Genomic DNA, 144,179 nt, shown 5'->3' with positions numbered 1-144,179 from the left:
TAATTTAAAATTCTAAAGGTGGGTCCTAATCTGTTCCCCCAGTTTTGGAGGAAACTGACTAAAATCATTGATAAAATGAGTTTAGGTTTTTAAGGGTTTATTGAAAGATAGAAAAAGAAAGATTGAGAACAGAATTCCTACAATTTGGCAATCCAATCTTTCCTCAACTCCTCTATGTTGTCCTCTGCCACCAGCATGGTGAAGTCAGGAACCCAAAAGAGAGAGTGCTATCTGTGCAGGCTCTCCTTCCTCCTTCCTGTCCCCTCCCAGAAATAGGAGGTTTTTCAGGCTGGTTGGTTGACTGGGCCGGAAGTTCAAAGTTTTTTTAGCTTCTGAAAACCATGCTTTCTTAAGTACTCTCAAGTACCAGCCAGATGTGTTTAGAATCTAGTCAACTAGTAATCCAGTCAAATCAGCCAGTAATCCACTCAGGTGGGCTCCTGAGTATCTGGCAAATTTCATCTATCACATTCTATTATTTTGACAATGTACACACACTTGTATGTGTGTGTGTGTGTGTGTGTGTGTGTGTGTGTGTAGATTTGTAACCCAAGATGTGAATCATTTACCTTGCAGAATGGGTCGATAAGAACAATTTGTTCCTACAGCCACAAAGGCAGCTGAAGCAGGTGCAGTGGAGCACTTAAAACTTAGTTAGATGTCAAAGATGCCAAAGTCATTCACTGAATCTTAAGTCATCAGAAGTTTTCTTGATGTTTCTCTTGCCACTGGACTTAAATGACTCAGAAAGAGAGTGAGGTAGATAAGATCACACAACTCAACCTCACTTGAATCTAATTTGTGTGCAGGCAAAAGATATCATCTATACCATTTTACCATTTTTACCTCTTTCAAAATCCTGTGGCAATAGCCAAGGAAAGAAGGATCAGGTGTAGCTACACCGGGAGCTGTACTCACAGTTCTCACACAGGCAGCCAACTGAGACCTATAGCCTTTTTCTCATTGGACTGAAGCATCAGTGGGATTTGATGTCTAAGCAGCCTTTTTTTTTTTTGCAGGCAATGAGGGTTAAGTGACTTGGCCAGGGTCACACAGCTAGTAAGTGTCAAGTGTCTGAGGCCAGATTTGAACTCAGGTCCTCCTCAATCCAGGGCTTTATCCACTGTGCCACCTAGCTGCCCCCTAAGCAGCCTTTTTAAAGGACAGTGCTTAACTCCTGGCATATGGAAGGGGATAGAAGAGGTATCCTAAAAATTGTCTGCTTCACTCAACCATGACCTGCTTACTTTGGCAGGCAGGGGTCCCAACTTGAAACACACACACGCACATGCACACACACAAGTACAAAAAACTTATGCAAAGATAATTCCATTCACCATCAGTATCTGGAATGTGTATAGGCTTATGGACTACATGGAATCCAATAGATCTGAAAGCTGAATAGCTCTTGTTTATATATATATATATATATATATATATATAGATAGATAGATAGATAGATAGATAGATAGATAGAGAGAGAGAGAGAGAGAGAGATGATAGAGATGGATAGATAGATAGATAGATAGATGTAGATGTAGATATATTTGAATAGGCAATATTAAATGAGCTTTTTTAGAGACAAGCATCAGAACCAGATGGATTTATAACCAAAATTCTATCACACATTTTAAGATCAACTAATTCTAATATTAAATAAATTATTTAGATTAATAAGTGAAGAAGGGCTTCTAAACTATTTTTATGAAACAAATATGATATTAACACCTAAACCAGGAAGAGTCAAAACAGAAAAAAAGTAAATTATAGGCCAATTCTATTAATGAATATGGATGTAAAAATCCGAAATAAAATACTAGCTAAAAGATTATAACAATATCTTACAAAGATTATACAATATGAATAGCCAGGATTGATACTAGTAATCAGGGATGGTTTAATATGAGGAAAACTATGAATATAAGTGATTATATCAATAATAAAAGTTAAAAAATATAAGTAGATGTAGAAAAAGATTTTGATAAAGCTCAACACCTATTTCTATTAAAAACACTCAAATTATATGTATAAATAGATTTTTCCTTAAATTGATAAAAAACATTTATCTAAAACAATAAGCAAGAATTATTTCTAATGGGGATAAGCTGGAGGCTTTCCTGGTAAGATTAGGTGTGAAACAAGGCTGCCCATTGTCACCAATATTTTTCACTATTATGTTGGAAATCCTAGCAAAGCAATAAGAGAAGGAAAAGAAATTGAAGGAATCAGAATAGAGAATGAGGTGATAAAACTGTCCATTTTTTAAAGATAATATTATGATATTCTTAGAAAATTCCAAAAATTCAACTAAAAAGTTAGTTGGAATAATTAACAATTTTAAGGAATAGCAGGATATTAAATAAATCTCCATAAATCATCATCATTACTATATATCAGAAACAAAACTTCAAGAAAAGATTGTTTAAAAAAAGACACCACTTTAAATAACTCTAGACAATATAAAGTATCTGTGAGTCCACCTTCCAAAACAAACTCAGGAAGTATGAAATCAAAATTATTTTTTTAAAAACCCACTTTTTATACAAATAAAATTAGATTTAAATAATTTGAGAAATATTAATTATTCATGGGTAGCCAGAGCTAATACAATAAAAAATGACAATTTAACCTAAACTAATTTATATATTCAATGCTATCCCAATTAAATTACCAAAAAAAAAAAATTCTACTAGTTGAAGAAACTGGTATAAACACAGGGTAAATAATTTGTTCAAGGTCATACATCTAGTATTCAGACCCAATAGACTTTTTTTTTTCCTGAAGAGCTTACCTCCAAGCTGGCTATTGATTCCCAAACAAGCTTTCACAGTCTAAAATCATAGTTTCTATACCACTGCAAAGGAGGAAGGGAAAACTGGATGCAGCAATGAGTTTGATGAAAGCTTGTGTCAGATGTTTGGGTCTGTTATCAACTTTGCTGTCAGTAGCATGGGAAGTGTGAGAGGCATACCGAGTGATATCAGGGTCTGTAAGCGTTAGTTTCTGGGGTTTTAAATTTTCTTTTGAATTCTTTGTGTCATAGACTATACAGTCAGGTGAAGTTCCTTTATCTTTCTGTTTTGGAGATATTTGAGAGGTCATGGCAATCAAAGTATATGTCTAGTCTGCTATCTTGTTCATGTTTCTAGAAGTGGAATGGAGGATTTTCAAGTATTTCTTATGAAAAGAACCGGGAACAGCTAGGTGGCACAGTGGATAAAACACTGGCCTTGGATTCAGGAGGACCTGAGTTCAAATCTGGCTTCAGACCCTTGACACTTACTAGCCATGTGACCCTGGGCAAGTCAATTAACCCTCATTGCCCCACAAAAAAAAAAAAGAAAAAGAAGAAGAACATAACCGAATAGAAACTTTGCAAAACAAATACAAGAGTGGAGTGGAACCTAGAAATGTAATTTTATTTGTAGCATTGGCAATACCTGAATGATATAGTCCTAAAACCAAAGGAAAAAAAAACACTTCAGAACATTAATATTGTCAAAGAATATAGAATGACATAGACACATTAAAAAAAGTAATTGTTGTGAATTTGTTGTTTCAAGGGTTTTAAAAAGAACACAAAAAGGGAGGAGAAAGGGAGGAATCAACAAGGGAAAATAAGAAGGATGTGGAAATTGCTATTTCTTACAATTGAGTTCATAAAAATAATGACATAAAAAGAAAAAGGAAAGGAAGGGGGGGGACAGGATTAGAGGAGCTAAATTCATTTATCAGTGATTTTAGTCAGCTTAACCCCAAACTGTGGAGACAGATTAGGACCCCCATTTGGAATTTTAAATTACACACACAATAGATATAGACAAATACTGAAATCGTGATATAAACTCATGTATTATTTATGCATGTATTTGTATGTTTAGGTAACATATATATGAGAACATATCAAGATCTATATCTCTCTAAATCTCTTTGTGTATATACACATGCATATGTTTTGTATATCAATCTTTTATACTTTTACATTTTTATTTAATCTCATCTCCATCAGAAGCTGGATATCATGTTTCTCCTTAATTCATGGTTTGTGGCTGAAATTATAACAGATTATATTGTGAGTTAAAGGGAAATTAAAGGTGTAATAGCAAATTTAAATGAGGATTTCTAATTTTTCAAAGATATTTATATAAAAACCTTTTGACCTCAAAAATAGCCCCATAAAAATAGTAGAACAAGTATTATTTCAATTATACAGATGGAAAAACTGAGACTTAGGAAAGTTCAAGACTTTAAAAATGTCACGGTGCTCCTCAATAACAGAGATAGTCTTAGATCCCAAGCATTCCTATCTCTAAGTTCACTACTTTCTATTCTGCACCATATTTCCTCACAAAATAGAGATCATTTTCAACCTGGAGAACTCAAGATATGGAGAAATAAATTAGAAAGATTGTTCCTACAAAATGAGTACTGATATGTCTTAATATGAGGTATCAGACGTATTGACACTGGACCATATGGTGGTCCATTACACTTCTGTATATGACTTTATATGGATTAAAATATAATTAAGGGGCAGCTAGGTGGCGCAGTGGATAGAGCACCGGCCCTGGAGTCAGGAGTACCTGAGTTCAAATCTGGCCTCAGACACTTAACACTTACTACTAGCTGTGTGACCCTGGGCAAGTCACTTAACCCCAATTGCCTCACTAAAAAATATATATATATATATATATATATATATATATATATATATATATATATATATATAATTAAGAAATATTTAACAAAATTAATAAAAATATGATAAACACCGATAATATGAAAAAAGTCATTATGTGACCCAAAGGGACCCTTAAGTGTGCTTTATTAGCTCCTGTTTCTGATTGCTTTTGACACCACTGGTCTAATGAAAAGAAAAGTAAATTTGAAATCAGGAAACATGAGTTTAAGAACTGACGATGTTACTTGTAACCTGTGTCACTCACTACAAGCAGAACATGCAATATCTGGACTGGAATAGTCTGTCCTCAAAGATGAAAGAGTTTGAATACATGATCACTAAGGTCATTCCTAGCATTAGTTCCTATAATACTTATATTCCACTGACCTTGCCCCTCTCCCAGCAGCTTCTGAAAGACATTTGCTTGTCAGCGTTAGGGCAGAATGCTGGGAGGGGATATGGTTGGGGACATTATTGCAGAGTAGACAGGAATGTCTCCTATGCCACAAAGCATACCAATGTTTGAGGGCTTGGGAGTCACAGAAGATCAGCACAAAAGGGCTGATGGTTGGGAACCATGCTGCTAAGAAGTCTGAGGTGGCCATGAGCCCAGGGTGAGGTTTTCCATTCTTAAAGAAATAAAATGACAAGCTGGAATTAATAGAATAAAAAGTGACATATGTGCTCAGTAGTAGGAGGACAGAATAGGTGGCTCTTTTCTCAGGGAAAGTTCTAGGGGAGAGATGAGAACTGTGGATATGTCGGACATGCTGATGGTGTTTGTGCAGGAGAAGCATTATGTAGGCACTGGCCCAGATCATGGATGCCAAACAAATAATATCAGGAATAGAAAAGACAATCGCAAAAAATGTGGCATTAAATGAGTCAGGAATTAAAATTGAGCAATATCCTAGATGCCACATCTTGCTATTATTAGTCATATGCTTTAAGTTATGCAGAGTCCCAAGCAAGGTTAAATTTATCAACAGATAGAAGCACCAGCAGAAGAAGCAGGAAGGGATAATGCACTTTGGGGCTTGAGTTTTGAGTTCTGCCCACCTGGAGGTCCTGGGACTGATGGTGATGACCTGAAAACCACTAAGGAGGCAGGTGATGCTGAGGCAAACACTCCGAGCCATAGCATTAAGATAAATAACAAATTTACACCCAGCAGAATCCAAGAAATTTTTGATGCCAAAACAGACAATTGTCAAAGGAATTCCTTTGGAGAGAAGCACTTCTGAGTTGGCCAAGGCTAAGTGGCTGAAAATACACTCTATGGGCCTCAGCCTGTGTCCAGTGAGTAGAATTGAGCTGTATATGACCAGGAGGAAGACATTTCCGAGAATCCCAACTCCTATCTGAATAAGGAAAACAATGCCCAACACTATATCACTAACCATCATTTTCTCCAAGTCTTATGAAGAACTCTGGTCACTGCTGGCAAATCCTGTGGGGAATTGAGACATTGCTTTAACTTAAATCTGCAAAGACAGGAAATATCACATCATGCCACATTATCATCTTTCATCGCATTCATCACAGTATGTATTGCAAAGAAGACCAATAGAAAACATAATTGCAGCTTGTACACCAGTTCCTAAGGACCATCTTATATCACAGATTTAAAAGTTGAATGGATCTTAGAAGCCATTTAGTCGGTCAGGCAGTCATTCAATAAACATTTACTCAGTATTTGTTGTGCTCCATACACTGTGCTAAAAGCAGGGAAAATAAAAGACAATCCTTGCTCTCAAGGAGCTCACAGTCTGATGCAGGAAATGACTTGCAAACAACTATGTACAGGGGGCAGCTGCATGGTGAAGTGGACAAAGCACCAGCCCTGGATTCAGGAGGACCTGAGTTCAAATTTTGCCTCAGACACTTGACACTTACTAGCTGTGTGACCCTGGGCAAGTCACTTAACCCTCAGTGCCTGAGGGGAAAAATATGTATAAAAAAAGCTACATATTGGATAATGTTGGGAAAATTTCTAAGTCTAATGGAAGAATAGAAACAACAAAGTCTCCAGGCTGAAGCCAACAGATTTATTGAGAGAGTTTTAGTCCTACAATAAAGCCGGTCAATCAGGGATTGGACCTGAAAGATCTTGAGTTACAAAATCAATGGGTTTTTATACTCCTCCAAAGCTTGTATGCTTCTGTACAATTATAATTAAAGAGTATCTAAAATTAAAGCATCTTCTTAGTAAATAGAGAAACTGCCTACATGACAAATGTCAGCATTTTCCATTACTCATATCATCCTTCTTGTGACAACAAGGTCATAACTCTGGGGCAAGACCCCTTCCAATCAAATATATCACTAGTGAGCTGCATGATCTTGTTTTGTCAAGCATAACACCCAGTGGTTTCTAAAAGATAACATTGCTGACTATTGTATCTTCTGATATTATCTAATGCTTGAGATTGGAAAGTATCATCTGACATTATTAAGTAGTAAGAAAAGAAACTTAATCTGCTAACATAATTAAAATAACATATCTAAATACAATAAATCACAATTTTTTAGTTAATATACTGATTATTATCATAATTAAATCACTTTAAATCTCTAATAACTAAGGGATGGGAAAATCTCACTCCCAATAAATAGGAGATAAACAATAAAGGGAAGACACAAGAATTAAAGGAGACTAGTAAGTCCTGTAAATTTCCCCCTCATGATGGGATTTTGTTGGGAATTTGGAGGAAGAATGTGAAGGAAGAAAACAGAGAAAAGAAAAACCATAACTCTAGGAATAAAGGATAGATAAGGTAAATGCCCAGAGTGAACAGATTGAATATAGTGTTTGAGAAAGAGTAAGAAGGCCATGATGTTTATTTTTTTATTTCTTCATTTTTGACCAGGTAAAAGAGGCAATTTTTTTGCATCATTTCTTTTTCTTTGAATATTGTTTTTATAAGACTTTGAGCTCCAAATTTTTCTCCCTCTCTCCTTTCCTTCCCCCTTTTTCAAGACAGAAAGCAATCTGATATAGATCATATCTGTACAATCACATTAAACATATTTCTTCATGAGTCATGTTGTGAAAAAAGAGTCAGAATTAATGGGAAAAACCTCAAAAAAAGAAAAACAAAAATAGAAATAGTATGATTCGATCTGCATTCAGATTCCACAGTTCTTTTTTCTGGATGTGTACAGCATTTTCCATCATGAGTCCTTTGGAATTGTCTTGGATCATTGTATTGCTGAGAAAAGCAAAATCTATCACAGTTGATCATCTCACAATGTTACTGTGTACAATGTTCTGGTTCTGCTCATTTTACTCAACATCAGTCCACTTAAGTCTTTCCAGGTTTTTCTGAAATTGACTGGCTCATCATTTCTTATAGCACAATAATATTCCATTACATTCATATACTACAACTTGTTCAACCATTCCCCAATTGATGGGCATCAGCATGATTTCCAGTTCTTTGCCACCACAAAAAGAGCTGTTATAAATATTTTTATATATGTGCATCCTTTCCCCTTTTTTATGATCTCTTTGGGATGCAGACCTAGTAGTGGTATTACTGGATCAAAAGGTATTTCCTCCCCCATTTCTTACCTATCCTTAAACACTGAATGGGTGTTACCTCAGACAAACTGAGAACTGAAAAGACCTTAACTTAAAAAGGGCAAGGTCTCCCACTGCATCCTGAGTTATCTCTAGTCATCCTGATCTATGTCTTGCCACTAGACACAGATGGCTCTGGAGGAGAAATTGAGGCTGGTGACTTTACACAGTCCTGTCTCACTTAAATTTAATTCACATACAAGTTAAGATATCACTTTCCTGATTTGATTGGTCTTTTTTTAGAATGAAGGATAAACAATAATCTGTTAATAGTAGTAGTTGTCCTACTGGGGACTAAACAGGCCAGTTCCATTTGGGCAATGCTGCCTTCCTTCATTCTTTCTTGCTTCCCTACTTCCTCTCTCTCTTTCACTCCCTTTCTCTTTCCCTCTGTTCTTCCCTCTCTCCCTTCTTCCCTCCACATGGGGAAAATAATACACTTACATCACATGAACAGTCAAGGGAAATACTATTTTACAATATTAATTTGTTGACAAGGACGTTGGGAATTAAAAACACTTATCTCATAAAAAGCTGTTTAAGAACAACCATATAAATTAATTTAATGTTACTCTGTCAAAAGATCCAACTAAACATTGTCACACCAAGGACATTTAAGTTTGAAACTGGAAGGACAAAAATAGGCAAATAATGGCAAGATTTCTAAATATCTTTTAAATAAAACTTTTCCTAATCAACAAAGTTGAGCCTCTATATTTTTGGATTTGGATTTTAGCATGTGCTTTTAGAAGCAGAGAAAAAGACACAAAAGAAAAAAAAATGATGAAAAAAGATGAAGAAAATCAATTTTATATAAATGAATTTCATAGGAAGGCAAAACATTTATGAGAAGGTCAAGAAGACTGTGAAAAGTGAGGTGGGGGATGGAATTTATTAACCAAAGCAAAATCCTCTTGATTGCTACTATTCTAGATTAAGTGAAAGAATGTTGAAAGAGAAGTCAGATCAAAGAGGATTAGGGAGAATATAAAAGAATAGAGGATTAAGGAGGCTAGAGAAATATGGATCTGGTGAAGACCAAATGAGGAAAAAGGTAGGTGCCTAGAAGTGGAAAGCTTAAAGAAAGAGAAGTGGAAAATGTGATGAATCATATTGATAGATTAAATTCGTGAGCAGAGTGAATGAGAAAAAGTGACAGCCTGTTGCTGTCAGCCTTAAGGATTGTTGAGAATAGTGATAGCCTTGTTATGGAAATTAAGGAAAAGACATTGAGTGGGGCTGAAAAGGTATTAAGGAATAATTGTGAGAATATGCATACTGGATTTCCTTCACATCTAGTAAAAATAATTTTACTAAAAAAAAAGATGAAAAGGGAAGATTACACACACACATGTATATGTATATATATATATGTATGTATATGTATATACATATATATACACACACACAAGATATATAATGATGTGGAAAAAAATAATTATTAATAATAGATTTCTTGCGGGACCCAAAGATCACTTTCTCAGTCCTTTCTCTCTCCCACTCAAGGATAAAAATTCAGCCTCCATGAGAAACTTCATTTAATCTCATCTGGGACAAACTCAAGGGAACAAAAGGAATGTAAATAGATTCTTTTGTCTAGATGGCTGAATGATTGATGGGATTAAATGACACCTAGATAATGGATTTTGCCTTGAACAATTTAAGTGAGAGGTTTTTTTTTTTTGTTTTTTTTTTGCATTCTCTTTCTTGGTGTCATTCCTAGAGTTCATTTAATGTAGATCACCTTCAAGTCATGTCAACCAATGGTATTGAATGACACTAACCAATCAAATTTGTTTGATGTATAATGACCCAATTAGCTTTGATCACTGTATAATGACTCACTTCTATCAAAGAAGGATAAAAACCCTTGCCAGACTGTTTTGCAAGTTCTTCTAGGTCTTCTGGGGTTTCTAGGGCTTCTAGGACATTTTGTGGGTCTCTCTTCATTCTCTGGGACCACATGGTCTCTTTTTCTCTTGATTTCTCTCTTGAGTCTACTTGAGACCACATACTATATCTCTGGGAGACCACGTGAGTCTTTTGGGACTTTTCTCCTGCTTTTGCCAACTGGCATGCTGGCTTTTCCTGCTTTCTCTACAATGAGGCCTGGGATCATGTTAAATTAGGGAGGTGCTGGTCAATCCTTCACTGTTATAACAATATAAATTTATCTATGCTTACCAATGATTGGTGTCTATAGTAATTATTTTAAACAACACAAGGAGCTTGATACATAAATCACAATCTTGGTACCAAGACTTCAATATCTTAACTTTTCCTGCACAACTTTTGTTTTTCCTATGGCATAACAAAAAATAAATTTTTGATCTTTTATAATGATGAATTAATTCTTGAAAAGCAAAAGAATTAAAGAGTAGAACTCCCATTCTGGATGTCATTCTAAGATAAAACTGTTGATCTGGAGAAAAATATGAGAAATTTTGGAGTGACCACTCCCTGTTATAGTCACCAAAGTTTATTAGATCCGATTAGAGTTGACATACTAGAAATGTGGGAAACCAAGTTCCAAGAAGTCAGAAGAAAGATTGGAATGATGCCAGGGACTAAAAAATAAGGGAAAGGTGACTGAAGAGTGATAAACCTTCCATAATGAAATTTTTTTTCCTTTTTTTTTTTAGTGAGGCAATTGGGGTTAAGTGACTTGCCCAGAGTCACACAGCTATTAAGTGTTAAGTGTCTGAGGCTGGATTTGAACTCAGGTACTCCTGACTCCAGGGCCAGTGCTCTATCCACTGCAGCGCCACCTAGCTGCCCCATAATGAAATTGTTAATGCTTAGAACTTAACACTTCTAATTAAGAGGAACAATGAGAAATGTAGAGACCAATGTGACTACATAGAGAATTTTCTCTAAGGGCTATGGTTAATATATCAAATGAACAAATTGTAAGTACTTAATAAATGCTTGTTTTTTTCCTTCCTTCCTTCCTTCTCTCCTTTCTTTCCTCCTCTCCTCCTTTCTTCCCTCCTTTCTCCCTTCTGTTTCTTCTTCCTTTCCTCTTTCCTTCCCTCTTTCCTCCCCTTCTTCCTTTCCTCTTTCCTTCCTTTCTTTTTTTTGTTTTTGTTGTTTTTGCAGGGCAATGAGGGTTAAGTGACTTGCCCAAGGTCACACAGCTAGTTAAGTGTCAAGTGTCTGAGACTGGATTTGAACTCAGGTCCTCCTGAATCCAGGGCCAGTGCTCTCTCCACAGTGCCACCTAGCTGCCCCCCTCCTACATCACTTTGATTGGTTGATAAGTGGTATAGTTAATAGACAATTGAAAGAAAACAAAGTTACTATTAATGCTTATTTGACTTCTGTTTTCTCTTCAAAAGAACATGGCCTTTGAACTGAAAATGCCAAAAGAAAAATGGCTCATGTTGAAGCTGTTACACAAGAAGAGTAAGACTATTCTAAGAAATGACTTAATTGTCCTCATGACTACAATTCAACCTAAATTAATTATAGTTTCAGATATAGAAAATGGTGATTATAATCATTAGTCATATTCAGTGGAAGATTGTGACATGAAAGAATATGAAAATTGGAGTCCTAAACTATTGGAAACAGGGTTCCTATAAATATAAGGAATAGCCAATATCCTTAATGTTAGAACCTTGTCTGATCAGAGAACACCTTGGGTAGACTGATAGTCTGGGAACTATTACCCTATCCCCCAACCTGAGAATGATACCAACAAACTAGAATTATATCCAGAGGGTACTGAAGATCATGATGTGATCACTGGCTAAAGAAAGTGGAATTATTTAGTTTGAAGAAGAGAAACTTAACAAAGGATATGATAACTATCTTAAAGCTTTTAAAGTATTGTTAAGGACATATGCCATGATCCTATTCATTTTATCTCCATAAGGTAAGGTTACGAGCAATGTAAGGAGTGGTCTAATGGTAAGAGCAGAGGCCTGGACTGATACACTTTTTTTTGTGTGTCTTTTTTTTGGTCCTTAGGACCAAACCCCACCCAGGGTCAGACCCTCAGCTTTCCCAGAACCCTCTGGGAGGAGGAAATCTATCAAGCAGTAGAGTCCTGGGCCTCCAGCCAGCCTGCTCACACAATGTACTGGGCCCAGGGCATGAAGGCCTAGGCTCCACAGCTTTCAGGCTCCTGAAGACACCCAGACAGGGACTGATGATCTGGGTGCCCTCTAGGACAGCCCTATGCAGTGGGGGGTGGGGAGGGTGGTAGCAGCAGAAGTCTGGAGAGGGATGTGCCTACACTCATTTTCTAGTGACAGTGTAAGTGAGGCCCAGAGAGGGTTGCCTCAAAGGGGACTTCAGTGCAGGGGTCAGCACAGTTTGTTTGTAGGATGGGTTGGGACAGAGCTCCAGGAATCCTTGCTGACCAGTCCTGCTCTGGTGAGCTGAGCTGTACCCCTCTGAGGCCAGAGAAACAGCTTGGTATCCAGCTCAGCCACTCATGGCCTGCCCTGGACTGATCCATTTTGAATTCAATTCCAGAAACTACCATTTCCTGTGACATCAAGAAATATTTTCACCTCTGAACCTCAGCTGTCTCAAATTTAAAATTCAGGAGTTGCACTATGATGTAGTCAAAGTATCTTAAAGAAATCTATTCATTGAAGGCAGTCAGGTTACTAGCTAAGGTGAAGAAAAAAAATCACAAAATCAGAGATGTCCATCATTGGAATGAAGTGATTCAAGGACTAGGAATTTCTCTATCTCTATCACTGGAAGTATTTAACAAACATCTAGATGATTAAGACGGGAATCCATTGGATTCTGGTCAGGTATTGCAGAGAAGATTCCTACTTAATTATGAGAGTAGGATTTGGGAGACTGGGAGGACTAGTGAGGCGTCTCCAGCTTTGAGATTCTATTATCTTATGATTCTTACAAAATTATAGGACTTCAGAGAATGGAGAGATAATATTCAGATTCAATAGTAACAACAAAAGCAATAATAATACTCAGCTGGTTTTTGAAGGTATGTGCAGCAGCATTTTCAATTAGCATCTCATTTTATCCTCACAGGACTATAAGACAAGTGCCATTAATGTAGTGGGATCCCAAGAAATCCTTAAACTTTACCGAGGTATATGTTTATATATGCTTATCAACATACCAGGATCTTGCTCTGCCATACCTTATTGCTGAGGCAGGAGGCAGAGCTGTTTTTCCCTCGGTAAAGTTTAAGAATATTTAAAAATAGAAAAGCTAAGTCTAGGACTATGAGGACATGAAATCAGTATGATGTCTTTGAGCTCTCTCCTTTTTCCATATTCTTTTTAGGCCAATAGGCTTCTAAGAGTCATTAGAAAATGATGAAGAGAGAAGAAACTTTAGAAGTGAGCAAAGAAGAGGAAACAAAGGTGATCTCAGAGGATGCCATAGTATGGAAAAGGGGTCAATATCATAAAAGGGAAAGGAAAAGATAAGGAAGAAATGCTCTCATATATATAAAGAACAAAGAGAAGAAAGCAATTAGAGAACTGGAAGGCAAGCAAGCAGAGTTAGGAGAAACAAGAGAGCACAGGAGACAATCAATAATGGAGAAACCAAGGTCTGAGAGATTCCTCAAAGCAAAAGTATGAGAGAGGTAATAGACATCAGAACAGCTCAGAGCACATAGAAATAACCTCAAAGGGAGGGGAAGGGAAGGGAGGCAACTGGCAGGGAATAGTGGGGAGGAGAAAACAAGTTTCTGTCTCTGTGTCTGTCAGGAAAGAAAAGAGTTGACATAATAGTTAAAATGCAGAGAAGATAGGACAGAAATTTTAAAAGCCAACAAGCCCAGAGGAATTATGTGAGGAGAATGTGGAAGAGAGTGAAAAGTTGGGTTGAATAAATATCTAGGGAGCTTTCAAGCCAGGGACAATACCAAAGGTCATAGACTGGGAGAGAGAAACTCAATGAAGACAAGGATACCCTAAGATACCAAGGAAAAATCCCAGGGACTGTTTCACAGGCTTTTTCAAAGTTGCTTTCCTGACCCTATTCAGACAGGGCCTGAAAAAGAATCTAACTCTAATTTTCTCCTAGAAGAGATTTTCTGCTTCTAAGATCCTAAATGTAAAACTGAGATATAAGAACATACTTACCTGATTGTTTTCTGTTTCTAGAATTGAGGAAAGGGCTGCAACAAACAGAATATTCCCCTTTGCAAGTGTGCATGTGTAATGGCATAGGCAGGTCCTAGTTATAAGGCCTGGATTATCCGAGCTCAGCTGCCTCCAGAGTTGTGATTATCATGTCATGAGCAGCACCAGTGACATTAGTCTACCAAGGGAGAAAGGGATGTGTGTAAAAGAGTGAATTTTGTCCCCTATGAATTCATCTTCAAGGATTCCCACTGATTGAGAATCCCCCATCTTCAATTACTGAAGAATAATGAAAATAGCCAAGTCATCAACTAAACTGAAAGAGGAGAGAAACTTTTCTGGGCTCCAAGAAACCCGAGGTGCAGCTGATAAACAGATTGACATAGGCAGGGGTGGGAGAACTAACACCTTATTATGGGTACTTCCATTAGGAGCCTTGGACTGGTTTAGGCCTTGGGGATGTCCTGAAGCATCTCCACTTTTGTAGCCACACTCTTTTTCCATCAAATTTCCAGGATCCCAATACAGTCTCTGAATATCAATTCCTTCATGACGCTACTATTCTCAAGTATGATACTATTGTCTTTGTTGCACCATTATGTCTTTTCCATTTTATTCCTTTATCCCCTCCTCTCCCTTACAATCATCACCAGCAAGAAATGGACAATAGGAAATATTGCACAAAGTAAATAATGGCTCTATTTTCTTCAATCTCTGATAAATAACTCTGATAATCACTAGGAGAAAGAAAAAAATGTACATGCATGTATGTATGTATGTGTGTATATATATGTATACACACACACACACACACACATATATATATATATGAAACATTCTGACACGATTTTATTTTCATTTCAGTCTAGGACACAAAGACATTATAAATAGATGCAAAAAGAGATATATGGTAAATATTTACATATGTCATCATAGTGATATAAATAGCAAAAAACAAAACAAAACAAAAAACAGTCAAAACCCCTGTAACGATTGGAATAACGCCACCTGCTGGATACTAACTGTAGAAGAGTTCTGCCCATGAAGCGAAGGTCTTTGAGGGCAAGACCAGGAGTCTTTTCTTTGGCGTCACTTCCTGACGCGGGCTAGTGGGAGGAGGAAGGAAGAGACTGGCGCTCAGTCTCACGCTCTTTCCTGGGGACGCTGGCGGAGAAGGGAGCTAGAAATGTGCTCTCCCTTTAATAGATAGGAATCTAGGCCTTTCTCTCTCTTTACCAAATTCTTATTCTCCTTAATAAATGCTTAAAAGTCTAACTCTTGCTAAAGCTTATAATTTATTGGCGACCACTCATTAGATATTTTAGACAGACTAGCTAGAATTTTAGCCCTTAACACCCCCAATCTGTATACTTAATATCTCCTAAAGAAGGAGATTCAAGAAAACAACTATAAAAAAATAATAAAATATGTGAATGATCATACAGATCTGACAGAGCACGCAGAAAAAATGACAACAATAAAAAATAACGTTTATTGGAACAGTTGATGTTGGAAGGGTTGTAGAAAAGTGGGAACATTAATGTATTGTTGGTGGAGCTATGACTTAGTAACAACAATAATATAAGGTTGGGCATTATAATAATACCTTGCATTTATATGGAGAGTATTATATGTCAGACAGTGTACTAAGCACTTTACACCATTATCTCCTTTGATTCTAAAAACAACACTAGAAGGTAGGAACTCATTATTCCCAGTTTAGAAATTTGGAAACTGGGGCAAACAGAGGGTAAGTATTTTGTTCCAGGTTTTACAGCTGGTGAGGATTAAGACCCATAAGGCTCTTGTTCCTGAAAGTCTTTGGCCAAGCTGGCTATTGGGGCTAAAACAAACTTCTGCATGCTGGAACCATGCATGGTCTCTACACCACTGGAAACAAGGAAAGGAAAATTGGGGGTAGGAATGAGTTTTGATGGCAGCCTGTGTCTTATCCCTGGATCTGCTAGTGCAGCATTACTGCCAACAGTATGGATGCTGGGCAAGGCATGCTGGGTGATCTCAGAGTCAGTAAACATCAGTACCTGGGAGATTTTTTTTAACCTTCTTTTGGATTCTTGGTGTCCTAGATCATGGAAATTGCTAAAGTTGTTTTATTTTTGAAGCATAATTTCTGTTTGGGAGGGGTTTGAGAGGTCAGGAGATAAGAGAACATAGTCTGCTGTTGTGAAAATTTCTGTCTCAGTGTTAGATGAAGAAAAAACCAAAGTCACCAAGCCAAAAGAAAATAGGTTTATTGAGAGAGGGATCCTGTCTCTCAATGAAGCCAGTCTCAGGTCTAGAACTGAAAGACCCCAAGCCTCAGGATCCACAGATATTTATACACAATGCTGGCTCTCACAATTTAACACAACCCAAGTGGTATATATACAATAAGTATGGAATAAAGAAAAGAAACCACCAGTATAATATCAGCATAGTCACTTGCCATCTTATATACTTTACTTAAAATGGCCCTATTACTAAAAAATAGGTAAATAACAAAGGAAACCATCTATTGGAATGTGTCTTTGCCATCTCAGATGAAGCCTCTCTTTCCTCATTCCTCTGAGGTGTTTTCTATTGCCAAGGTTTTCCATCATATTGCTTTAAGCATAACTTTCCAACTTCTCCCTAGCTCTGATTGGTCCCTTTTAGTTCAGAAGTTACTATTTTTGGCATTTAACCTTGAGAATTACAAATTTACTGAGAACTGACTGATCCCCACCCACTCCCCCTTCCCAGGAAAATTAATTGCCTGGGGTTTACCAGTCTTTGTCAATTCCAGACTCTTGATCTACTTATGGAGCTTCCCCCAAGCAAAATGGTTCCATACGCCCTGGACTTTAAGTTACTATGTAAAAAGGGTCCACCTACATTAAGTAGTTTCTATTTAGAGTTACTTAACTCAGGAGAAGTTCTATTGTTTCTTTTGTTAAAGGTTCATTAAGTAGTTGTAGTGACTCTGGAGCAATCTTTTGGTTCCCTTCTGTTCTTACCCCATAAAATCCCTGTCCTGAGTTCCCATCTTTGGGTATTCCTAGCTTCAGATCTTTGTGATACCAAGAGCTATAGTTCCTCTTCCCTGATTAAAGACTTTATTTCTCCTATATTGATTGTTTTCTTAATTTACAGGTTAATAACCTATAAGCTGATTGGTAGCTATACCCAACCACAACTGGCAGTCAGATAGATGGATTCTAGACAAGTTGACAATGTAGCATTTGTATTTGCTCTACTGTATGGGATAGATGGTCTTGAGTCAGTTCAGATTCTGAGGATGGGGTCTGGAAAGTACTCAGCCGAGTCCCTGTTATAGTCAGATTATTTTGTTCATGTTTTATTCCATTGCTAACAACAGAAATCATGTATCTTGCTTTACTGAACCTGATGTTCCCTGATACCACCCCTTCCCCCCCCCCCCACATTCCATACCCCCAGTCCGTGTTATGGGTCAGTCATGCTGTTGCTACAACACCCCTTACCCCTTCCCCACCTTGTTCTATGACCAGGCAGGAAAGATGTCTCCTGTTAGTATAGATACACCCAGATCTTACCTCTCCCTGTTTGCATTCCTGAGTCCTAACTCCCCCTGGTACCAGCTCCTGGTACCATCACTCCCCTTCTCCCTTTTGCTCCTCCTCACACAAGTGGAGTGGTTTCATCCTGTTCCCCTCCTGAGGTTTGACCTTTTCCCCCTCCCCTTTCCCCCTCACTCTTGGAATATGTATCCATACCCTGATCATGAGCTGAACATGCATCTTGGGTGAGACAGGATGGGATGTTAGATTGTGAGCTAACCCTGTGCACGAGGGGATTCCCCCCTCAAAACTTCCATTAATACCCAATACTGTGCTCCTCATCTCTTGAATGATGTTACCCGCTCTCATGAGAATGAAATAAATGTCTCTGCTTGACTTGGTGGTCTCTTCGAGTTATTTGGGTAAACTGAGGCAGTTTGTCCCAAACATCTACCAATATCTATCTTACTTACTTTGTTATTATTTGCTTAAGCTACTAAAGAATACCTAAATATTTTAAAATCACAGTTGTAGTCTATAAACTGATTAGTACTACTATTAAATCACTCACACCACCATGTTGACTTTCAAGTATTTCTAATTAAAAACCATAACTGAGTAAAAACTTTTAAAAACAAATACAATAATGGAATGAAATCTATAAATGTAAATTCATTTGTGCCATTGGCAGGACTATAGTGTTAATAGTCTAATAGGGGATAAAACACATTCTCAGAACTTTAATGTATTCAAAGAGCATTGAGGGTCATAGGTATAAATCATAAAAAAGAGGAAATGGGGTAAATTGTATACGTTCTGAGGTTATATAGTGTGATAAAATAATGGGATTTAGCAGATACTCAAAGACCCACCTGGAGATTAATCTAAACTGATTGTATCAAGTGAGAGTGATTGACTGCTGATTAGTCTACTTCAAAGTTAACTAGATTGTAATCACACCTGGCTAGCCCTTAAGAAGGTATTGTTCTCAGAATTGAAAACACCTTCAAAACCAATTAATTTGGATGATGCCAACCAATCAGCTTGAAGCAGTGTGTAAGGACTGCCTCTATTCCAGATCTATAAAAAGCTTCCACGATCAGTTTGCTAGTGAGTTCATGATTGAAGCAGGCTTGTGGCAGAGGAGTTGAGGAAGAACCCAACCAGGTTGGAACTCAAGGCTAGATAGGCTTTCTTTTTCTTAACTTTCTTAACTTCATGTGAATACCAATGTTTAATGCCCAAAGACTGGTGCTAAAGCTTCTAATTTAAAGTGACCACAATATAGATTTTAAACATCACAATAGAGAAAGAATATGTATCAAAAAGGGAGAGAGAATCTTTTGGTAGAGCCTTCTGAGCTTCTATTGGTCTGATCAACCACACTTGGACACACTGTACCTTGACCCCAATGTACTGATGTCATTTTGGTCCTCTTTCATTATTGAGGGTAACCCAACCAACTAACTAAGAATTTAATATGACGATTTGGAAATCTTAGAGCACTATACCAGTGCTTCCTTTTATTATGATGATTATTTTGGTCTTTTGTCTTCTTAGCCTATTTAAAAGTGTGAGATGAAAACAGGTACTTCTATTTGCATTTGGAGTATTTCTATTGTGTTTTATAAATCATTGTGCTAAGCTGGACTTTGTAAATTAATTGCTATTTATATATTAATGGCTATTGCACCTGTTTTGGCAGTAAGGATTTATTCTTAATTAATATCATATATATCAGTAAAGAATTGCCTGTATATCTCCCTAGCTTCCCCACTAGTCGCAGTCCTACAGGCCTACATACCTAGATACCCCTAAGAGAGCAAGCACCAAGCTACAGCATTCTAAGCCAAGGGAGTGGGTTCAAGAAGCCAAGAGTGAGAGAAGACCTCTCATGATCATGGCTTTTCTTCTCTTTGGATATAGGTGGGTCACCATATATTGATCTAAGCTGATTGGTTATAGCATCATTCAGTTCCATTGATTGAGATGACTTGAGGATGGTCTAAAGAGGGCAGATTCCAGGGTCTAGGTGTGCTTCATCTAGCTAAACAAAAGAATCAATATGCATTTCCTTTGTTCCCCAGGGCTCATCCCTGGCAGGAACTGAACTTTCTGGGGTGAGGGGGAGAGAGGAACTAAACTGATCTCTGGGTTTCCCCCTAGAAATCCATTATTAATAATTCTTTTGTCACAGTATGTGGTTATTGATGGCTTTATATCATTCTTTGAAAATTTCCTGTGTGTATTGTTATCCATTTATCTATGGGGAAATGTCTCCTAATTAAAAATATGAATAAGAAAGAAAAAAGACCCTTCACCATTGACAGTTGCTATTTTGACAGGGAGGATCAAAACATAAACTCAGAGGATGACAACAATGATAAAACACCTACATATGAAACCTTAAAGGAGAAGAATTGCTCTTGAGACTAAAAAGTCCTCATGGAAGATCTCATAAAGGATTTTATAAACCAAATAAGAAAGGTGGAAGAAAAATTGGGAAAAGAAATGAGTTCTACAAGAGAAAGTCAATAGCTTCAAAAAAGAAAATAATGCCTTACAAATACAAGTAAATGTATCTGTGGTATTGCTGGATCAATGTGTATGCGCAGTTCTATAGCCCTTTGGGCATAGCTCCAAATCGTTCTCCAGTTGGATCTTTTCATAACTTCACCAACAGTGGATTAGCATCCCAACATCCCCAACAACATCTCATATTGTCTGTTTTTGTTTTATTTGCCATTCTGATAGGTGTGAGGTGATACCTTGGAGTTGTTTTAATTTGCTTTTCTCTGATCAATAGTGATCTAGAGAATTTTTTTACATGATTATAGATAACTTTAATTTCTTTGTCTGAAAACTGCCTGTTCATGTCCTTTAACCATTTATCAATTGGGAAATGATTTGCATTTTTCTAAATTTGACTCAGTTCTTTATCAGAGATTTTCATTTCAAAAAATCTTTCCCAGCTTTCTACTTCTTTTGTGATCTTGGCTACATTAATTTTGTTTGTGTAAAAGCTTTTTTATTTTATATAAACAAAATGATCTATTTTACATTTTATTTTTACTCTCTATATCTTCTTTGGTCCTAAATTCTTCCTCTGACCATAAATCTGACAGATAAATTACCCTATAGCCTCTTGATTTGCTTATGGTATCATCCTTTTTGTGTAAATCATGTACCCATGTTGACCTTATTTTAGTATATAGTGAGACATGTTGTTCTATAACTAATTTCTGCCACACTGTTTTCTAGTTTTCCTAACACTTTTTGTCAAATAATGGGTTTTTATTCCAAAAGCTTGGATTTTGGGGTTTATCATATACTAGGTTACTATAGTCATTTACCATAATATAATTGCTATCTATTCTATTTCACTGATCTACCTTTCAATTTCTTAGCCAGTACCAGATTGTTTTAATAACCACTTTATAATACAGTTTGAGACCTGGCACTGCTAGACCACCTTTTTATGTATTTTTTTTCACTGATTCTAGGGGTGATATCAGGGCCTTTTTGTGCTTGTACGTATTGTTGTATCCATTTTCCAGTGTCTAATAAAACACCCCTTTTCTTCTTTACTATGATCACCAACAGGAAATGGACTTTATTATCAATAGGGAAGATTATACATATCTGAATAAGAACCACAATTTCTTCAAACTCTAAAGTTTTTACTTCTGGAAGACATTATAATTCAATCAGAAGAGTAATGAAGTTGGAGACAATTTGGTCTTATTTCTTTTTAAGGAATACTTTTCTTTGAAGGCTTTTTTACTCATTTGACCAATTGTATTTTTTAAGGAATATTTTTCTTCACTCAATTTTTGTGCTTCCTTTTCCAAGTTGTTGACTCTTTTTTCTTTTCTTTCTTTCTTTTTTTTTAATGCAACAAACATTTATTTTATTTTTTTTTCTAGTTACATGTGAGGGTAGTTTTCAACATTCATTTTCATATGATTTAGAGTTCGAAATTTTTCTCCTTCCCTCCCTTTTCTCCCCCCTCCACAAAATATCAACCAATCTGATATAGGTTATATATGTACAATCATAAATATAAATTTAAACAACCTTGAGATATCATTTTATGCCTATCAGATTTTTTTTTTGGATTTTTGGATTTTTGTTTTTTTTGTTTTTGTTTTTTTTTTTCGGGGCAATGGGGGTTAAGTGACTTGCCCAGGGTCACACAGCTAGTAAGTGTCAAGTGTCTGAGGCTGGATTTGAACTCAGGTACTCCTGAATCCAGGGCTGGTGCTTTATCCACTGTGCCCCCTAGCTGCCCCCTATCAGATTTTTTTAAATGGTTGAAGGAAAAAGTGACAAATATTTCAGAGGTTATGGAAAAATTGGGACATTAATTCACTGTTACATGATCCATTCCTTTTGGAGAGGAATCTGGAATTATGCCTAAAGAGTTATTAAACTTCCTATACACTTTGACCGAGCAATACCACTACTCAGTCTGTTTCCAAAGATGATTAGGAAACAGAAAAATAACCTACATGTTCCAAAATATTTATAGCAGGGAACTAGAAATCTGGGGATATCAATTAATTGGAGAATGGCTAAACACATAGTATATGATTGTGATAGAATACTGCTGTTCTAAAAGCAATGATGAGGTTGAAGTTTTGAGAAAAAAATGAATAGACATGAATGAAATAATGAACAGTGAAATCAGCAAAACCAAGAATGTTGTATATAAGTAAGAGCAATATTGTTTTAAGAACAAATTGGAGTAACTAAGTCATTGTAAGTATTATAAATACAAAGGACCTATGAAGGAAGATGCTATTTTCATCAATAGAACTAATAAATAGAAATATTCAGAAATTATTTAGTATACATATACATATTTGTTTTTAATAGTAGCCATCTCTAGGGTGGAGAGGAGTTAAATGGTAATTACATTATATATTTAAAAGGAATAGCAAGTTGTCCATAATAAATTTGCAGTTTTGTGTGCAATCACTTTTTTTAACCTCTTCTACTATGTTATGGAAGTGCTTGTTTTATTTCTTAAATTCAAAATCATATGAATATTCAAAAAAATAAAAAAGGAAGAAAATTGTGGAAATTGTTATTTTGCATAATTGGGATTCATGAGAAAAAATAATATACAAAGATAGAGGAAAGGAAGGGAATAGAGGAATAGAGGAATGCTATTCTTATCTTTTTTTCCCAATGCAACAAACATTTATTTTTATTTTTTCCAGTTACATGTAAGCATAGTTTTCAACATTCATTTTTCTAAGATGTAGAGTTCTAAATTTTTCTCCTTCCCTTCCTTTCCTCCCCCCTCCACAAGACATCAACCAATCTGGTATAGGTTATATCTGTACAATCCACAAGTGCTCTTTTTTTCAGTTCTTTTTGTGGGGGTGGATAGTATGCTTCATCATTAGTCCCTTGGGATTGTCTTGGATCATTGTATTGCTGAGAGTAGTTAAGTCATTCACAATTGCTCATCAAACAATACAGCTGTCACTCTGTACAACGTCCTTCCAGTTCTGTTCACTTCACTTTACACCAGTTCATATGAGTCTTTTCAGGTTTTTCTGGGATCATCCTGTTTGTCATTTCCTATAGCACAATACCATTCCACTACAATCATATACCACAGCTTCTACAGTCATTCCTCAAATGATGGAAATTCCTTTGATTCCCAATTCTTAGTCACCACAAAGAGTTGCTACAAATATCTTTGTACAATTTTTCCCCTTTCCCCCTTTTTTCCCAATTACTATTGTTAACTGTTTCCCTCCATCCTATTCCCTTCCTCATGATATTTACTCTATTATTTATCTCCTTTCAATGTATCCCTCTTCCAAAAGGATTTGTTTCTGTCCATCCTTTCCCCCAATCTTCCCTCCTTTTTTTTGCCCCTCTCTCTTTATCCCCTTCTCCTCCTATTTTCCTGCAGGGATAGCTAGATTACTCTATCCAATTGAGTTTGTATGTTATTCCCTCCTTGAGGCAATTCTGATGATATTAAGGTCTTTGAGCCAATTCTGATGAGTGTGAGGCTCATTTACTGCCCAGCTTAAATAGATTACTCCACCCAATTGTGTGAGTGAGTGAGTGAGTGTGTGTGTGTGTGTGTGTGTGTGTGTGTGTGTGTGAATCCCTCTTTGAGCCAACTCTGATAAGATTAAGGACTTTGAGCCTATTCTCATGAGTGTAAAGTTCATTTACTGCCCTGCTCCTCTCCCATCTCTTCTCGCACTCTATAAGTCCTTTCCTGTTTCTTTCATGAGGGATTTCATGCCATGTTACCTCTGTCCTTTCCCATGCCCCAGTGCATTCCACTCACCCCTCAATTTTACCCTAAAGATGTCATCATGGGGTAGCTAGGTGACACAGTGGACAAAGCATCCACCTCAGACTCAGGGGGACCCCAGCCAAAACCCAGCCTCAGACAAAAGAAAGTATCCCACTGCATGACCCCAGGTATGTCTCCCAACTCCAATTTTGATGGTTCTCTAGGGTCTTGTATCTGAAAATCAAATTTTCCATTCAGGTCAGGTCATTTCATCATTAATACCTGAAAGTCCTCTTTTTCATTGAAGTCTCATTTTTTCCTCTGAATGATTATACTCAGTCTTGCTGGGTAGGTGATTCTTGGTTGAAATCCCAATTCCTTTGTCCTCTGGAATATCATATTCCATGCCCTCTGGCACTTTAATGTAGAAGCTGCTAGATCTTGTGCTATCCTGACTGGGGCTCCACAGTACTTGAATTCTTTCTTTTTGGCAGCTTGCAATATTTTCTTCTTGACCTGGAAGATCTGGAATTTGGTTATAATATTCCTTGGAGTTTTCTTTCTGGGATCTCTTTCAGGAGGTTATAGGTGTATTCTTTCAATTTCTATTTTACCTTCTGCTTTTAGAATATCAGGGCTGTTTTCCCTTACAATATCTTGGAAGATGATGTCTAAGCTCTTTCCTTGATCTTGGTTTTCAGGTAGACCAATCATTTTCAGATGATCTCTTCTGGATATATTTTCCTGGTCAGCTGTTTTTCCAAGGAAATATTTCACATAGCCCTCTATTTTTTTATTCATTTGGATTTGCTTTATTGTGTCTTGGTTTTTCATGAAGTCACTAGCTTCCATTTGTTCATTCCTAATTCTTGGGCAATTATTTTCATCAGAGAGCTTTTCCATTTGGCTTTTCAAGCTGTTGACTTTTTTCTCATGTCTCTCCTGCATCACCCTCATTTCTCTTTCCATTTTTCCTCTACCTCTCTAATTTTACCTTCAAAGTCCTTTTTGAGTACCTCTATTGTCTGAGACTAATTCATATTTTTCTTGGAAGCTTTAGATATAGGAGCACTGATGTTGATATCTTCCTCTGAGGGTGCACCTTGATCTTCCTTGTCACTAAAGAAACTTTCTATGGTTCTCACCTTTCTCTGTCGGCTCATCTTTCCTTTCTTTTACCTGACTTTTAGCTTCTTAAAGTGGGGCACTGTTCCCAGGCTGCACTATCCCAAGCTTCAGGAGGACCCAGGTAGTATGATTTAGGGAGGAGCAGGTTCTTTACTCACCTGGCCTGTTCCCTGGTCAGTAGATGATCCAGACCAACTTGCTAATAACTAGCTTTTTGTGCTGTGGTTGTCAGCTCCTACAAGCCTGTGCCCCCCCCCCCCCCAGCCCCCAACCTGGGCCACTGCTACCCAAGCCTACCTCTTGGTTCCCAGCAGGGATGAAAAACCCAAGTTCTATCTCAGCACCAGCAGAGAGCCCTGTCATCTCCCCCCTGCCCAGGGCTCAGCCCTCTAACTATTGACTCTTTTTCATAATTTTCTTGCATAATTCTCTTTTCTCTATTTTTCTTTTCCGATTTTGTTTTCTACCTCTTTGATTTTTGTTGTTGTTGTTGTTGAGGCAATCAGGGTTAAATGACTTGCCCAGGGTCACACAGCTAGTAAGTATTAAGTGTCTGATCCCAGATTTGAACTCATGTCCTCCTGAATCTAGGGCTGGTGCTCTATCCACTGCGCCACCTAGCTGCCCCATACCTCTTTGATTTTTGCAAATCCTTTTTAACTTCTTCAAAGAAGGCTTGTTGGTCTTGAAACCAATTTTTCTTACCCTTCGAGGCTTCACATGTAGTTATTTTGGCAGCATTTTCCACATCTGAGTTTGGGTTTGGTCTTCCCTGTTGCCATACAATCTTTCTATTGTAAGGTTTTTTTTGTTTCTTATTAATATTTTATCCTATTTTGTGACTCTTAAGGTTGAGCTCTGCTTCTGGTGCAAAGAGGTCACTATTGAAAACTTTCTGTCCTAGTGACCAGGGGCCTGATCACTGGCTTTCTGCTTTGAGGCCTCTGGGGCTAGCAGATTCCTCAGGGTTCTGGGGTGCTCTCTACACTGGGATGGCTTGTTACACCTGTCCTGTGGCTGGTTGTCTACTTGGCAGTTTGCACCCTCAACTAACCTGCTGTACCACCAGCCTGAATCCAAGGGGATTCAGCTGCTGATCTATGCTGTGTCCAAGAGCCTCCTTCTAATTTGCCAAGACCCCCTCCATGCTGAACTGTAGTGTGGTGTGCTCCTCTTTTGAGCAAGCCAGACACACCTTCCTTGCCCCAATATTGCAGCGAGCTGCCTAGCTAACACTCCCCAATTAAAAATTGGTCCCTACACCTTTTAAATATATAATATAATTATCATTTAACTCCCCCCACCTTAGAGATGGCTATCATTAAAAACAAATATGTATATTTGTACAAAATTTGTACAAAATAATTTTTGAATATTTCTATTTATTAGTTCTATTGATGAAAATAGCATCTTCCTTCATAGGTCCTTTGTATTTATAATATTTACAATGACTTAGTTACTCAAATTTGTTCTTAAAACAATATTGCTCTTACCACATACAACATTCTTGGTTTTGCTGATTTCACTGTTCATTATTTCATTCATGTCTATTCATTTTTTTCTCAAAACTTCAACCTCATCATTGCTTTTAGAACAGCAGTATTCTATCACAATCATATACTGTGTGTTTAGCCATTCTCCAATTGATTGATATCCCCACATTTCTACCCTGCCACCACCAAGAGATTTGCTATAAATATTTTGGAACATGCAGGTTATTTTTCTGTTTCCTAAGCATCTTTGGAAACAGACCGAGTAGTGGTATTGCTCGGTCCAAGGGTATAGGAAGTTTAATAACTATTCAGGCATAATTCCAGATTCCTCTCCAAAAGGAATGGATCATGTAACAGTTCCACCAATGGTGAATTAATGTCCCAATTTTTCCATAACCCCTGAAATATTTGTCACTTTTTCCTTCAACCATTTTAGAAAATCTGATAGGCATAAAATGATATCTCAAGGTTGTTTAAATTTGTATTTCTCTAATAAATAATAATGTTAATACTCTTCATCAGTGTATTCTTTCCTTTACCCAACTGTTCTTTCTCTTTTTAAAAACCTTACAACATAACCAATTCACTCCAATTTCTCTGATTTTGTTATTTATATCTATGTCCCTCAAAATTCTTTAAATATATTAATATTTTAAAAATTTCTTTTTTTTCTTCTATTAGATCATTAGAAGTATTTAAATTAGATCCTGCTAATGGCACAAATGTACCAGTAGCTCATATATAGGCTTCACTCCACTCTTGTATTTCTTTTTCAAAGTTTCTACTCAGTTGGAATCTTTTCACTGAAAATGCCTGAAAGTAATATGAAAAACAAGATGGCAGACTAGATATTTTCTCCTATCTCCATGACATCTCAAACCTCTCCCCAAAGAAGAAATTATGCTCCAAAGATAAAGCAACTTCATCTGACTTCATGGTCTAGGAAACAGAATCCAAAAGAAGGTTAAAAACTTCAGGTACTGATATTAAGGGACCTTGCAATACCTCAGCATGCTTCCCCCACCTCCTGTGGTACTGGAAGCTAGGCTGTACTTGCACACTCAAAGTCATGACAAAGGGTTTCATCAAAACATACTCATTCTTTTCCCCTCCCTCTTTTCACTGTTGCAGAGACTGTGGTCCCAGGCTGCAGAAGTTTGTTTGGCATCAGTAGCCAGGTTGGCCAAAGCTCTTCAGGAGCAAAAGTCTGCTGGGGTCTGAAGCCTTATTAGCTATCTGTATGACCTTGAACAAATTACTTAACCTCTGTTTGTCACAGTTTCCTTAACTATAAAATAGGAATAATAATATTCCCTCCCTTCTGGTGTTGTTTTTGGAATTAAAGGACATAATATCATAAAGTGCTTAGCACACTGAGACATAATAGTATCTGTATAAATGGTAGCAATTATTATCGTAGCTGACATATTATTACTAATTCATAGCCTTGGGATTTCTTCCCCTCTTTCCATTGAATCCTGCAGAGAATACATGGACAGGGAAAGAGAAGAGAGAAAAATATGTTTATCACTCAGACGTGGGAACATAGGTGCAGAGCCCCAAAAGAGGGATGGTCCCAGAGCAGCCATTGGCATGGTTTACTCTGATTGTATTTGTGGTGGGGTGGGGGTGAGAGAGGTAAGAATCCTATCCATCTCTTACATTAAATATGCCCAGAGCAATGATTAACAATATCAAATCCTTATAAATATCTCCTGGTTCTTCCCTCATCAACCTTGTTTTGGGCAAGCATTCAATCATTATGCATTTGTCTTCACAGTATTAGGAGGAAAAATGGAATTCAGAATTTGAAAGGAAATAGACATCTGTCTGCAGAAAAGTTTCACCATTAGAGACTTCTTCACAATCCTTCTGCTGTAACCAGGTCTGATCTACAGCATATCCCCACAGTGGTTTGCCTATTATTTATCCATTTGGTAGAAGTTGGAGTGAGATGTTCCTGATGTTCTCTCTTCTTTTCCTGTTTTTGGTGCTGGAGGCTCCTCAGTCTTTGAATCATAAAGAAGTTTCTCTCTGTTTCCTGAAAAGAGATTTAGGTCCCACCCACTACATGGATGGTGATTTTATTATTGGAGGATTTTTCCCTTTATTTATATATGAAAGTGCACAAATGCTATTATGGAAAAGTTTTACATTTAATCCTAAGAAACTTAATTTTTATCAGTAAGTTTTTTTTTTTAAATTTTGATTTTAAGAAGTATTTGGGGGGGGGTGTGATTAAAAAGCCACTTTTAAAGCATTTGCATGAACAGAGTGTCATTTCCTATCCTATTTTCTGCCTTCCATGCCTTTATTGTTTCAGTCACTGAAAATCATGACAACTGTCATGGTCTTCTTCCTTCCCATTCCTTAAACAACTAACAGTTGACATTATTGGAGAATTTGAATGCGAGGCAAATGCTTTGAATATATAATTTATTTTCATGTCAGCCACATATGGACCCTGTGAGAAAGGTATTATAAATGCCATTCACTATAACTGCTTCGTTCTCTAAAACTACAAATATCATTCACTATAATATGCACACAGTGAGCCACATATGTGTGCATTTGTATATGTGTAGACATATATAAAATATATAATTTTGACATCTCACATGTAATTATTAAATGCTTAAAATATGTAATAGTTATGATAATTATATTTATATATAACTGAATATAAACTTGTAGCTATATCATATATAACTATGTATAATTTAATTATATTTAAATAAATATTTATAAGGCTGAGTAATTATGATGCTGACTGGCAGTATAACAATAACTTATTCTCTTAGAGTGTTGCTTGATAGACTGAGAGGTTAAGTGAATTGCTGATGATTATACAGCTAGTATTTTGAGACAAAGCTTTTAGCTCAGGTTTTTCTGATTCTCAGTCCAGTCTACTATCTATGTCTGTCTCTGCATCTCTCTTTTTCTCTGTTATTGATGCATCACTTATTAAGGTTTAGGACTATAATTGTTTTATATGAGCAGTTTGGTAGCATTCCATTCATTCTCAATATTGCATGTTTTTAATATTATTGATTTTCACATTTAAAAAAAGGTAATTCTTTCATAATATATCAGAATCAGGTTTCTGAATTATTTTTCTTTATAATTTCACTTGATCCTCATAAATTCTCATGACATAGGTGTATCACCCACATTATACAGATGTGGAAACTGAGGGAGAAAGTAATTGAGTAACTTGCCCAATTTCACAAAACTAGTGTCTGAGATATTTAATTCCAGGTCTTTTGAGAATAAGTTTTGAACCTTATGTTCTGTGCCACTTAACTGCCCTGAATATTCAGTTTTGATCATTCTTTTTCTATTCATTCTTAATTTGTGGGAATCATACATGATTCTTTGAAGTGTTTAATTTGATTTTTTATCCATCTTCTTTTTAATTAGCTTAAATGGAAGTTTTCTCTCCCTACTACATAAAATCTTCCTCTCAGTTCCAAAAGTGATCTTCCTAAAGTGTATCTATGTCATACCCCTAGTCTATGAAATCCTCTGTGTCCTTCATGGCTCCAGGATCATATATACAATAGTTCTGTATTGAAAAGCCCTTCACTACCCATAAGGTTGCTACTTTTCCAGTATTCTTGTACCTTACTCTCTTCCACATATGCTAGGATCCCAGCTACACCGGCCCATAGACTGGTGCTTACACAAAGCATTCCACTTCCCCATTCTATTCTCTTTTTTTTATCCCCCATTTTATTTTCACTGACTACATCTCATCCCTGGAAATCTCTCCCTTCTCACCACCGCATTATGGATTCATTGGGTGCATTAAAGTTTCAGGTAAAATCTAACCTTCTGTAACAAGTCTTTCTCTAAACTGCTCAATGCTAGTGATGTCCCTAAGGGATTATCCAAATAATCTTGTGCACATTATGTTGCACATAATATTTTTGCATACAATATTTCCCTTTATGTTGTGAGCTCTTTGATGTCAGAAATATTACTTTCTTTGGTTTTCCTTTTGTTTTGCACTCTCAGCATTTAGCAGAATGCTTGGCCCAGAGGAAGTACTTAATAAAAGCTTTTGGTTTGATTAAAAGATTAGTTATTAGTCTTTTTCAAAATAATGGGTTTTTTGTGTATTTTTAAATTCCTTATACTGCTTTACAATTTTTATGTTTATTCTCTTATTTGAGGGAATTACTCTTTTGTGCTTTCTATTTTCTTTCTCTTTCTCTCTTTCTTTCTTTCTCTTCCTTCCTTCCTTAATTTCTTTCTTTCTTTCTTTCCCTTCCTTCCTTCCTTCCTTCCTTCCTTCCTTCCTTCCTTCCTTCCTTCCTTCCTTCCTTCCTTTCTTTCTTTCTTTCTTTCTTTCTTTCTTTCTTTCTTTCTTTCTTTCTTTCTTTCTTTCTTTCTTTCTTTCTTTCTTTCTTTCTTCCTTCCTTTTTCAGGGCAATGAGGGTTAAGCGACTTTTGGGCTGTTGCTTTATCTACTACACCACCTAGCTGCCTGAAGTATTTGCTATTTTCAAACATTTTTTTCCCCTAAATTTGACCTTGGCAACTCAAGTCCCTTTAATGGATATCAGTTTTCCTTTATGTTAAATGAGTAGATTAGAAGAGTTGAACTCTTAGGCACATTCTAGCTGTGAATCTACAGTCATGTATTTAAATATATTAAATGCATAGTGTTTTATTTTGCTTTGATTTCGAATAACAGCATATTATCATAGTTTGCATGTTGATTACCTATATGAAGAATATCAGTATTGATATTGATCTAATCTATAGCTGTATGAGGCAGCTAGATGGTGCAGTAGATAAATTGCTGAGCCTAAAGTCAGGATGAATCATATTCCTGAGTTCAAATATACCCCAAGATGCTTATTGCCTTTGTGATCCTTGGCAAGTCACTTAACCCTGTTTACCTCAGTTCCTCATCTATAAGATGAGTTGGAGAAAGAAAGGGCAAACCACTCTTGTATCTTTGCCAAGCAAGGCCTACCTTGGGTCACAAAGAATCAGACATAACTGTAATGAGTAAATAACAACAACATATTTATTCATATAGAGACAGTGAGAAGCAGAGGTAAGAAGACAGAAAAAAAGAAAGTGAAGAGAGATAAAGAAGAGGGGAGAGAGAGAGAGAGAGAGAGAGAGGGAGGGAGGGAGGGAGTGAGTAAAGGACGGAATAAGGGAGGGAGAGGAAAAGGGAAGGAGGAGAGGAAGAGGGAGAATGAGAGGGAGAGGGAGAAGATGGTAGAGGAAAAGCAGTAACTTTCCAGACCTCTCCCCAGGACCCCACCAAATACCTCCAAATAATGCTGAGAGAGAGAGAGAGAGAGAGAGAGAGAGAGAGAGAGAGAGAGAGAGAGAGAGAGAGAGAGAGAGAGAGAGAGAGAGAGAGAAATGGACTTTTTTTTGGTTCTGCCTCTGATACCTAGAAATTTTTCAGCAATGAGCAAATCAATCAACTTCTTAGTGCCCAGGAAACTGTCAAAGTCTGTACATTGTGCATCTGAATTGGCTGAAGTAATTTCTAAAATAAGTGAGTTACCCACCTCAAAGAATCTCAGACTGGAAAATACACAGTAATAATATTATCTAGTGAATTTTGGTAATTTGAAGGTACAGGAATAACTTGACTTCATTGGATTTTTTTTCATTTGCCCCAGATATGGCCTCATATACCAGACTATTCCTTTCTATGTTTCTAGGAGAAAGTCCAGAACATGTGACATTACCATGTTATATCTCTTACTGTCTGCATGGTAAGACAGTTGAATTGCATTTGATAATGACTAGTTAAGAGAGTGCACAATGTTTCTGACTTCATATGGTCTATATCTATCTATCTATCTATCTATCTATCTATCTATCTATCTATCTATCTATCTATCTATCTATCTCTCTGCCATTCAGTAGTATAGAGTTAAGTGATCAAAATGGAAATCCCTACAGTCCTATTTTGGTCTGCTATTTTGCTAACTTCTACATTCTAGACTGAGGCATAATCCCATTTTTTTCTGTATAGACTGAGGCATAATCCCATTTTTTCCTGTACATATCAATCCAGGCACTAACATCCTCCTTTGCATTTCCTGCTTAGGACAGTTCCAGATAGCCAAACAATTAATAAATGCTTATTGATGTACTGAACTCCATATGATTTACTTCACCATATGCATCACAGAAGAGTTATCATCAATGATAGTTTTATATTAAATATCAGGCAATTGAAAGAGTTTAAAGGAAGACAAATCATATAAAAGGTGTCATCTAATGATAAGCACCAAAAATCAATTGACGTATCTGAGTTGACCTTCAAGAAGCTATTACTATCATCTCTATAATTCCATTCCAGACACACCAGAGTAGGGTTGCTGACTCACTCAAGGAAAGTAAGTCATTGGAGTGAATTCCACCAGAACCAGGAATTAGACCTTCTCCATAATCATGATTTTAGTTTCCTTTCTCCAAAGCTCCAGTCCCATATTTTCTTGCTGATTGTTACTGTGGCAGAAATTGACACCATCCGAGTGATGCTTCCCACCAATCTTTATATTACAAACTAGTCCTTTGCTGTAGCCATTTTTCATCCTTCAGTTCAGTATCATAGGGCTCAGTATCAGAAATGTTTCTCTTCCTTGGTGAGAAAATAAGAAACCTGACCTGATCCTTTAAGAGAAAACTATTCTTTAGTTTGTGGACTACAAAGCTGCATGACAAGACCCACAACATTCATCTTTGCCAGGTATTTGTCTTGGCAAAAATTAGTAGATTGGTAATATCTAGGGATAGATGGTAGTTGGCTAGTTAGCTAAATTGACAGCTACACAAATAGAAAGAATGCATGTGTGTATTTGTGTGTATAGACTTATATATTTGTTAAACACATGTATGTGCGTATGTATTACTGTAAGGGTGAGATTACTAGAAGAGGATAAAGTAGTGTTTAAATAAGGACCTATGAGTTAGCAAGAAGAATCACACTAAGTTGCTTTTGGATGAGTCAAATCTAACTATGATGCCTAAAATTCTAATGTGTGGTTGCCATGAATTAGAAGCCTATAGCACCAGTCTTTGGGCATCAAGGATTTATTAAAGTATATTAGGGGTTAGTAAAGAGAACGTGTGATGTTCAGAAAGAGTCTAGCTCCCTGCACCTGCTGCTGCTACCATGACCTCCAACTGAAAGAAGGATCCCCCGTGCTGCCCACATGTGGTCCCCAAACACTGCTCCAAGCTAATTGGTTGGTAGTTCTTTCTAGTGTTTAAAGAAGGATTCCGGTTCTCTTTGAGTGGAAGCTCCCTGGGGGACCACCCAGGTACAGTTCCCACACACAGCTCCAAGCTAATTGGCTGGCAGCATTGACTGACATGACTTAAGGTGGTTCCATGAAAAGATGTAATTGTTCTTTGTATAGATGTAACTTCCAGACACTAGTCACATGCTTTCTCCTCAGGGTGGCATTGCCCTGGTTCTCACAATGTCTTTTTCAGCAGGTGTGTGTGTGTGGGGGGGGCTCACACTCTGATTCTCACAGCTTGAACAATCATTAGGTATTTTCTTTATGAAAGGATTTTCTGAGTCCTAACACTATTGTTCTCAATTGAGGTTGCAGGAAAAACACTACAATCAAGTCCTGGCCTTGATGTTTGCTGTGGAGGAGGTCAACAAAGACCCCAATCTGTTACCTAATATTACTCTAGGATTCCAGATTTATAACACCTACTCAAGTGATGTCAGAACATTGGAGAGCTCTTTGATGTTGTTGTCAGGAAAGAGACTGATTGCTCCAAATTACCACTGTGAGAAGCAGCAAAAGTCTGTGGCTGTCATTGGAGGAGCCAATTCAGATTTGTCAATCCAGATGGCTTCCATACTTGAGCTCTACAAGTTTCCACAGGTAAGAATCATGATGAAAAGAACACAGACTCTCAGGAAAACTGTGATTTGTAGAAGTAGGTAAAAGCAGGGACTTCAAGCTGGATATGTGATATGGTAAACACCGGGAAATCATGTCTTCTGGCATTATTCTTCAGCTGGTGCTCAGAGCAAGGAAGATACAAAGGTAAGATATTGAAATTAGGGATCAACATTACCGGTTCTAGTAGGATTTACCCTTCCAGCTTTGTAATATAATGTAATTATAATGTAAATACATATGTGTAGTAACATATGTGTGTATATATGATATATAATATATATGTAAATAGGTGTATGTTTATCAGTGTAATTCAGCCAAAATTGATGAGCACTTTTAAAATTCTATATGCATGGAATGCATTTTGCTCAATAATTAAACTGTCAGGCATAGGTGGGAGGGACAAATTAAAAACAAAATATCTCCATGATCTGAGATACTTTAAAGTATCACAGAAAATCAAGTGAAACTGAAGCAAATAAGAGATACAAAGAACAACTTATTTCACAAAAATCTGTGGATCAAGGAAAGAAAACTTTAAAAAAATGTTTTTTAAAAGAAAACATTTTTGTGGTTGCATTAGGGCAGGTTTCTTAGAGGATATGGCACACAATTACTGGTGCCAGTAACTTCCTTAGAGACTGAGTAAGCCTTTAATAGTGGAGAGTGAAACACTAACAGACAGAGATGAGGGAGGACTGGATTCAAGGAATGCTGCTTAGTCTATGCAAACACATAGGGAAAAAAGATGGCATGTAAAGAAAATGGAAAGATCCATGCTCTGTTATATTGTTTTCTCTAGTCCATATGTCATTCTCAAGGGGGATTATGTTTCTTTCCTGTTCAGATCACCTATGGCCCATTTGATTCTATCCTGAGTGACAAGGTCCATTTTCCAAGTGTTTATCAAATGGCACCCAAGGATTCTGCCCTTGCCCTGGGAATGGTCCAATTAATGGTGCATTTCAACTGGACATGGGTGGGACTGGTTATAACAGATACTGCCAGGGGGGAAACATTCCTCTGGGATATAAGAGAAGAGATGAATAGGAAGGGTGTGTGTGCAGCCTTTATAGAAAAGATTCCACTGGGTTTGAAATCCCTTACTTATTCCTTCAGTGTTATTCCGCCAAGCATTCATGTATCTTCTGCTAATGTAATTGTTATTTATGGGGATAACCATTCACGAATGACTCTACAATATGTGCAACAGTATCACAAACTATATAAAAAAGTATGGATTACCAGCTCTCACTGGGATTTCACCATGAGACACCATAGCGTGAATGTTGAAACTTTCAACAGAGCTCTGATATTTGCTGGTCAGACCAAAGAGATTCCAAGTTTCAAATCTTTCCTAAGGACAAGTAAGCCAGCCAAATACCCACAAGATATTTTCTTTAAAAAAATGTGGAACTCAGCTTTTCAATGTCCATTTCATCATATAAAATATGATCAAGATTGTTCACAAAACTCTTCTTTAGAAATGCTGCCTTTGAGGTATTTTGACATGTCTATGTCTAGCCTAAGTTACAATATCTACAATGCTGTGTATGCTGTGGCCTTGGCTCTCCATGAAGTACTCTTAACTAGATCAGAAATGGAATATTTGAGAGATGAAGAAAGCCTAATACTATATCCATGGAAGGTGGGTTCACATATAAAAATGATCATTTGATTCATAGGCTAGGAAAAAGAGGTGCTATCTCTAGAAAGAGGGCATTAATGAATCACTAAAAGGATTCTCAAAAATATTCTGCTAGCAACCAGGCCTATAACTTTTTTCTCTTTTTTCTGATGCCAGATGTGGCTCTTTCAGTAGTCCTTCTCAGTTATGAATAGAATTTGTATCTCTAGTCTACAAGAATTTAAAGGGAAAATAACCATAGTTTATATATATTTGGTTGCTATTTCTAGTTTCATCAGATGGACTGTAAAATGAGTGATAAATGTGCCAAAGGGGTACTGAAGCCTGTGCAGACTCAGTGTCTGCTATTTTATCTGAAATTGATAGTTTTCAAATTGAGAGGACTCAAGACCATACATAATATATGCCACATTCTCCCTGAGAAGTTTTCTACAGGCTTCACCAGGCTGCCAAAGGGATATTTGGTACAAAAAGATGCATAACACAAGAATTTCTTGGCTGTGATAGATACAGGATTTAAGTAAAAGGATTAAGGATAAATACAAGGTGTGAGAAGACTGAGGTGAGGCAGGTTCAGTAGCCAAAGGCTTCAGGGTCTAATTTGGCACGTTCCCTGTTTCTACATAGTTATGAGGATCACAATGGTGCATAATGTTCAGTTCCTGTACTCTTAAGTCAAGATGAACATTGATAATTTGTATATCATTTAATGTAAAAAGAGACGCGAGGGTTGTTAATTCCTGACTCATAAAGCTCTAATGAATGGCCTGAACATTTTTAGCTTGGAGGAAAAAAAAGGAATCAGAGGTGCATGATGACTGTGTTCAAGCATTTGAATGTCTCTTAATTTTATAGAATCATTAGCATTTTAACCCCAGAGAGAAGAGCTAGGAGCCATGCTTCGAGGTTTAAAGGAGGGCAATTTAAGTTTCATATAAAGAGGGGAAATATAAATTTAAAAACCAAGTAAATAAATGAGTAAATAAATACGTAAATGAAGGTATGAGTGAGACCACCAGCAGCAGCAATTTTGTTAAAATTGGAATTGGATAAATGAGCTGCCTCATCAGATGTTTGTATTTCATTCGTTGGAGGTCTTTAAGCAGAAGCTGGGGAATTGTTTGTTATAATGATGATTATGATCATATGTGTTTGTCGTCTGTGTTCCCTTCTATCTTTCAAGTTTTACAATTTTTTGGGTGAAAATGGATCCCATTTCTGAATTTTCCTAATTATTATTATCATTACCATTATTGTTATTGAACCATTTTAAGCCTCAGTTATCTCATCTGCAAAACATAGAACATAATTCTTTGACTACTACCTCAAAATCTGATTATGATGACAATACATTGGGAAAATTAAACTGAAAGGAGGAGTGATTTATTGACTGTGTTGCCCTGTACTTTTTGAAGTACTGAAGACGACAAGAGATAAATCAGCATTGGAGAAAGGCAAATATTATTTTTATTGACAAAAGTGGATCAGATTTCTTTTCTTTTCTTTTTTTGTCTGGGGCAATGGAGGTTAAGTGACTTGCCCAGGGTCATACAGCTAGTAAATGTCAAGTGTCTGAGGCTGGATTTGAACTCGGGTACTCCTGAATCCAGGGCCAGTGCTTAATCCACTGCATGACTTATCTGCTCCCCAGATCACATTTTTAAATTGATGAACCACTGAACTTAATCTAATTGTTTTTGTTGGAATTTTAGAATACATTATTAAAGGAAAGAATAGGAGCCATGTTCTAAATTGACAAAGTCTTCAGCCAAGAGAGATTCTTGAACAAAAAGCAAACACTACAGTTCCCACATCCCAACTGCAGCAAAACTCTGAGGCTTTCATAAAAGTGAAGAAAGACCTTAGAAATCCAGGTAGAATTTGCAGTTACTTCTTCAACCCCAGGCCTTTGCAGGAGGCTGGGGAGGGGAACAACATAAAGGCAATAGGAAAATGGGTTGCCAGGAAAAGAATGTTCAGTGAAGTGTAGCATTCTATTGTGGCAAATCAAGTTTAGTAAGCAAAGATCTGTGTCCAGAAGCAAGAAAACTGGAAAACTACCTTTAGAATGCATCTGAAGGGGCAGCTAGGTGATGCAGTGGATAAAACACTGGCCCTGGATTCAGGAGGACCTGAGTTGAAATCCAGCCTCAGACACTTGACACTCACTAGCTGTGTGACCCTGGGCAAGTCACTTAACTCTCATCGCCCCACGAAAAAACACAGAAAACAAAACAGAACAAAACAAAACAACCAAGAATGTATCACAAGTCAGAAATAAGTAGTATGGTCAGGATGCCCCAAAGTTCTAGGGAGTGGTAGTGGACAATGCCACTGGGCCACATATAGACAGCTTGGGTCTAGTGACTTTGAAGTACCAAACAGCTGACCTGAGCCAAGATAGAGGGCACAGAAGATCCATTTTTTAACCTTTAAGATCCAAGGATGCCTCATTCTGGGAGGCCAATGATAACTCAATAAAATAAGGGATCCAGCGTGAGACCAAGTGAGGCTATATATCCCACTCAAAAACTAAGCAGGGGACAGATATTAGTACTGACAAAAAAGATCCAATTTAAGGTGTGAAGCTGAAAATATGAGTAAATCAAAGAAAACAGTAGAAAATATTTGAAATCATCAAGGAAGCAATTATTTCATAACTACAAACAGACTAAACTAATACCTCGAAGGAATAATGCAAAGAAGAAATAAACAAATGAGATAATAGCTTTGTAGAGAAGAATTGTTAAGGAAATAAATAGTTTAGAAGAGAAAGCAGTGTCTTTACCAGATAATGGACTCCTAGAATTTTCAAATAGACCAGACAAAAACCCATGACTCCATGAAACAGGATGTGAGAATCAGAGTGTCACTACCCTGCTGAGAAAGACAGTGTGAGAACCAGGGAAGCTCTACCCTGAGGAGAAAGGATATGACTTGGCTTCTGGAAGTTGCCTGGCGGGACCAGGAGTTACATGTAATCATAGACTGCCTGTACGTCATGTCAATCAATGGACCAGCCAATTAGCTTGGGACTACGTGTGGGCACCTCCCTCTTCTGTTCCTGCAGAGAACCTCCATTCTAGGAGACTGAGAATCAGCCTTTTGCGTTCTGGAAAAGGCTGTTGGCAGCAGGGGCAGGCAGAACAGGAAGAGGAGACATATCTCTTTCTTTATTCATGTGTTTCTCTTTACTAACCCCTGATATACTTGAATAAATACTTAATGCCCCAAAACTGGTGCTAAAGCTTCTAATTTAAGGTGACCACTCATTAGATTTTTAGACATCACAGTTTTTTTTAAAGCTTCACAAGGAAAATAGTTATTGGAAGAAAATCAAGCAATTCCAAAGATAGAATGAACCATATGGTAACTTATAAAGAAAACAATCCAGAAAAAATATCAAAGAGATAATATAGGAGTTGTTACACTCGCTGAAAACCATGCATATGCATATAATATTATATTACATGTGTTGTGGATGCATGTATATGCATACGTGTACACACATACATATACAAAGGCACACACAAACATATACCATGTACACACATGTATATGCACACACCTTCATGTATATACACACATGTAGTGATATGGATATGTGTTTGCATGCATGTTTGTACATATGCACTTATGACCACGTATATACATATGTGAATACATGTGCATATATGAATATTTTTATATACACATATACACACACTATATATGTTTATATGTTTATTTGTATAAATATCAATATTATTACATCAACATCAATATATCTTTTCCTCTAATTCAGGAAAATATAAAAAATATTTCCCATGCTTATTAGATCAAAAGCTCAAAGTGAAGATATGAAAGTCTAGCAATAACCTCCTACAAGAAACATCAGGCACACATGAACCAATACCAAGTTCCAAGGAAGTAGTTAGGATTACATAAGATCTAAATCTTCTATAATAAAGAAGAAAATGTATAATATATTCCAAAAGGGAAAATATATAGGTTTACAAAGAAGAATAACTTAATCCTGAAAACCTGAGTATAATTTATTTGAGTACATCTATTTTATTACCTATATATACATACATACATGTACTCATACAAACAAGCCAGAAAAGCAGGAGCTGGAGAAGATTAGAGAGAGAGAGACAGAGAGACAGAGATAGTGAGTGAGGCACAGAGAAAGACAGAGACACACACAGAGAAAGGGACACAATGACAGAAAGACAGAGACACAGAGACACACAAAGAAAGAGACGGAGTCAGAGAGACAGAGACAGAGAGAGACAGAGATAGAGAAAGACAGAAACACAAAGAAAGCTCTTCAGTGTCTGATTTAGAATTTGTGCTCCTTTCTTCCTGACTACTTGAGACTCTTACCCTGGGCAAATCACCTAACTTTCCTTGTCTTCAGTTTCCTTATCTATAAATTGGAGACAATAATAGTACCTCCCTCAGAGGGCACAAACAAATCAGATAAAATGCACATTGCTTTTAAACCTTAAAGCAATATATAAATGCTAGCTAATATATGCCATTTAAGTATATTCTCAGGAAAGATAAAGAAATACAAAGAAATATAAAGTTGTTAAATACCACATAATGAGGGATGGATGTCACTAGCAGCTCAGAGTTTCAGGACAGACTTCATGTAGAAAATTGAGTTTCTTATATCTTGAAACAAGGGAGCTATTCTATGGTGCAAAAGGGATCTGGTGGCTTTTACACCCCAGCAAGGCTTAAATGTTTATATACCTTACTAATTTTAGACACAACTCCACCCATATTCTCTTCTGGGTCTATTTCAAATGGTACAGAAAATGGACATTTACAAATGGTTATCTTCCAAAAAATCATAAACATGAGCCTAAGGGTGCCCCATCAGGGCTGTCAGTCAGCCAAATGTACAAAAGTAGTGGCAATTCAGGACAATTCACTAAAGTGAAACGACCTTCAATGCTGATTGGTTCCTCCAGCTTAGAGATACTATTTTTAGTACCTCATTGAACATTTAATAAGATTACAAATGGACATGTTTTGTTGACCAAGGCATAAATTCACAGTACATAAGAACATATTACATATTATCTATTCCTATTTGTTACATTACTATTAATTTCAGCTACTAAAGAATTAGGGAAAGCATTTTAAATCACATTCTTTTAGTCAAAGAACTGACTTGTAGGTTAAATACAGATTATAACCATAGTTAAATCACTTATCTTTAAGGGTAAGGGAAAATCTCATTCACAATAGCAGATATAGAGATGAGGAGAACAATGTCTTGTGCAAAGAACAGAAAGAACTATTCATCAGGATTGTTGTGGGAGAGTGGAAGGAATGTACAATTCGATGAAAAGTGCTGTTTGGGACTGCTTTGTGAAAGACAAACAAAATCCTTGATATTTTACCTTGGAGGCAATAGGGAACTAATATGTCAGTTTTTTAGAGATGTGACATGGTCACATGCAAGCTTAAGGAAAATTCATTTAGTAGCAGTTTGTAGAGAAAACTGGAGTTATAAGAATCTGAGGCAGGGAAATAAAGTAAGAAGCTAGATGCATAGATAAGTAAGTCATCTTCATAGAAATGAGACAGCAAATTAATTATAGTTGAATTAAAGAACTTCTTCACTGCTTTGAGAGTTCAGATGTAGTTTCTTAATATTTATTTATAATAGACTTGGTAAGTGGTGTGTGTTCTTTCCTATGTCTCTAATCAACAAAAGGGGAATTGGACAGAAGGAAGTTTATGGGGGTGAATATTCCAGAAGAAAGAAAAACATAGAGGCAAGAAATGATTGCCAGTAAGACAAATGGCAAAAGGATTTGTGAAAATAGAATAATGGAGAGTTTCTCCTTGGAAGCTTTACATATAGGGGCCCCGACATTGCCTTCCTCCTCTGAGGGTGTACCTTGATCTTCCTTGTCACTAAAGAAACTTTCTATGGTCCTCATTTTTCTCTGTCTGCTCATCTTGCCTTTCTTTTACTTGACTTTTAGCCCTTTAGACTGGGGCAGTTTCTAGGCTGCACTGTCCCAAACTTCAGGGGGTCCCAGATGGTATGATTTAAGATGGCTCAGGTTCTTTACTTGCCTGGTCTGTTTCCTGGTGCATAGATAACCCCAGGCCAATCTGCTAATTCACCAGCATTGTGTGCTGTGGCTGTCAGCTCAGACAAGCCTATGCCCTTCCTCCATTTGGCCACTGCTACTCAAGCCTACTTACTGGTTCCCAGCAGGAGTGTGTAAAGGCCAAATTTAGTATGGGAAGAGTTAATTGGGTGGCTTTCCTTAATATTGGGTAAGAAAAGAAACAGCCTCTTTAAAAAAAAAAACAGGTTTATTAATGGGAACAAGTTTAAAACCATATCTGAATCACACAAGTGATATTAATAGAATTAGAAACAATGTATAAATCTCTGGGGCAAAAAGGCCCCAGGCACCCGAAACTGCCTCCAACCCAGCTAGCTCCAAAGAGCCAGCTTTGCCTCAAAAAACAAAAAAATCTCACCACACCCAAAATCTGTAGCTCTAAGGAAAATTAGCTGTGCAATCTCTTCTGTTTTTGGCCAAAGGTCAAACACCTGCAGCTCCTCTAAATGTCTGCCTTCCTTCCCTGTTTCCCTCAGAACCCTAACTGCCTTTATTCCTAACTTCCTCTAACTGAAACTAACTTTATCTAACTGACTTTTCCACAGGAAGGGGAGGGCCAGTTCTTAACCATGTTGAGTCTCTGATTGGCTCAGCACACCCACATGGGCTGTCCCCATTATAATCTAGCCAGACCCATGTGGGCATGGGAAAGCTATTAGAGGAGCTATTAGTTACTTAGTTTCAATAAATATTCCCTATGGTCAGAGTTCCTCTTGTTTGTTCAATTATCTCCCAAAGTATACACACCCATCTTCTCTTAGGCTTTTAAGCTTACATTTTTTTTTCAGTCTGACCATAATAAAGCAAAGATAGGGTTATGAAAACCCCAAATCCCAATTAATTCTTTACAAGTGAAAAACCCAAGTTCTGCCTTAGCAGCAGCAGAGATCCCTGTAATCTCCCATCTGCCAAGGGCTTAGCCCTCTCACCAAACAGTGATTCAGGGGCTCTGGTGGGGTGGGGGGAGCTCTTTCTCTGCCAAGGCCTTCCTGGAACTGGATCTGTGTCAGCAGGAATATGGGGGTTGGGCTCTACTCCTATCTCAGCACAGCAACTCCTTCCTTCAGACCTTCCAATCTGTCCTTGGTTGGAAAATGATCTCAGCATGTTTTTCTGTGGATTTTGCTGCTCTAAGAATTATCTTATGGCATTATTTGGAGGTTTTTTGGAATGATTGTGCTGTGAGTTTGAGAGCTCACTGCCTTTCCTCTACCATCTTGGCTCTGCGAGAAAAGAAAAACAACTGAGGCACGACTGGGAAAGGAAGAAAGTAAAATTATAATTTAGAGTATTTATTTACAGATTTATTATTTATTATTTACAGATTAAATATCCTGAAAAGTACTGTTAAGGGCTAAAATTCTAGCTAGACTGCCTAAAACATCTAATGAGTGGTTGCCAATAAATTATAAACTTTAGCAAGAGTTAGGCCTTTAAACATTTATAATGGAGAATAAGAATTTGGTAAAGAGAAAGAGAAAGGCCTAGATTTCTATCTATTAAAAGGAGAGTTTGTTTCTAGCTCCCTTCTCCACCAGCGTCCTCAGGAAAGAGAGCCCCAGTCAGAGCGCCAGGCTCCCCCTTCTTCCTCCCACAAGCAAACGTTACTTCCTGATGCCAAAGAAAAGACTCCTGGTCTTGCCCTTAAAGACCTTCACTTCAATGTAGAACTTTCCTATAGTCACTCTCCAGTAGGTGGCATCATTCCAATCATTACAGTACTGAGGATTAAGCAATTAAAAGTCCCACTAAAAGTAATGAATATGATTAGGAGGGTGAGGCATAGTGAGAAATGGAACAATAGAAAGTTTCAATCAAATAAATGAATTGACAAAGTCCAACTAAGGAAGTGGAAGCCTTGGTGGGTTTTCTTGGTAAGGATAAGATGCAGATTATGATCATCCCTGTGTGTGACTGAGGGGATGGAATAGATTATCTTGACAATTCACAATCTTTTGGGTGTCCTTGTATTGAAGTGGCACTTATAAGTTCTCTTCCCATTTAGCTGCACTCTCTTCTTAGAAATATCCAGTTTAACAACAGTGTTGGTGACCAGGTGTTCATGGATGAGAAAAGGAACCCTGTGGCAAACTATGATATTACCAATTTTGTGATCCTTGATAATGGTACAGAAGTTCTGGTGAAAGTGGGAGAGTTTATTCCTCATGCTCCCCTTGGTGAAGATTTTTCCATCCATGAGAATATCATCATGTGGAACCAAATTTATATAAAGGTTAGTAGTCTCTCACATGGAGGTTTTTCATAGGGTGTGGACATAAGAACATCTATTAATGGGGACATGGGTTTACTTTTTTCCCCTCTAAGGGACATATTTATGAGTATTGCATTGCTTACCACTAAACATCTTCATTCTTTTCCACAAGGAATATGAAGCTAAAAAGTAAAATATGAATTACTTTGAAGAAACAGATATATTTAACACCTTGGAATTCCTTTATTTATACACTGTCAGTAAAATATTCACTTAGAGTGGTTTTTATATATAAAATTGTTTTGCTCTCCTCTCTCTCTCTCTCTCTCTCTCTCTCTCTCTCTCTCTCTCTCTCTCTCTCTCTCTCTCCCCCCTGTAAAGAAATTATTATCAAACAAAAAGACAGGTTCTTTTTAGGATTCATCAAGCTTCAGGACTCTTCAAGAGGTGAATCCCTTCCAGTGCTTCTGGTTTCTCATTTTGAGACAGAAGATGGAAGATGAAAACATCATTTTAGCTTGCTTAAGTAAAACTCTTCTGGGAAGACCTGAGAGGAACTGAAAGTCTACCTCATGTCTCTATCTATATGCCTATTATAAAAACCCCTGGGAGTTTCTCCTTGGATGTGATAAAGGACAAAATCTTTTGGTTATGTTTTGCTATCTAGTTCCCAAAGGGATAAGGCTTTCACACTTTATTATCTCATGTATATCTTCTTTTGCTTCACTTCATTGATTTCTGTTTTGCTATGCTTTTGGCAAATGGGTTACTTTGTGATTCACTATGTGTGTTCATTGTGGAACTTTTCTTTAGTGGAATTCCAACCTGGGATATAGAGGTTGGGCCTCTTTCTCTACCCTAAAGTGACAAAAGGTTCAATCAGCAAATTAACATTGATTAAGAACCTTCTATGTTCCAAGAGGTGCAGCAAGGTGATTCAATAGATAGTGTGTTTTACCTGAAGTCAAGAAGTTTCAACTTCATAGGTTCAAATATGGCCTGAGACACTAGCTGTGTAATGCTGGGCAACTTACTTGAGCCTCTTTGCCTCAGGTTCCTCATTTGTAAAATTACCTGGAGAATGAAATGGAAAACCACCCCTGTATTTTTTTACAATTAAACTCCTAATAGGGTCACAAAGAGTAAAACACCCTTTGAAAATGACTTAACATCAAAATGTGCCAGACATTGTGTTAAGTTCAGAGGATACAGAAATAGGCAAAAAAGTCCCACTCCTCAAATAGTTTATTATTGAATAGGAGTTTTTAGTTGTGACTAACAGCAAATCATGGGAGTCATTAGGTAGAGTGGAAACCAGAGAACATTCCAGGAATGGTATCAGAGAAATTGCCTGGAACCAAGAGATGGAGTGTTTGGAACAGTCAGTCAGCCAGTTTCAATGAATCAAAGAATAAAAGTATGTGAATAAGTTAAGTGACTGGGAATGTGGAAGGGACATAGATAATGATGGGCTTGGAATGTCAGAGATGACATTTTATTTGTACATATTGACAATATGAATTAGACTGAAGTCGAAGAGGGTAACATGATCAAATTACTGCCTCAGGAAAATCACTTTACTGGCTCATGAGAGTAAGGATTGGAGTGGGGAGAATCTTGAGGCAGGCAGACACTCCACCAGGTTATTGCAATAATCCAGGACCATGCTGCTACGATCCTGCAATAGAGGGGTGGCAGCGTCAGAGGAGAGAAAGGTTTGCAGTTGAGAGATGTTGCAGTGGTGAAATGAACAAGTTTGGCAATACCTGGATCTGAGGGGGTGAGAGGGAGTGAGGAAACCAGGATGACTCCTAGGTTGTAAGCCTAAGGGACTGAGAAGTTGATGTTGCCCTTTAGAGGAATAGAGAAGATAGGAGGAGTTAAGGTTGAGGGTAAAAAGATGCATAGGTTTGTACATAAGGAGTCTTGGATGTTTACTGGATATTCAGTTTGATATCTTTGAAAGATAAAATGAGATGTAAGATTGGAAGTCAGCTTAAACATTAGTGCAGGAAAGTTAGATTTGGGAAATCTCAGCATAAAGATGATAATGAAATCCAAGGGAGCTAATAAGATCGCCAAATAGCATAGAGGAAGAAGAGAAGATGGCCCAGGGAATAACCATGAAGGACACAGAGTTAGAAGGCAGGTTTTGAAAGGGAATGCAGCAAAGGAGAAATAGATAGGTCAGGTGGCAGGAAGTTTGATTGAATCTGATAATATTCATCAATCTAAAAATATGTAAAGAACAAGATTCTCTCTCTTTCATTTATCATCTCTCCCTCTCCCCCTTACTCTACTTTTACCTTTCTCTACCTCTACCTCTATATCCATTTCTATCTCTGTCTCTGTCTCCATCTCCATGTAGATCTCTATATTTATCACCATCTCCATCTCCACCTATACCTATATCCATAGCCATATGAATGTATATCTATCTATCTATCCTTCATCTATCAATCACTATATCTTTATCTATCATCTATCATCTCTTTCTCTCTCTCTTCTCCTATTTCTATCTCTCTCTACCTCTACCTCTCTTTCTATCTCTGTCTCCATATCCACCTCCATGTTGATCTTCATCTTCATCACCATCTCCATCTACACCTATACCTATATCCATAGCCATAGCCATGTACATTATCTATCTATATCTATCTATCTATCTATCTATCTATCTATCTATCTATCTATCTATCTATCTATCTATCTATCTATCTAACCCTTAACACATCTCTCTCTCTCTCTCTCTCTCTCTCTCTCTCTCTCTCTCTCTCTCTCTCTCTCTCTCTTTACTTGTAGCACAACACACTTTTTCTCTAAGGAAAACAAAATGGCCCACAGTACAAACTTTCTTCTTCCACTTCTGGAAGGAATTAAAATCTCTCTTAAATATTCAGAGAAGAGACTTGAGATGTCAATTCTGCCCCCTTTTGAGTCGCACAATAACAATCCTTGCCATAGTTGTACCTCTATACACTTGTTGGGCCCAATCACTCTAAATTTTCCCTAGACAAACATTCTCTTTCTTCATTAATTCAACAAGCATCTTTAAAGACCTAATGTCTGCCAATTTTTTGAGGTAAAGGAAAAAAAGGTCTCTCTCCATGTTTTCTATTCCCTTTTTTCTTTTGCAATAAATTTCACACTTAAATATTTTGCAATGAATTCTCTTGTTTACATCTCATCTTTTTTGGCATTTGAATTTTTCACTACTCTTTATTAATTATGAATAAACATGTTCCATTATTTCCCACTATTCAAATTCATGCAATAGACATACTTATAATTTCAGAATGGGTATTTCTTCTGGTTGTCAGATTTCTTGGCATGATGAGCTCCTGAGTCATATAAATGAGGCAGTTTCAAGGGTTCCTTATATAAATCAATTTTTAAAGGTGATGTTTCATTAGAGAAAGTGAGATTATAGGTCAGTGTCTATCATTTGATCATCTTTTCTTTTCATTTAGCATAAATTACTTCTTGAAATGTTAGACTATAGTTTGTATGATGTCATTCATCATTTCCACTTCTTAAAAATCTTTCTACTTTGGTCCTGGATTTTATCTCCTAGGAAACAAATTGATGGCCTACACATTATTAGAAAATCAGCCAATATGTTCATATCTTTTAAAATAAAATACATTTTTATTATCTTCTGAAGAAGATTCCTTAGTTAGACTGTACCCTTACCAAGTTATTAATGTCCATAATTTCAGAATCACAACTGGGAAGTAAACAAATTGTTCAACCCGGGCCACTAACAAAAATATAGTCCATTTTAATGTATATGTCAACAAAAGTCAGTACACATAATAAAGAATTACCACAAAAGTATAAAATTAAATACTATGCCCCAGAAGAGCTATTTCCCATGGATGCTTCTCAGTCCAGGGCATTCCTTTGTTACTAGCCCCATTTGGCAAATGATGCCTCCATCTTCAAAATAAAATATAAATTTTTAAGAATATAAGCTTTTTCCTGCGAATGGTTTTGGCTGTATCCCAGAAATTTTAGAAATTAATTAGGACAGAAGATATAGTGTTAGAAATAGAGTCAGGATGAGCAGAGAAAAAAATTCCTGTGCTTACATAGTGAGATATACATAGTATATTTTATATACATATAGACAAATATTATATGTGTGTTATGTGTGTATGCAGTTTAAATTTAAATTCATTTGGTACTTCATGACTACTTGTCAATTGACTTCCATGATATTTTTAACAGAATAGCATTTCATTCATTCAATGTTTTCTAGAACTTATTATATTATCTCTTACATATTAGGCAATGGAGAAGTACTTGTTGATTGATTAATGAATCACTAGAAACATGCACCAGGCATTACTTCTCTAGAAATTCTACAAAATTTAGGACTTCCCAATGTCATCAATTCCAAAACCACTCTGCACCTTCTAGACTATTTGAATGACAAGCCCCTTCAAAGAATTTCCTTCTACAGACTCCCCGCTCTGTGTGCAGTGAGAGCTGTGGCTCTGGATTTCGGAAATCTGCTTGTGAGGGAGAGTCCATGTGTTGCTTTGACTGTATGCCCTGCCCAGAGGGGGAGATTGCCAACCAGACTGGTAAGTACATGCACAGAACCATACCTTCTTCCTCAACTTCCGAGGAAGAGTCTTGTAGAGAATGTGGAAACGTAATTGGAATAGAATCTCATGGTCATATACATTCTTTGGAAGTAAATCACCTGGAGCAAATGGAGATACCTTAGTGGAAAAATACCAGAGATGGGGATAATTAGAGTAGAAGCACAAAGTGGGCAGTGTCAACACAGTATTGGAAATAGGACCCAAGTTAGGGAAAGATGAGTACCTTGCTGTGTATGTTTATGGCTTTGATGCCTACTATGTGTCATGCACTATATATATATATATATATATATATATATATATATATATATATATATATATATATATATGAAGGATTATGTGGATGAGAGAAAATATTTCTCCATATTGATGGCTGAAATGGCAGAAATCCTGTGTAGTCCCAATGTAATGATTAAAGTGCATGTGTTATTAATAGGTTGAGTGTAAGCAGAAAGACATTGGAAACAACCTTGCCATCCGACTTTTCTTTTCACAAATTTTCACTGTACCAATTTATCTATATTTGCTCCATTTCTTCTATGGAATTTGCTGTCTTAATGAGGGCATCTTCTTACTCCGAAATTTCATTTCATATCTATTTTTTTAGTTTTCTTTTTTCTATTTTTTTTGGGTTATAAAATCCTTCTGCCATGCTGTCTGCTCCCCTATGTGAATCCCTTCCATGCCCTACATTTGTGTCAAGATCACTCATGCCCCATTTCTCTCCTGTTTTTCTAGTTTTCTCCTGGCCCTATGGGAGAGGACATTGTGCCACCAAGAAGGGTATTTTCTTACTTTCATTTCACCCTCTCACCAACCATATTCAGCTTCCTTAGTATGTACTCTTTCCTAATTAGAATGCAATACTTTGAAGAGGAAGATGGTCATTCATTAATAGTACATGTATTTCTAGTGGGCTTACTATAGAGTAAGTAAGGTTGCATAGGTTCACACAAAATAGATTCTTTATAAATCCTTTTTGACGGCCAAAAATTACAACATACTTTAAAAAACATTGTGTTCCTAGCAATGCAATAGTTTATTTATTAATGAGACTTTAAAAAAAGCTATTTTAGGCTTGGAAGGCTCTAAGTGCCAGACAATGGTGATTATGTATTAGAGATTTAGATAGTGTGAGAGGTTCTTCTCATTTCTCAAATATGGAGTGGCTCATGTGAAGCCCTATAAAGTTATGCATGTATATACACACACATACACATACATGTATACATGTACACAAGACACATACATGTACATGCGCAATGTATATATGTACACATATACATACATGTATGTATATGTAAATCACATTAAACATTTACATAATAGTCATGTTCTGAAAGAAGAATCAGAACAAAAGGAAAAAACCTCCAAAATTAAAAGAAAAACAAGGAAAGTAGATACAGTACGATTCAATCTGCATCCAGATTCCACAGTTATTTTGATCATTTTCCATTATGACTCCTTTCAAATTATCTAACATCATTGTATTCCTGAGAAGAGATAACTCTATCACAGTTGATCACCCCACAGTATTGTTGATACTGTACAAATTTTTGTGGTTCTGTTCATTTCACTCAGCATCAGTTCATGTTAGTCTTTCAAGGTTTTTCTGAAATCTGCCTGCTCATTTTTTCTTACAGCACAATAGTATCCCAATACATTCATATGCTACATCTTGTTTATTCATTCCCGAATTGATGGGCATTCCCTCAATTTCCAATTCTTTGCCACAGTAAAGAGAGCTGCTATAAATACTTTTGTACATTTGGGTCCTTGTCCCTTTTTATGATCTTTTTGGGATAAAGACCTAATGGTGTTATTGCTGGGTCAAAGGGTATGCACAGTTTCATAGCCCTTTCTTCCTGGTTCCAAATTACTCTACAGAATGGTTGGATCAGTTAACAACTCCACCAACAATGCATTTAGTGTTCCATATTTTCCACAGCTTCTCCAACACTTACTATTTTCTTTTTTTTTTCATATTAGCCAACCTGATAGGTATTAGGTGGTACCTCATACCTGTTTTAATTTGCATTTCTCTAATCAATAGTGATTCAGAGCATTTTTTCATATGACAACAAAGAGCTTTAATTTCTTCATCTGAAAATTACCTGTTCATATCCTTTGACCATTTCTCAATTAGGGAATGACTTGCATTCTTATAAATTTGATTCTGTTACCTATTTATTTTAGAAATGAGGCCTTGAGCAGAAATAATGGCTGTAAAAACTTCGCAGCTTTCTCCCTTCCTTCTAATTTTGGCTGCATTGCTTCTCTTTGTACAAAACCTTTTTGATATAATGTAATGAAAAGCATCCATTTTGCATTTCATAATATTCTCTATCTCTTGTTTGGTCATAAATTGCTCTCCTCTCCAAAGATATTAGAGATAAATGATTCCTTTCTCTCCTAATTTACCTATGGTATCACCCTTTATGTCTAAACCATGTACCCATTTGGACCTTATTTTACTATATGTTGTAAGATGCTTGTGTATGCCTAGTTTCTGTCATGCTATCTTCCATTTTCCCCAGCAGTTTTTGTCAAATAGTGAGTTTTTATCCTAGTAACTGGAATCTTTGGGTTTATCAAACAGTATATTACTAAAGTCATTTGCTATTGTGTCTCCTGTGCCTTTCCTATTCCATTGATATACCACTCTATTTTTTAGCCAGTACCAAATAGTTTTGATGACTGCTGCTTTATAATATAGTTTTAAATTTGGTACGGGATGCCATTTATTGTAAAAAATGCAGCTTGAAAAATTCTATTACCTCATGCCAGGGGTAATGAAGATTGGCTGAACTTAAAATACTGAGAATTTTTTTCTCTTTAGATATGGACCAGTGCATCATGTGTCCTGAAGATGAATATCCAAACAGGGAGAGAAATCGGTGCCTCCCCAAGGTTGAAACTTTTCTGTCCTTTAGGGAACCCCTAGGCATGACTCTGACCTGCACAGCTTTGGTTTTATGCTTCCTGACAGTTGTGATTATTGGGATATTTGTGAAGCATCAGAACACTCCCATAGTGAAAGCCAATAATCGAACTCTCAGCTACACCTTGCTCCTCTCCCTAAGCCAATGCTTCCTGTCTTCTTTGCTTTTCATTGGTAAGCCTACCTCAGCCAAATGTCTCCTTCAACAGGCAATATTTGGAATCACATTCACAATGGCCATCTCCTCCATTTTGGCTAAAACAGTCACAGTAGTTCTAGCCTTCAAAGCCATAAGACCAGTGAGCAGGAGCAGAAAATGGCTGGGCTCCAGAGCACCCATTTCTGTCATTTTCATCTGCTCCCTGATCCAAGTGACTATCTGTGGTATCTGGCTGTTGGTTTCTCCCCCATTCCCAGATGTAGACCCACACTCTGAACCCAAGCACATCATCTTGAAGTGCAATCAGGGCTCACTCATTGCTTTCTACTATGTCTTGGGTTACATGGGATTGCTGGCTTTGGGGAGTTTCACTGTGGCTTTCTTGGCCAGAAATCTGCCTGATACCTTCAATGAATCCAAGTTTATCACCTTCAGCATGCTGGTATTCTGCAGTGTCTGGGTCTCTTTTTTGCCCACATACCAGAGCACTAAGGGGAAGACCATGGTAGCTGTAGAAGTGTTCTCCATCTTGAGCTCTAGTGCTGGCTTACTGGGCTGCATTTTCATTCCCAAATGCTATGTGATCCTTCTGAAGCCACAGTGGAACACCCAAGAATGGGTAAATCATAAATCTTATGCCAGATCAAGACATCATTCAAAGCCATTTCCTCATGCCTCCTAACAATGTTGTGACATGACTGACTAAGTAAATGAAACCTTATTTGATTTTTTTCTACTTTCTTTTTAAAATTTGTTTTATTCTTAATTTATGGAAGAGAACAAGCATTTCCATAAAACAGTACAATAAAATAAATGATTTCCCATGGAACCGCAAATCTACTATGCACAACTTGTTATTCTTAAATATACAATAAAATTATCATGTAAATTAGTTTTCCTTCTTTTCTTCCCTTCAACACCACCCTAGATATGGCTATGACTAGATACAAAAAGTTGTGTTTGTGTGTATATATATATACACATTTATATATATACACACACAGAGAAGTATATGCATATGTACATATGTAAAAGTATTCTCCTATACATATTTAACTTCATCACTTCTTTTTCTAGATACAAATACCATCTTTCTTCATGTGTCCTTTTTCACTCATTTAGGATTTTTTTATTGATTAAAATTTTATTCTCCAAAATATATGTAAAAACAAAATTTTAACATCAATTTTAAAAAACTTTGTGTTCCTACTTCTCTTTCTCCTCCATTCCCACCCTCCACCCACTAGAACTCAAGCATTTTAAAATAAGTTATACATGCGTAGTCATGGAAACATTCCCACATTAGCTAGGCTGTGAGAGAAAACAGCCAAAACCCCCCCAAAACTTCAGATTGAGGAATTGTCAAAGAGGAAAAAATATTGAAAAAATGGTGCTTCTACCTGTTTTCAGATACTATCAGTTCTTTTTCTGTAGATGGGTTGCCATTTTCATAAGTCCTTCAGGGTTATATTGAACCATTGCCTTGCTGAAAATAACTACATGCTTCCCAGCAGATCATCTTACACTATTGCTGTATACAGTACATTTCACTCTGCTTTAGTTCATGTAGGTCTTTTCAGGTTTTTCTGATAGTATCCTGTTCATCATAACCTGATTAAATTACCTTAAACTTGACAAAGAATTTTCTTCATATTAGCCCAGCAAAGTTGGTACCATATGTTTTGCCATTATAATCAATCATCCTGACTATTTCCCTCCATCCGATTCTCTTCCCATGATATTTACTCTATTTTCTATCTTCTTTTAACCTATTCCTCCTCAAAAGTGTTTTACTTCTGACTGTTCCCTCCCCTACTCTACCCTCCCTTCATTCAACCTTCCCTCCTTATCCTCTTCCCTTCCTACTTTCCTAAAGGGTTAAATAGATTACTCTTCCCTATTGGATGTGTGTGTTATTCTGTCCTTGAGTCCACTTGGATGAGGTTATGACCTTTGAGCTAATTCTGTTTTCTAAATTTTTCCTCCTCCCTCCCTCCTCAACTCTCCCTATGAAATCAAGCAATTCAATATATGTCATACATGTGGTGTTATGCAGGACATCCTTACCTTCCTTGAAAGTGTTTTGCTTTTTACACCTCTCTCCCCCAACTTTCCTTCCCTCCTTCCCCTCTTCTCCTCACCCCCTCATCTCCTTCTCCTCCCACTTTTCCTCAGGGCAAAAATATATTACTATACCCGCTTGAGTATGTATGTTATTACCTCTTTGAGCCAATTCTGATGATAGTGTAGTTCACTCAGTCCCCCACTTCCCCTCCCCTCCATAGACATTTTTCTTGTTTCCTTCCTATGAGCTACTTCTCCCCATTCCACCTCTCCCATCCCCCCTCCCCCAGTCCATTCCTCCTACCCCTTACCCCTATTTTAAAGATGTCATCATGGGTTAGCTAGATGGCACAATGGACAAGACAGTAGCCCTGGGTCCAGGAGGCCCAGAGCCCAAATCCGGCCCCAGACACCAGACAACCCATCCTATTTACTCCACAAAGAACAAGGATATACAAAAAATAAATGCTTTACAAATACCATCCCTTCATATTCATGTCAGACCTGTGTCCTCTGTATATTCCTTGCTGAAAAAGTTCTTGTGAGTGGGAAGTATTATTTTCTCATGTACGACTGTAAACAGTTTAATCTTTTAATGGCCCTTGTGATGTCTTTTTCTTGTTTGCCTTTTTATTTTTCCCCAGGGTCTTGTATTTGAAAGTCAAATTTTCTATTCAGTTCAGGTCTTTTTTATCACAAATGACTGAAAGTCCTCTTTTTCAATGAAATTCCATTTTTCCCTCTGAAACATTATGATCAGTTTTGCTGGGTATGTGATTTTTGGCTGTAGTCCCAGTTCCCTTGCCCTCTGGAATATCATGTTCCATGCCCTCTTGTCCTTTAATGTAGAAGCTGCTAGATCTTGCTTTATCCTTATTGGAGCTCCACAATATTTGAATTCCTTTTTTCTAGCTGCTTGCAATATTTTCTCCTTGAACGAGGAGCTCTGGAATCTGGCTATAATATTCCTGGAGGTTTTCCTTTGGGATCTCTTTCAGGAGGTGATCTGTGGATTCTTTTGATTTCTATTTTAGCTTCTGCTTCTAGAATATCAGGGCAATTTCCCCTCACAATCTCTTGGACGATGGTGTCTAAGCTCTTGTTTTAGTCATGGTTTTCAGGTAGTCCAGTGATTTTCAAATTATCTCTCCTAGCTTTATTTTCCTGGTCAGCTGTTTTTCCAAGGAGATATTTCACATTGGCCTCTATTTTTTCATTCTATTGGATTTGCTTTACTGTGTCTTGGTTTCTCATAAGGTCACTAGTTTCCATTTGCTCAATCCTAATTTGTAGGCAATTATTTTCATCAGACACTTTTTTAGTCTCCTTTTGGTTTTTCAAACTTTTGACTTTTTTCTCATGACTCTCCTGCATTGCTCTCATTTCTCTTTCCATTCCTTCCTCTCTTTCTCTACATATTCTTTCTATCTCTCCTACTTTGTCTTCAAAGTCCCTTTTGAGAGCTTCCATGGCCTGAGACCAGTTCATATTTTTCTTGGAAGCTTTGGATGTAGGGACCCTATGGTTGATTTCCTCATCTGAGGCTACACCTTGATCTTCCTTTTCCCTGAAAAAGCTTTCTATAGTTTTGAACTTTCTTTGCTTGCTCATCTTTTAATTTATTTTAAACTTTCCACTGAGGGTGGATAGGGGGCTGCTTCACGGCTCCACTCCTGTTCCCAGCTTCAGAGGGTCACAGGTGTTTTGGTTTGAGGGAGGGCTGGTTTTGCTCTTGCCTGGCCTATTCTCTGGTCTGGAGATAACCTCAAGCCTACTTACTAAACAACCAACCAGCAAAGCTTTCCATGGTGTGGTTCTTTGCTTCAGCAAGCCTGCACACCTCCCCCACCCGAGCCTCCCTCTGCTCAGGATCTCAGGATTTCTTCCTGGTTTGCTGCTGGGGTGGGGCAGCTGAATTATTTCCCCATCCCACTGGTACCCTTTCAGTCCCCCCCCCAGTCCAGCTCATCTGCCCTTTCACCCAACCGCACACTCAGCTCCAGAAGGTGCTGCTACTGTAGCCAAATCAGAGGTTCTGGGGTAAATTCCTCTGGCTGTGTGTCTGGTGTGTCTTTCAGCTCAATCACAGGATTAGAACTTACGTGAGTTCCAGCATGGCCCCCTGAAATCTTTCTATAGCTGGTGAATAATATCACCCTGTATTTTTTCCTGTTTTGTGGGGGCGGGTTTGCAGGGCAATGAGGGTTAAGTGACTTGCCCAGCATCACACAGCAAGTAAGGGTCAAGTGTCTGAGGTTGGATTTTAACTCAGGTCCTCCTGAATCCAGGGCCAGTGTTTTATCCACTGAGCCACCTAGTTGCCCCCTCAGCCCATATTTTTGTGTGTTTTTCTGCTCCAGGGGTTCTTTTATTGCTGTTTTTGGGGAGATTGTATCAGGAGCTCTGAGCATTTAATGTCTTTCTTCTGCCATCTTGGCTCTACCCCCTCCCCTATGTAACTCTTAAGAAACTTATTATTAGTAGGACTGTTAAAAGGTATTCACATGAATAGAGGGCATGGATATGAATGATCTTTGAATGGTATACAAAATAAATGAAGGGTTGAGGAAGAGTGATACAATAGGACAAGGGGGAAGGGAGGGTTAGTATGGGGTAAGTTATCTCACATAAAAAGAGGTGAACAAGGAAGAGCTTTTACAGTGGAGGGGAAAATGGGTGAGGCGGGCAACAAGGGAAATGCTTCAAAGAGGAAAGAATATATACATACAGAATTATTTGTGTATAGAAATCTATCTTACCAGATGGGGGCCATCTTCAGTTGTCCTGATAATATATGTTGCCACTGGACCCACATGGCTCTGGAGGAAAAAATAAGGCTGGTGAATTTGTACAGGCTTGTCTCACTTAAATCCAATTCATTAGCAAGTCATGACATCACCTTCCTGATGTAATGGTCCTCTTTGAGAACACAGGACAAATAACAATAATCAGATAAGAAATAGAGGGAAAGGTGATAATAGGAACATTGGGATTATAAAAGGGAGTGGAGATTAAGAGCCCCAGTGGATAGAAGTAAAATAGAATTTTGAGGAGAAAACGGATGAGAAGATAGAGAGGACAATTAAGAAAAAATATAATCAAGGACAATATACAGATATTAATCATATCTGTGAATTGGATAAGTTAATGCTTAAAATGGAAGTGGATATTTGACATTCTTGGTGGCACACTACCTCTAAGAGCAACTGAAATTTTGAGATGAATGATCATTCCTGGAGGCTTAAGAGATAAACAAGGAATAGTGATGGTTAGGGAGTCCCAGCAGAGGGGCACTGGCAGTGATGTTCCTTCCTTCAGTTTGGCACAGGAAAGCAATGGAGAGTAATGTCTTTCAGTCTTATGAGCACAATTGATACTGGGAGGAGGGAAATAAGTGCTGCAAATATTATGAAGTTTTGGGGAACAACCTGGAGACCCCAGAACAAACATTGCTTTCCTCTCTGTTGCTTATTTTTTAAATTTTTTTATTATTTTTAAATTTTTTTTTAATTTTTAATTAATAAAGTATTTTATTTTTTTCCATTACATGTAAAGATAGTTCTCAACTTTTGTTTATACAAGCTTTACAATTTCAGATTTTTCTCCCTCCCTCCTCTCCCTCTCCCCTCCCCTAGACAGTAGGTAATCTGATATAGGTTATATATATATATACACATAATAACATTAATCCTATTTCTGCATTAGTCATGTTATAAGAGAAAAAACCAGAGCAATGATGAAAAACCTCAAAATAGAAAAAAACAACAGCATCAAAAACAAAAGAAATAGTATGGTTCATTCAGCATCTATACTCCGCAGTTCTTTTTTTTTTTTTCTCGGATTTGGAGATCCTCTTCCATCAAGAGTTCCCTGGAACTCTTCTGTGCCATTGCATTGCTCTCTGTTGCTTATTTAAGGCAAGTGAAACAGAAAAAAATTTTGAATTAAGGAAGTGAGTGATTATTCAAGAATATGATGTCTCACAATGGGATTAGGACTTCTAGACCATGGTTTACCATAAGGCCATAACAGACTTTTGTTTGACAGACACTGTCTCAGATGCACTAAGCCATCCTTCACCCATTGATACTTGGAGACCATGTTTTTTCACCCAAATTACATATTTTTGGAAGCTTAAGAATATAGCATTAGACATATCCCCATGACTATTTATCTGTGCCAAAACAAACAAACAAAACTGAGAGATAGATAGAACCTTCTTTTATTTAATACCTAAGACTTTGAATTAGGACAAGGTTCATCAGAGTTTATGTGGACAATACTGGTATCCAAAACACTTAGCATAATATTCACCACAGAAAATATTTACTATATCTTTCTTTACCTTCCTTGTTTTCTTCCTTTGTTCCTTCTACCCTTCATTTTCTCAAGATTGTGAGGATATGCACACTTGATTTTCTGCAAATCTATTAAAAAGAATTTTAATCAAAAAAGGAAGAAAAGGGAAGATATATTATTAAAAACATATTTTCATAACTGTTTCCTATGAAAAAGAGAGTGAAAAACTCATGGAAAAGATAAGAAAGCAATAAAGAAAACACAGCATCTGTTTATTGTCCCATTAGGCAGCAGACATGTACATGCTATTTATCTCTTCCAATGAAAGAGCCCCAAATTCCTTTCTTAGTGAAAGTAATGAAACTTTTTTTTTTTTTTTGGCTCACTGGTTATAGACCTTGGTCAGCCAAGTTTTAGGTCTTTATTGGCAAGTCAATCAGATCCAGATTGATTAACTTCCATTTTTCCTCACTTGTTAGTACAGAATGTTATCAGTTCCATTAGCATAATACAAATCATTTTGATCAGTCAAACTTGAAAATAAACAATATGACAAGAGTATATGATTCAAAAGGGATTGTCACAGATAAGGATATCCAGATGTTATTATAAGTATTATGGAGGAAAACAGGATGACTCTAGCAGATAAAGATGTTCATTAGAAAGAGATAAAATCTACCAGATACCCTGTAGAAAGAAGTCACAGTAGATGGGAGCTTATCTGATAGCTATAAACTCCTGGACATTTGGAGAGGCAAATGGTATCCAAATCCCAAAAAAGCTCAGGGACTTGCTTGACACCCACTTGTATATTGTCTGAGTTCAGTTGGAGGTTATTTTTATCTTCTTAATCCAAGGTTTCACAAGATTCTTTTGGGTAATAAGGCAGCTTCATCAAATCTAGGTGGTTTATATTTATACATACATACATACATATATATATATATATATATACATACATATATATATACATTAAGCCTAATTTATCTCTAGATTATGTAATTTTGAATAACAATATATACAAGATTTATAAGGAGTTTGATAAATAAACTATAACCTTGACTCCAAGACATAGCTTCATAGTAATGGATGACTTCAAAATGTAAACTTCTCCTACAGAACTCTTTCTGCTATGACTTAAAAAGAAATACATTTTTGGCCTCTCATAATGGTGAATTTCTTCTTGAAAATCAAAGAGTCAGTAGGAGGAGACTGCTGATCAGGGCAAAATTATGAGAAATCTTGGAGTGGCCACTCCCTGTTAATGTCACCAAAGTTGGTGGGGTAGAGCCAAGATGGTGGAGGAAAGGAAGTGACTTGCCTATGCTCTCCACTAAAACACTCCAAATACCTTTAAATAATGCCATGAGATTATTTATGGCAGCAGAACCCACAAAAGGACAGGGTGAAATAATTTTCCAGCTAAAGAAAACTTAGAAGTTCAGCAAGAAAGGTATATAACACCCAGGTGAGATAATTCAGCACAGGCTGGGCCAGCATAGACAAAGTCCCAGCAATCCAGGAGCAGGCCTTAGGAACCACTGAATCAGCAGCAGCATCAGTTCATTCCAGAGTTCTCAGCCCACAGGTAGCTTAGCAGAGGAGACGCAAAAATACTAATGAAAATAACATGCTAAAAATCAGACTAGGCCATATGGTAAAAGCATTACAAAAAGCCAATGAGGAGAAAAATGACTTGAAAAGCAGGAGTGGCCAAATGGAAAAAAGAAACACAAAAATTTACTGAAGAAAAATCTCCTTAAAAAGTAGACTTGGCCAAATGGAAAAGGAGGTACAAAATCTCACTGAAGAAAATAAGTCTTTAAAACTTAGAATTTAACAAATGGAAGCTAATGACTTTATGAGAAATCAAGAAACAACAAACCAAAACCAAAATAATGAAAATAAATAGAAGGCAGTGTGAAATATCTCACTGGAAAAACAACTGACTTAGGAAAAAGATCCAGGAGAGACAACTTCAAAATTATTGGACTACCTGAAAGCCATGACCAAAAAAAAAATTAAAGATCCAAGAAATTATCTTTCAAGAAATTATCAAGTAAAACTGCCCTGATATTCTAGAACCAGAGGGTAAAATAGAAAGTGAAAGAATCTACCACTCACCTCCTGAAAGAGATCCCAAAATAAAACCACTCAGGAATATTTTAGGCAAATTCCAAAGCTAACAGGTCAGGGAGAAAATATTATAAGCAACCAGAAAGAAATAATTCAAATATTGTGGAGCCACAGTCAGGATAACACAAAATTTAACAGCTTTTACATTAAAGACCTGGATGGTTTTCTACAAGATATTCTGGAGGTCAAGGGAACCGGGATTACAACCAAGAATCACCTACCCAGCCAAAATGAGTATAATCCTTCGGGGGTGAAATGGGCATTTCAATGAAAAAGAGAATTTTCAGGCAATCTTGATGAAAAGACCAGAGTTGAATAGAAAATTTGACTTTAAATACACGACTCAAGAGAAGCATAGAAAGCTAAACAGTAAAAGGAAATCATAAGAGATTTAAAAAGGTTAAACTATTTATATTCTTCTTTGAGAAGATGATATTCCTAAGAATTTTTTCATTATAAGGGCAGTTGGAAGGAGTATATAGAGATAGAGGGCACAGATTAAATATGAAGGAGTGATATATTAAAATAAAATACAAGGTGAGGAATGCTGAAAGTAAAAGTGAAAGGTGGAATGAAGTAAATTACCTCACATAAAATGAGCAAGAAAAAGCTTATACAGTGAGGGGAAGATGGGAGTATAAACCTTACTCTGATCAGAATTTGCTCAGAAAAAGAATAACATGCATACTCAATTGGGTATAGAAATCTAACCTACCCTTCAGGACAGTAGGAGGGGAGGGGGATAAGAGGAAGTGTGGTAGGTGATAGAAAGGAGAGTAGATTTTGGAATGGGACAGTCAGAAACAAGGCACTTTTGAGGAGGGACAGGGTGAAAGTAGAGACAGAATAGAATAAACATTGGTGAGATAGGATGGAGGGAAATACAGTTAGCCACAGTAACTGAAAAAAATCTGAAGCAAGTTTCTCTGATATAGGCCTCATTTTTTAAAACATAGAGAAGTGAGGTAAATTTATAAGTAAAAGAATTGCCATTCCCCAAGTCCTAAATGATCAAAAGAAATGAACAGTTTTCAGATGAAACGATCAAAGCTATCTATAGCCATATGAAAAAATGCTTTAACTCACTATTGATACAACTCAAAACAATTCTGGGGTACTACCTCATATCTATTAGATTGGCTAATAGAATGGAAGAGGAAAATGACAAATATTAGTGGGGATGTGGGGGAAATGAGGCATTGATGCACTGTTGGTGAAGTTGTAAACTAATTCAACCATTCTATAGAGCAATTTTGGTCTCTGTCCAAAGGGCTATAAAACCATGCATACTCTTTGACTTAGCAATACCACTACCAGGTCAATATCCAAAAAGTGATAAACAACAAAAAGAAAAAGGACCTATAGATACAAAAATATTTATAGTAGCTCTTTTTCTGGTGACTCTTAATTGGAAATTGAGTTGATGCCCTTAAATTTGAGAATGGCTAAACAAAATGTGGTATGTGAGTATGATGAAATATGATTGTGCTATAAGAAATGATGAGCAGGATGCTCTCAGAAACACTGAGAAAGACTTACATGAGCTGATGTAAATTGAAATGTACTGTATAAAAATAACAGCAACATTGTAAGATGATCCACTGTGAATGGCTTAGCTATTCTTAGCAATATAACTAAGACAACCCTAAAAGACTTATGGTAAAGAATGTTATACATCCTCAGAGAAAGAACTGATAGTGTCTGAATATAGATTGAAGCATATCTTTAACTCTATTTTTCTTGAGGTTTTTTGTCTATTTTTTCACAACATGACTAATATGGAAATGTTTTGCATGTCTACACATATGTTACATATATCAAATTGCTTACCTTCTCAAAGAAGGGGGGGAAGAGGGAGAAAGGGAGAGATTTTGGAACTCAAAGTTTTAAAAATAGATGTTAAAATTGTTTTTACGTGTAATTAGGGAAATATAAAATACTTTATAAAGAACGTTTGGGGGACAAATAAAGTTGCCAAAGGAAATTAGATCTGAATATAGTTGACATACTAGAAATGTGGGAAACAAATTTCCCAGAATTCAGAGGAAAGATAGGTAGAATTCCAGGGACTGAAATTAAGGGAAAATTGACTGAGGAGTGATAAACCCTCCAGAAAGAAATTGTTAATTCATAGAATTTCACATTTCTAATTATGAGTAACCATGAAAAATGTAGAGGCCAATGAGACTACACAGATGAAATACACATACATGAACTCTACAGCAGGCAAAAAGAACTGAATATAAGGGAACACATTGTTATAAAAAGTAGTGTCAACAAGACTGGTATTCAATATGAGCTAAGATTGATGAATAGAAAAAATAACTTTTTCACTAGGATTGGTAGAAATCAGAGGAACAAAAAAATGGATGGGTTCTTTGATTGGTTCATCAGTGGTAAACTTGATAGAAAATGGAAAGAAAACAAATTTACTGTTAGTGATTCTTTGACTTCTTTTTTCTCTTCAAAAGAAAATTACCTTTGTTCTTAAAAAGCCAAAAGAAAAATGGCTCTCATGGAGCTCATATCACAGAAGAATGAGGCTATTAAAAGAAATGTCATAATTGCACTCATGAAGAAAACTTACTTGATCCAAATCGATTACAGAAAATGCTGATTATGATAATTAAATCACTTTTAGTGGAAAATGTGAATGACATGTGAAAGAATATGAAAACTTGGACAAGTACTAAAGTGTTCCAAAAGGGGTTGATGTAAGTATACAGAATAGCCAATATCCTTAATGTTAAAATCTTCCCTGGTCACATAACACCTTGAGTTGAGTGATAGCCTAGAAAGCACTCTGCCAGACCAAGAAAGATGCTGATAAGCTGGACTGCATCCAGAGGTGAGCAACCAGTATGGAGAGTGGGCTGAAGTTCATAATGTGAGTACTGGTTAAATAAAATGGAATTGTTTAGTCTGGAGAAGGGACAATTAACAAAGGATATTCTGTCTTCAAAAATTTGAACTGTTGTCACTTATGTGTACTACAATCCTATTCCACTTGTCTCCATAAGGTAAGGTTACAAGCAATGTAAGGAGTAATCTAATAGCAAGAGCAGAGGCCTGGAAGTGATACAATTTAAATTCAAATCCTCAAACTTCATTTCCTGTGATACAAAGAACTGTTTTCACCTCTGAACCTCAGCCATCTCAGATTTAAAATTCAAAAGTTGCATCATGGTGTAGTCAAAGTTTCTCAAAGGAGTATATATATGGAAGACAACAGGTTTCTGGACATTGTGAAGGAAAAAAAAATACAACATAATGTCAGAGATGCCCAGCATAGGAATAAACTGATTCAAGCACTATGAAGCTCTCTATCACTGGAGATATTCAACCAGAAGCTAGATGATCAGTAACAGAATCCCTTGGATTCTAGGGGGATATTGTAGACCAGATTGCTACTTAATAAAGAGAATAGATTTGGGGTGGCTGGGTGGGTCATTGAGGCTTTTCCAAGTTTGAGATTCTATTATTTTATAATCCATACAAAAGTATAAATCTTCAGAGAATGAAGAAAATATTCAGTTATAATAATCATAATAAAAACAATAACAATACTCAGCTGGCAATTGAAGGTATATACAACACTTTCAATTGTCATCTCATTTTATCCCCACAAACCTTTTAGAAATGAAGAACCTAAGGCAGAAAGATGTTTAATTTATTAACCAGGATCACTCAGCTGTTAAGTGTCTGAAGTTAGACTAGAATATTCTTCATTGTGGTTCTTATGCTCTATCAAATGAAATAATATTTATCAAAATCTTAGTTAACCTTCAGGTAATATATAAGTAATAGTTATTGAAACTCAAAATCTTCCCCAGTAATCTCTCCCAGCATCCCACTTTCCCTATTACTGAAGAGAACAACATCATTCTACCAGTTTCTTATGCTCACAAACTAAGTTTCATCAATGACTCTTCACTATAGCTGACCTCCGCCCCCCATAAACAATTTTTCATAAAGACCTTTCAATTTCTCTAGTAAGAGTATGGTTGAAACAATGCTCACCCCTCCCTACTTTTCCCATCTATTGTAATAGGTTTTTTGTGCCTCTTCATACTATGTAATTAACCCCATTCCACATCCTCTTTTCTCTTCTCCCCATATACTCCTTTTTTTACCCCTTAATTTTATTTATATCATCACATCAAGGACAATTTATTTTTGTACTCTCTATGTATACTCCTTCTGTCTGCCCCATTAAAGATACAGTTTTCAAGAGTTACAAGTATTATCTTCCTGTGTAGGGATGTAAACAGTTTAATCGTATTGAATAACTTTTTCCCTCTCTTTACCTTTTCATACTTTTCTTGAGTCATATGTTAGGATTGAATTTTCTATTCAGTCTTTTCATCAGGAAACCTTGGAAGTCCCATATTTGATTGAATGTCCTTCTTTTGCCCTGAAAGAGAATGCTCAGGTTTGCTGGGTACTTGGTTCTTGGTTGCAATCCAAACTCCTTTGCCTTTGAAAATATCATATTCCAAGCCTTGTGATCCTTTAATGTTGAAGCTGCCAGGTCCTATGCAAGCCTGTCTCTCCATAATATTTAAATTGTTTCTTTTTGGCTGCTTGGAGTATTTTCTCCTTCACCTGATAATTTTGGAATTTGGCTACAATATCCCTTGGAGTTTTCCTTTTGGGGTCTCTTTCAGGAGGTGAGAAGTGGTTTCTTTCAATGAAAATTTTATCCTCTGATTTTACAAAATCAGGGCCTTTCTCCTTGATAATTTCCTGGAATATGGTCTCTAGACTCTTTCTGATCATGGATTTCAGGCAGTCCAATAATTCTCAAATTGTCTCTTCTGGATCTATTTGCCAGATCAATTGTCTTTCCAATGAGGTATTTCACATTTTCTTCTATTTTTTCCATTCTTTTGATTCTGTTTGACTGATTCCTGGTGTCTCATGGAGTCATTAGCTTCCATCTGTCCAATGTGAATTTTTAAGCCATTGTTTTCTTCAGTAATCTTTTGCACCTCCTTTTCCTTTCAGGCCAAATGAATTTTTTAAGGAATTGCTTTCTTCATCCCATCTTTGTGCTTCCTTTTCCAAGCTGTTGATTCCTTTTTCATAATTTTCTTGTGTTGCTTTCATTTCTCTCCCCATTTTTTCTTCTACCTCTCTCAGTTGATTTTTTAAAAATAAAAGTATTTTATTATTGGCCAGTTACATGTAGAGATAATTTTCAACATTTGTCTTCATAAGATTTCCAATTTCAAATTTTTCTCCCTCTCTCCTCTCCTTCCCCCCTCACCAAGACAGCAGGCAACCTGATATAGGTTATATATGCATAATAACATTAAACATATTTCTGTATTAGTCATCTTATAGGAGAAGAATCAGAGCAAAAAGGAAAAACCTCAAAAAAGAAAAACAACAGCACCAAAACCAAAAGAATTAGTATGGTTCAGTCTGCATCCATATTCCACATCTCTTTTTTTTCTGGATTTGGAGAGCATTTCCCATCATGAGTCCTTTGGAATTTTCTTGTACCATTATATTGGTGAGAAGAATCTAGTCTATCACTGTTGAGCAACACATAATGTTGATGATACTGTGTACAATGTTCTTCTGGTTCTGCTCATCTCACTCATCATCAGTTCATGCAAGTCCTTCCAGGTTTCTCTGAACTCCTCCTGCTCATCGTTTCTTACAGCACAATAGAATTCCATTACATTCATATACCACAACTTATTCAACCATTTCCCAATTGATGAGCAGCCCCTCAATTTCCAATTCCTTGCCACCACAAAAAGAGTAGTTATAAATATTTTTGTACAGGTAGGTCCTTTTCCTTTTTCCATGATCTCCCTAGGAAAAAGACCTAATAGTGGTATTGCTGGGTCAGAGGGTATGCACAGCTTTATAGCCCTTTGGGCAGAATTCCAAATTGCTCTCCGGAATGGTTGGATCAGTTCACAGCTCCACCAACAATGCATTAGTGTTCCAATTTTTTCCACAGCTTCTCCAACATTTATTATTTTCCTTTTTTGTCATTTTAGCTAATCTGATAGGTGTCAGGTGGTTCCTCAGAGTTGTTTCAATTTGCATTTCTCTAATCTATAGTGATTTAGAGCATATTTTCACATGGCAATAGATAGCTTTGATTTCTTCATCAGAAAACTGCCTGTTCATATCCTTTGACCATTTATCAATTGGGGAATGACTTGGATTCTTATAAATTTGATTTAGTTCCCAATATATTTTAGAAATGAAGCCTTTATCAGAAGTACTGGCCATTAAAAATTATTTCCCAGATTTCTGCCTCCCGTCTAATTTTGGATGCATCACTTCTTTTTGTACAAAAGCTTTTTAATTTAATATAATCAAAATCATCCATTTTGCATTTCATAATATTATCTATCTCTTATTTGAGCATAAAATGTTCTCCTTTCCAAGGATCTGAAAGGTAGACTATTCCTTCCTCTCCTAATTTACCTACAGTATCAGCTCTTATGTCTAAATCATGTATCCATTTTGACCTTATTTTAGTATAAGGTGTAAGATTTTGGTCTATGCCTAATTTCTGCCATACTATCTTCCAGTTTTCCCAGCAGTTTTTGTCAAATACTGAATTCCTATCCCAGAAGCTGGAGTCTTTGGGTTTATCAAACACTACATTACTAATGTCATTTACTACTGTGTCTCCTGTTTCTAGCCTATTCAATTGATCCTCCACTCTATTTCTTAGCCAGTACCAAATGGTTTTGATGACTGCCACTTTATAGTAGAGCTTCAGATTTGGTACAGCCAACCCAACTTCCTGTGCATTTTATTTTCATTATTGCCCTTGATATTCTTGACTTTTTGTTTTTCCAGATGAATTTTGTTATTATTTCTTCTAGCTCTATAAAATAATTTTTAGGTAGTCTGATTGGTATGGCACTGAATAAGTAAATTAATTTAGGTAGAATTGTCATTTTTGTTATATTAGCTCAGCCTATCCATGAGCAATTGATATTTTTCTAATTATTTAAATCTGATTTGATTTGTATGAAAAGTGTTTTGTAGTTGTATTCATAGAGTTCCTGGGTTTGTTTTGGCAAGTAGACTCCCAAGCATTTTATATTGTCTACTGTTACTTTAAATGGAATTTCTCTTTCTATCTCTTGCTACTGTACTTTGTTGATCATGTATAGAAATGCTGATGATTTATGTGGATTTATTTTATATTCTGCTACTCTGCTAAAGTTGTTAATTGTTTCAAGTAATTTTTTAGTTGATTCTCTAGGACTCTCTAAGTATACCATCATATCATCTGCAAAATATGATAGTTTTGTTTCTTCCTTGCCTATTTTTATTCCTTTAATTCCTTTTTCTTCTCTGATTGCTAAAGGTAACATTTCTAGTACAATATTAAATAATAGAGGTGATAGTGTACATTCCTGCTTCACCCCTGATCTTATTGGGGAGTCCTCTAACTTAATGTTTGCTGATGGTTTTAGGCAGATACTGCTTATTATTTTAAGAAAGTTCAACCTAGGGGGCAGCTAGGTGGCACAGTGGATAAAGCACTGGCCCTGGATTCAGGAGGACCTGAGTTCAAATCCGGCCTCAGACACTTGACACTTAATAACTGTGTGACCCTGGGCAAGTCACTCAACCCCCATTGCCCTGCACCCCCCCCCCCAAAAAAAAACCCAACAACAAAAAACAGAAAACAAAAAGAAAGTTCGACCTATTCCTATGCTCTCTAGTGTTTTTATTAGGAATGGGTGCTGTATTTTGTCAAAAGTTTTCTCTCTATCTATTGAGATAATCATAGGATTTTGGTTAGTTTTCTTATTGATGTGGTTGATTATGTTAATAGTTTTCCTAATGTTGAACCAGCCCAGCATTCCTTATATAAATCCCACCTGGTCATAGTGTATTATCCTGGTGATCACTTGCTGTAATCTCCTTGCTAATATCTTATTTAAGATTTTTGCATCAATATTCATTAGGGAAATTGGTCTATAATTTTCTTTCTCAGTTTTTGCTCTGCCTGGTTTTGGTATCAACACCATACTTGTATCATAAAACAAATTTGGTAGAACTCCACCTATTTTTACAAATAATTTTTATAATATTGAAATTAATTGTTTTTTAAAAGTTTGGTAAAATTCACCTGTAAACCCATCTGGCCCTGGGGATTTTTTCTTAGGGAGTTCATTGTGTCAAGATAATGGAATGTGATAGATGAGATTTAGCAGATACTCAGGGGCCCACCTGGAGACTGGTTTAAACTGATTGAATTAGATAGGGTGACTGACTCTGGCTTACTTCCAGTTTACTAGATTGTAAACACATCTGGCTGGTACTTAAGGGTACTTAAGAAAGTAATTGTTCTCAGAAGCTAAAAACTTTGAACTTTACATCCAGACCACCTTTGGGTCCAGTGAACCAATAAATTTGAATGACTCTAGCCAATGAGCTTGCTGAACATCCCATTTCTTGGAGGGGGAACATGAAGCAGGAAGTGGACACTGGGGAGAGAGTTCTGGGCTTTTTGGTGCATGAGATTGGTGTAGTGCAAGAGGACTTCAGAAGTGGGAGCTTAGGGAGGTTAAGATTGCTAGGTTATAGGAAATCTGTTCTCAATCTTTCTCTTGCTTTTACTATCTTTCAATAAACCCTTAAAAATCCTAAACTCATTTATCAGTGATTTTAGTCAGTTTCCCCCAAAACTGAGGGAACAGATTAGAACCCACATTTAGAATTTTAAATTACACATCATTAATGGCTTGTTCTATTTCCTTTTCTAATATGGACTTACTTAAGGATTTTATTTCCTCTTCAGTTAACTTGGCAGTTTGTATTTTTGTAAATATTTATCCATTTCATTTAGATTGTCAAATGTATTGGCATACAGTTGGGCAAAATAGTTCCTAATTATTGCTTTAATTTCCACTTCATTGGTGTTAAAATCACCCCTTTCATTTTTGATACTGGTAATTTTGTTGTCTTCTTTCTTTTTTTGAAATCAAATTAACCAATGGTTTATCTATTTTATTGTTTTTTTCATAAAACCAGCTCTTAGTTTTATTGATGAATTCTATAGTTTTCTTGATTTCAATTTTATTAATTTCTTCTTTAATTTTCAGGATTTCTCATTTAGTATTTAATTGGGGATTTCTAATCTGTTCTTTTTCTAGCTTTTTAAGTTGCATGCTCAATTCATTGATCTCCTCTTTCTCTTTTTTATTCATGTAAGCAGTTAGAGCTATAAAATTTCCCCTAAGCGCTGCTTTGGCTGCATCCCATAGATTCTGGTATGTTGTCTCATTATTGTCATTCTCTTGGATAAAGTTATTGATTGTTTCTATGATTTGTTGTTTGACCCACTCCTTCTTTAGAGTGAAATTATTTGAGAGTATTTTCCTCATCTGAGTTTGTGTTCCCTGTCTACATGGAAGCTCTCAATGCTAAGAGCCCTTTTCTTTTTCTTACTCATATTGTGGCTTATTTTTGTTAAGTTGACATCTGCTCCTGGGACATAAGAGTCACTGTTTCAAGCTTCTTGTACTGGGGAAAAGGGCCTGTGTCCCTGACATTCTACTCTGAGGCCTCTGTGGCTGGTGAATTCCTCACCACCCTGGGTTTGCTCCCTGCACTTGCTCCTGTGGTGCTGGGATGGTCTGGCAGAGTAGGACCTATCCTGTGCGTGGCCCTCCAGCTGACAACCTGCCCTCTTACCTGGTGCTGGCAGATCTTACAACTGGCCCACTGAATCACCAGCTTGCTGAGCCAGGATCTAGGGGCCTCAGTTGCTCCTGTGTGGCCAAGAGATTCCTGCTGTCTTGCCCAGACCTCCTCCATGCTGTGCTGTGCTGTGCTAAGCTGTACTGTGCTCCCCTTTTGCCTGAGTGAGACTGAGTCTTCCTGAAGTCTTCTAAATTTTCTCAGGTTGAAAGATTGTGTCTCTCTGTCTTTTTGTAGGTCCTCCATTTTCAGAAGCTGTTTAGAAGTTTGATTTAATGTTTTTTGGGGGAACCACAGGAGAACTCAGGCAACTTGCTGGCTTCTCTCTGCCATCTTGGTTTGCCTCCCTTAATGATAGTCCTAAAAGGAGTTGTAACATTTTGGCATATTAGAATTTAACAATTTGACCTTATTGAAACAGTTAGGTGTAGTGAGTGGACAATTACATACCTCTAAACTCACTGTTATAAAGTATCATATTCAGAAAAAAAGATTCATCAAGGATTCCCTTTCACCAGCAAGCAAACTTGGGAGCATGACACACAAAATCTGTAAAAAAGGATGATGTCTTCATTTCAAGCAGTATGCTTATTGTTTCTTTCCTATTGTCAGATTCCTCCAAGTGTAATGGTCTTTCATAATCAATCCTTAAGTGTCAGCAAGGTTGTTAGTCTTCTGATGTTCTAGTTAACTATTTTAGCAAAAGAAGTGAAAAGTAAAACACTGTGATGAATGTGGCTAGGCCAGAGTACTTGGGTAAGAAGTTGGCACGTGGAAGAAGATAAAACTCTGATTCAATTCATTCAGAGATGACTCTTCGAGTTAAACAGGAATTACAAGAATTGTCCATTTAAAGATTTTGTCAATTTGTACTCTTTCTGGGATAGGGGACATTTGGAATAATCTATATGTAATGCTGGGATTAACTGGGAAAAGAAGCCCTGTATAAAACCTAGATCGGAAGACATGACTTGCTGAGTGAACAACTTGGACCTAGGACTAGAAAAACTTTTATGCTTCCTGTTGGAACAATGTGGAATGAAAAACAATTATTAATAATAAATACTTTGGAGAACCTATTGACCTCCCCTTCTCTCTTAATCCTTTGTCCCTATGCCTCTACTCAAAGGCAAGCTCTCCTGGAGAGATTCCATCAAATCACTTCATGAGTCAAGTCCAAGCCAAGTTTAGAAAAAGAGTTTTTTTGGGTGGAGACAGATTAGATCTAGATAAACTGAAGGCCTTTTGCCTGCACAGCCACACCTTGATGAGTTTTACATTCTTTCTGTGATGTCATCTTCCACAAGGGTTGAGTGTCATGACTCAAACATCTGAAGACTTCATTTTATTATAATTATAATTCACTTTCTCACATGTCATTCAATTACATTTGACTGATATTAACCAATTAGATTTGATTGCTAAGAGACAGAGCTCCTAGAGTTGAAAGCTTATATGAACTATGACCCCACTGGCATTAGAGATCTTTGGTCTGGGAGAGATGGCCAATAGCCCCTTTTTATATTAACAACCCATCAGCCTTATTAATAAAATCATGAAATTATCCAGAAACTGCCGCTCAGAATTTTTATCATCACAGTGGGAAATATGGGCTTACAAACTCCTCTATTTTCCCCCAGTCATTGACACTCTGAATTTGTCATCTCACACAGACTTCTGACTGATACCACATCTGTCAACTCCCGAATAATTGTAGGGATCCTGATTGTTTACACATGGTCCCACAGGCTGGTGAATGCCTCAAGATATATCCCTGAGACTAATTCTCTTCTTTCCATTTTATCCTCCTGAGAATACCTGGACAGGGAAAGAGAAAGGAGAAAAATATATTTATAACTCAGATATGGGAACACAGGTGCAGAACCCCAAAGAGAGATGGTCCCAGAGCACCCATTGCTGTGGCTCACTCTGCTTGCATTTGAGATGAGATGGGGGAAGAGGGCAAGGATCCTATCCATCTCTTACATTAAATCTAGCTAGAGTCATGAATAAGGAATGCAAAATCTTTATAAATATCCCCTAGTTCATCTCTCATTACCCTTGTTTTGGGCAAGGGTCTCATTTATTTTTCATTTGTCTTCACAGGTGTTAGGAGCAATAGTAGATTTCAGAATTTGCAAAGGAAATAAACATTTGTCTGGAGAAAAGTTTCACCATTAGAAAGTTCCTCATGATCCTAGTTCTCCTGTGACCAAATCTGATCTTCAGCATATGCCCACCGTGGTTTGCCTATTATTTATCCATGTGTTAGAAGGTGGAGTGAAATGTTCCTGATGCTCCCACTTCTTTTTCTATTTCTTGTGCTGGAGCTTCCTCTATCTATGAATCTTAAAGAAACTCCTCTCTGTGTCCTGAAAAGAGATTTAGATCCCACATATTACAGGGATGGGGATCTTATTGTAGGGGGATTTTTCCCTTTATTTATACATGAAATGACTGATATAGAGGTATGGAAATATTTTCAAATTCATCTTAAGAAAATTCAGACTTATTCTCAGTAAGTTTTTATTTTTATTTTCATTTTAAGAAGTATTTTTTGAGGGGAGGGGTGATTAAAAAGTCTTTTTTTGTGTGTGTGAGGCAATTGGGGTTAAGTGACTTGTCCAGGGTCACATAGCTAGTAATGTTAAGGGTCTGAGGCTGGATTTGAACTCAGGTCCTCCTGACTCCAGGGCTGGTGCTCTATCCACTGCGCCACCTAGCTGCCCCCAAAGTCATTTTTAAAACATTTGCATGGACAGAGTATAATTTCCTCTCCTATTTTCTGCCTTCTATGCCTTTAATATTATAGTCATTGCAAGACATGACAATTGTCATGGTCTCTTTCCTTCCCAGTCCTTACACTACTAACAGTTGACATTCCTAAAGATTTTGAATGTCAGATAAATGCTCTAAATATATAATTTCTTTTCATGTAAGCCCCATATGGACCCTGTGAGAAAGGCATTAAAATGTCATTCACTATAGCTACAAATGTCATTCACTATAATATGCATACAGTGAGGCACATATGTGTGCATTTGCATATGTGTATGATCTTATGTCTATAGACATATATAAATATATAATATTTTAACATTTCATATATAATTATTTAATACTTACAAATATTGATATGATACATATATTTTTATATAACTCTATATGAACTTATAGCTATATAACTATATATAATTTAATTATAAATATTTACAAGTCTGTGAGTAATTATGATGCTGACTGGTAGCATAACAATAACTTACCCTCTTAGGGTATTGCCTGATGCATTGAGAGGTTAGGTGAATTGCTGAAGATTATACAGCTAGTATTTTGAGACAAAACTTTTAGCTCAGCTTTTTCTGATTCTCACTCCAGCCTGCTATCTATGTCTGTCTCTGTATCTTTCTGTGTATCTCTCTTTCTCTATCATTGATGCTTTACTTATTAAGGTTTAGGACTATAATTGTTTTATATAAGCAGTTTGGTAGAATGCCATTCATTCTCAATATTTAATTATTTCAATATTATTGATTTTAACACTTAAAAATAAGGGAATTCTTTCATAAGATGTTAGCATCAGGCTTCTGAATTATTATTTTTTTTAACTTCAGTTGATCTTAATAAGTTCTCATGACATAGGTCTATAACCCACTTTATACAGATGAGAAAACTGAGGGAGAATGTAGTTGAGAAACTTGCACAATTTCGCAAAACTAGTATCTGAGATAATACTTCTAGTTCTCCTGAGTATAAATTTAGAACTTTATGTTCTGTGCCACCTAACTGCCCTGAATATTTGGTTTTGATCATTCTTTTTTATTCATTCCTACATAGTTCTTTGTATTGTTTCATTTTATCTTTATCTATCTTCTTTTCAATTAGCTTAAATGGAAGTTTATAAAGAAGTTTTCTGTCCCTACTCCAGTAAATCCTCCTCTCAGTTCCTGAAATGATCATCCTAAAGTATATCTTTGACACAAACCTAGTCTGTGAACCTCTGTGCTTCCTTAGCTCCAGGATCTTATGTAAAATACTTCTGGATTTTACAGCCCTTCACTACCCATAAAGTTGCTAACTTTCCAGCATTCTTTTTTTTTTTAACTTTTATTTTTTATTTATTGATTTATTTTTTTGCTGTGGGTCAATGAAGGTTAAGTGACTTGCCCAGGGTCACACAGGTAGTAAGTTTCAAATAGCTGAGGCCAGATTTGGACTCAGGTCCTCCTGAATCCAGGGTCAGTGCTTTATCCACTGCACCACCAGCTGCCCCCATTCCAGTATCCTTGTACCTTATTCCTTTCCACCTATGCTACTATCTCAGCTGCAGCAGCCCACTTACTGGTCCTTACACAAAACATTCCATCTCCCTACTCAGTTTTCACTGACGGCATCTCATCTCTGGAAAGCTCCCCCTTTTCACCCCCACATTATGAATTCTTTGGGTTCATTCAAGTGTCAGCTAAAATCTAACATTTTGCAAGATTTTTCCCTAAGCAGCTCAATGCTAGTGACATCTCTAAGGGATTATCCAAATAATACTGGGCACAAATTTTTGTATATAATATTTTTGAATAAAATATTTTCCAACATGTTGTGAGCTCCTTGATGTGAAAAATCTTACTTTCTTTGCTTTTTCATTTATTTTGAACCCCCTGAATCCTTGGCCCACCAGAAGTCTGGAATGAAAGCTTTTGGTTTGATTAAAAGATTATTGGGGCGGCTAGATGGTGCAGTGGATAGAGCTCTGGCCCTGGAGTCAGGAGGACCTGAGTTCAAATCCGGACTCAGACACTTAACACTTACTAGCTGTGTGACCCTGGGCAAGTCACTTAACCCCAATTGCCTCACTAAAAAAAAAAAAAAGAAAAAAAATTGGTTATTAGTCCTTTTCAAAATATTGGGACTTTTGTGGATTTTTAAGTTCCTTATGCTGTTTTCCAATTTCTATGTTTATTCTCTTATTTGAGAGAGTTACTCTTAGGTGCTTGTTTTTTTCCAAACATTTTTATTTAAATTTTGCCGTGCCAACTCAAGTCCCTTTAGTAAATGTGTTTCCCTTTCTGTTAATTAAGTAGATCGAAGTAGTCGAACTCTTAGGTATATTCTAGATGTGAATCTACACTCTTGTATTTAAACATATTAAATCAATGTGTTTTATTATTTTTATTTAGAATATATAATGTTTTATATTACATTATATTATTTTATATTTATATTATAGTATATCATTATATTTTATTTGCTTATTACCTACATGTAAAGGTATCATTATTGATTATTGATCTAATGTATGCATATATGAGACAGCCAGATGGTACAGCAGATAGACTGTTGAGCCTAAAGTCAGGGTGACTCATTCCTGAGTTCAAATATGGCCCAAGATGCTTATTGTCTTTGTGAGCCTTGGCAAGTCACTTCACCCTGTTTACCTCAGTTGCTCATCTATAAAATGATTTGTGTACAAAGGGCAAACTACTCTATTATTTTTGCCAAAAAAGCCCATGTAGGGTCACAAAAAATCAGACACAGCTGACATAAGTGAACATCAGCATATTTATGCACATATCGTGTGACAGTGAGGAGAGGTAAGAGAATGAAAGAAAAAAGTGAAGAAGAGAAGTATAGAAGAGGGTAGAAGGAGAGAGAGAGAGAGAGAGAGAGAGAGAGAGAGAGAGAGAGAGAGAGAGAGAGAGAGAGAGAGATTAAATTAGAAGTTTTTTCTAGTTCTTCCTCTGATATCTACTAGTTTTGTAGCAATGAGAAAATCAATCAACTTCTTAGTGCCCAGGAAACTATCAAGGTTTATAAATCATATATCTAAATTGGTTGACATAATTTCTAAAACAAGTGAAATTACCTATCCCCAAGAAATCACAGATTTGAAAATACACAGGGATATTACTATGTAGTGAGTTTGGGAGATTTGAAGGTAGAGGAATAAATTGACCTCATTGAATTTTTTTCATTTGTCCCAGATATGGTCTCATATCCCAGACTACTCCTCTCTATGTTTCTGGGAGAAAGCCCAGAATATGTGACATGACCTTTTTATATGTCTTAATACAGATTAATTGGATTTGATAATGACTTCTTAAGACAGGGTATGGTGTTTTCAATTCCATATGGCTTATGTATATTGGCCATTTAGGAGTTTATTGTGTTAACAGATCAAAAAGGAAAAACATCTTATAGTCAGCACAACCCCTATTTTGCTAATTGCTACATTCTAGACAGAAGCATAATCCCCTGATATATTTTTGTTCTGTACATATCAATCTAGGTACTAACATCTTCCTTTGAATTTCCATTTTAGCACAGTATCATAGAGACAAACAATAAATGCTTGTTGATGTACTGAACTCTATATAGTTCACTCAATGTATCACAGAAGGTATAATCAATAATGTTTAAATATTAAATAATATCAGGCAATAGAAACAGTTTAAAGGAAGAAAGATCATATAAAAAAGAGTCATCTAATGATAAGCACTAACATTCAAGTTTACCCTTTTGGGCTGATCTTCAAGAAGATATTACTATTATCCCTATCATTCTATTCCAGCCACCCCACTGCAAGGTTCTTGACTCATGCAAGGAAAATAAATTGTTGGAGCAAAGTCTACCATTCCCAGGAATTAGTGTTTCTACATAATCATGATTTTAGTTGCCCTTCTTCACAGCACCATTCCCATATTCCTTTGCTGATAGTTGCTGTGGCAGAAATTGACACCATCATAGTGCCAATTCCCAACAAACTTTAAATTCAAAACTAGACCTTTGCTTTACCAGTTTTTCATCCTTCACTTATCAGAAATGTTTCTCTTGCTGGTGAGAAAACAAGAAACCTGACCTTCCTCTCTGAGAGATAACCATTCTTTAGTTTGTGGAATACAAAGCAGCATGACATGGCCCACAGCATTCATTTTTGTCATGGCAGAAATTAGTAAATTGGTAATATCTAGAGAGAGATGATAACTAGTGTGACTGAGATTTTTTTCTCAGTCTTTAGATAGAAGTGATTTAATTGTGATAGCAATCATTATAATAGACTACAAATGGTGATTCACTCATGTTTAAGTGTTCTCTAGTCTCTTAAGTTAATAATACTATAGCACAGAGAACAGATATTATGCAAGTGCTCTTAATGTACTCTAAAATATTCTCTAAGCCAATGCACTAATGTGTTCTCAGGTATCAATTGAATTGCAAACTTGCTATTGTTCTGGATAACCAAGTCCCTTTTACTGTATTCATTGTGGTTAACCAAGGCCCCCAAAATAGTAACTTCTAAGGTGGAATAACCAATCAGCTTCAGAGAAGGAAGGACTATGATCAGAACAAAGTCAAGTGTTCTAAAGGGACCTACATGTGTTGGTACAGACCCATATAAGGTCAGAACATCCTTGGAGCAGGAATAATAAGCAATAGAGATTGAAAGAGGTCGAGAGTAGGTCAAAAGAATGTGTAGCAATGATTGTAATGGGACAAGGGACTGCATCCTACACTAGTACATGATTTCTGTCTTTCTGTACATGAGTGTTTTATGTCTTATATATGTGGGAGGGGTTTATCTAAATATAGTAGTGTATAAATGCTTTAAAGCCCTGTAGGGGTAAAAACCCCTGCTTAGCACCAGGCTCTGGGTCTCTCAGATCTTACCCCTGCATGAGAATGGCTGTATTGTGAGATTGGCCCTCTCTCAATGAACTCATTTCTATGGCTTGGAGACTTTGCTGTTTCTTTTCTTCATCAGACTTAGAAATTTTCCTGACACTAGTTAGCTAAATTGATGGATAGCCACAGAAATAGACAATCCGCGTGTGTGTACACATATATATTTTATACACATATATGTTTGTTACAAACACATATATGTTTATGTATGCATATAAGTATGTATGTGTATATTTGTCTATCTATCCATATATATATAGTATAATAAGGGTGAGATTACTAGAAGAGCATAAAGTCAGCAGCAGCAGCTAGGTGGCACAGTGAAGAAAGCACTGGCCCGGATTCAGGAGGACCTGAGTTCAAATCCGGCCTCAGTCACTTGAGACTTACTAGCTGTGTCACTCTGGGCAAGTCACTTAACCCTCACTGCCTGGAAAAAAAAGAGAATAAAGTTTAATTAAGAACCTGAAAGTTAGCAAGGAGAATTACACTAAATTGCTTTAAAAATCATTAGGTATCCTCTTTGTGAAGTAACCTCTTCATGGATAGAAGAATTTTCTGAGTTCCAACACTATTGTTCTCAACTGAGTTTTCAGGTAAAACACTACAATCAAGTCCTGGCCTTGGTGTTTGCTGTGGAGGAGGTCAACAAGGACCCCAATCTGTTACCTAATATTACTCTAGGATTCCAGATTTACAACACCTACCCAAGTGATGTCAGAACATTGGAGAGCTCTTTGATGTGGCTATCAGGGCAGAGAATGGCTGTTCCAAATTACCACTGTGAGAAGCAGGGCAAATCTGTGGCTGTCATTGGGGGAGCCAATTCTGAATTGTCTATCCAAATGGCTTCCCTCCTTGAGCTCTACAAGTTTCCACAGGTAAGAATCATGATGAAAACAGTTTAGATTCTCAGGAGAACAATGGCAGGTAGAAGGTGTAACGGCAGGGATTTCATGTTGTATATATGACATAGTAAACATTGGGAAATCCTACATTCTGGAATTATCCTTCCTCTGGTATTCAGAGCAAGTATGATCCAGAGGTAAGATATTGAAAGGAGTGATCACCATTGTCTGTTCTATAATGATTTATCCCTGTGAGCATATACTGATGTATCTGTTTATCTCTTTCTTATTTCATTCCATTAATGAAAAAAATTGCATTTCAACTATATTTCATTACAATGATTACATTCATGTTAGTATTATGTTTCATATAAATATATATTTATAACTATATATGTATATATGTATACACACATATGTGTGTGTGTATATAGGCCAGATTTGAACTCATGAAGATGAGTCTTCCTAATTTCTAGCCCAGTGTGCCTTCTGGCTTCCCTTTTATATATTATTCCTGACTTCTTGAGACTCTTACCCTGGGCAAATCACCTAATTTCCCTTGTCCCTGGTTTCCTCATCTATAAATATATATAAAAGGGAAGCTAGAATGCACAGTGGATAAAGAACTGGGCTAGAAATTAGGAAGACTCATCTTCATGAGTTCAAATCTGTCCTCAGTCCATTACTGGTTGTGTGACTTTGGGAAAATCACTTGACCCTTTATTCCTTCGTCCCTCAGTAGCAAAATGACCTGGAAAAGGAAATGACAAACTACTTCAATATCTTTGCCAAGAAATCCCAAATGGAATCATGAGGATTTAGATATGAATGTAACAACTGAGCAACAATAAAATAAATATATGCGTCAATGTAATTCATTGTAATGTAATGATTATAAATATGTGCATAAACATATATATGTATGTATGGTATATAATATATATATGTATATATGTGTATGTGTGTCAGTGTAATTCAGGTAATATCAATGAGCACTTTTAAAATTCCATACACATGGAATGCATTTTTCTCAATAATTGAACCATCAGGCAGAGGTGGCAGGGACACACTGAAAAAAAAATACCCCGACCCTTGACTAACTTAGATCATCTGATATACTTTAAAGTATCATAGAATGTCAAGTGAAACAGGCAAATGAGAAATACAAAAACCACACTTATATCACAAAAATGTGCAGATCAAGGAAAGAAGACATTCTTGTGGTTGTATTAAGGCAGCTTTCTTGGAGGATGTGGCACCTGATGACACGTAGCAGTGACATTCTTAGAGACTGGATGAACATTAATAGTGGATAGTGAAATACTAACAGCAGAGAAGGAGGATTGAATTCCAGGAATACTTCTTGTTCTATGCAAACATGTGGGGGGAAAAGATAGCATGTGAAGAAAATGGAAAGATGCATGATGTGGTATTTGGTTCTCTCTACTACATATGTCAGTCTCAACAGGGATTATGTTTCTTTTCTGTTCAGATCACATATGGCCCATTTGATCCTATCCTGAGTGATAAGGTCCATTTTCCAAGTGTTTATCAACTGGCACCCAAGGATTCCACCCTTGCCCTGGGAATGGTCCATTTAATGGTGCATTTCAACTGGACATGGGTGGGACTGGTTATAACAGATAATACCAAGGGGGAAACATTCCTCTGGAATATAAGACAAGAGATGGCCAGGAAGGGTGTCTGTGTGGCCTCTGTACAGAAGATTCCTTCTACTGAGAAATACACTATTAATTCCCATGATGTTATTATGCCAAGAATTGATGGATCTTCTGCCAATGTAATTGTTATTTATGGGGATACCAATTCACTAATGACTCTCCAATATGCACAAAAGCCTTACTTAATACTTACAAAGATATGGATTACCACCTCTCACTGGGATTTCACCATAAGACCCCAAGACATGGATGTTCAAAGTTTCAATAGAGCTCTGATATTTGCTGGTCAATCAAAAGAGATTCCAAGTTTCAAATCTTTCCTAAGGACAGTTAATCCTGCCAAATACCCAGAAGACATTTTCCTTAAACGCTTTTGGAATTCAGCTTTTCGATGTCCATTTGATATTATAGCAAGAGAGCAGGAGAATTGTTCACAAAACGCTTCTTTAGAGATGCTGCCTTTGAGGTATTTTGACATGTCTATGTCTAGCCAAAGTTACAATATCTACAATGCTGTGTATGCTCTGGCCTGGGCCCTCCATAAAGTACTCTTAACTAGATCAGAAATGGAATATTCGAAAGATGAAGAAGGCCTAGTGCTGTATCCCTGGAAGGTAAGTTTTCCTTTATAACACAAGAGAGTTCACATGTAAAAAATTTCATTTGACTCTTAGGCTAGGAAAAAGAGGTGATATCTCTAGAAAGCTGGGCATTAGTGAGTTAGTCAGCTAAATGGAGTCTCAACAGTATTCTGCTAGAAACCAGGCCTATAGCTTTTCCTATAACTACTTGTTTGTGTGTGTTCCTTTATGCCTGATGTTTCTTTTAGGAGGTTATCGCTAGACTTTCATATCTTCTCTTTGACCTATTGATCTAATAGGCTTGGGCAGTGTTTCTTTATGATTTCCCGAAGTAGAGTAAAACACACACACACACACACACACACACACACACACACATACACGCACATACACGCACATATGTGAACAGTGTCACTGGGCCACACATAGACAGCATAGATCTACTGGCTTAGACGTCCCAAACAGAGAGAACATAAAGGACAAGTTACTTCAGGAAATCATAAAGATAAATAGTACCCATGCCTATTAGATCAAAAGGTCAGAATGAATATATGAAAGTCTAGCAATAACCTCCTAAAAGCAGCACCAATTATAAAGGAACCAGTACGAAGTCTCAAGGAAGCAGTATTATACAAGAACTAGAATCATGTATAATAAAGAAGAGATTTTATAATATAATATTCCAAAAGCCAAAATATATAGGCTTACAAAGAAGAATAACTTAATTCTGAAAACATGAGTATAATTTATTTGAGTACATCTATTTTATTAGCTATTCACATATACATGCACTCATACAAACAGGACAGAAGAGCAGGTGCCAGAGAGAGAGAGACAGAGACAGAGACAGAGAGACAGAGACAGAGAGAAAGAGACAGACAGAGAAAGAGACACAAAGGGAGATATAGAGAGACAGAGACAGAGAGACAGAGAGAGAGACAGACAGAGAAAGAGACACAGAGGGAGATAGAGAGAGACAGAGGGAGAGACAGAGAGAGACAGAGAGGACTTCAGTGTTTTGAGTTAGAATTTGTGTTCCTTTCTTCCTGACTTCTTGAGACATTTACTCTGTGCAAATCACCTAATTTTCCTTGTCTCCAGTTTCCTCATTTATAAATTGGAGACAATAATAGCACCTCCCTCAGAGGGCACAATCAAATCAGATAAAATGCACATTGCTTTCAAACCTTAAAGCACTATATAAATGCTAGCTAATATTTTCAGTTTAAGTATATTCTCAGGAAATATAAAAAATACAAAGAAATCCAAAGTTATTAAATACCACATAATTAGGGATGGATGTCACTAGCAGCTCAGAGTATCAGCACAGACTTCATGAAGAAAATTGAGTTTCTTATATCTTGAAACAAGGGAGCTATTCTATGGTGCAAAAGAGAGGAGGAAGTGCAATCCAGGAGATATAGGATGGCCATAATGAGATGAGGGCCATAATGTCTTGTGCAAAGAACAGAAAGGACTGTTCATCTGGATTGTTGTGGGAGAATGAAAGGAATGTATGATTAGATGGAAAGTGCTGTTTGGGACTGATTTGTGAAAGATAAACAAAATCCTTGATACTTTATCCTAGAGGCAATAGGGAACTAATAGATTGGATTTTTAGAGGAGTGACATGGTCAGATGTATGCTTAAGGAAAATTCATGTAGTAGCAGTTGGTAGGAGAGACTGGATTTATTAGAATCTGAGACAGGGAAATAAAGCAAGAGGCTAGAAACTTAGATGAACAAGTCTTCTTTATAGAAATGAGACAGCAAATTAATTATAGATGAATTAAAGAATTTCCTCAATGCTTTGAGACTTCAGTTGCAGTTTGTTAATACATACTTAAAATGCACTTGGTACTGTGTTATGTGTTCCTTTCTCTAGCTTTGATCAACAAAAGGTGAATTGACAGGAGGAGGTTTATGGGGTGAATAATCCAGAAGAATTAAAAACATAGAGTCAAGAAATGATTACAATCACATAGATGACAAAATGATTTGTGAACACAGAATGATGATGAGTTTAAAAGAATAGCATTGGAAGCAAGACTAGAAAAGGAAGAAAGTAAAATAATCACCACAGCTCTAATATCCTGAAAAGGTATATAGAGGGTAAAGCACTTAAAAGTCCCACCAAAGGCAACACATTGGATTAGGAGGGTGAGGCTTAGTGAGAAATGGAACCACAGAAAAAATTTAATCAAATAATTCCATTGAAAATGTTTAATGATGGAAGTGGTGTCCCTGGTAGGTTTTCTTGGTAAGGATGAGATGCAGATTATGATCATCCCTATGTGTGACTGAGGGGAAGGAAAAGATTATCTTGAGAGTTCACAATCTTTGGGGTGTCCTTTTATTGAAGTGACACTTAAAGGTTCTCTTCCCATTCAGTTGCACTCCCTTCTAGGAAATATGCAGTTTAACAACAGTGTTGGTGACCAGGTGTTCATGGATGAGAAAAGGATCCCTGTGGCAAACTACAATATTAACAATTTTGTGATCCTCGATAATGGTACAGAAATGCTGGTGAAAGTGGGAGAGTTTATTGCTCATGATTCCCTTGGTGAAGATTTTTCCATCCATGTGAATGTCATAATGTGGAACCAATTTTATATAGAGGTTAGTAGTAACTCAAATGGAGGTTTTTGAATAGGGTGTGGACATAAGAGCTTCTATTAATTGGATTTGGGTTTATTTTTCCCCACTAAGGGACATATTTATGAGTACTATAATGCTTACCACTAAACATCTTCATTCCTTTCCACAAGGACTGTGAAGATAAAAACAAAAAATAAATTACTTTGGGGAGGGCCAAGATATTTAACATCCTTTAATTCTTCTGTTTATACACTGTCAGTAAAATAGCCATTTAGAGTAGTTGTTATTTAGAAAATGCTCTCTGTCTCTCTCTGTCTCTCTCTCTCTCTCTCTCCCTCTCTCTCCTGTAAAGAAATTACTGTTAAACAAAAAACAAGTTCTCTTTAGAATTCCTCAAGCTCAGGACTCTTCAACAGGGGAATCACTTCCAGTGCTTCTGGTTTCTAGCTTTGAGACAGAAGATGAAAGATGTAAATCCCACTTCAGGTTGCTGAAGTAAAACTATTCATGCCTCTATACAGTTTACTATTATAAAGACTTCAGGTAATTTCTCCTTGAGTGTGATCATGGAAAAAAAATCTTGTCATTGAATTTTGCTATATATATCCTAAAGTGAAAAATCTTTCATACTTTATTGGCTCATATACATTCTCCTATGCACTACTTCTCTCATTTCTGTTGTGCTATGATTTTGGTAATTGGGTTACTTTGTAATTCACTATGTGTGTTCGTTGTAGAAATTGCCTTTCGTGGAATTCAAGCTTGGCATATAGAGGTTGAGTCTCTTTCCCTATCCCCAAGTGACAAAGGGTTCAATCAGTCAGTAATCATTTGTTAAGAACCTTCTATGTACTAGAAAGGGCAGCTAGGTAACTCAATAGATAGTGTGCTGGACTTGAAGTCAGGAAGCCTCAATTTCATAGGTCCAAATATAGCTTGAGACCATAGCTGTGTGACCCTAGGCAAATAATTTGAGCCTGTTTTCCCCAGTTTCCTCATCTGTAAAATTAACTGGAGAAGAAAATGGAAAAACTACCCCTGTATTTTTTTTAATTTGTATGCAGGGCAATGAGGGTTAAGTGACTTGCCCAGGATCACACAGCTAGTAAGTGTCAAATGTCTAAGACCAGATTTGAACTCAGGTCCTCCTGAATCCAGGGCCAGTGTTTTATCCACTCTGCCACCTAGCTGCACCTAACCCCTGTATTTTTGGCAAGAAAACCCCAAATAAGCTTATAAAGAGTAAGACACAACTGAAAAAGAATTTAACATCAAAATGTGCCAGAAATGAAGTTAAATTCTGAGGATACAGAAATAGGCAAAAGAAGTTCCACTCCTCAAAGAGATTCCTATTGAATAAGAGATTTTAGTTGTGAATTAAAGGAAATCATGGGAGTCATTAGATAGAGTGGGAAACAGAAAACATTCCAGGAATGATATCAGAGAAAATGCCTGGAGCCAAGAGTTGGAGTGTCTGGAACAGCCAGTCAGCCAGTGTCAATGAATCAAGGAGTACATCTATGTGAATAAGTTTAAGCAGACTGGGAATGTGGAAGGGACATAGATCATGATGAGCTTGGAATGTCAGAGATGGCATTTTATTTTTGCCTAAAGTCAATAAGCATTTTGTTGACTACTGCTTTAGGAAAATCACTTTAATGGCTCAAGAAAGTAAGGATTGGAGTGGAGAAAATGTTCAGGCAGGCAGACACGCCAACAGGCTATTGTAATAATGCAGGACTGGGCTGATAAGAACCTGCACTAGAGGGGTGTCAGAGGAGAGAAGATCCTGCAGTTGAGAGATGTTTCAAAGGTGAAATAAACAATCTTTGGCAATATCTGGATATGAGAAGGTGAGAGGGATTGAGGAAACCAGGATGACTCCTAAGTTGTAAACCTAAGGGACTGAGAAATGAGATCATCAAGTAAATAGCACAGAGGGAGAAGAGGTCCCATGCTACAACCCTGAAGGACAGCTATAATTAGAAGGCATATTTTGGAAGAGAAGGTAGCAAAGGAGAAATAGAAAGAGAGGTCAGGTGGTAAGTAGTTTGAATCTGATAACATCCATTAGACTAAAATATATAAGGAACAAGATATCTATCTGTATTTGTATCTGTATCTCTGTCTTTATTTATATCTACATCTATATCATATCCATATCCATATCCATGTCCATATCCATATCTACATCCATATTCATACCCATATCTATATATATATATATGAAGCAATCTATGTCTATGTCTATATCTATGTCTATGTCTATGTCTAAGTGTATGTCTACATCTATATCTACATCATATTTTGGCATTTGAATTTTCCACTACTCTTTATTACTTACATATAAATATGTTATATAACTTCTCACTATTCTCATTTATGTAATAGATACAAAACTCTTATTACTATTGGCTTGCAGATTCTTGGTTTGATGTCCTCCTGAGTCATATCAATGAGGTGGTTTCAAGAGTTTTTGTTTACTCCATTATATTAATTAGTTTTTAAAGGTCAAGTTTTATTAGAGAATGGTGACAGTTTAGGTCAATGTCTATCATTTCATCAGTTTTTCATTTAGAATAAATTACTTGTTGAAATAAGTTAGGCTTTAATTTGTCCAATGTCTTCATTTCCACTTTTTGAAAAAATCTTTCTTTTTTGTTATTTGATTTGATCTCCTAAGTATCAAATTGATGGGCTGTACATTATTAGAAGATTAGTCAATATTTATATGTCTCTTAAAATAAAATACAAATTTTGATAGTATCACAAAGATTCCTTGGTTAGACTGTGCTGTAACCATGCTATTGATGTCCATAAAGTCAGAATGAAAACTGATAAATAAAGAGAAATTGTCCATCCTGGGCCACTACCCAAAATGTAGGCTATTTTAATGTATATGTCAACAAAAGTAAGTACACATAATAGATAGATTGTTACCTTAAAAGTATAAAATCAAACACTATGCCCCAGAAGAGCCATTTCCCATGGATCCTTCTCAGCCCAGGAAATCTTTTTGTTACCAGTCCCCTTTGGCTATTGATAAATTCCATTTAGTACCTCCATTTTTAGGAAATAATATTTTTTAAGACTATAAGCTTTGTTCTGAGGATGGTTTTAGCTATTTTTCAGAAATTTCAGAAGTTAGCTGGGACAGGAGATAGAATGTTGTACAAATAGTCAAGATGAGCTGAGTTCATAACCTTGCTCAGATACTTAATACTTGCATGATCTTACAGAAGTTACTTTGTCTGCTACTTAAACATTGTCATTTTGTCTGTTACTTAGAATATTGTCTATCATCTGTAAATGAGAATATTAATAGCACCTACCCTCTCAAGTTTGTAGGGAGGATCAAATGATTTAATTTTTGAAAAGCATTTTGAAAACTTTAAAGTCCTATATAAAAGTTAGCTAAAATTAGTATTATTTAAGAGGAATCTATGTGGATCTGGACAATTGCCACTTGACTAAAGCAGTCAGTCATCTGTTAGTAGTTAGATAGAGCTACTTTCACAGGAGGTGACTTCAACAAATCTCCAGGTCTGCTGTCCCTTGCAGGAACCATTTCAGGATGTCTTTTTTCTTAAAATGTTTATTTATTTATTTGTTCATTTGTTTGTTTGTTTATTTATTTATTTATTGCAGGGCAATGAGGGCTAAGTGACTTGCCCAGGGTAACAAAGCTATTAAGTGTCAAGTGTTTGAGGCCAGATTTGAACTCAGGTCCTCCTGAATCCAGGGCTGGTACTTTATCCACTGTGCCACCTAGCTGCCCCCAGGATGTCATTAGTGAGAAAAATAAACCTGTACTCACATACTGAGATATACATGGATATTTTTACATATGTAGACAAATATGATATATGTGTGTGTGCTATGTGTGCATGCAATTTAAATTTAAATTCATTTGGGAATTCATGACTACTTGTCAATTGGCTTCCATGGTATTTTTTTTTAATAGAATAGCATTTCATTCATTGAATATTTTCCAGAACTTACTATAGTATCTGTTACATATTAGGTAATGGAGAAATACTTGTTGATTGATTCATTGAATCCCTAGAAACATGCAGCAGGCATTACTTCTCTAGAAATTCTACAAAATTTAGGACCTCACAATGTCATCAATTCCAAAACCACTATGCACCTTCTAGACTATTTGAATGACAAGTCCCTTAAAATAATTTCCTCCTTGTCCAGACTCCCCGCTCTGTGTGCAGTGAGAGCTGTGGCTCTGGATTTTGGAAATCTTCTCGTGAGGGAGAGTCCATCTGTTGCTTTGACTGCATGCCCTGCCCAGTGGGGGAGATTTCCAACCAGACTGGTAAGTACTTGCAGAGAACCATAACCTCCTCCCAATTTACAAAGAAGAGTCTTCTAGAGAATATGGAAGCAGAATTGGGATAGAATCTCATGGTCATATACATTATTTGGAAGCAAAAGACCTAGAGCAAATGGAGGTACCCTAGTGGAAAAACACCAGAGATGGGGACAATTAGAGTGGAAGTGGGCATCGTCAACACAATTTTGGAAATGGGAGCCAAGTTAGGGAAAGATGAATATCTTGCTGTGTATGTTTATGGCTATGATGCCTACTATGTGCCAGGCACTGTGCTAAGCCCTGGGGATGCAAAGAAAGGCAAAAGACATTGCCTATTGGGAGCAGCTAGGTGGCACAGTGGATAAAGCACCGGCCCTGTCTTCAATAGGACCTGAGTTCAAATATGACCTCAGACACTTGACACTTACTAGCGGTGTGACTCTGGGCAAGTCACTTAACCCCCATTGCTCAGAAAAAAAATAATAATAGAAAAGAAAAAAGACATTGCTTATATAAAGGAATTCAGAATCAAAAGTGGACAATAACACATGAAAAGAAACAGAAAAGAAGGGGTAGAAATGTTGAATTCCTGAAGCTGGTTAGGAAGTGATTACGTGGCCACCATAAATATCTCCCTGCAATGGAAGATCTCCAAGGAGCTGTGTAATATCCACCTTCCATTATCTCTGATTAGAAGGAGGAAGGGGCCCCTAGGCTAAGGGGTTTGCATTTCAAAGTGAATGTGATCTTGCAGGAAGATAACAACAACAATGACAACAAACATTTAGACAGGAACTTTGCTAAGTACTTCACAATTATTCTTTATGTGATCCTCACAAGTGTGGGAGGCAGATGCTATTTTTATTAATTGACAGATGATAGAAAGGAGGCAAATAGAGATTAAATGATTTTCCTAGGATCACACAGATAAGAAGTATCTGAGGCCAGATTTGTTCTCATGTCTTCCTGATGCCAGTCTTACAGCTCTATCCAGTGTGCCACCTAGCACATGGAGAACATGATGAAGTCCAGAATATCAGCCAAGTGGAATATACCAATGATGTCTTTACTATTTCTGCATTTTCCACTTATTTGTAAAATTAGTTTGAACTAATTACATGATGACTGCTATGTTTTTAAGTTCCACATATTTCTGGAAAATTTGCATGTTTAGCAGGATGGTTTGAAATGTATCTTCTTTTTCTTCTAGTTTATACAGTAATTTGTTCCATCCTTTATCAAATTTGTTTATAATTCTGTTAGATTTTTTTCAAAAGAGATAAAAGTATATTAACGTTTCTAGCTGTTATTAAATTACTCTCTATTTCTTCTTTTAATTCACATTTCCCTCCAGGAATTCAGATGCAAAGGCTTTTGGTGCATAATCACTGAATATTGAATTTGCTGTGTTGTCTATGCTTCTTTTCAGGATAATATAGTTTCTTTCTTTATCTCATTTTTTGTTGAATTTCCCCCCTTTACTTTATTATGATAGCAACATTAAAAAATTTTTTTTCTTGTTTATCCTCCTTTTTGGAGGCTTTCATTTTTATTATGTACATGTACTTGCTTTTTAGGTGTATTTCTTTTAAGAAGTAGTTTGAGAATTTTTATTCTTTTCTAATATGCCAGCCTTTTTTTCTAAATGTTAATCTAAATAATTAAACTGATCTAATTGTAATATAATTGGGCATGATTTATGATATAATGTGATGTAAAATTATGTGATATGATGTGATGAAATGCAATGTTATCTAATATGAAATAACAATGTGATATATGTTGAAATTTAAGGCAATTTAATATAATGTAACATGATATAATACAACATAACATAAAAATAATTTTATGTAACTATAATATTAGGTAACATAAGGTAACAGCACAATAAAATCATAACAAATAATTTAGGTAATTTCTTTTATTCACATTTAAAATTATGAGAATTCATGTTTATATTTTAATCCATTTGTTAGTAATATTTTTTATCTTTTCCAAATTGTGATTTAAAAAATATCTTTATTTTACTAAAATTTCTACTATATTCTGTGAGAATTAAAATGTCTCCCCCTGATGGAGAGATACTATAGGGAAGCTCTGCCATGAGGAGAGAACATGTGATTTGGAAGCCATGTGACTTAAGCATCTGGAAGTTGGCCAGTGTACAGAAGCTGTCCGGTGTCTGGAACTTGCATCTGTAGAGCTGCCTGTTAGTTCTGTCAATCAGGGCTGCCAGCCAATTAGCTTGGAACTGTGTGTGTGTGGACAGCACTGTTTCTGGATGGAGAGGAGGCTTCTGGGAGGAGGAAGGAAGCATGGAGATCTTTTGGGTTCCTGACCTAGGTATGGTAGGTTGGATGCTGGGATCTCTTAGAAATAGTTAGACTTTTACCTCTTTCTCTCCTCACCAACTTCTGATTGCTCTTTAATAAATTCTTAAAATTTTTAAAAGTCTAAACTCTTGTTAAAGCTTCTAATTTGGGGCTACCACTCATTAGATTTTAGACATCATAGCTAGAATTTTTAGCCCCTTACAAGTCTTTCATGTTTATTGCTTAAATGAGTTAAGGCAAATTTATTCCCATGTATTTCCTTCTCTTCTCTCTTAAGCACTGAACCCATTTTTTCACACTTTCCAAAAATTTTGGAATTTTATTCATTGATTCAGTTTTAATCCCCTTAAGTGCAGTTATTTGGAGTAACATACACACTCGGTTGGGTGGAGTAATCCATCTAACCCTGCAGGAAAATAGGAGGAGAAGGGGATAAAGAGAGAGGGGCAAAAGAAGGGAGGGCAGATTGGGGGAGGGGGCAGTCAGAAGTAAATCCCTTTTGAGGAGGGATAGGGTAAAAAAAGATAGATAATAGAGTAAATATCATGGAGAAGGGAATAGGATGGAAGGAAACAGTTAACAATAGTAATTGTGAAAAAGAGAAAAGGGGAAAAATTGTACAAAAAGTATTGACAGAAATTCTTTGTGGTAGCTAAGAATTGGAAATCAAAGGAATGTTCATCAATTGGGGAATGACTGAACAAGCTGTGGTATATGATTGTAATGGAATATTATTGTGCTATAAGAAATGACAAGCAGGATGATTTCAGAAAAACCTGGAAAGACTCATATGACTGACGTATAGTGAAGTGAGCAGAACCAGGAGGACATTGTGCACAGTGACAGCAATATTGTTCTATGAGCAATTGTGAATGATTTAACTACTCTCAACAATACAATGATCAAAGACAATCCCAAAGGGCTAATAATGAAGCATTACTATTGTGGTAAAATAATGGAATTTGGCAGATGCCCAGGGGTCTGACTTGATTGACTTAGTAGTGCTTGAATTGGGTATGAATGAGAAATTACTAAGTACCCACTTAAGATGATTAGATTGTTAGCCACCTAGTTTTAATTTAGCCAACCCTGAGAAGGAGTGTCCTCTGAGGCTGTGGACTGCATCATCAACAGGGAGACAGTCTCAGTCACACTACTTGAAGGACATTCCCTTTGGGGGAGAGAGAAAAAGGTAGAAAAGGGGACCCCAACAGGAAGTAAGATACACTTTCTCTCTGGCCTTGGAGCAGACTAGAGACAGGCTGCTGACTCCCATAGAAATTAAGGACCCCTGGTGGTGAGTTAAATCTAGCCCTTTGAATTAGTTGAGCTGGAAGCAAGATTGGGGATTATATAGGCTATTGTTAGAGTTAGGGAGATTATCCATTCTCCTCTTTCCTTATTCCCTTGTCCTTGACTTTATTAATTTCACCTTTTCTGTGTATTTTATTCCTATTAATAAAACCTGATTCATTTGTGGAAAAGAGGTTGTTAAGTTTCTTTCTTATTGGCCTGGGAGAAATAACTAAAAGGCAGTTTGGAGGGGAGGAAGTTTTGGACCTAGAAGTCCCTCATTATTTTCTGAACCCCAATATTATGGCAAGCCACCCAATTAACTCTCCACATATAAAATTTGGCCCCTGCACTATCCACCTCCAAAGAAAGAAGTGATATTGATTGAACAAATGCTAAAAAAAAAGAGTACTTGTGGATTGTACATATATAACCTATGTCAGATTGGTTAGTGTCTTGTGGAGGGGGGAGGAAAGGAAGGGAGGGAGAAAAATTTAGAACTCTAAATCTTATAAAAATGAATGTTGAAAACTACCTTTACATGTAACTGGAAAAAAATTAAAAAAGAACTATGCCTAAAGGGATATAAAATTGTACATATCCTTTGGCAAAGTAATATTATTACAAAGTTCATATCACAAAGATATCAAAGAAAACAGAAAAAGGACCTCTATGAATAAAAATACATATAGTAGCTTTTTTGCTGGCAAAGAATTGGAAATCAAGGGAATGCTATTTAATTGAAGAATGGTTGAATAAGTTGTAGCATATGTTTGTGATAAAATACTACTGTAGTATAAAAAATGATGAAGATGATGGTTTAAGAAAAACATGGTGGGGGCAGCTAGGTGGCGCAGTGGATAGAGCACCGGCCCTGGAGTCAGGAGGATCTGAGTTCAGATCCGGCCTCAGACACTTAAGACTTGCTAGCTGTGTGACCCTAGGCAAGTCACTTAACCCCAATTGCCTCACCAAAAAGACAAAAAAAACCCCAAAAAGCAAAACAAACAAAAAAAGAAAAACATGGCAAGAACTTTTTGAAGTGATGAAAAGTGAAGTGAGGAGAACAATGAGATTATTGCACAAAGCAATAGTACTGTTGGAATGATAATCAATGATTTAAGATTTGTTTACTGTCAATGCACTGATCCAAGAAAATTCCAAAGGACACTTCATGAAAAAATGCTCTCCATCTCCAGAGAGAGAACTGATAATCTCAGTGCAAATTAAGGTATTATTTTCTCATTTTATTTTTCTTGCTTTTTAAAAATAATACTTTTTGCTTGGTTTGTCATGGTTTATTATCATATTATAGGTCTTCATGGTGGTTTGTTGATGGCATTAATTCAGTGTCTTTTTTTTTTTTTTTGCAGGGCAATGAGGGTTGAGTGACTTGCCCAGAGTCATATAGCTAGTAAGTGTCAAGTGTTTGAGGCTGGATTTGAACTCAGGTACTCCTGAATGCAGTGTCAGTGCTTTATCCACTGTGCCACCTAGCTGCCCCCTGTTGATGGGATTAAAAGAGAAAAAAGAATTTGGAACTCAACATTTAAAAACTAAAACAATGGTAAAATCAAATAATAAGGTATTTTAAAAAAAGGATAGTGGGGCATTGAGGTGGTACAGTGAATAAAGCAATGGCCCTGGATTCAGGAGGACCTGAGTTCAAATCCAGATTCAGACACTTGACACTTATTAGCTGTGTGACCCTGGGACAATCACTTAACCCTTATTGCCCTGCAAAGAAAAAAAAAGATAGAGTTGATGTTAACTATCAGACTTTCAGCATCTGTGCATTTGCTAAGTGGACCCCAAAACATAACTCTGCAAGTCTGGTTTTGTGTCCCTACCAGAATGTGGGGCCTAATGGAACAGCAGGAAGAGAAGAAACATTTTAGGGACAAGGGGTTATTCTTTACTTTTCATTCATCAGATTGTATTATTTTCGGTTTTGTGGTGTCTTAGACCAATGGTTTTCAATTGCAATAAAATCAGATTCTTTTTGGTTACATATTAATTTAGAAAATCATAAGTTAACATTACGTTTTTTGATTTATTTTGCTAAACTAAGGTTACATTTTAATTTGTCAGTGGCTCCACTGAATATGTTTGTAGGACTTCCAGAACCTCTGTCTAACACCAATAAAAGAATGAAAATGACTTTACCTCTTGTTGATAGTATTTATTTTTTGGAGAAAAATTGGATTATTTGGAATATTGAAAATGTTTGCTTCTCCTTCTTGATGGCTGACATGGAAGAAATCCTGCATAGTCTCAATATTATCATTAAGGTACATGTGTACATTAATAGGTTGATTGTAAGAAGAAAGGCATTGGAAATAACCTTGCTATACAAGTTATCTTACAGCAAATTTTCACTGTAACAATTTATCTATATTTGCTATATTTCTTCTTTGGGATTTTTCATGTTTATGAGGGGATCCTCACAGTGAAATTTCATTCCATATCAGTTCTTTTAAAATTTTTTTTTTCTATTTTTGGGGCAGGGGGGACAATGAGGATTAAGTGACTTGCCCAGGATCAACACAGCTAGTAAGTGTCAAGTGTTTAAGGTCAGATTTGAACTCAGGTACTCCTGAATCCAGGGTCAGTGCTTTATTCACTGTACAACCTTGTTGTCCCTTTCTAATTTTTTAGGCTTATAACATCCTTCTGCCATGCTAACTCTCTGCTCCCATATGTGAATCCCTTCCATGTCCTTCATTTGTGTCCAGTTCATTCATTCTTAACTTCTCTCCCATTTTTTTTCCTGACCCTATGCGATTTGACAATGTGCCACCAAAAAGGGTATTTTCTCACTTTTATTTTACCCTCACACCAACCTCTATTTTTCAGCTTCCTTAGTGTGTTCTCTTTCCTCATTAGAATGCAGTACTTTGAAGGGGGAGATTGTAATGCATTGCTAGTATATATATGCCTAGTGCTCAATACAGTGTAAGTAAGGTTGCACAGGGTCACACAAAGTAAATTCTTTATAAATGCTTTTTGACTGCTAGCAATCACAACATGCTTACTTGAAGAAACACTGTGCTCACAGCCATGAAAGAGTTTATCTATTGATGAGACTTTCTAAAAATAGCTATTTTCTACTTTGGAGGACCTAAGTGCTAGAAACAATGGTGTTAATATATTAGAGATTCAGATACTGTGAGAGATTCTTCTCATTTAACAGATATGGAGAGGCTTATGAGAGGCTGTTTATTGTAAAAAAAATACAGCTTGAAAAATTCTATTACCTTGTACCAGAGCTAATGCAGATTGGCTGAACTTATAATATTGAGGAAATTTTTTTCTCTTCAGATATGGACCAGTGCATCATGTGTCCTGAAGATGAATATCCAAACAGGGAGAGAAATCGCTGCCTCTCCAAGATTGAAACCTTTCTGTCCTTTGGTGAACCTCTGGGCATGACTCTGTCCTGCACAGCTTTAGCCTTCTGCCTCCTGACAGTTATAATCATTGGGGTCTTTGTGAAGCATCAGAACACTCCCATAGTGAAAGCCAATAATCGAACTCTCAGCTACACCTTGCTCCTCTCCCTAAGCCAATGCTTCCTGTCTTCTTTGCTTTTCATTGGTCAGCCTACCTCAGCCAAATGTCTCCTTCAACAGCCAATATTTGGAATCACATTCACAATGGCCATCTCCTCCATTTTGGCTAAAACAATTACAGTAGTTCTAGCCTTCAAAGCCACAAGACCAGTGAGCAGGAGCAGAAAATGGCTGGGCTCCAGAGCACCCATTTCTGTTGTTTTTATATGCTCTTTGATCCAAGTGACTATCTGTGGTATCTGGCTGTTGGTTTCTCCCCCATTCCCAGATGTAGACCCACACTCTGAACCCAAGCACATCATCTTGAAGTGCAATGAGGGCTTACTCATTGCGTTTTACTTTGTCTTGGGTTACATGGGATTGCTGGCTTTGGGGAGTTTCACTGTGGCTTTCTTGGCCAGAAATCTGCCTGATACCTTCAATGAAGCCAAGTTTATCACCTTCAGCATGCTGGTATTCTGCAGTGTCTGGATCTCTTTTTTGCCCACATACCAGAGCAGTAAGGGGAAGACCATGGTAGCTGTAGAAGTGTTTTCCATCTTGAGCTCTAGTGCTGGCTTACTGGGCTGCATTTTCATTCCCAAATGCTATGTGATCCTTCTGAAGCCACAGTGGAACACCCAAGAATGGGTAAATCATAAGTCTTATGCCAGATCAAGACATCATTCGAAGGCATTTCCTCATGCCTCCTAACAATGTTGTGACATGACTGAAACAGTAACCTAAACCATACTTGATTTTTTCCATTTTCTTTTTAAAATTTGTTTTATTCTTAATTTATGGAAGAGAACAAGCATTTCCATAAAACAGTACAATAAAATAAATGATTGCCCGTGGAACTGCAAATCTACTATGCACAACTTGTTATTCTTAAATATACAACAAAATTTTCATGTAAATTAGTTTTCCTTCTTTTCTTCCCTTCAATGCAACCCTAGATATGGCTACAATTAGATGCAAAAAGTTATATATGTATGTATATATGTGTAGATATATATATATAAGTATATATATATATATAATATATATATATATTTATATATATATTTGTGTGTATATACATACATAAGTGTATGCATATGTATGTGTGTAAAAATATTTTTCTATACATATTTATCTTCATCATTTCTTTCTCTAGATGCAAATACCATCTTTCTTCATGTGTCCTTTATAGCTCATTTAGGTATTTATAATAGACAAAATAACTGATTCAGTCAAAGTCTTGTATGCAATAATAATACTAATACATAATGTTCTCTTGTTTCTGCTTATTTTGCTCTTGATTATTTCATGCACTTCTGTCCATGTTTTTTCCCCCTAAAACCATTGGGTTTATCACTTCTTATAGCACAGTTTTCTATCATGATCATAAACCTCAATTTGTTAAGCCATACCCATTTGATGGGCCTCCCTGCAATTTCCAGTTCTTTGTCGCTACAAAAAGAACTGCTATAAACATTTTAGAACGTATAAGTTCTTATCCTTTTTTCCCTAATCATTTTTCTGTGGGGAAAAGGGGGTTAAGTGACTTGTCCAGGGTCATACAGCTAGCCAGTGTTAAGTATATTAGGCCGAATTTGAACTTAAGTGCTCCTGAATCCAGGGCATGAGGTTTATCCACTGACACTTAGCTGCCCCAATAATTTTTTTATTAAATAGACTGACTAAAAGCACTTTGGGCATAATTCCAGATTACTCTCCAAAGGGGTTGGATCAGTTCATGAATCCACCAACAATGAATTGCTGTCCCATTTTTTTCCACATACTTTACAATATTTGTCACACCCCCATTCTATGCCAGTATTGTTGGTGTAAAAATATCTCGTTTGTTTAATCTACATTTCTCTAATCAAAAATGATGTAGAGCAATTTATATGATTAAAATTATTTTGATTTCATTGGAAACCTGTTTGTTCATATCCTTTGACCATTCAGCAATTACAAAATTGCTTGAATTCTTATATATTAAACAAATTTCTTAATTTGTTTGAGATATGAGAACTTTATCTGAGAGACAGTCTATATTTTTCCTTTTTTATTTTATTTTTATTTTTCTCAATTACATGTAAAGGTTTTTTTGTTTCAAAATTTTCTACCACCCTCCTTTCCCTCCACACTCCTGAGGACGGCAAGCAATATGATATAGGTTATACATTACTATAATGTTAAACAGATTTCCACATTAATCAGAAGAAAAGGAAAAAGCATGCAAGAAGGATTAAACAAGAACTGTAGCAAAAGAGGAACAACTGAAGTGAAAATAGTCTGCTTCAATATGCATTCAGACTCCAAAGTTCTTTTTCTGAATGTGAAGAGCATTTTTCCAGCATAAGTCTTTTGGGTCTCCTTCTAACTTGCCAAGACCCCCTCCATGCTGAACTGCACTATGGTGTGCTTCTCTTTTGACCAAGCCAGACACACCTTTCCTGACATTTCCTTCTTTTTCTTCTTCTTCTTCTTCTTTCAGGGCAATGAGGGCTAAGTGACTTGCTCAGGGTCACACAGCTAGTAAGTGTCAAGTGTCTGAGGCTGGATTTGAACTCATGTCCTCCTGCATCAAGGGCCAATGCTTTATTCACTGCACCACCTACCTGTCCCTCATCAGCAGTCATTTTGATTGTCTTGCCACTGTTCTCCAATGATTCAGAAGGACAATAAATTAGTAAAATATATATAATAAAATAGATGGTATTATATTTTTAAACAAAGTCATTTTATTATATTTTATGACTCACAAAGACTCATATATAGGACTCAGTGGCCTCTGTTTCTATACGAGTCTGACATTAGTGGTCTAATGGAAAGAAAAGTGGATTTGAAATCATGAGACATGAGTTTAAGAACTGCTATGTCACTGGTAATCTTTGTTACTAAGATCAGGAAGCGCAATATATGGAGCAGAATGGTCTGTTCTAAAAGAGAAAAGTGTTTGAATACACATTTACAAAGGTCCATTCTGTTAAGTCATGTAATCCTTAGCGCTTGCTGTTCTTGCACCTCTCTCACAAGCTTCTGAAAGCATTTATTTGTTTTAGTGTTAGGACAGAATGCTGGGGAGGGTTTATGGCTGTGGACAATGTGGTAAAAGAGACAGGAAGGTATACCATGCCACAAAGCATACCAACATTTGAATACTTGGGAGTCACAGAGATAATAACAAATGGACAGATGACTGGGAACCATGCTGCTAGCAGGTCTACCTTGACCAGGAGCCATGAATGAGGTTTGTCAATTTTAAAGAGGTAAAATGACAACCTAGAATTAATGGAACAAAAGGAGGCATATATGCTTAGTAGTAGGAGGATAGCATGGGTGGCTCTTTTCTCAGGATAAGTTCTTGTAGTGAGATGAGGACTATGAATATAATGGATTTGCTGATGGTGTCTGGGCATGCGAAGCACCAAGTAGGCACTGGCCCAGATCATGGATCCCACACACATAACATCAATATTAGAAAAGACAATTGCCAAAAATGAAGCATTAAAAGAGGCAGGAGATAATATTGAATAATATGCAAGGTTCTATATCATCGTATTATTACTCATATACCGTGATTCATGCATAGCCTCAAGAAAAGTGACATTTATCATCATTTTAGATGCATCAGCAGAGAAAGCTGGAAAAGACAATATACTTTTGGGCTTGGGTTTTGAGTTCTGCCCACCTGGAGTTATTGTGACTGATAGTGATAACTGAAAAACCACCCAAGAGGAGATGGTGCTGAGGGAAACACTCTGGGCCACATAATAAACATAAATATGTTTACACCCAACAAGATCCAAAATTTTTTGATGCCCAAACAGGCAATTGTATGAGTGATTCCCTTTTAGCCCTTATCAAGGAAAAATAAAAAACCTAAGTTATTTATGCAATATTCATTTCCTTCCTTTCAGATACAAGTTCCATAATGGATAATAAAAAGCATAATAAAAAGCAAAGACACACATTGATGCAAATCAATAGCAAAAGAGACATCAGAGAAAGTATATATGGGCTACCACATATCAGCTAATAGAGGATGAATGACTTGTCTCATTAACTCATTTTAACCAAAGGGCGAAGGAGCCAGATCTTTCACAAAGGAAGTAAGGATATGATCAAGGTGTCAGTTCTTATACATGTCCGGTTCCTCACAGTCACTTTCTTCCTTCAAGTGTCTGTAGACTGTCTTTAAAATGTCTGGAACCAAAAGAACCTCCCTTTTCCCAGAAGCTGCCTGTGAAACAGGAAACAGGGCTGTCCACACACACAGCTCCAAGCTAATTGGCTGGTAACTTTGATTGACAAGACCCACAACCGTTAGACATAACTTCCAGATACCAATATGGCCTATGAAACTCCAGAAAAGTCACTTGGGAATGCTGAAGTCACATGCTTCCTTTTCAGGCCAGAGCTCACAATGTGCCTCCCAGCAGGGGGTGTCATTGCAATTCTCACATTCCACCCTGTGCTTCATGCAAAAAACCACTGTTTCCTCACATGAAGCAATAAGATTATAGATACTTATGACTAACAAAGCAAAGGGAATGAAAAGAGAGAAAAAGAGATTGAGTAATTCATTGACAAAGGCTAAAGGGGCACTCCCCTTTTAGCAGGTGGACTTTTCAAACAGAAAAACTAAAGGGGACACTTCCCTTTAGTAAGTAGATATTATAAACAGTGTATACAATGTGGAAAAGGAAAACAGGAAAATATCTTTCAGGTGTTTCAGATTCTAGTAATCGGCCAGGAAAATTTCCTACCAAATTGAGCTTAACACAACTTTAAATAGCTTTGCCAAATATCAAATCAGACAATGAGAGTTCTCAAAAAACATGTCCAAGGAAATTCAGAATCTTAGTTGTTAAACATGAAACATATAATAAAAACAAAAAATTGAAACATTCTCTAAAACTTAATATTACTACACTCCCCCCTGTGGAGGATAAATTGAGGAGACAATTGTGTTATTAATTTAGAAAATAATTTTTATCTTTGTTTCATCACCTTTTGCATCATCTGCCTAATTATCCTCCTGCCATTATGAGAAATTAAAGGATATAATATAATTGGTAGCAGATGTCAAGGCCAAATACAACATTGTATTTATCATGACACCTAAGATAATTATGGGGGTTACCATAAAAGAACAGAGGAATAACTGAGTCAGGCTTAATCAGATGCATCGGATTGAGATGTCCATGACATCAGGCATATAGGAGGGGGAATTGAAGTCAGGTGTTGAATGAGATGGCATAGCCCGGCCACCTGGTGCCATGTAGAGGAAAATTAAACCAAGAAAAGCAAACCTCAATGCTTTTCAATAGGCATTTTCTTGGCCTTTCCCAAAGCAATGCAGTACCTAGACTTCATGCATGTCTCCCCTCATGTGACAGTTCAATGTCTGCTCTTGCATGTATTCCTCTTGTGAGTGGATGGCATCTTGGCAAACTGGCATCTGGTAACTCAGAATGAAAGCAATTAATATTTTAATTGATAAATTCCCATAATCCAAGTCTCATATGGATTTAAAACTTGAGAATATTAATGATTACCAAAAATGTCAATGTGCCTAGATTCAGAATATAATATACAATTATGCAATAATTCCAAGTAGTAACTTTTTTTTACTAAGTATACAATTACTTTTGTGAAAAATCTGAACATATTTTAATACAAGTTAAAACACAATCATAAAAGAATAGGGATCTCTGCAAAAATAAGCCCATAGTATTGAGTTCAAAATGTAGTTGCAATAGCATAAGAAAAACCCTTATGTAACATTAGAACTGATTTTTTTTAATCAAAAAATTTTTTAAGTCTAGAACATTTTTTAAATTTCAATATCTAAAATCCCCAAATCGCATATTATTATTTTACAAAATGTGTCCCTATTTGTGGCAATAATAATTTTGATTACATGAATATGATGAAAACTTTTGCAAATGCTCCCCTCTTTTTATAAAAATATGCTTATCAAAAATAATACTTCTAGAATTAATTTACACTTGTCATGTCAACTAATTTGCCAGTAAAATGCTTTATAGAATTTGATCAAATAATCAGTTGGAAAAAACAATTTAGAATATGGGAGAACAATACTCCCAGAATTAATATTGCATTATGAAATCAAAACCATCTTGCATTGGTTCAAAAGTGGAGAGATAGATGGATAGAACAAAATACACATGGAAAAATAAGCAACAATGAAATTCAATGGTCTACATGTGCTGATACTTGTTTTATGTGGGAGCAATGTATCCATGAGTCCTTCTCTCCAATTTTGATGGCAGTTGGAGTTGTTAGCAATACTTGGAAAGGACCTTCCCAAGCTGGATGGGTCCCACTAGTCCACAGTCTTGTGTCTGAGGCCAGGTTTTGGCTAGGGTCCCCCCAGGTCTGGGGTGGATGGTTTCTCTACTGTATCACTTAGCTACCCCATGATGAGATCTTTAGGATAAAATTGAGGAGTGACAGCAATACACTGGGGGAGGGGAAAGGGCAGAGATAGCATGGCATGAAATCCTACATGAAAGAAACAGGAAAGGGCTTATGGAGTGGGGGAAGAGATGGGGGAGTAGCAGGGCAGTAAATGAACTTTACACTCATCAGAATAGGCTCAAAGACATTACTCTCATCAGAGTTGGTTCAAGGAGAGATGAACACACACACCCACTTCAGTGGAATGATCTATTTAATCTGGGCAGTAAATGAGCCTAACAATCATCAGAATTGGCTCAAAGACCTTAATCTCATCAAAATTAGCTCAAGGAGGGAATAATATACACACTCAATTGGGTGGAGTAATCTATCTAACCCTGCAGGAAAATAGGAGGGGAAGAGGATAAAGAGAGAAGGGCAAAAGAAGGGAGGGCAGATTGGGGGAAGGGACAGACAGAAGCAAATCTGTTTTCAAGAGGGATAGGGTGAAACAGGATAGATAAGAGAGTAAATATCATGGGGAAGGGAATAGGATGGAGGGAAACAGTTAATAATAGTAATCATGTAAAAGAGAAAGGAGGAAAATTTGTACAAAAATATTTATAGGGCAGCTAGGTGGCACAGTGGATAAAGCACTGGCCCTGGGTTCAGGAAGACCTGAGTTCAAATCCAGCCTCAGACACTTGACACTTACTAGCTGTGTGACCCTGGTTAAGTCACTTAACCCTCATTGCACCACCAAAACAAACCAAACCAAAACAAAAACATTTATAGCCAGTCTTTGTGGTGGCTAAGAATTAGGAATCATGGGAATGTCCATCAATTGAGGAATGACTGAAGAAGCTGTGGTATATGATTGTAATAGAATGGTATTGTGCTATAGGAAATGATAAAAAGGACAATCCCACAAAACCCCGAAAAGACCCATCTGAACTAATGCATAGTTAAATGAGCAGAACTGGGAGGAAAGACATTGTGCAGAGTGATAGTAGTATTGTTCTATGAGTAATTGTGAATGACTTAACTACTCTCAGCAATACAATGATCCAAGACAATCCCAAGGGACTAATGATGAAGCATACTATCCACTCCCACAGAAAGAACTGAAAAAAAGAGCACTTGTGGATTGTACAGATATAACCTATATCAGACTGGTTGATGTCTTGTGGAGGGGGGAGGAGAAGGAGGGAAGGAGAAAAATTTGGAACTCTACATCTTAGGAAAATGAATGTTGAAAACTATGCTTACATGTAACTGGAAAAAATGAAAATAAATGTTTGTTGCATTGGGAAAAAAAGATAAGAATGACATTCCTCTATTCCTATTCTCCCTTCCTTTCCTCTATCTTTGTATACTATTTTTTCTCATGAATCCCAGTTGTTCAAAATAACAAGTTCCACAATTTTATTTTTTAAAAAAAATTTATATTATTTTGAATTTAAGAAATAAAACAAGCATTTCCATAACATAGTAGAAGAGGTTAAAAAAAGTGCACACAAAACTGCAAATTTATTATGTACAACTTGCTATTCCTTTTAAATATATAATGTAATTATCATTTAGCTCCCCACCACCCTAGAGATGGCTACCATTAAAAACAAATATGTATATGTATACTAAATAATTTTTGAATATTTCTATTTATTAGTTCTATTGATAAAAATAGCATCTTCCTTCATAGGTCCTTTGTATTTATAATATTTACAATGACTTAGTCACTCAAATTTGTTCTTAAAACAATATTGCTCTTACTATATACAACATTCTTGGTTTTGCTGATTTCACTGTTCATTATTTCATTCAATTCTATTCATTTTTTTCTCAAAACTTCAACCTCATCATTGCTTTTAGAATAGCAGTATTCTATTACAATCATATACTATGTGTTTAGCCATTCTCCAATTGATTGATATCCCCACATTTCTAGTTCCTTGCCACCACTAAGAGACTTGCTATAAATACTTTGGAACATGCAGGTTATTTTTCTGTTTCCTAATCATCTTTGGAAACAGACCGAGTAGTGGTATTGCTCGGTCCAAGGGCATAGGAAGTTTAATAACTATTCAGGCATGATTCCAGATTCCTCTCCAAAAGGAATGGATCATGTAACAGTTCCACCAATGGTGAATTAATGTCCCAATTTTTCCATAACCCCTGAAATATTTGTCACTTTTTCATTCAACCATTTTAGAAAATCTGATAGGCATAAAATGATATCTCAAGGTTGTTTAAATTTATATTTCTCTAATAAATAATAATGTTAATACTCTTCACCAGTGTATTCTTTCCTTTACCCTCCTTTTCTTTCTTTTTAAAAACCTCACAACATAACCAATTCACCCCAATTTCTCTTTGTTATTTATGTCTATTTCCCTCAAAATTCTTTAAATATATTAATATTTTTAAAATTTCTTTTTTTCTTCTATTAGATCATTAGAAGTTTATCAATTAGATCCTGCTAATGGCACAAATGTACCAGTAGCTCATATGTAGGCTTCACTCCACTCTTGTATTTCTTTTTCAAAGTTTCTACTCAGTTGTATTTTTTTCACTGGAAATGCCTGAAAGTAATATGAAGAACAAGATGGCAGACTAGATATTTTCTCCTATCTCCATGACATCTCAAACCTCTCCCCAAAGAAGAAATTGTGCTCCAAAGATAAAGCAATTGCATCTGACTTCATGGTCTAGGAAACAGAATCCAAAAGAAGGTTAAAAACTTCAGGTACTGATATTAAGTGACCTTGCAATACCTCAGCATGCTTCCCCTACCTCCTATGGTACTAGAAGCTAGGCTGTACTTGCACACCCAAAGTCATGACAAAGGGTTTCATCAAAACACACTCATTCTTTTCCCCTCCCTCTTTTCACTGTTGCAGAGACTGTGGTCCCAGGCTGCAGAAGTTTGTTTGGCATCAATAGCCAGGTTGGCCAGAGCTCTTCAGGAGCAAAAGCCTGCTGGGGTCTGAAGCCTTATTAGCTGTATGACCTTGAACAAATTACTTAACCTCTGTTTGTCCCTGTTTCCTTAACTATAAAATTGGAATAATAATAATCCCTCCCTATTGGTGTTGTTTTTGGAATAAAAGGACATAATATCATAAAGTGCTTAGCACACTGTCTGAGACATAATAGTATCTGTATAAATGGTAGCAATTATTATTATAGCTGACATATTATTATTACTAATTCATAGCCTTACCAACAATGCTGTGAGAATTGGAATGACATCCCTTGCTGGGAGGGACTTTGTGAGCCCTGGCCTGAAAAGAAAGCACGTGACTTCAACGTCTGGAAGTGAACCTTTCTGGGGTTTCAAAGTTGGATTGGGATTTGTCAGGAAGACAGCCAACATCTGTTATTAGAGTTGCATAAATAAGGCCATAAGGTCTCTAAGTTTAAAGTACTATGGTGTCTACCTCAGCTGGAATATTTGGGTTTTCTTTTGGCCGCTGGCATGCAATCCATCTCTCCTAAGCATGTCCAGATTATTCAACAACTCTCTGCTCCCTCTACTAAGAAGCAGCTAAGGGCTATTCTGGGAGCAGCTGGATATTGCAGAAAATGGATACCCTCTTTTGGTGAAATTACTAAGCCTCTTATATCTCTAACCAAAAATTCTGTCCCAGAACCTTTACATCTGTATTCCCAGCATCTTTCAGCTATAACAGAATTAAAATGGGCCTTGTTATCAGCACCTGCACTAATTCCCAGACTACAGTAAGTCTTTTACTCTTTTTGTACATGAACAGAAAGGAGTGGCTTCTGGGGTCCTGTGTTAGGGGTTAACCAAGGTCCCCTTTTACTGTTTGAGCAAAGCTCGCAGACAGCCCTCCCCCTTCCAGAAAATATGCGCTGACCCATAGTTAACCCTTGATAAGAGGGCTGTAAACCATAATGATCCTTTCCAGATGCAGATGCATTTGAGTGGGCACCAAGGATGATGCATTTGCATAGGTGCCAAGGAAGCTTCAAAGGGCAGAAGCATGTTCTTCATCATAGATAAGGCCGACATGGCCCAAGATCTACGTGACCTCCATGCAGAACATAAATGAGCCAATTCCCTCATCCTTTTTTGGTGCGAGCTTTACACAAAGACATTCCTTTGCCTGCCTCAAGTATATCTATGCTATACTGTCCCAATAAACCTCGCCTTCTGCCTCCATCAGAGTACATGAGGTCCTTCCAATCCCATCCTATGTCTCCGTGTCTTTTTTCCTTAACATCTTACCTGTAGCAGCACCGAACCTGTTCTAGCAGCCCCCTGAATCTGAAGCTGTCAGTCCTGATTCAAAACTTAGCACCTGTCCAGCACCCAATAGCTTATTATTCCACCCAACTTGATTAGCTAGCCACTGGGCTACCACCTTGCTTTAGGGAAGTGGAAGCTACAGCTCTTTTAGTAGAGAAAGCCTCTGATCTGGTCTTGGGTAACCCTCTAATCATGGAGTGCCATCATGAAGTCTTGGCTCTCTTACTATGTCATAGGGCACAGGCTTTTTCAGATCAAAGGCTCACTAGATTTGAAGTAACCCTACAAGTAAACTGTACAGTTCTTAACCCATCAACACTGCTCCCTGACCTGTCACTCTCAGGGGAGCCTTTGCAAGATTGCACCTCCTTAGTTGACATAGCTTAGAAATCTTGTCATGATCTTTTTGACACACCCTTAGAGAACCCTGATTTTATTTTCTATACTGATGGTTCATTTATTTTATGTCTGAGGGTAACTGTTATACTTCTTTCAGAATATCAGGGCAATTTTCTCTGACAATTTTTTGGAAGATGATATCTAAGCTCTTATTTTGGTCATGGTTTTCAGCTAGTCCAATGATTTTCAAAGTATCTCTCCTGGATCTATTTTCCTGGTCAGCTATTTTTCCAAGGAGATATTTCATATTGCCCTCTATTTTTTATTCATTTGGATTTGCTTTATTGTATCTTGGTTTCTCATAAAGTCACTAGCTTCCATTTGTTCAATCCTAATTCTTAGGCAATTATTTTTGTCAGAGAGCTTTTCCATTTGGCTTTTCAAGCTGTTGACTTTATTTCTCATGTCTTTCCTGCATCACCCTCATTTCTATTTCCATTTTTTTCTTCTACCTCTCTAACTTTACCTTCAAAATCCTTTTTGAGCACCTCTTTGGCCTGAGACCAATTCATATTTTTCTTAGAAGCTTTAGATGTAGGAGAGCTGACATTGCTATCCTCTTCTGAGGGTGCACCTTGATCTTCCTTGTCACTTCAGGAGGTCCCAGGTGGTGTGATTTAAGGAGGAGCAGGTTCTTTATTCACCTGGCCTGTTTCCTGGTCTGTAGATGACCCCACACCAACTTGTTAATAACCAGTTTTTTGTGCTGTGGTTGTCAGCTCCTACAAGCCTGTGCCCCTCCCCCACCTGGGCCACTGCTACTCAAGCCTACCTCCTGATTTCCAGCAAGGATGATAAACCCAAGTTCTACCTCAGCACTGGCAGAGAGCCCTATCATCTCCCCTCTGCCAAGGGCTCAGTCCTCTCACTGGACTGTGAGATTAGTTCCAGATGACACTGGCACTGCAGCTGATTCAGAGTCTCTGGGGGTCTCTTTCTCTGGCAAGGCCTCTCTGGGACTGGATCTGTGTCAGCATGACAGTGGCTTTGGGTTCCACTCCTGTCCAAGCAGGATAATTACATTATTTTCCAAGCTGACCTTGGTTGGAAAACTGATCTCAGCACATTCTTCTGTGGATTTTGTTGCTCCAGGAATTGTCCTATGGAATTATTTTGATGTTTCTGGGAGTGATCATGTCATGAGTTTGAGAGCTTTCTGCCTTTCCTCTGCCATCTTGCCTCTGGCTTGGATATTGCCATGTCATTCTTATATGAATTGTACAAACAACTAAACAATTTGGTATGGAAATATATTAGTCTCAATAGACAAAGAAACAAGGAAGGTCAGCACCTAAGAGGAAGGGAATACAAACTAAAAACAAACAAAATAAAATAGAAAAGCCAAAAATTCCTATTCAAGGAAGGAAAGTTAAGCGTAGAGAAGAATATAGAAGGCATGGAGAGGCATGGCAAAGTAAGGTGACATGAGGCAAGACTCTAGGTCTAATTGTGGTTTAAGAATAAATACAATGTTATTGCACCTGAAAACATAGCAGAATGAATTACTTCAAAAAGTCCTAGAATGGAAAACAAGACCCTAATACAAAGAAATCAGGTCAAGGGCTGATGATATCAGAACCTAATTCTCATCTGCACTGAAGAGAAAACAATGAGTATATATGAATAGCTTTAGAAGTCTTCTGAATTTCAAGAGAGGTGAAACAACTAGGAGATAAAGTGGGGATGGACTTTTAGAAGGGTGTATAGATTGTGATTAGGAAGCTGGGGTGAATAGATAAGATACTAATAGATAAAAGGGGAACTTTTAGAGGAGTTGACAAAATAAGGAATAAGAGGGCAAGGAGAGAAGACAAGGTAACAGGGATAGTATAAAATGAGAGGCTGAATCCCTTGCAGAACTAAGATGAATATGATAGTCGATATGAATAGCTCAGAAAACTGCAAAGTGTTAGCTAATTGAATGCCTTGAAAGTGTGATCCACTGGTCAGATGCTAAACTTCATTATTACTTAGAGTTGCACTTGAATGTAGTTCCTGAAGTCTTTGTGCTTTGTACACCTAACCTGCCTTTAATATGCCTATTGTGCTATACATATGTGTGTGTGTGTGTGTGTGTGTGTGTAAATATGCGTTGAAAACACGTTTATGTAATAAGGTTTTCCCTCTCAAAAAGGCATGCCAACTAAGTTGTCATAACTGCCATGAAATTATTGTAGTACCTCAGTGTTCATCCTGTTATCTTCCTAAATGAAGTAGTTATTAATGCATTTTTATTTTTTCATTGAATGTACACTATAGAACAGAAGTAGGAGTTAACTGTTTACCATATGAGTCTTGCAGTACTAAAGTTGTAATGGCAATTTCTGTATGAAAAGAGCTTTAAAGGGAACATTGTTTTTGAGATCAAACTCCCCACCCCCACAAAATTGGCCTTATTAACAAAAAAATGAGATATTGAGAAGGAAAAAAAGCAAATAAAAATAACTGGGAATGGTGGAGTTGAAGCCAAGATGGCTGAAAGAAGCCAGGAATTTGCCTGAGTTCTCCTGCATTTTCCCTGAAAAAGAATATTAAATCAAGCCTCTAAATGGATTCTGAAACTAAAGAACCTACAAAAAGACAAAGAGACACAATCTTCCAACTTGAGATAATTTAGAAGACGTCGGCAAAGGTTGGTCTCACTCAGGCAAAAGGGGAGCACAGCATAGAGGGTGTCTGGCCAAGTCAGGAGGCAGCTCTGGGCCACAGGATATCAACTGAAGCCCCTTGATCCTGGCTCAGCAAGCTGGTGGCTCAGCAGGCCAGTTGTGAGATCTACCACCACCAGCTGAGAGAGCAGGCTGCCAGCTGTAGGGCCACCCATGTGACTGGCATGACTGGGTCAGTCCATCCCAGCACCAGGAACAAGTGCAGGGAGCAAGCCCAGGGTGGTGAGGAATCCACAAGCCACAGAGGCTTCAGAGTAGAAAGCCAGGGACAGAGCCCCTATCCCCCAGCACAAGAAACTTGAAACAGTGACCCTTGTACCCCAGCAACAGACTTCAACTTTAAAAAGAAAAATAACTTGGCTTAGAACAATATCTTATACCATTTAACATATCAACTATGGTAACAACTTCTATCTTTCATTTCAATCTTCCACATTCCCCCTCCTAGATATGGTAAGCAATAAGATATAGATTATTGTGATAAAATAATAGAATTTGGCAGATGTCCAGGGGTCCCACCTGATTGATTTAGTATTGAGAAACTGACTAAGTACCTACTTGGGATGATTAGCTGTAGGCCACAACTGACCTGCTCTGAGTGACATATACTGCTGATGTCAGCAGGGGGACTACTCAGAGCCATGCAACTTGAAGGACCTCCCTTTTGGGGAAGGAGAGAAAAGGTAGAAAAGAGAACGCTGAGGTTGGGAGCTCTCTCCTTCCTGTTGGTGGACTTCTGAGAGTGGACTGGAGAGGGGCTCCACAGCTGACTAGCATAGAAACTACAGACTCCAGGTGGTGAGTTAATAGAAATGAGGGCAGCTCTTAGAATTAGCTGAGCTAGAAGCAAATTTGGGGCTTGATTCAGTCTTTGCTAGAGCCAGGGAGCTTATCCATTTTTCTCTTCCCCTATTCCCTTGTCCCTGGTTTTATTAATTTCACCTTTGTTGTATATTTTATTCCCATTAATAAAACCTGATTTGTTTGTGGAAAAGAGGCTGTTGATCTCCTTTCTTATTGGCCTGGGAGAAATAACTAAAAAAGGCAGTTTGGAAGGGAGGAACCTTTGGACCTAGAGGTCCCTCATTATTTTCTGAACCCCAATATTATGGCGAGCCACCCAATTAACTCTTCCATAATAAATTTGGCCATTACAGTATATATGTGCAATTGTACAAAACATTATCACATTAGTCATTTTGTGTAAGAAAACTCAAATAAAAGAAAAAAAATGAAAGCAAAAAATAGTATGCCTCAGTCTGTGTTCAATAATGTAATGATTGGAATGATGCCACCTGCTGGAGACTTACTATGGAAAAGCTCTACCATGAGGTGAAGGTCTCTGAGGGCAGGACCATGAGTCTTTTCTTTGGTGTCAGGAAGTGATATTTGCTCGTGGGAGGTAGAAGGGGGAGCCTGGCACTCTGACTGACTGTCTTTCGTGTGGACTCTGGCAGAGAGCGGAGCTAGAAATGCACTCTCCCTTTAATAGATAGATGAATGTAGGCCTTTCTTTCCCTCTTTACCAAATTTTTATTCTTCTTAATAAATGCTTAAAAGCCTAACTCTTGCTAAAGCTTATAATTTATTGGTGACCACTCATTAGATATTTTAGACAATATAGCTAGAATTTTAGCCTTTAACAATAAGTATCAGTTCTTTCTTTGGAACCGGATAGTATGCTTCATCATTAAGCCTTTGGGATTGTTTTAAATAACTACATTGCTGAAAATAGTTATGATTCAGAGTTCTTCATCAAATAATATTGCTTTCTCTGTGCACAATATTCTCTTGGTTCTACTCACTTCACTATACATCAGTTCATAATAGTCTTTCCAGGCCATTCAGGAAGCTTCCTACTTGTCATTTCATAATAAAGTTCCACTACAATCATATATACAGCTTGTTGAGCTATTTCCAAATTGATGGGCATTCTTTCAATTAATATATAGAACTAGGAGTTAGTTTCATAAAAAACAATAAATTCAATAAACCATTGGTTATGAGTTTAAAGAGAGAAGCAAATCAAATTACCAGCATTGAAATTGTTTATTTTTATTGTATGGAAATCCTTCTTTTATTACATACATTAAAAATTTAAAAAAATAATAATTTTGCCAATCTTACTGAAATGTAAAATTAAGAGAAAAAACTGCAAGAATAAGAATAGGCAATGTGCAATAAAACTCTTTTTTTTTTTTGTAATTTTAAAAATGCATTTTAAACTGAAACACAATAGAAAAATGTAAAAAGGTACCTTTCCATGGATACAACAGGATATATGAGAGGATTCCATATAAAACAATAAATTTCCATTTCAAGAAAAGCAAGAAAAGAAATACTAAACATTGTTTTGAAAGCTACACAGCTTTTCTTTGTTCCCTCTTTAACCCATTTTTGATGAGTGTAAGGTTCCCACTACCCACGACCTTCCTTTGCTTCTTCTTTTATCAATTCTTCATTTCATGCTTTATTCATATGAGATAATCACTCCTTTTTATCTCTTTCTATACAGTTTAATTTTTCTTAGAATATCCCCATCACATACTGCTCAGTCTAATTCCTTCTTTCAAAATATTCAAGTAATTATAATAGTCATAATAGTAGTGGTGACATTTTGACATATTAGAAGTAAACTATTTAATCTTATTGAACCAGTTAGGTGTACTAGGTGGAGAATGATATACTTATCAACTCACTGATGCAGTGTTCTAATGCATCATATTCAAAATCAAAGATGAAACAACTTCCCTTTCCCCAGTGAGAAAATTTGGGAGCATCACAAATAAAATCTATAAAATATGATGTCTTCATCCCACAGAATCTCTGCCTATGCTTATTATTTTTTCCTATTATCAGATTCCTGCAAGTCTAATGTTCTTTCATCCTCAATCCCTAAATGTTTGCAAGAAGATTGTTATTCTTATTTCCTAGTTCATCAAATGATACTTTATTTTAGCAAAATAAATGAAAAATAATACACTATGATGAGTATGACTATCCCAGGGCACCTGGCTAAGAGGTTGGTAAATGGAAGGAAGGAAAATTCTGATTCAATTCATTCAGAGATGACTGTCTGAGATATTGCTGCTGATCCACCAAATGTTATAAGTGTGTCATTTGAAAATATATAGGTGTGGGGCAGTTAGGTGGCACAGTGGATAGAGCACTGGCCCTGGAGTCAGGAGTATATGAGTTCAAATCCGACCTCAGACACTTAAACTTACTAGCTGTGTGACCCTTGCCAAGTCACTTAACCCCAATTGCCTCACTAAAAAAAAAGAGAAAGAAAAAGAAAAAAAAAGAAAATACATAGGGGTGCCTATCCCTGTTCTAAGTTTTAGGGAGCTTAGCTGGGGTTTCTGATATATTGCTACTTATACATTAGAGGCTATTGCATCAGTTTTGGGCATTAAGCATTTATTAAAACATATTAAATGTTAGTAGAGAGAGAGAGAGAGTACATTGCTCACAATTAGAGTTCAAAAGTCCTGCATACCAAGATAGAAAAGAGAGAGAGTGGGGACTGTGTGGCTTCCACTTCCAGTATCCCAGGCCCAGCATAAAATCTCAGGATGGGGAGAGGTGCTGAGATAAGAGCTGGGGAGATAAGAGCCCAACACCCCTCTCCCCAAAGATTTTATCCTCTCTCAGACAGAGGTGGGTAACTACACCTTGACCCAAGCTAATTGGCCAGTAATATTCAAGTCTATTGATTGACATGACTTGGGGCATCACCCAGGTGAGTTTACTCCCTTTAGGTAATCAGGAATGTCAATTTACATTTCTTTTGCAATTCTACTCACTCTGGGCTGGCCCTGCAAAACTAGCCAGAGTTCCTGTGTGTGTGGGGGGGAATCTCTGATTCCCCCCAAAACACCCCATTGTTAATAATTTTTTCACATAAGAAAGGACTTTGTGAAGAGTCTGTCAATGGGGACATTTGGAATAATCTATATGTAATGCAGGGGGATAACTGAGAAAAGGACAGATTTGGGAACTGAACACCTGGGACTCAAGAGTATGTAAGCTTTCATGTGTCCTCCTGGAACAATGGAGTATGAGAAATGATTTTCAATAATCAATACCTTGGGGGACCCATTGATCTGCCCTCCTTTTTAGTCCTTTCTCCCTTCCTCACTCACAGGCAAGTTCTCCTTGAGAGATTTAATCAAATCTTTTCATCTGGGTCAAGTTTAAGCCAAGTTTACAAAAGGAGTCTTGGGTGGAGACAGCTTATTTTGTCTAGATAAGCTGAAGGATATGGGCCTGTACAGTCACACCTAGGTGAGTCTTACATTCTTTTTGTGATGTCATCTTCCACAAGAAGTGAGTGACCGGAGTCAGATATCTGAAGATTTCATTTTAATAGAAACCACTTTCTTACATGTTAATCAATTAGATTTGATTGCTGAGACAGACCTCCTAGAGTTGAAAGTGTATATGAACTATGAACCCACTGGCATTAGAGATCTTTGGTCTGAGAGAGATGGTCAATAGCCCCCTGTTTTTATTACAACCTATCAGGCTTATTAATAAAATGATTAAATTACCCAGAAACCATGTCTTTCATAATTTTACTCATCACAGTAGGAAATATGGGCTAACAATTTTCCCTATTTCCCCCATCATTGACACTTTGACTTTGTCATCTCACACAAACTTCTGCCTGATATCACCATCTGTCAGCTTCTGAATCATTGTAGGAATCCTGATTGTTGACATAGGGTCATACAGTTTGGGACACAGCAATAACTAAATATAAATCCCTGGGATTTCTTCCCTCCTTTCCATTGAATCCTGCAGAGAATACATGGACAGGGAAAGAGAAGAGAGAAAAATATGTTTATCACTCAGACGTGGGAACTCAGGTGCAGAGCCCCAAAGAGGGATGGTCCCAGAGCAGCCATTGGTGTGGCTCACTGATTGTATTTGTAGTGGAGTGGGGGGAGAGAGGTAAGGATCCTATCCATCTCTTACATTAAATATGCCCAGAGCAATGATTACCAATACCAAATCCTTATAAATATCTCCTGGTTCTTCCCTCATCAACCTTGTTTGGGCAAGCGTTCAATCATTATGCATTTGTCTTCACAGTATCAGGAGAAAAAGTGGAATTCAGAATTTGAAAGGAAATAGACATCTGTCTGCAGAAAAGTTTCCCCATCAGAGACTTCTTCAGAGTCCTTCTTCTGCTGTGACCAGGTCTGATCTCAGGCATATCCCCACCGTGGTTTGCCTGTTATTTATCCTTTGGTAGAAGTTGGAGTGAGATGTTCCTGATGTTCTCTCTTCTTTTCCTGTTTTTGGTGCTGGAAGCTCCTCAGTCTTTGAATCATAAAGAAGCTTCTCTCTGCTTCCTGAAAAGAGATTTAGGTCCCACCCACTACATGGATGGTGATCTTATTATTGGGGGATTTTTCCCTTTATTTATATATGAAAGTACACGAATGCTATCATGGAAAAGTTTTAATTTTAATCCTAAGAGACTTAATAATCTTTATCAGTAAGTTTTTTTTTTTTAATTTTCATTTTAAGAATTATTTTTTGGGGTGATTATAAAGCCACTTTTAAAGCATTTGCATGAACAGAGTATCATTTCCTATCCTATTTTCTGCCTTCCATGCCTTTAATGTTTTAGTCATTGCAAGTCATAACAACTGTCATGGTATTCTTCCTTCCCTGTCCTTACACTACTAACAGTTGACATTATTGGAGAATTTGAATGCCAGTTAAGTGCTTTAAATATATAATTTATGTTCATGTCAGCTCCATATGGACCCTGTGAGAAAGGTATTATAAGTGTCATTCACTATAACTACAAATATCATTCACTATAATATGCACACAATGAGGCACATAGGTGTGTATTTGTATATGTGTATGATCTTATGTGTATAGACATATATAAAATATATAATTTTGACATCTCACATATAATTATTAAATGCTTAAAATATATAATAGTTATGATACATATATTTATATATAACTGTATATGAACTTATAGCTATATCATATATTACTATGTATAATTTAATTATATGTAAATAAATATTTACATGTCTCTGAGTAATTATGATGCTGAATGGCAGCATGACAATAACTTACTCTCTTTGAGTATTGCTTGATGCACTGAGAGGTTAAGTGAATTGCTGATGATTATACAGCTAGTATTTTGAGACAAGGCTTTTAGCTCAGCCTTTTCTGATTCTCAGTCCAGCCTGCTATCTATGTCTGTCTCTGTTTCTGTCTCTGTATCTCTATCATTAATGCTTCACTTATTAAGGTTTAGGACTATAATTGTTTTATATGAGCAGTTTGGTAGCATTCCATTCATTCTCAATATTGCATGTTTTTAATATTATTGATTTTTACATTTAAAAGATAAGGGAATTCTTTCATAATATATCAGGATCACGTTTGTGAATTATTTTTCTTTAAAATTTCACTTGATCCTTATAAGTGCTCATGACATAGGGGTATCACCCACAATATACAGATGAGGAAACTGAGGGAGAAAGTAATTGAGTAACTTGCCCAATTTCACAAAACTAGTGTCTGAGATATTTAATTCCAGGTCTTTTGAGTATGTTTAGAACCTTATGTTCTGTGCCACTTAACTGCCCTGAATATGCAGTTTTGATCATTCTTTTTTTATTCATTCTTAATTTGTGGGAACTGTACATAGTTATTTGTAGTGTTTAATTTGATTTTTTATCCATCTTCTTTTTAATTAGCTTAAATGAACGTTTTCTCTCCCTACTCCATAAAATCCTCCTCTCAGTTCCAAAAGTGACCTTCCTAAAGTGTTTCTATGTCATACCCCTAGTCTATGAAATCCTCTGTGTCCTTCATGGCTCCAGGATCATATATACAATAATTCTGGATTGAAAAGCCCTTCACTACCCATAAGGTTGCTACTTTTCCAGTATTCTTGTACCTTACTCTCTTCCACATATGCTAGGATCCCAGCTACACCAGCCCATAGACTGGTGCTTACACAAAGCATTCCACTTCCCCATTCTATTTTCTTTTTTTTATCCCCCATTTTATTTTCCCTGACTACATCTCATCCCTGGAAATCTCTCCCTTCTCACCACCACATTATGGAATCACTGGGTGCATTAAAGTCTCAGGTAAAATCTAACCATCTGTAACAAGTCTTTTTCTAAACTGTTCAGTGCTAGTGATGCCCCTAAGGGATTATCCGAAAAATCTTGTGCACATTATTTTGCACATAATATTTTTGCATAAAATATTTCCCATTATGTTATGAGCTCTCTGATGTCAGAAATATTACTTTCTTTGGTTTTTCTTTTGTTTTGCACTCTCTGTATTATTAGTCTTTTTCAAAATAATGGGATTTTTGTGGATTTTAAAGTTTCTTATACTGTTTTACAATTTCTATGTTCTCTTATTTGAGATAATTACTCTTTTGTGCTTGCTATTTTCTTTTTCTTTTCTTTTCTTTTTCTCTCTTTTCTTCTTCTTCTCTCTCTCTTTCTTTCTCTTCCTTCCTTCCTTTCCTTCTTTCTTTGTTTCTTTCTTTCTTCATACCCTTTTCAGGGAAATGAGGGTTAAGTGATTTTTGGGCTGTTGCTTTATCCACTGAACCACCTAGCTGCCCCAAGTATTTGCTATTTTCATATATATATATATATATATATTTTCTAAATTTGGCCTTGGCAACTCAAGTCCCTTTAACAGATATCAGTCTCCCTTTATGTTAAATAGATAGATTCTAATATTTGAACTCTTAGGCACATTCTAGCTGTGAATCTACAGTCCTATATTTAAATATATTAAATGCACAGTGTTTTTTTGCTTGGATTTAGAATAACAGCATATTATCATAGTTTTCATGTTGATTACCTATATGAAAAATATCAGTATTGATATTGATCTAATCTGCAGCTATATGAGGCAGCTAGATGGTGCAGTAGATAGATGGTTGAGCCTAAAGTCAGGGTGACTCATATTCCTGAATTCAAATATGCCCCAAGATGCTTATTGTCTTTGTGATCCTTGGCAAGTCACTTAACCCTGTTAACCTCAGTTCGTCATCTATAAAATGAGTTGGAGAAAAAAAGGGAAACCACTCTAGTATCTTTGCCAAGAAAGGCCCACATTGCATCCCAAGGAATCAGACATAACTGTAATGAGTGAACAACAACAACAACAACATATTTATTCATACAAAGACAGTGAGAAGCAAAGTTAAGAAGACAGAAGAAAAAAGAAAGTGAAAAGACATAAAGAAGAGCATGGAAAGACAGACAGAGAGAGAGAGAGAGCGAGAGAGAGAGAGAAATGGAGGGAGGGATGGAGGGAGGAAGGGAGGGAGAGGGTGAAGGAGAGGGAAAGGGGAAGATGGTGGAGGAAAAGCAGTAACTTTCCAGACCTCTCCCCAGTGCCCCACCAATATCTCCAAATAAAGCTCAGAGAGGAAGAGAGAGAGAGAGAGAGAGAGAGAGAGAGAGAGAGAGAGAGAGAGAGAATTAAATTAGGATTTTTTGGTTCTGCCTCTGATATTTACAAATTTTTCAGCAATGAGCAAATCAATCAACTTTTAGTGCCCAGGAAACTGTTAAAGTCTGTAAGTTGTACATCTGAATTTGTTGAAGTAATTTCTAAAATAAGTGAGAGTTACCCATCTCAAAGAATCTCATATTGGAAAATACATAGTAATATTATGATCTAGTGAGTTTTGGAGATTTGAAGGTACAGGAATAACTTGACTTCATTGGATTTTTTTAAATTTGCCCCAGATATGGCTTCATATACCAGACTACTCCTTTCTATGTTTCTGGGAGAAAGACCAGAACATGTGACATTACCTTGTTATATCTCTTATTGTCTGTATGTTAAGACAGTTGAATTGGATTTGATAATGACTAGTTAAGAGAGTACACAATGTTTCCGACTTAATATGGTTTATATATCTATATCTATCTATCTATCTATCTATCTATCTATCTATCTATCTATCTATCTATCTATCTATCTAACTATATATATATCTGCCTTTCAGTAGTATAGAGTTAAGTGATCAAAATGGAAATCCCTACAGTCTTATTTGGGTCAGCTCAACCGCTATTTTGCTAACTTCTACATTCTAGACTGAGGCATAATCCCATTTTTTCCTGTACCTATCAATGTAGGCACTAACATCCTCCTTTGCATTTCCTGCTTGGCACAGTTCCAGATAGCCAAACAATTATTAAATGCTTGTTGATGTACTGAACTCCATATGATTCATTTCACCAAATGCATCACAGAAGAATTAAAGGAAGACAAATCATATAAAAAGTGTCATCTAATGATAAGCACCAAAAATCAAGATGACATATTTGAGTTGATCTTCAAGAAGCCATTACTACCATCTCTATGATTCCATTCCACATAGCCAGAGTAGGGATGCTGACTCACTCAAGGAAAGTAAGTCATTGGAGTGAATTCCACCAGACCCAGGAATTAGACCTTCTCCATAATCCTGATTTTAGATTCCTTTTTCCAAAGCTCCAGTCCCACATTTTCTTGCTGATTGTTACTGTGGCAGAAATTGACACCATCCGAGTGATGCTTCCCACCAATCTTTATATTGCAAACAAGTCCTTTGCTGTAGCCATTTTTCATCCTTCAGTTTAGTATCATAGGGCTCAGTATCAGAAATGTTTCTCTTCCTTGGTGAGAAAACAAGAAACCTGACCTGCTTCTTTAAGAGAAAACTATTCTTTAGTTAGTGGACTAAAAAGCTGCATGACAAGACCCACAGCATTCATCTTTGTCAGGTATTTGTCTTGGCAGAAATTAGTAGATTGGTAATATCTAGGGATAGATGGTAGTTGGCTAGTTAGCTAAACTGACAGCTACACAAATAGAAAGAACACATGTGTACATGTGTGTGTATATATTTGTACATTTGTTAAACACATTTATGTGTATATATGAATATATTTGTGTATGTCCAAATATATGTTTGTAAGTATGTATGCATGGATGTATGTAGGTATGTATTAATGTAAGGGTGAGATTACTGGGAGAGGATAAAGTAATGTTTAAATAAGGACCTATGAGTTAGCAAGAAGAATCACACTAAGTTGCTTTGTGATGTTTCAAAGCTAACTGTGTGGGGCAGCTAGGTGGCACAGTGGATAAAGCCCTGGCCTTGGATTCAGGAGTACCTGAGTTCAAATCTGGCATCAGACACTTGACACTTACTAGCTGTGTGACTCTGGGCAAGTCACTTAACCCCCATTGCCTAAAAAACAAACAAACAACAAATCCAACTGTGATGTCTAAAAATCGAATGTGTGGTCGCTATGAATTAGAAGCATATAGCACCAGTCTTTGGGCATTAAGTATTTATTGAAGTATATTAGGGGTTAGTAAAGAGAACAGGTGGAGTTCAGAAAGAAAGAGCCTAGCTCCCTGCACCTGCTGCTGCTACCATGACCTCCAACTGAAAGCAGGATCCCTGGTACCACCAATGAGTGGTCCCCAAACACTGCTCCAAGCTAATTGGCTGGCAGTTCTTTGTAGTGTTTAAAGAAGGATCCCACCTCTCGTTCACTGGAAGCTCCCTGGGGGACCACCCAGGTGTGGTGCCCACACACAGTTCCAAGCTAATTGGCTGGCAGTATTGATTGATATGATTTAAGGTGGTTCCATGAAAAGATGTAACAGTTCTATGAATAGATGTAACTTCCAGATGCTAGTCACATGCTTTCTCTATTCCTATTCTCCCTTCCTTTCCTCTATCTTTGTATCATGCCCGGGTTCTCACAATGTCTTTCTCAGCAGGATGGGGGTGGGGGGTGACAGTCTGATTCTCACAGCTTGAACAATCATTAGGTATTTTCTTTATGAAAGAAGTAACCTCTACAGGAATAGAAGAATTTTCTGAGTCCTAACACTGTTGTTCTCAATTGAGGTTGCAGGAAAAACACTACAATCAAGTCCTGGCCTTGATGTTTGCTGTGGAGGAGGTCAACAAAGACCCCAATCTGTTACCTAATATTACTCTAGGATTCCAGATTTATAACACCTACTCAAGTGATGTCAGAACATTGGAGAGCTCTTTGATGTTGTTGTCGGGAAAGAGACTGATTGTTCCAAATTACCACTGTGAGAAGCAGCAAAAGTCTGTGGCTGTCATTGGAGGAGCCAGTTTGGATTTGTCAATCCAGATGGCTTCCATACTTGAGCTCTACAAGTTTCCACAGGTAAGAATCATGATGAAAACAACACAGACTCTCAGGAAAACTGTGATTTATAGAAGTGGGTAAAAGCAGGGACTTCAAGCTGGATATGGGACATGGTAAACACTGGGAAATCCTGTCTTCTGGCATTATTCTTCAGCTGGTGCTCAGAGCAAGGAAGATACAGAGAAAAGATATTGAAATCAGTAATCACCTTTGCTGGTTCTAGTAGGATTTATCCCTGCCACTTTTTTAATATAATGTAATTATAATGCATATACATATGGGTATAAACATATGTGTGTATACATGATATAATATATATGTATATATGTGTTTATCAGTGTAATTCAGCCAAAATCAATGAGCACTTTTAAAATTCTATATGCATGGAATGCATTTTGCTCAATAATTAAACTGTCAGGCATAGGTGGGAGGAACAAATTAAAAACAAAATACCTCCATGATCTGAGATACTTTAAAGTATCACAGAAAATCAAGTGAAACTAAAGCAAATAAGAGATACAAAGAAAAACTTATTTCACAAAAATCTGTGGCTCAAGGAAAGAAAACTTAAAAAAAATTTTTTTTGAAAGAAAACATTTTTGTGGTTGCATTAGGGCAGGTTTCTTGGAGGATGTGACACGCAATTACAGGTGCCAGTAACTTCCTTAGAGACTGGGTAAGCCTTTAATAGTGGAGAGTGAAACACTAACAGACAGAAATGAGGGAGGACTGGATTCAAGGAATGCTGTTTAGTCTATGCAAACACATAGGGAAAAAAAGATGGCATGTAAAGAAAATGGAAAGATCCATGCTCTGTTATATGGTTTTCTCTAGTTCATATGTCATTCTCAAGGGGGATTATATTTCTTTCCTGTTCAGATCACCTATGGCCCATTTGATTCTATCCTGAGTGACAAGGTCCATTTTCCAAGTGTTTATCAAATGGCACCCAAGGATTCTGCCCTTGCCCTGGGAATGGTCCGATTAATGGTGCATTTCAACTGGACATGGGTGGGACTGGTTATAATAGATACTGCCAGGGGGGAAACATTCCTCTGGGATATAAGAGAAGAGATGAATAGGAAGGGTGTGTGTGCAGCCTTTATAGAAAAGATTCCACTGGGTTTGAAATCCCTTACTTATTCCTTCAATGTTATTCCGCGAAACATTCATGGGTCTTCTGCTAATGTAATTGTTATTTATGGGGATCTCGATTCACGAATGGCTCTACAATATGCGCAACAGTATCGCAAATTATATAAAAAAGTATGGATTACCAGCTCTCACTGGGATTTCACCATGAGACACCATAGCGTGAATGTTGAAACTTTCAACAGAGCTCTGATATTTGCTGGTCAGACCAAAGAGATTCCAAGTTTCAAATCTTTCCTAAGGACAAGTAAGCCAGCCAAATACCCACAAGATATTTTCTTTAAAAAAATGTGGAACTCAGCTTTTCAATGTTCATTTCATCATATAAAATATCATCAAGATTGTTCACAAAACGCTTCTTTAGAGATGCTGCCTTTGAGGTATTTTGACATGTCTATGTCTAGCCTAAGTTACAATATCTACAATGCTGTGTATGCTGTGGCCTGGGCTCTCCATGAAGTACTCTTAACTAGATCAGAAATGGAATATTGGAGAGATGAAGAAAGCGTAATACTATATCCATGGAAGGTGAGTTTTCCTTTATAACACAAGAGAGTTCACATATAAAAACTTTCATTTGGGGGCAGCTAGGTGGCACAGTGGATAAAGCACTGGCCCTGGATTCAGGAGTACCTGAGTTCAAATCCAGCCTCAGACACTTGACACTTACTAGCTGTGTGACCCTGGGCAAGTCACTTAACCCCCATTGCCCCGCAAAACCAAAACCAAAACCAAAACCAAAACTTTCATTTGGTTCATAAGCTAGGAAAAAGAGGTGCTATCTCTTGAAAGAGGGTATTAGTGAGTCACTAAAAAGATTCTCAAAAATATTCTGCTAGCAACCAGTCCTATAACTTTTTTTTTCTCTTTATTCTGATGCCAGATGTGGCACTTTCAGTAGTCATTCTCAGTTATGAACAGAATTTTTATCTACAGTCTACAAGAATGTAAAGGGAAAATAACCATAGTTTACATATATTTGGTTGCTCTTTCTAGTTTCATCAGATGGACTGTAAAATGAGTGATAAATGTACCAAAGGGGTACTGAAGCCTGTGCAGACAAGGTGTCTGCTATTTTATCTGAAATTGATAGTTTTCAAATTGAGAGGACTCAAAACCTAGCTAGTTTCCATGCATAATATATGCCACATTCTCCCTGAGAAGTTTTCTACAGGCTTCACCAGGCTGCCAAAGGGATATTTGGTACAAAAAGATGCATAACACAAGAATTTCTTGGCTGTGATAGATACAGGATTTAGGTAAAAGGATTAAGGATAAATTCAAGGTGTGAGAAGACTGAGGTGAGGCAGGTTCAGTAGCCAAAGGCTTCAGGGTCTAATCTGGCACCTTCCCTGTTTCTGCATAGTTATGAGGATCACAATGGTGCATAATGTTCAGTTCCTGTACTCTTAAGTCAAGATGAACATTGATAATTTGTATATCATTTAATGTAAAAAGAGACGCGAGGGTTGTTAATTCCTGACTCATAAAGCTCTAATGAATGGCCTGAACATTTTTAGCTTGGAGAGAATAAAAAGGAATCAGAGGTGCATGATGACTGTGTTCAAGCATTTGAATGTCTCTTCATTTTATGGAATCATTAGCATTTTAACTCCAGAGAGAAGAGCTAGGAACCATGCTTTGGGGTTTAAAGGAGGGCAATTTAAATTTCATATAAAGAGGGGAAAATAAATTTTAAAAAACCCACATATATAAACAAGTAAATAAATAAGTAAATGAAGGTATGTGTGAGACCACCAGCAGCAACAATTTTGTTAAAATTGGAATTGGATAAATGAGCTGCATTATCAGATATTTGTATTTCATTCCTTGGAGGTCTTCAAGCAGAAGCTGGGGAATTTTTTGTTATAATGATGATTATGTTCATATGTGGTTGTCCTCTGTGTTGCCTTCTATCTTTCAAGTTTTAAAATTCTTTGGGTGAAAATGGATTCCATTTCTGAATTTTACTAATTATTGTTATCATTACCATTATTGTTATTGAACCATTTTAAGCCTCAGTTATCTCATCTGCAAAACATTGAACATAATTCTTTGACTACTACCTCAAAATCTGGTTATGATGACAATACATTGGGAAAGTTAAACTGAAAGCAGTAATGATTTATTGACTGTGTTGCTCTGTACTTTTTGAAGTTCTGAAGACAACAAGAGATAAATCAGCATTGGAGAAAGGCAAATATTGTTTTTATTGACAAAAGTCAATCAGATTTCTTTTCTTTTTTTTCTGGGGCAATGGGGGTTAAGTGACTTTCCCAGGGTCACACATCTAGTAAGTGTCAAGTGACTGAGGCTGAATTTGAACACAGGTACTCCTGAATTCAGGGCTGGTGCTTTATCCACTGCATGACTTATCTGCCCCCCAGATCACATTTTTAATTTGATGAACCATTGAGCTTAATCTAATTGTCTTTGTTAGAATTTTAGAATATATTATTAAAGCAAAGAATAGGAGCCATGTTCTAAATTGACAAAGTCTTCAGCCAAGAGAGATTCTTGAACAAAAAGGAAACACTAGAGTTCCCACATCCCAACTGCAGCAAAACTCTGAGGTTTTCCTAAAAGTGAAGAAAGATCTTAGAAATCCAGGTAGAATTTGCACTTACTTTTTCCACCTTAGGTCTTTGTGGGAGGCTGGGGAGGGGAACAACATAAAGGCGATAGGAAAATGGGTTGCCAGGAAAGGAATGTTCAGTGTAGTGTAGCATCCTGTTGTGGCAAATAAAGTTTAGTAAGTAAAGATCTGTGTCCAGAAGCAAGAAGAGTGGAAAACTTCCTTAAGAATGTATCAGAAGTCAGAAATAAGTAGTATGGTCAGGAAGCCCCAAAGTTCTAGAGAGTGGTAGTGGACAGTACCACTGGGCCACATATAGACATCTTGGGTCTAGTGGCTTTGATGTCTGAAACAGCTGACCTGAGCCAAGACAGAGGGCACAGAAGTTCCATTTTTTTTAACCTCTAAGATCCAGGTATGCCTCATTCTGGGAGGCCAATGATAACTCAGTAAAATAAGGGATCCAGAATGAGACCAAGCAAGGCTATATATGCCAATCAAAAGCTAAGCAGGGGACCGATATTAATACTGACAAAAAGATCCAATTCAAGGTGTAAAGCCAAAAATATAAGTAAATCAAAGAAAACAGTAGCAAATATTTGAAATGATCAAGGAAGCAATTATTTAATAACTACAAACAGACTAAACTAATACCTAGAAGGAATAATGCAAAGAAGAAATAAACAAATGAGATAATAGCTTTGTAGAGAAGAATTGTTAAGGAAATAAATAGTTTAGAAGAGAAAGCAGTGTCTTTACCAGATAATGGACTCCTAGAATTTTCAAATAGACCAGACAAAACCCCATGACTCGATGAAACAGAATATGAGAATCAGAGTGCCACCACCCTGTTGAGAAAGACTGTGAAAACCAGGGTGGCTCCACCCTGAAGAGAAAGCATGTGACTTGGCTTCTGGAAGTTGCCTGGTGAGACCTGGAGTTAATATCTATTCATAGAGTGCTTGTAAGTCATGTCAATCAATGGACCAGCCAATTAGCTTGGAGCTGTGTGTGGGGACCTCCCTCTTCTGTGCCTGCAGTGAGCCTCCTCTCTAGGAGACTAAGGATCAGCCCTTTGTGTTCCAGAACAGGCTATTGGCAGCAGGGGCAGGCAGAATAGGCAGAGTAGAGAGATCCCTTTCTTTATTCATGTGTTTCTCTTTACTAACACCTGATATAATTGAATAAATACTTAATGCCCAAAGACTGGTGCTAAAGTTTCTAATTTAAGGTGACCACACATTAGATTTTTAGACATCACAGTTAGATTTTTTAAGCTTCACAAGGAAAAAAGTTATTGGAAGAAACTCAAGCAATTGAAAAGAGAGAATAAACCTTATGGTAACATATAAAGAAAACAATCTGGAAAAAATAGCAAAGAGATAATATAGGTGTTCTTACACTCCCTGAAAACTGTTATCTTATATCTATATCTATATCTATATAGATGTATACACATATATACACAAATATGCATATAACATTATATTACATATATTGTGGATACATGTACACATATGCTTACACAAAAGCACACACCATGCACACACCTTCATGTATCTACATACATGTAGATATGTGTATACATGCATTCTGTACATATGAAATATGAACACACATACCCATATTTGCATATATGTGCATATATACATGTTTCCATATGTACACATATACATACACACTATATATGTGTATATGTTTATTTGTATAAGTATCAATATTATCTCAATATCAATATATCATTTCCTCTACTTCAGAAAATCATAAAGAAATATTTCCCATGCTTATTAGATCAAAAGCTCAAAGTGAATATATGAAAGTCTAGCAATAACCTCCTACAAGGAACATCAGGCACACATTAACCAGTACCAAGTTCCAAGGAAGTAGTTAGCATTACATAAGATCTAAATCTTCTATAATAAAGAAGAAAATGTATATTATATGCCAAAAGGGAAAATATATAGGCTTACAAAGAAGAATAACTTAATCCTGAAAACCTAAGTATAATTTATTTGAGTACATCTATTTTATTACCTATACATACATATGTGTACTCATACAAACAAGCAGAAAAGTAGGAGATAGAGAAGATTAGAGACACAGAGAAAGACAGAGACAGAAAGACAGAGACACAGAGAGAGAGAGAGATAGATACAGAGAGTGATGCACAGAGAGAGACAGAGAGACACACAGAGAAAGAGACACACACACAGAGAAAGAGACAGAGAGAGACAGAAACATAGAGAGAGCTCTTCAGTGTCTGAGTTAGAATTTGTGCTCCTTTCTTCCTGACTTCTTGAGACTTTCACCCTGGGCAAATCACCTAACTTTCCTTGTCTTCAGTTTCCTCATCTCTAAATTGGAGACAATAATAGCACCTCCTTCAGAGGGCACAATCAAATCAGATAAAATGCACCTTGCTTTCAAACCTTAAAGCACTATATAAATGCCTGCTAATATATGTAATTAAGTAGATTCTCAGGAAAGATACAGAAATACAAATATAAAGTTGTTAAATACCACATAATGAGGGATGGATGTCACTAGCAGCTCAGAGTTTCAGGACAGACTTCATGTAGAAAATTGAGTTTCTTATATCTTGAAACAAGGGAGCTATTCTATGGTGCAAAAGAGAGGAGGAGGAAGTGCAATCCAGGACATATAAGATGGCCATAGTGTCACAAAAATTTCTAAGTCCAACGAAGGAAAGAAAAACAGCAAAATCTCCAAGCAGTAGAAAGATAGGTTTATTGAGAGAGGGTACCTGTCTCACAATAAAGCCAGGCTCTGGCAGGGATGAGCCTGCCAAAAGTCCCTGAGCCTAGGGATCTGGTGGCTTTTACACCACAGCAAGGCTTAAATGTTTATAAACTTTACTAATTTTAGATAGAACTCCACCCATATTCTCTTCTGGGTCTATTTAAAATGGTACAGAAAATGGACATTTACAAATGGTCACCATCCAAAAAATCATAAACATGAGCCTAAGGGTGCCCCATCAGGGCTGTCAGTCAGCCAAATGTACAAAAGTAGTGGCAATTCAGGACAATTCACTAAAGTGAAACGACCTTCAATGCTGATTGGTTCCTCCAGCTTAGAGATACTATTTTTAGTACCTCATTGACCATTTAATAAGATTACAAATGGACATGTTTTGTTGGCCAAGGGATCAGTTCACAGTACATAAGAACATATTACATATTATCTATTCCTATTTGTTACATTACTATTAATTTCAGCTACTAAAGAAATAGGTAAAGCATTTTAAATCACATTCTTTTAGTCAAAGAACTGACTGGTAGGTTAAATACAGATTATAACCATAGTTAAATCACTTATCTTTAAGGGTAAGGGAAAATCTCACTCACAATAGCAGATATAGAGATGAGGAGAATAATGTCTTGTGCAAAGAACAGAAAGAACTGTTCATCAGGATTGTTGTGGGAGAGTGGAAGGAATGTACAATTCGATGAAAAGTGCTGTTTCGGACTGCTTTGTGAAAGACAAACAAAATCCTTGATATTTTATCTTAGAGGCAATAGGGAACTAATATTTCAGTTTTTTAGAGATGTGACATGGTCACATGCAAGCTTAAGGAAAATTCATTTAGTAGCAGTTTGTAGAGAAAACTGGAGTTATAAGAATCTGAGGCAGGGAAATAAAGTAAGAAGCTAGGTGCATAGATAAGTAAATCATCTTCATAGAAATGAGACAGCAAATTAATTATAGTTGAATTAAAGAACTTCTTCACTGCTTTGAGAGTTCAGATGTAGTTTCTTAATATATATTTATAATGGCCTTGGTAAGGTGGTATGTGTGCTTTCCTCTGTCTCTGATCAACAAAAGGGGAATTGGACAGAAGGAAGTTTATGGGGGTGAATATTCCAGAAGAAAGAAAAACATAGAGGCAAGAAATGATTGCCAGTAAGACAAATGGCAAAAGGATTTGTGAACATAGAATAATGGAGAGTTTCTCCTTGGAAGCTTTACATACAGGGGCCCTGACATTGCCATCCTCCTCTGAGGGTGCACCTCAATCTTCCTTGTCACTAAAGAAACTTTCTATGGTCCTCACTTTTCTGTCTGCTCATCTTGACTTTCTTTTACTTGACTTTTAGCCCCTTAAAGTGGGGCATAGTTTCTAGGCTGCACTGTCCCAAGCTTTAGGGGGTCCCGAATGGTATGATTTAAGTTGGGGCAGGTTCTTTACTTGCCTGGCCTGTTCCCTGGTTCATAGATAACCCCAGACCAACCTGCTAATTAACCAGCATTGTTTGCTGTGGTTGTCAGCTCTGACAAGCCTGTGCTTTTCCTCTACCTGTGCCACTGCTACTCAAGCCTACCTACTGGTTCCCAGCAGGAGTGTGTAAGGGCCAAATTTAGTATGGGAAGAGTTACTTGGTTGACTTTCCTTAATATTGGGTAAGAAAAGAAACAGCCTCTTTCAAAAACAAAACAGGTTTATTAATGGGAACAAGTTTAAGCCATATCTGAATCACACAAGTGAGATTAATAGAACTAGAAACAACGTATAAATCTCTGGGGTAAAAAGGCCCTAGGAACCTGAAACTGCCTCCAATCCAGCTAGCTCCAAAGAGCTAGTTTTGCCTCAGAAAACAAAACAAACTCACCGCACCCAAAATCTGTAACTCTAAGGAGAATTAGGTGTGCAGTCTCTTCTGTTTTTGGCCAAAGGTCAAACACCTGCAGCTCCTCTAAATGTCTGCCTTCCTTCCCTGTTTCCCTCATAACCCTCTCTAACTGCCTTTATTCCTAACTTCCTCTAACTGAAACTAACTTTATCTAACTGACTTTTCCACAGGAAGGGGAGGGCCAGTTCTTAACCATTCTGAGTCTCTGATTGGCTCAGCACACCCATATGGGCTGTCCCCATTATAATCTAACCAGACCCATGTGGGCATGGGAAAGCTATTAGAGGAGCTATTCATTATTTAGTTTCATTAAATGTTCCCTGTGGTCAGAGTTCCTCTTATTTGTTCAATTATCTCTCAAAGTATACACACCCATCTTCTCTTAGGCTTTTAAGCTTACATTTTTTTTCAGTCTCACCCTAATAAAGCAAAGATAGGGTTATGAAAACCCCAAATCACAATTAATTCTTTAAAAAGTGAATTTCCTTAAAAGTGAAAAACCCAAGCTCTGCCTTAGCAGCAGCAGAGATCCCTGTAATCTCCCCCCTGCTAAGGGCTCAGCCCTCTCACCAGACAGTGATTCAGAGGCACAAGGGGCGGGGGGGTTCTCTTTCTCTGGCAAGGCCTTCTGGGAACTGGATCTGTGTCAGCACGACTATGGGGGTTGGGCTCTACTCCTGTCTCAGTACAGCAGCTCCCTCCTTCAGATCTTCCAATCTGTCCTTGTTTGGAAAATGATCTCAGCACTTTTTTCTGTGGATTTTGCTGCTCTAAGAATTGTCTTATGGCATTATTTGGAGGTTTATTGGAGTGATTTTGTTGTGAGTTTGAGAGCTCAGTGCCTTTCCTCCACCATCTTGGCTCTGCCAGAAAAGAAAAACAACTGAGGCATGACTGGGAAAGGAAGAAAGTAAAATTATGATTTAGAGTATTTATTTACAGATTTATTATTTATTATTCGCAGATTTAATATCCTGAAAAGAACTGAGGATAAAGCAATTAAAAGTCCCACTAAATGTAATGAATATGATTAGGAGGGTGAGGCATAGTGAGAAACGGAACAGTAGAAAGTTTCAATCAAATAAATGAATTGACAAAGTCCAACTAAGGGAATGGAAGCCTTGGTGAATTTTCTTGGTAAGGATGAGATGCAGATTATGATCATCATTATGTGTGACTGAGTGGATGGAACAGATTATCTTGACAATTCACAATCTTTTGGGTGTCCTTGTATTGAAGTGGCACTTATGAGTTTTCTTCCCATTTAGCTGCACTCTCTTCTTAGAAATATCCAGTTTAACAACAGTGTTGGTGACCAGGTGTTCATGGATGAGAAAAGGAACCCTGTGGCAAACTATGATATTACCAATTTTGTGATCCTTGATAATGGTACAGAAGTTCTGGTGAAAGTGGGAGAGTTTATTCCTCATGCTCCCCTTGGTGAAGATTTTTCCATCCGTGAGAATGTCATAATGTGGAACCAAATTTATATAAAGGTTAGTAGTCTCTCACATGGAAGTTTTACATAGGGTGTGGACATAAGAACATCTATTAATGGGGACATGGGTTTACTTTATTCCCTCTAAGGGACATATTTATGAGTATTGCATTGCTTACCACTAAACATCTTCATTCCTTTCCACAAGGAATATGAAGATAAAAAGAAAAAAAAAGAATTACTTTAGAGAGACAGATATATTTAACATCTTGGAATTCCTTTATTTATACACTGTCAGTAAAATAGTCATTTAGAGTAGTTTTTATATATGAAGTGGTTTTGCTTTCCTCTCTCTCCGTCTCCCTCTCTCCCTCTCTCTCTCCCTCTCTCTCTCTCTCTCTCTCTCTCTCTCTCTCTCTCTCTCTCTCTCTCTCTGTGTCTCTCTCTGTCTCTGTCTCCTGTAAAGAAATTATTGTCAAACAAAAAGACAAGGTCTTTTTAGGATTCATCAAGCTTCAGGTCTCTTCAAGAGGTGAATCACTTCCAGTGCTTCTGGTTTCTCGCTTTGAGACAGAAGATGGAAGATGCAAACATCATTTCAGCTTGCTGAAGTAAAAATCTTCTGGGAAGACCTGAGAGGAACTAACAGTCTGCCTCATGTCTCTATCTTTATGGCTATTATAAAACCTCCTGGGAGTTTCTCCTTGGATGTGATAAAGGACAAAATCTTTTGGTTATGTTTTGCTATCTAGTTCCTAAAGGGATAAGGCTTTCACACTTTATTGTCTCATGTATATTCTTTTTTGCATCATTTCACTGATTTCTGTTTTGCTATGGTTTTGGCAAATGGGTTACTTTGTGATTCACTATGTGTTTATTGTGGAAATTGTCTTTGGTGTAATTCAAGCCTGGGATATAGAGGTTGGGTCTCTTTCTCTACCCTCAAGTGATAAAGCATTCAATCAGCAAATTAACATTGATTAAGAACCTACTATGTTCCAGGAGGTGCAGCAAGGTGATTCATAGATAGTGTGTCTGACCTGAAGTCAAGAAGTCTCAATTTCATAGGTTCAAATATGGCCTGAGACACTAGCTATGTGATGTTGGGCAACTTACTTGAGCCTCTTTGCCTCAGGTTCCTCATCTGTAAAATTACCTGGAGAATGAAATGGCAAACCACCCCTGTATTTTTCACAATTAAACTCCAAATGGGGTCACAAAGAGTAAAACACCCTTTGAAAATGACTTAACATCAAAATGTGCCAGACATTGTGTTAAATTCAGAGGATATAGACATAAGCAAAAAAGTCCCACTCCTCAAATAGATTCTTATTGAATAGGACTCTTTAGTTGTGACTTAAAGGAAATCATGGGAGTCATTAGGTAGAGTGGAAAACAGAGAACATTCCAGGAATGGTATCAGAGAAATTGCCTGGAGCCAAGAGATGGAGTGTTTGGAACAGTCAGTCAGCCAGTTTCAGTGAATCAAAGAATAAAAGTACGTAAATAACTTTAAGCAGACAGGGAATGTGGAAGGGACATAGATAATGATGGGCTTCAAATATCAGAGATGACATTTTATTTGTGCATAAAGGCAATATGAATTATACCGAAGTTGAAGAGGGTAACATGATCAAATTACTGCCTCAGGAAAATCACTTTACTGGCTCAAGAGAGTAAGGATTGGAGTGGGGAGAATCTTGAGGCAGGCAGATACACCAACAGGTTATTGCAATAATCCAGGACCATGCTGCTACGATCCTGCAATAGAGGGGTGGCAGCGTCAGAGGAGAGAAAGGTTTGCAGTTGAGAGATGTTGCAGTGGTGAAATGAACAAGTTTGGCAATACCTGGATCTGAGGGGGTGAGAGGGAGGGAGGAAACCAGGATGACTCCTAGGTTGTAAGCCTAAGGGACTGAGAAGTTGATGTTGCCCTTTAGAGGAATAGAGAAGATAGGAGGAGTTAAGGTTGAGGGTAAAAAGATGCATAGGTTTGTACATAAGGAGTTTTAGATGTTTGCTGGATATTCAGTTTGATATCTTTGAAAGACAAATTGAGATGTAAGATTGGAAGTCAGCTTAAAGATTAGTGCAGGAAAATTAGATTTGGGAAACATCAGCATAAAGATGGTAATGAAATCTAAGGGAGCTAATAAGATCGCCAAATAGCATAGAGGAAGAAGAGAAGATGGCTCAGGGCATAACCATGAAGGACACATAGAAGGCAGGTTTTGATTTAAAAATTAAAAAAAAAATTTAATAGAATTTTATTCTCCAAAATATATGTAAAAACAAAATTTTAACATCAATTTTCAAAAAACTTTGTGTTCCAACATCATTTTCCCCCTCCATTCCCACTCCCCACCCACCAGAACTGAAGCAATTCAAAATAAGTTATACATGAGTAGTCATGGAAAAATTCCCATATTAGCTAGTTGTGAGAGAAAACAGTCCAAAAAAAACAAAACTTCAGATTAAGGAATTGTCAAAGAGGAAAATAAAAAAAAAATTACAAATGTGTTTCCATCTGCTTTCAGATACTATCAGTTTTTTCTCTGCAGATGGGCTGCAATCTTCATAAGTCCTTCAAGGTTATATTGAATCATTGCCTTGCTGAGAATAACTGCACACTTCCCAGCAGATCATCTCCCACTATTGCTGTTATTTTGTATACAATACATTTCACTCTGCTTCAGTTCATGTAGGTCTTTCCAGGTTTTTCTGACAGTAACCTGTTCATTATAACCTGTTTATAGTACCTTAAGCTTGACAGAGAATTTTCATCATAAAAGCCCAGCAAAGTAGGTGCCATACATTTTGCCATTATAATCAATCATCATAACTATTTCCCTCCATCCCACTCCCTTCCCATGACATTTACTCTATCTCCTTTTTTACCTATTCCTTCTCAAAAGTGTTGTACTTCTGACTATCCTCTCCCTCACTCTGCACTCCCCTTTTTCACCCTTCCTTCCTTATCCTCTTTCCTCCTACTTTCCTGCAGGGTTAAATAGATTACTCCTCCCAATTGGGTATGAAAGTTATTCCCTCCATGAGCCCACACCAGTGAGATCAGGCTAATTCTGAGCTAATTCTGTGTTCTAAAGTTTTCTTCCTCCCTCCCTCCTCAGCCCTCCCTATGAGATCAAGCAATTCAATATGCCATACTGGTGCAGTAATGCAGAACATCTGCATCTTCCTTGAAAGTGTTTTGCTTTTTACTGCTCTCTCCCCCAATCTGCCCTTTCCTCCTTCCCTTCTCCCCCCCTTTTCTCCCTCCCCTCCCTCAGGGTAAAAATATATTACTATACCCACTTGAGTATGTATGTTAGTCCTTCTTTGAGCCAATTCTGATGATATTAAGGTTCACTCACTCCCCAACTCTATCCCCCTTTTCTACTCTCCTCCATTAGCTTTTTTCTTGTTTCCTTCATGTGAACTACCTCTCCCTAGACCATCTCTCCTCTTCTCCCTCCCCCAGTTTATTCCTCCTACACCTCAACCCTATTTTAATGATGTCATCATGGATTAGTTAGGTGGCGCAGTGGTCAAAGCACCAGCCCTGGACCCAGGAGGTCCCAAGTCCAAATCCAGCCCCAGACATAAGACACCTCATTCTGTCTGTCCCACAAAGAACAAAACCTAAATGCTTTACAGATATCATCCCTTCATATTCAGTTCAGACCTGTGTCTTCTGTGAATTTCTTACTGAGATAGTTCTTATGAGTTCAAAGTATTAACTTCCCATGTAGGAATGTAAATGGTTTGATCTTTTAATATCCCTCATGAAGTCTTTTTCCTGTTTATCTTTTTATGCTTCTCCAGGGCCTTGTATTTGAAAGTCAAATTTTCTATTCAGTCCAGGTCTTTTCATCACAAATGATTGAAAGACCTCTTTCTCATTGAAATCCTATTTTTGCCTCTGAAAGATTATACTCAGTTTTGCTGGGTATGTGATTTTTGGCTGTAGTCCCAGTTCCTTTGCCCTCTGGAATATCACATTCCGTGCCCTTCAGTCCTTTAATGTACAAGCTGCTAGATCTTGCTTTAACCTTATTGGAGTTCCACAGTATTTGAATTCCTTTTTTCTAGCTGCTTGCAGTATTTTCTCCTTCACCTGGGAGTTCTGGAACTTGGCTATAATATTCCTGGAGGTTTTCCTTTTGGGATCTCTTTCAGGAGGTGATTGGTGGATTCTTTCAATTTCTATTTTAGCTTCTGCTTCTAGAACATCAGGGCAATTTTCCCTCACAGTCTCTTGGAGAATGGTGTCTAAGCTTTTGTTTTTGTCATGGTTTTCAGGTCCTCCAATGATTCTCAAATTATCTCTCCTAGATTTATTTTCCAGGTCAGCTGTTTTTCCAAGGAGATATTTCACATTGCCCTCTATTTTCTCATTCAATTGGATTTGCTTTACCATGTCTTGGTTTCTAATAAAGTCACTAGCTTCCATTTGTTCAATCCTAATTCTTAGGCAGTTATTTTCATCAGACAGTTTTTTAATCTCCTTTTCCATTTGGCTTTTCAAACTGTTGACATTTTTCTCATGACTTTCCTGCATCACTCTCATTTCCCTTTCCATTCTTTCCTCCTTTTCTCTACATCTTCTTTCTATTTCTCCTACTTTCTCCTCAAAGCCCCTTTTGAGAGCTTCCATGGCCTGAGACCAGTTCTTATTTTTGTTGGAAGCTTTGGATGTTGGAGCTTTGACCCTGCTATTATCTTCTTCCTCTGACATTGTATTGTGGTCTACCTTACCCCCAAAGAAGTTTTCGATGGTCTTCTGCTTTCTCTGACTACTCATCCTGGCTTACTATTTCTTGGCTTTAAGCTCCTTTTTAAAGTGTGGTGCTGGTTCCAGGACACACTGTTTAAGCTACAGCATGGCCCAGGGGGATGGTTGGGCTTCTTCTCAGTCTGCCTGACCTCATTTTCATTTGATTTTAAACTCTCCACTGTGGGGTAGGGAGGGTGGGGGTGGGGCTGCTTTTTGGCTCTGCTCCTGTTCCCAGATTCAGAGGTTTCCAGGTGTTTTTATTTGAGGGGGGGCAGGTTTTAATCTCACCTGGACTGTTCTTAGGTCTGGAGATAACCTCAGGCCTACTTACTAAGCCAACAACCAGCAAAGCTTTCTGTGGTGTGGTTCTTAGCTTCCAATGAGTCTGCCTGCTCCCTTCCCCTACCTGGGCCTTCAGCTGCTCAGGATTTCTTCCTGGTTGGGGGCTGGGGTGGGACAGTCCAATCCTTCCCCCCAGTCCCCTGGTGTCCCTGCACTTACCCCCCGGGCCATCCATTCAGCCAGAGTGCGCGCTCAGTTCCAGAAGACACTGTTGCTACAGCTGATTCAGAGGCACTGGGGCAATTTCCTCGGGTGGGTGTCGGATGTGTTGGCCAGATTTCAGGGTTAGGCTTTAGTTGTGGCCCAACACGGCCCCCTGAAATCTATTTATAGCTGGAGAAGACTCTCAGCCCGTATTTTTGTGTGTTTTTCTACCCCAAGGGGTCTTGATTGCTATTTTTGGGGTGATTGTATCAGGAGCCCTGTGCATTTAATGTCATGCCTCCACCATTTTGTGTAGTCCCCAGAAGGCATGTTTTGAAAGGAAATGCAGCAAAGGAGAAATAGAGAGGTCAGGTGGTAGCAAATTTGATTGAATCTGATAATATTCATCAATCTAAAAATATGTAAGAAAGAAGATTCTCTCTCTCTCATCTATCATCTTTCTCCCCCTTCCTCTATGTCTACCTCTCTCTACCTCTACCTCTATCTTTATTTCTATCTCTGTCTTCATCTCCATCTCCATGTAGAACTCCATCTTAATCACCATCTCCATCTTCATCTCCACCTATACCTAAATCCATAGCTATAGCCAAGTACATCTATCTATCTATCTATCTATCTATCTATCTATCTATCTATCTATCTATCTATCTATCATCTATCAATTAATATATCTTCCTCTATCATCTATCATTTCTTTATCTCTCCCTCTTCCTCTATTTCTACCTCTCCCTATCTTTCTATCTCTGTCTCCATCTCCATCTCCATCTCCATTTCAATCTTCATCTTCATCACCATCTCCATCTACACCTATACCTATATCCATAGCCATAGCCATGTATATTATCTATCTATCTATCTATCTATCTATCTATCTATCTATCTATCTATCTATCTGTCTGTCTGTCTGTCTATCTATCTATCTATCTATCATCTATCATCTATCATCTCTCTCTCACTCTCTTTCTCTCTCTGTCTCTGTCTGTCTCTGTCTCTTTCTTTCTCTCTCTGTCTGTCTCTGTCTCTCCCCTTGTAGCACAACACGCTATTTCTCTAAGGAAAACAAAATGGCTCACAGTCCAAGCTTTCTTCTTCCACTTCTGGAAGGAATTAAAATGTCCCTTAAATAGTCACAGAAAAGACTTGAGATGTCAATTCTGCCTCCTTTTGAGTTAAACAATAACAACCCTTACCATAGTTGTACCTATCTACACCTGTTGGCCCCAATAATGCTAAATTTTCCCTACACAAACATTCTCTTTCTTCATTAATTCAACAAGGATCTTTAAAGACCTAATATCTGCCAATTTTTATGAGGTAAAGAAAAAAAATCTCTCTCCATGTTTTCTATTCCCATTTTTCTTTTACAATAAATTTCATGCTTAAATATTTTGTAATGAATTCTCTTTGTTAGATCTCATAATTTTCAGCATTTGAATTTTTCACTACTCTTTATTAATTATGAATAAACATGTTCCATTATTTCTCACTATTCAAATTCATGCAATAGACATACTTATAATTTCAAAATGGGTATAACATCTGGTTGTCATATTTCTTAGCTTGATGAGCTCCTGAGTTATATAAATGAGGCAGTTTCAAGGGTTTTTGTTCCCTTCATTATATTAATCAATTTTTAAAGGTGATGCTTCATTAGAGAATAATGAGATTGTAGCTCAGTGTCTGTCATTCAATCAACTTTTCATTAAGCATAAATTACTTCTTGAAATAAGTTAGGATGTAGTTTGTCAGATGTCATTCATTATTTCCACTTCTTAAAAAATCTTTGTACTTTGGTCCTGGATTTTATCTCCTAGGTATCAAATTGATGGCCTACACATTATTAGAAAATCAGCCAATGTGTTCACATCTTTTAAAATAAAATACAAGTTTTTGTTATATGCTGAAGAAGATTCCTTGGTTAGACTGTACCCTAACCATGTTATTAATGGCCATAAATTCAGAGTCATAATTGGGAAGGAAACAAATTGTTCAACCCGGGCCACTAACAAAAATATAGACTAATTTAATGTATATGTCAACAAAAGTCAGTACAAATAATAAATAATTACCACAAAAGTATAAAATTAAACACCATGCCCCAGAAGAACTATTTCCCATGGCTTCTTCTCAGTCCAGGGCATTCCTTTGTTACCAGCCGCATTTGGCAAATGATGCCTCCATCTTCAAGATAAAATATACATTTTTAAGAATATAAGCTTTTTTCTGAGAATGGTTTTGGCTGTATCCAAGAAATTTTAGAAATTAATTAGGATAGAAGATATAGCGTTAGAAATGGAGTCAGGATGAGCAGAGGAAAAAAATTCTTGTGCTTACATAGTGAGATATACATGTATATTTTACATATATAGACAAATATTATATGTGTATTATGTGTGTATACAGTTTAAATTTAAATTCATTTGGAACTTCATGACTACTTGTCAATTGACTTCCATGGTATTTTTTTAGATGAATAGCATTTCATTCATTCAGTGTTTTCCAGAAATTATTATAGTATCTGTTACATATTAGGCAATGGAGAAGTACTTGTTGATTGATTAATGAATCCCTAGAAACATGCACCAGGCATTACTTCTCTAGAAATTCTACAAAATTTAGGACTTCCCAATGTCATCAATTCCAAAACCACTCTGCACCTTCTAGACTATTTGAGTGACAAGCCCTTTCAAAGAATTTCCTCCTTGTCCAGACTCCCCGCTCTGTGTGCAGTGAGATCTGTGGTTCTGGATTTCGGAAATCTGCTCGTAAGGGAGAGTCCATGTGTTGCTTTGACTGTATGCCCTGCCCAGAGGGGGAGATTGCCAACCAGACTGGTAAGTACATGCAGAGAACCATACCTTCCTCCTCAACTTCCAAAGAAGAGTCTTGTAGAGCATATGAAAACAGAAATGGAATAGAATCTCATGATCATATACATTCCTTGGAAGTAAATCACCTGGAGCAAATGGAGATACCTTAGTGGAAAAATACCAGAGATGGGGACAATTAGAGTAGAAGCACAAAGTGGGCAGGGTCAACACAGTATTGGAAATAGGACCCAAGTTAGGGAAAGATGAGTACCTTGCTGTGTATGTTTATGACTTTCATGCCTACTATGTGCCAGGCACTGTGCTAAGCCCTGGGGATGCAAAGAAAGGCAAAAGACATTGCCTATCTAAAGGAACTCAGAAGTTAAAATGGACAATAGCACATGAAAAGAAACAGAAAGGAAGGGATAGAAATGTTGAAGTTCTGCAACTGGTTAGGAAGTAATGGGGTGGTCACTATGGGTATCTCCTTGAAATGGAAGGTTTCCAAGGAGCTCTGAGATGTCTACCTTGCATTGTCTTTGATTAGAGGGAGGGGGGGCAGGCCTTTGGTCAATGGGTACTAAAAGTTCCAATTTTAAAGTCAATGTAATCTTGCAGGAAGATAATAAGAACAATAACAACAAACATTTAGACAGGAACTTTGCTAATCAGGTCACAATTATGATTTATGTGATCCTCACAGCAACCATGGGAGCAAGATGCTATTTTTATCACTTGACAGATGATACAAATGAGACAAATAGAGATTAAATGATCTTCCTAGTATCACACAGCTAATCAGTATATGAGACCAGGTTTGATCTTATGTCTTCCTGATTCCCATCCTATTTTTCTATCCAGTGTACCCCCAAGCACATGGAGACCATGATGAAGTCCAGAATATCAGCCAAGTGGAATATACTAATGATGTCTTTACTATTTCTGCTTTTTACATTTAATTGTAAAATTAGTTTGCCCCAATACATGATTGCTGTTATGTTTTTAAATTCCATATCTGTCTGGAAAATGTGCATGTTTTAGCAGGATGATTTGAAAAGTATCTTCTTTTTCTTCTAGTTTATACAGTAATTTGTTCCATCCATTAACAATTTTGTTCATAATTCTGATACATTTTTCCAAAAGAGAGAAAAGGATATTAAAGTCTCTAGCTGTTATTATATTACTGTCTATTTATTCTTTGAATTCACCTTTTCCCCCATGAATTTAAATGAAAAGACCTTTGGTGAATATACACAGAATATTGAATTTGTTGTGTTGTCCATGATTCTCTTCAGGATAATATAATTTTGAAATTATTTTTATGTTGAATTTGCCTCCTTTAGTTTATAATGAGAGCAACATTTTCCTGATTTATCATCATTTTTGGAAGCTTTTTAATTACCTATATATATATATACATACATATATATACATACATATACATATATGTATATGTGTATATATATATATGAAAGATTATGTGGATGAGAGAAACTGTCTGTTTCTCCAACTTGATGGCTGAAATTACAGAAATCCTGTATCGTCCCAATGTAATGATTAAAGTGCATATGTCATTAATAGGTTGAGTGTAAGCAGAAAGTCATTGGAAACAACCTTGCCATCTAAATTTTATTTTGGCAAATTTTCACTGTACCAATTTATCTATATTTGCTCCATTTTTTCTATGGATTTTGCTGTCTTAATGAGGGGATCTTCTTATCATGAAATTTCATTTCATATCTTTTTTTTGGTTTCTTTTTTTTTGGCTTATAACATCCTTCTGCCATACTAACTATCTGCTCCCCACTATGAATTCCTTCCATGCCCTACATTTGTGTCTAGATCACTCATGCTCCATTTCTCTCCTGTTTTCCTTTTTTTTCCTGTCCCTATGAGATATGACATTATGCCAGCAAGAAGGGCATCTTCTTACTTTCATTTCACCCTCTCACCAACCTCTACTTTTCAGCTTCCTTAGTGTGTACTCTTTCCTCATTAGAATGCAATACTTTGAAAAGGAGGATGGTCATTCATTAGTACTACATGTATGTCTAGTGGACTTAGTATAGTGTAAGTAAGGTTGCACAGGGTCACACAAAATAGATTCTTTATAAATCCTTTTTGACACCAAGCAATCACAATATACTTTAAGAAACATTGTGTTCATAGCCATGAAATAGTTTATTTATTGATGAGACTTAAAAAAACCAAAAAACTATTTTCTACTTGGAAGACCCTAAATGCCAGAAACAATGGTGATTATGTATTAGAGATTCAGATAGTGTGAGAGATTCTTCTCATTTCTCAGATTTGGAGTGGCTCATGGGAATCCCTATATAGTTATGTATACATATAGACACATAGACATGTATATATATATATATTTATATATATATATATTTATATATATACACATATAGACATATATATACACACATATACCTATTTACACACATATGTATGCATATGTAAAATCACATTAAACATCTATGTATTAGTCAAGTTTGGAAAAAAGAATCAGAACAAATGGGAAAAACCTCCAAAAAAATGAAACACCAGATAATAGAAACATTATGATTCAATCTGCATCCAGATTCCACAGTTATTTTGAACATTTTCCAGCATGACTCCTTTTGAATTATCTTATATCATTATATTCCTGAGAAGAAATAACTCTATCATAGTTGATCACCACACAATATTATTGATACTGTGTACAATGTTCTTGCGGTTCTGTTCATTTCACTCAGGATCAGATCAAATCTGCCTGCTCATTTTTTCTTACAGCACAATAGTATCCCATTAAATTCATATGCTACATCATGTTTAGCCATTATCCAATTGATAGGCATTCCCTCAAATTCCAATTCTTTGCCACAATAAAGAGAGCTGCTATAAATACTTTTGTACATCTGGGTCCTTGTCCCTTTTTTATGATCTTTTTGGGATAAAGACCTAATGGTGTTATTGCTGGGTCAAAGGGTATGCACAGTTTTATAGCCCTTTCTACATAGTTCCAAATTACTCTACAGAATGGTTGGATCAGGTAACAGCTCCACCAACAAATTTTCCACAGCTTCTCCAACACTTATTATTTTCCTTTTTTGTCAATTTATCCAATCTTATAGGTATTAGGTGGTACCTCATCCCTTTTTTAATTTGCATTTCTCTTATCAATAGTGATTCAGAGCATTTTTTCATATGACAGTAGATAGCTTTAATTTCTTCATCTGAAAATTACCTGTTCATATCCTTTGACCCTTTCTCAATTAGGGAATGACTTGCATTCTTATAAATTTGATTTATGTACCTATTTATTTTAGAAATGAGGCCTTGATCAGAAATAATGGCTGTAAATACTTCCCGGCTTTCTCCCTTCCTTCTAATTTTGGCTGCATTGCTTCTCTTTATACAAAACCTTTTTGATATGATGTAATGAAATCATCCATTTTGCATTTCATAATATTCTCTATCTTTTGTTTGGTCATAAATTGCTCTCCTCTCCATAGATATGAGAGGTAAATATTTCCTTCCTATCCTAATTTACCTATGTTATCACCCTTTATGTTTAAACAATGTACTCATTTTGACCTTATTTTACTAGATGGTGTAAGATGCTGGTGTATGCCTAGTTTCTGTCATGCTATTTTCTATTTTCCCCAGCAGTTTTTGTCAAATAGTGAGTTTTTATCCTAGTAACTGGAGTCTTTGGGTTTATCAAACAGTATATTACTAAAGTCATTTACTACTCTGTTTCCTGTGCCTAACCTATTCCATTGATATCCCACTCTATTTCTTAGCCAGTACCAACTAGTTTTATTGACTGCTGCTTTAAAATATAGTTTCAAATTTGGTACGGGATGCCATTTGTTGTTAAAAAAAAATGCAGCTTGAAAAATTCTATTACCTCATGCCAGGGGTAATGAAGATTGCCTGAACTTAAAATACAGAGGATTTTTTTTCTCTTTAGATATGGACCAGTGCATCGTGTGTCCTGAAGATGAGTATCCAAACAGGGAGAGAAATCGCTGCCTCCCCAAATTTGAAACCTTTTTGTCCTTTAGGGAACCCCTAGGCATGACTCTGACTTGCACAGCTTTTGTTTTATGTTTCCTGACAGTTATGATTATTGGGATATTTGTGAAGCATCAGAACACTCCCATAGTGAAAGCCAATAATCGAACTCTCAGCTACACCTTGCTCCTCTCCCTAAGCCAGTGCTTCTTGTCTTCTTTGCTTTTCATTGGTAAGCCTACCTCAGCCAAATGTCTCCTTCAACAGCCAATATTTGGAATCACTTTCACAATGGCCATCTCCTCCATTTTGGCTAAAACGATCACAGTAGTTCTAGCCTTCAAAGCCACAAGACCAGTGAGCAGGAGCAGAAAATGGCTGGGCTCCAGAGCACCCATTTCTGTCATTTTCATTTGCTCCCTGATCCAAGTGACTATTTGTGGTATCTGGCTGTTGGTTTCTCCCCCATTTCCAGATGTAGACCCACACTCTGAACCCAAGCACATCATCTTGAAGTGCAATGAGGGCTCACTCATTGCGTTTTACTTTGTGTTGGGTTACATGGGATTGCTGGCTTTGGGGAGTTTCACTGTGGCTTTCTTGGCCAGAAATCTGCCTGATACCTTCAATGAAGCCAAGTTTATCACCTTCAGCATGCTGGTATTCTGCAGTGTCTGGATTTCTTTTTTGCCCACATACCAGAGCAGTAAGGGGAAGACCATGGTAGCTGTAGAAGTGTTTTCCATCTTGAGCTCTAGTGCTGGCTTACTGGGCTGCATTTTCATTCCCAAATGCTATGTGATCCTTCTGAAGCCACAGTGGAACACCCAAGAATGGGTAAATCATAAGTCTTTTGCCAGATCAAGACATCATTCGAAGGCATTTCCTCATGCCTCCTAACAATGTTGTGACATGACTGAAACAGTAACCTAAACCATACTTGATTTTTTCCATTTTCTTTTTAAAATTTGTTTTGTTCTTAATTTATGGAAGAGAATGGTGGTGTAAACATTTTAGAACATATAAATTCTTTTCCTTTTTTCCCTAATCATTTTTTAAATAGATCAACTAACAGCTCTTTGGGCATAAATCCAGATTGGCCTCCAAAAGGGTTGGATTACTTCAGAAGTCCACCAACAATGAATTAATGTCCCATTTTTTTCCATGTACACACTGATATTTGTCACATTCCCCTTTTATGCCAATCCTCTGGGTGCCAAATTATATGTCAAGTTTGTTTAATCTACCTTTTTCTAATAAATAATGATGTAGATTATGTGACTAAATTTATTTTGATTTCTTCATTGGAAATCTCTCTGTTCATTTCCTTTGGCCACTCATTAATTGGGGAATGACATGAATTCTTATGGTTTAACAAAAGTTGTTATATATGTGTGATATGAGAACTTTATCTGGGAAACTGTCTATATGTTTCCATTTTTCTTCTCTTTTCTTTTTAATTCTCAATTAAATTTAATTATCAATTAAATGTAAATATATTTTTTGAGTTTTAAATTTTTCTCCCACCCTCCCTTCCCTCCACCGTCCTAAGGCCAGCAAGTTATTTGATATAGGTTATACTTTACTATCATGTTAAACGTATTTCTACATATATCAGAACAAAAGAAAAAATCATGGAAGAAAGAATAAACAAGAAGTGTAACAGAAAACTAACAACAAAAGTGAAAATAGTATGCTTCAGTCTACATTCAGACTCCATAATTCTTTTTATGAACTTGAAGAGTATTTTCCACCATAAGTCTTTGGCATTGCCTTAGACAATTGTATTTTTGAGAAGAGTTAAGTCTATCACAGTTGGTCAT

At 36.9% G+C, this 144,179-nt stretch overlaps 4 protein-coding genes across 4 annotated transcripts; 3 read left to right on the top strand and 1 right to left on the bottom strand.

The window, feature by feature from the left end:
• Positions 1–5,037: 5,037 nt before the first annotated feature.
• On the bottom strand, positions 5,038–6,087 carry LOC122748305 (vomeronasal type-1 receptor 4-like). Its single transcript, XM_043993968.1, has one exon. The coding sequence runs from the start codon at positions 6,085–6,087 to the stop codon at positions 5,038–5,040; it is 1,050 nt and encodes a 349-aa protein (XP_043849903.1).
• Positions 6,088–28,837: 22,750 nt separating this feature from the next.
• On the top strand, positions 28,838–60,584 carry LOC122748304 (vomeronasal type-2 receptor 26-like). Its single transcript, XM_043993967.1, has 7 exons — positions 28,838–28,941; positions 34,355–34,646; positions 35,512–36,312; positions 44,461–44,688; positions 49,133–49,256; positions 52,120–53,000; positions 60,537–60,584. The coding sequence occupies exons 1-7, from the start codon at positions 28,889–28,891 to the stop codon at positions 60,582–60,584; spliced, it is 2,427 nt and encodes an 808-aa protein (XP_043849902.1). The 5' UTR covers positions 28,838–28,888.
• Positions 60,585–72,870: 12,286 nt separating this feature from the next.
• LOC122749013 (vomeronasal type-2 receptor 26-like) lies at positions 72,871–96,174 on the top strand. The gene is made up of 7 exons (XM_043995164.1): positions 72,871–73,020; positions 73,086–73,098; positions 78,800–79,131; positions 80,591–81,394; positions 83,753–83,980; positions 88,163–88,286; positions 95,231–96,174. Exons 1-7 carry the CDS (start codon positions 72,871–72,873, stop codon positions 96,172–96,174), a joined length of 2,595 nt encoding a protein of 864 aa, XP_043851099.1.
• An 18,329-nt stretch (positions 96,175–114,503) lies between these two features.
• On the top strand, positions 114,504–143,256 carry LOC122748303 (vomeronasal type-2 receptor 26-like). The gene is made up of 6 exons (XM_043993965.1): positions 114,504–114,727; positions 120,158–120,449; positions 121,311–122,111; positions 130,079–130,306; positions 138,243–138,366; positions 142,313–143,256. Exons 1-6 carry the CDS (start codon positions 114,504–114,506, stop codon positions 143,254–143,256), a joined length of 2,613 nt encoding a protein of 870 aa, XP_043849900.1.
• Positions 143,257–144,179: the final 923 nt, after the last annotated feature.

This window comes from Dromiciops gliroides, chromosome 3 (assembly GCF_019393635.1).
Source record: "Dromiciops gliroides isolate mDroGli1 chromosome 3, mDroGli1.pri, whole genome shotgun sequence".
Classification (NCBI taxonomy): domain Eukaryota; kingdom Metazoa; phylum Chordata; class Mammalia; order Microbiotheria; family Microbiotheriidae; genus Dromiciops; species Dromiciops gliroides.
Note: the sequence above shows the minus strand (reverse complement) of the source record. Positions and strands in the feature narration are given on the sequence as shown.

Excerpts from the sequence above, each read along its gene's own strand:
- LOC122748304 (XM_043993967.1), top strand. The coding sequence starts at position 28,889 with ATGCTATTATGGAAAAGTTTTACATTTAATCCTAAGAAACTTAATTTT. Across the intron at positions 28,942-34,354 it reads AAGAAACTTAATTTTTATCA|GTTGCAGGAAAAACACTACA; the intron begins GTAAGTTTTTTT and ends TTCTCAATTGAG. Across the intron at positions 53,001-60,536 it reads AGTGGAACACCCAAGAATGG|GTACAAAATCTCACTGAAGA; the intron begins GTAAATCATAAA and ends ATGGAAAAGGAG.
- LOC122748303 (XM_043993965.1), top strand. The coding sequence starts at position 114,504 with ATGTTCTCTCTTCTTTTCCTGTTTTTGGTGCTGGAAGCTCCTCAGTCT. Across the intron at positions 122,112-130,078 it reads TAATACTATATCCATGGAAG|CTGCACTCTCTTCTTAGAAA; the intron begins GTGAGTTTTCCT and ends CTTCCCATTTAG. Across the intron at positions 138,367-142,312 it reads GGAGATTGCCAACCAGACTG|ATATGGACCAGTGCATCGTG; the intron begins GTAAGTACATGC and ends TTTTCTCTTTAG.
- LOC122749013 (XM_043995164.1), top strand. The coding sequence starts at position 72,871 with ATGCTCCCACTTCTTTTTCTATTTCTTGTGCTGGAGCTTCCTCTATCT. Across the intron at positions 81,395-83,752 it reads TAGTGCTGTATCCCTGGAAG|TTGCACTCCCTTCTAGGAAA; the intron begins GTAAGTTTTCCT and ends CTTCCCATTCAG. Across the intron at positions 83,981-88,162 it reads GGAACCAATTTTATATAGAG|ACTCCCCGCTCTGTGTGCAG; the intron begins GTTAGTAGTAAC and ends CTCCTTGTCCAG.
- LOC122748305 (XM_043993968.1), bottom strand. The coding sequence starts at position 6,087 with ATGATGGTTAGTGATATAGTGTTGGGCATTGTTTTCCTTATTCAGATA.